The 141,506-nt window shown below is 49.2% G+C and overlaps 3 protein-coding genes across 6 annotated transcripts; 2 read left to right on the top strand and 1 right to left on the bottom strand.

Moving 5' to 3' along the window:
* Positions 1-50,369: 50,369 nt before the first annotated feature.
* On the top strand, positions 50,370-75,882 carry GPR157 (G protein-coupled receptor 157). Of its 3 annotated transcripts, none has more exons than XM_044996354.1 (5): positions 50,370-51,526; positions 63,668-63,881; positions 66,340-66,534; positions 69,417-69,652; positions 74,560-75,882. In XM_044996354.1, exons 1-4 carry the CDS (start codon positions 51,147-51,149, stop codon positions 69,627-69,629), a joined length of 1,002 nt encoding a protein of 333 aa, XP_044852289.1. In that variant the 5' UTR covers positions 50,370-51,146; the 3' UTR covers positions 69,630-69,652; positions 74,560-75,882. The 3 variants fall into 3 exon arrangements, 2 of the variants coding, with proteins under 2 accessions (XP_044852289.1, XP_044852288.1); XR_006574741.1 differs by having other exon boundaries at positions 69,417-69,686; XM_044996353.1 differs by having other exon boundaries at positions 50,372-51,526; positions 69,417-69,672.
* Positions 75,883-78,832: 2,950 nt separating this feature from the next.
* On the top strand, positions 78,833-106,821 carry SLC2A5 (solute carrier family 2 member 5). Of its 2 annotated transcripts, none has more exons than XM_044996352.1 (12): positions 78,833-78,884; positions 89,180-89,278; positions 91,237-91,397; positions 92,191-92,315; positions 95,511-95,663; positions 95,756-95,881; positions 97,930-98,117; positions 98,529-98,639; positions 100,085-100,186; positions 100,681-100,756; positions 102,890-103,017; positions 104,235-106,821. In XM_044996352.1, exons 2-12 carry the CDS (start codon positions 89,183-89,185, stop codon positions 104,469-104,471), a joined length of 1,503 nt encoding a protein of 500 aa, XP_044852287.1. In that variant the 5' UTR covers positions 78,833-78,884; positions 89,180-89,182; the 3' UTR covers positions 104,472-106,821. The 2 variants fall into 2 exon arrangements, with proteins under 2 accessions (XP_044852287.1, XP_044852285.1); XM_044996350.1 differs by lacking the exon at positions 78,833-78,884 and adding an exon at positions 87,318-87,740.
* Positions 106,822-111,666: 4,845 nt separating this feature from the next.
* On the bottom strand, positions 111,667-141,238 carry CA6 (carbonic anhydrase 6). The gene is made up of 10 exons (XM_044996496.1): positions 141,185-141,238; positions 139,665-139,757; positions 137,430-137,612; positions 130,632-130,780; positions 128,578-128,673; positions 123,067-123,133; positions 121,213-121,370; positions 117,549-117,672; positions 115,786-115,884; positions 111,667-113,434 (listed from the first exon to the last, which is right to left on the bottom strand). Exons 2-10 carry the CDS (start codon positions 139,741-139,743, stop codon positions 112,821-112,823), a joined length of 1,569 nt encoding a protein of 522 aa, XP_044852431.1. The 5' UTR covers positions 139,744-139,757; positions 141,185-141,238; the 3' UTR covers positions 111,667-112,820.
* Positions 141,239-141,506: the final 268 nt, after the last annotated feature.

The raw sequence follows: 141,506 nt of genomic DNA, 5'->3' as shown, positions 1-141,506 counted from the left end.
ACTTAATTCGTTAATGTCTTGCCTCAAACCTATCCCCCTGGCCTGCCCTCCCCCACTCTCTCTGTTTCTTCGTTACACCAACATATTGCAGCTTGTCTTAATTAAGAGCCCATTCCTGCACCGCATGGCCAGTACTCTGCATTAAGCTCAGTGGGGCTCCACCGCAGGCCTAGGCTTTCGGCCTGGAAGCACGTCAGAGTAGAGGCTGTCTCTGATTGTGGGTCCTGTTTGCCACTGCCCTGCACCTGGGTAGTTGTTTTGCACCATCGCCGAGTGGGTGTCAAATGGAATCCGTCTGAGCAGGTTGCAGTTCACACTCAGTTTTGCCCTTCTGTCAATGGCTCCACAGGATGCAGATCAGGAGTGAATTTGGGCCCTATACATTTGTGCAGCACTTCGTACAACGGGACTCAATTTGACGGGCCGATTTGGGCAGCTGCATTACAAATCATACATTCTAACACAGGCATTTACTGTTACAAGGGCGGCGGAGCGGGAGGGTCTTAGAATGTGCTGTGCTGAGTCCTTCCTGTCAGAGCTCCCGTCAACAGAGCCAGGTCACGTAGTCACGTGAAGTCCTCTTCATGCTAAATCTAAGAGGCCCCAGTGCATTCTGCAATAGCCTCGGCGCCACATGGCAGCGTCTGTAAGCGCAGGGAACCAGACTGAGACTCGGACACCAGCCCAGATCCTCAAAGGTATGTAGCCTCCTAACTGCAATGGAAGGAGCCTACATACCTTTGAGGAGCTGGATGAATCCAAGATGGAATGGAACGATCCACAGGAGAAGCCTTTTGGCTAGAGGTGAGCACAGGACAGCTTGGCATAGAGCTTTCACCCAGCTGATATGAATTTTACACCACGCCGTGTAATACATATATACACACCACGCCCTGGAGTAGCCCTGAACTAAAGCTAACCCACCATCTCCCAGTGCTGTGGAGGGACCCTGGACCCACAGCCAGCAAGGGGGCAGCTAAATCATCTTTGCGATTCAACGAGGCAAAGTGGATCTTCTCTTCCTTGGAAATGAGCGTCTCTGTGTCCACGTCTGAGACCCAAAAGAGGAAAAAGAGCCTTGCACAAAACGGCTCTGCGGCTCATAGAAATCACGCCCTGTACTAGCGGTGCGGTGGGCTGAATCCAGCATGGAGGAAGAAAAAAAGGAGGGTGGGGTGTGGCATAGCTTCCTTTCCTGTACCATTCCAATGGCTTTATCAATGGGCTACTCAATGAGACAGAATCCGAATATTCTGTCCAGATAACAAAAGGCCTGGCAGAATCAAATGCACAAAGGGTAAAAAAAATCGCCTTTTGGGCCAGATTCTCAGAGGCGGTAAATCAGCACGGATGTCGATGGAGTGATGTTGATTTACACCAGCTCAGGGTCTGGAACCTTGCTTGGCATTGTCCTGCACCTTAGGAATAAAACACAGGGCAATCAGATGAGTGGAGGGTTGTTGTTTTTTTTTCTGAGGTAGAACCTCTCCCTGGTTCCCGGTGGAGTTCTACATTGGCTGGGAGAAGACTGGGATTAGCAGCGTTCTTGAGCTCGGATGAGATCCACCCCACCCCCTTATTCCTCTGCTGTCTTCTCTATTTGTTCCATTATCCATGTCAAGCCCATTTTCGCCCCAGCCCCTGCTGGCCTGAGCCCCAGCGCTCCTAGTAACTTTGGAACAAGTTCCAAGCTGCCCCCCAAAGGTGGACCCCAGGGGGAGGGGAAAAGGGGCCCCCTAGTCTCTGCACAGGCCTGATCTGGTTTTGTTTTGCCAGAGGCGCCTCTCTCCAGGTGAGCCCATCCAGCAGGCAGCCAAATCGGAGCCTTTACCTGGCCAGAAAATGGGGAGGGGGAGATGCTTCTTAGGTGCCTTCCTATAGGATCAGCGTTCTTGCCATGTCAGGGATTTCAATTTCACCCCCCTCCCCTCCCCCGCCTGCTTGTCAGAACAGCAGCTCCGGCCTCTCCCGGCCTCATTTCAGTGCAAGGACCCAGCTGACACTCCGCATTGGAGGTCCCTGCTCCCCACGGGCAGCAGCCGCCGCCGCCTGCCAGCAACTTTTCCAGCTTCAGCCAGGACCCATCTCCCAGGCAGAGAGCAGCGCGAAGCGGATCTGCGGGGAGAGAGGTAACTTTCGGGTGGGGGGGGGGGACTGGCTGGATTCAGGGGCGGTGGCTTTGCCTTCACCCCCGTTAGCAATGAGCCTTGCGAAGGGGGTGTTCGTATTTCCTTCCCAAGGGTCGGGGGAGTTCATGCAATTTGCAGAAATTAATCAGATTTGGGGATTTCCTCCCCCCCCTCCCTTAAACTTTCTAGGGGCGCTTGCTAATTAACGGCCCCCCGGTTCAGTTCTTTCTGGCCTTGGGCTCTCGCTGGGGATCAATGCAGGGACGGGTCAGTCAGTGTCGTCCAGAAATGTGGGATGTTAAAACCCCGCTTTGTAGCATTGCTAAAGACCGTCTGGCTGCTTGGCTGGGGCTTCCAGTTTGCAACATCTTTGCTGTTTAATTTTTCTAGGCCGAGGGGATGGATTGATTTTTGCAATGCCCCCAGCCTCATGCAGTCCTGCTGCGGTCCCAGCTCCCTGGCGAACTGCAGACAGACCCTTGGCTGCAGGGAGGAGTGCATCCAAATGCATTGCCTTCCCACTCGGGCAGCAGCGTGGGGGTGTCCTCCCGGATCCCTCTCTACCCCATGTCCTCCCCCAGTCGCCCTCCTTGCCCCCCCTACCTGTGCGGGCGCTTGCAGGTTGAGATGCAGGAGATTGAAGGGGAAATTGGACACTGCAGCTTTAAGAGTGCCGTACTGCGAAAGCTTTTCTCCTTCAAGTGATCTGCAGAGGAGCAGCAGCAGCAGCTTCAGCCAGGGGATTTCCCCCCTGCCTTGATGCTCTGCGCTCTCCACGGCTACCAGCCAGCAGAGGAAAGCGCAGCAATCAGGCCTTTGCACGATCAGCCTCAAGTTTCCTGACTTTTTTTTTTTTTGAATTGTTTTAAAAATATAAAGGGAGGGGATGTAGGTCCTGCTGTGACATATTTAAGTTTGGATCCTACCTCCTGCCTTCAGCAAGATCCTGGCCTGGTGCATTCATTTCTATTTAATTAACTGAGGGTTGTTGTTTTTTTTAAATCCCCACAAGTGTCTAGTGTTTGATTTATGAACTCAGGAGATAAGCCGCTGGATGCAAAAGTAGAATTTACCTTGGGAACGTGCTGGTACAGTCAGTGCAAGACCTGGACCGTCTTCTGGGGGGATGTGAGCTCTGGACAAAATCTGCTAATGGAATGAGGTTTGAATGATGATTTATTGTCGATTTAAAAAAAAATAAACCACAATAACTGGCATTAGGGACGTGATTCTTTCTCTAAACTAGTCTGGGGGGTTCTTCCCCACAGTGCAAAAATGCAGCTACAAACACTCAATTAAAAATTAGCGCAGATTTTGTCAATTGCCAGTTCTGTGGGATCGATAGGAATGTGAATGGATGGGGCTGGTGGGGGCCGGGTGTGGGGGGGATTGAACTCTGAGCAGTTGTTAATAACAATGTAATAACAGCAAAGTCAGCTGGGTTGAAATCTTGCTAGATAAATATTTCACAAACTCTCTCTATCTAGGGGGAGAAAAGTTGCTCTGAAAGCAGTTTTTAGAAAACACCAAGTTAGTTCCTTGCTGCTGTAGGAAAAAGCGCTTGGTGACGTTTAGTGGGGCCCGGCATGGCCACATTTTTGTCTGCATTTTTGGTGATGTCATTCAGCACCAATGAGGACATTTCTGCAAAGAGTCTCCACTGAGGGCTGAGTGACTTTTCTTGACCATAACTTCTTCTAAAAGCAGAGGTGTGTGTCTTTACTTGTCTTTGATCTGTAACAGTAATACCAGGCGATTGTATTTCCGTCTTTCATCTGAAGATTGCACGATTTATAAATGCCAATCAAGTGAACCCCAGATCTGTGGAAAAGGTAAGTATTAGCCCCACTTTATAGAGGAGTAAATTGAGGATCAGAGGCTGAATTCCCAAGGTCATGCAGCCAGTCAGTGGCAGAGGCTGGGCTAGAACCAAGGTGTCCTGAGTTTGACACTTCTGCTTCAGGCACAGCGGGTCACATCTGCAGATGTTAAGTTATATCAGGATTGAATTTGTCCTAGTGTCTGCTCTGCGTCTCTGGTTGAGTCCTAGCTTGGTTGTAAAGATCCTGATAAGCTTTGTGTGCTGTGAAAAATCAAAAGCTAAAGTACCTAAAACATCAAATGATGGCAGACAATAATTCTGGATTGCCCTGGCTCATAGTGCGTGTCTTGAATGTCCCCATGTACTATCATACAGTTACCAAGAATTAAGCCTGGTCTTTTAAAAAAATATTAATGCACTGATACATTTGTGCGGTTCCTCATCAGTGGCACTGCGTAATTCATAGAGAGAAAGTGCCGTATACTAGTAATCATACGTGTGACTAACATAAAGGCTGATGGTTATTAATAGGGGACAGACAATTGTGGGATGAGTGACTTTCCTAGACTGGGCCAGATCTGATGATGCAGAGTTCCATAGCACGGGCTGCACTGCAGAATCTGGAGGCCCAGACACTCATTCTATCATCAGCCGCTGCCTTATGAAATAAGATACCTTTATGAAGAGTTGGGGAGAAGGGAGGATTCCACCACGAGGAGGAAAATATGCCCATCTACTCAAAGCAGATGAGATCCAGGGGATACAGAGAGCAGAGCAGCTTCCATGTGCCTAGGAGTTTGGCTTTCTAGAAGAATATACCCACTTAGAGCTGTTCCTTCCTGCCTCCCAGCAGTGAGGGCAAGATGACCCTGCATCAGATGCTAGAGAAAAGAGAGGTGATTTATGGAGGACAACGTGTGCCAAATTCAGTACTGGTATAAGCAGGTTCGACGCAAACTGGAGTCTCTGGACCAAATTTGGAGGTGAAGAATAGGATGACATGAGTTACACGTAAACATTTATGCCTCCTGTGCAACGTGCACTAGTAAGGGAATGTAACCTAGGTGCAGAGGAGAAGGAAAAGTGCAGCAGACAAACGAATAGGAGAGTGTAAAATAACTTAGCAGCGGTTGCTTTATCTGACACCCCACTGTTACTTTTTCCCTTTTGGTAGATGTAACGCTTGCTTTGATCACCTACTGGATGCCGTCCTTAGTGCAAGTTAGACTCCTTAACCAAGCGCACTCCACCTGTAAGTTGCAGCACCCTTTGAGTCACCTTGGATTTTGGCCCGCTATAGGTATTACACAGAACAATCCATGTGCAATTGACATGAATCCAAATCCAGCCAGGATACGGAATATTCTAAGCACAGGCATAGAGTCTATGCTTCTCTGCATGGAATCATGACCTAAAAATCTCTACCCATAGGAGACTGTAGCACCCTGAATCACAATCCTTAAAGCTGATACTCATGGTGTAATGAGTGCACTTTTGTGAGCTGTATTATTTTGGACTATTATGGTATTTCGTTTACCTATGCACTAGTCTCTGTCTCTTAGATATGAATAATTGTTTCTTCTCTATAAGTCCTAGCATGAAGTGCTAACCAAAATTAAATGCACACGATGCACACTCCTTGCCTGTCTTGGGGCTGATGAGGTTGGGCAAGGAGAGATCAGAGCCAGGTCTGCATGGTCATAGCAGCCCTGGCTACTGGCATAGCCCAGGGTGTTTTGGTTTGCACGGGTGACGAGTGGAATTTGCAGCAGATCACTCCTGTCTATTGGTTTGTAATTCTCTCCACCTCTAGAGGGAGAAGGGTTTGGAAATGGTTGAGGCAGATTTGTTTAAGTGGCAGCCGCCTGTGTTATTTCTTGCAGTTGAAGGTCATGCATGCTGTTCCTGGTGCCTCACTCACAGAAGTGTACCCCTTAAATATTCTGGTACTTCTGCAGTTTATAAATCATCACCCTCTGTGTCGCTGCTGCTGACACTTGTGTGGTGTGGCGTAACCAGAGGCTACACACAGGCTTTTGGGATAACTTGGAAATAAACGAGAAATCGGGCTCCCCTTTACCCTCCCCCCTATAACATGAATGGCAAGTTCTCCAGGCGCTGCAGCAAATGTACATTTCCATAAATCAGTCGTTTCCGTGAGAGCTGGTTTAAAGAGGTAGGGGGTGAAAGCAGCCGTGGAAAGCAGAGGCTATTTGTCCACTTCAAGAGGGGATTATTAAATGCTCTCCAAAACGAGAGGCCTATTGGCAGTGCTGTTTCCCATGAAGAATCTAAATGGGGCTTATGCACCCAGTACCAAGCTGTTCTCCCGCAAACCTGAAAGGCTTGGAGCAGGGCCTGGGGGTGGGGGTAGGGCAGTGAGCTTTTAGTGCCACTTCTCTCAAAACCGCTGCAGATTCTTCCAGGTGGCTGCCTTGCTGCAGAATCCACAGCAATCACAGGTGGGAGGGAGAAACTGGCTGTCTCAGTTGTGCAGTGTGATGCACCGATGTCTACATTTAAAGAAAGGACTTCAGCCGCCACTGTAAATGGCGTCTTGCCCATCCCTGTCTGACGCAGGAACCCTGCAAAACTCTTAATAGTTTTCTTCTTTATTCCCAGGCCTGGGTGTAAATGTCCGTCCGAGGTAACTTTTCCAGCTCAGCCCTTAGAATCTCTGGTGGTGCTGTGAGTGCTACGCTGTGGCAGGCTTGCCATCCAGTTACTCTTCTCTAGCCGTTCCCCTCATCTTCTGCCAAGAGAGAGGGGCCCCATTTATGGGAGAGAACCACTGAGAACTAGCAAACGTTATTTCTATCTACCTCAACAATCTGCAACAAATAACAATAATGGGTATATGAAACTGGGACAAAACTTCTGACTGCAAACTTGCTTTACTGGAGTAAGTGCAAAGTCACCTGCTCCTGCTGCGTTTATATGTAGCTAAAGAAAAAAATGAGTCCAGGGGATATTTCTTGGGTACGCTGCCCAAGATAAACCCTGCCCTTTGTTTAGAACCAGAAAGTGAAACTAATTAGAAACAGAAGCAAAACTGACCAGTCTGTTTTTGATATTCTGGTAGCACCTAAAGGTCCCAACCAAGGTTGCTGTGGGTCCCTTGGGCACAGGATAGACAATGGATTGCCCCTGTCCCCAAAAGCTTACAGTCTAAAAACACAAGACCGACAAACAGGTATAGACAAATTACGTGTTTTGTTGTTAAAAGCACAGAACTAACCTATGATCCAGCTTCTGTATTTCACAAACGGGGGTGGAAAGAAATATTGGATTAAAAACCTTCACAGTTTTTAATCCAACACCAACCTTAAATATTTTCCTCTTGACAGTCCGTCCCTTTAAAAATCAACCAGTCGGCATGGAGCAGACCCAGCGCCTCGTGGTAGTGTCTGGACCACAGTGTGCATGTGCAGGACATAAAGCCAGTGTTCACAAATGGACAGTCATCTGTGGCCTTCGGGAAGCTGCCATATTTGGGGTGCGCTGCGGGTTGAGGAAGGATCAGTTTTTTTTTTTAAATGGTGCGTGCTGGCGTAACCCCTGAGGGAGAGCCACATCCTAGTTCCGAGGGCTGAGCAGGCATGCACACTGGACGTGCGTCGACAGAGTACAAACCACATCTGAGGTGGGAAGCGCTCTCTAGATTAGCTGATATTGATTTGCCAGGGCGACAGCATTGTCAGTGCAATGACAGGCAATGATGCTAATCTTCCAAAAGCTGACAGAGTGCTAGGCTAGAGTGACTGCTGTGCACCAAGGAGAGGCACTTGAGGTGCTCCAGGCAAGGAGACCACTGTGAGCAAAACTTGGATCCAAATGACCTTGAACTTGGGGGAAAGTTTATATCCCAACTCGGTCGCCGAGGCTCACCGTTAGAGTTTCTTGGGCTGTTGCAATGGTGCATCGATAGGAGCAATGGGATACAGTCAAGAAGAGGTGACCGTAGTTGAATAGCAGGAAAAGATCCTAACCTGTGAGATCTACCTGCCTGTGAAAACCAAGGGCAAAGGTTGAAGCCCCAATGGAACTGTCCTTTATACTAAGGTCCCTTTCTGCCAGTCTGACAGCGTACAGGGAAAGTCAAGTGAACATCAAAACTTACGCTCCTTGTAATGCCTCTTTGTACTGCTAGAGAGGTGGAAAGCAGCCTTAGTATAAGACTTGGGCAACTGTAGGGTTCGTTATTTCTCTCTCTAATTTACTACACATCACCAGCCGCAGAGAGGGCAGAGGAGGGCGGAAGAAGTGATGAATACAAACACGCTTCCTTTTTGCAGCCCCAACTAGCCAGCAAAGCATGATTTCCCTGTGATGCCCGGCACTGCAGCAGGAGCCGTGTCTGATGCAGGGAGGAGGGTGGAGAGGGAGGGTGTGCAGGAGAGGGAGCTGCATGCAGCATGAGGAGTGGCTGAGACTGAGACAACCTCCCGCCCCATCCTTCTACAGCACCGGAGTTGGCTAGAGATAGTAGCAGTCCCAGGCTGAGTGTCCTTGGTGTGTCAGGGCAGGTGAGCCGTGCTGTGGAGAAGCGGAAGGTGCCTATAGAAAGGGGGCGTTCGTTCTGCTTGTGGGTCACAATGGCTGAGCCTGCAGCAGCTGTCCCTTGGAGCGCTGTGACTGCAGAGTATATGGGGTCGCTACTAGGCTATTGCTGTAAAACGAGCGTTACTGCCGCGTTCTACCTGTGCATTAGAGGCTGCCCCTCACCCCCTGTTCTGTCCTTTCTTCTGCCTGCACCAACCCCTCGGTTTGCTGAAGTGCAAAGTCCTCCCTAGCGGGGCATCCACCCCCTTTCAATGAACTGACACCAGCCCCATCTGCCCTTGGCTTCCCCCACGGGGCGGTGTTGGGCTGCAGAGGGAACTGGCGTCTGCCAAGCCCGCGCTCTCTCTCAGCCTTTCGTCTTTGCTCGGGTAACTGTCCTCGCTGCACCGGAGCTGGGAGGCCAAGAGCTCTGGAAGCACGAGGCCTCCATTGATCCACGGGCCAGGGGCTGCAAGGTGGGGCCTGCGAGCCGCATTCTGCAGGGACCTGGGGAGAACGTCCTCGCTAGGGGACGTCCCAGGGTGCTGATTCCAGGCCAGACCTCTTGGCAGCACAGCCTGCTAGCTGAGCAGAATTCTGCCTGTCTGCGGTGTTGGGAGGGAAATGTGCTGAGGCCATTGGGCTCCTTTCACAGGGTAAACGTGTCCCTCCTCCATACAAGGGAGTTAACCCCTTAGCTCAGGCTGATGCAGTGTCACTGGGTAGGTGGCTGAGTTTCCCTTGCAGAGATGGTGTCTGCAGTGTAGGCCAGTTATCAGTGCCGGGAGATTACCCCGGGGGTGTCGCTTGGTTCCTGGGACCCCCCTCAAAGAAAGCAGGGAGTAAGGTAGCTTGTGCAAGCATGAGGCTCCCAGAAGGACCTAGTGTGAGCTGGAGCTGGGCCTTTTGGGGTGTCGGGATAGAAGTGAAGGGTGGGTGAGGGAAGAATGCTGGAGACCCTCCCTCCTGACTCCCTTTCCCTCTTTGTGTCTAAATCAACCTGCCTCTCTACATAAGGGCACAGGCCCTGTAGACATATGCAGGTGTCTGCACCTCTGCCTGGATAACCACAGGCGCACACAGGGAAGCTTAATCTTCACCACAGCTTCCTTGCAAACTCCTCTGCTTCTGGCAACACTGAGCAGAAATGCCTGCAGCCCCTGGGGCAAATGGGCCTGGCAGCACTCAGACCAGATTAATCTGTAACTGGGTGAGCCATAAAATGAGAAGCCCAGGTAGGTGTGTGTCCCTTTCTCAGAGTCCCAGCCCGGGGAGTGCTGTGCCAGCTGCCAGCAGCCAGCAGCAGAAAGAAGGAGATAAGAGACAGGGAGGACCCCTTCACTTCCCTTTACGGTTCCAAAGGAGATCAGCGTAGCTGCATTAACCCATCCTTCCTGCTGCAGCCCAGTGACTCTAAGCACACACTGGGGCAAGGACACTAGGACATTTATTTGTCTAAAACACTGAGGCCGAAGAAAGGGAAAACTAGGTTTCTTGTTCAAAAGAAGGACATTGTCCTCTATGATATGGTGCAATTTGGGCATCTCCCAGCAGAGGGCGCCAGCAGCATGTAGGACTATGAATGCTACACTGGCTTCTGGCAAAGTGCTGGTGGTGGGAAGGGTAGCGGGTGCTTTTCAGTCATTCTGTCTAGAGAAAACCTAAGAAACTGCTGGGTGCTTTAAGGGATAAAGAAATTACAGTCAAATACATGTGAAAAGAAATTGTCTCTTCCGGGTAGGAAGAAAACCAGTGTCTCCACTGATCTCACCCGAGGGGTAAAAGTGTGCGAGATCTATTAAATGGGGGTGGAATCCGCTCCCTAGGGAAGTGGTGGAAACGGCATCTCTTGGGACACTCTAAAACTGGGCTGGTGGATAAGTGAGATAGGGAACAAGCCTGAACTGACTGAGGAACAGGCTAGGTGACCTGCTGAGTTTTCTGCTGTCTCTTCATTTCCGTGATTGCGATACCTAGTGCAAAAATCTCATGTCCACTCACGCGTCTAGAGTATCTGATGCCAGGTGTCCAGTCTGCTCTTCTCAGTATATTACATCCGGAACTAGCCAACTGCCCTGTGTGTGTGAGCCTTGTGCTTGTGAGTGACTGACGGGCGAGAGGATCAGAGTCTCCATATTGTCCTAGAGGCTCGCTCCTCGGCTGGAAAGCACAGGATTGCTGTGTCCTACAGAGAACAACCCCCTTCCTTCCTTGGGGCTGCAAGGACAGGCTCCAGTACTGCACAGCCAGAGTGCTCCCTCTGTTCTCCTCTGTCTGCATCTCACCAGGGTATTGCCTGCTGGGCCAGAATGACTTGACCATCATAGAAATGAGGGGGAGGGAAGGAAGCCAGAGAATGTGGCAGTCCTTAAAAAGGGATGAGACATCATTTTTCCTCCCCCCCATGTAACAGTTCACTGTTGCCGTGGATGATGTCTGGACCTGCTGTTGTTTATTTTCTCTCTAGAATGGCTCACCAGGGCTGCACCCCAATGCACAACACTGTTGCAAGGAGTTTGTCAGCAGAGCACTGAGCTCTGGCAGTTCCACGCCAGCATCGGTCTAGGTACTTACATGTCCCTCAGTGCCCCGAGGTATCTGAGTGCCTGGCAGTTGTGAATGGCTTTTACCCTCCCTGTTAGGTAGGACAGTATTATCCCCATTTCACAGCTGGGGAACTGAGCCACAAGGGAGACTAAGTGACTTGCCCAAGGTCACACAGGGAGTTTGTGGCAGAGCCTGGAACTGACATCCCCGATCTCCTGACTCCCACGGCCCCCATCCTATAGACCACGCTGCGAGTGGATGCCCTTAGGAAGTGAAGGTCTCTCTGGTCCATCTGTATCCTAAACTCTGAACATCTCCCCCTGCCCCCCATTCTAATCAATAGGCATTACAGGTGCTCAGTGCCTCGAAGGATTTGACCCCATTTAGGGGTCACTACCTAGTGTCTATATCAGCCTTGCTAGCAGTTTCCTCCTCATCTCCTTGCTGCTGGCTTTCTCCTGTATGCTGTCTCTTCTGGCTGGCCTGGCAGTGGGGATGGCTGCCCTTGCACTGAGCAGTTTTGAATGTCCTTTCTATGGCAATTGATAGAAAAGAGATTCATTGCATGCAGGAAAATGGCCGAGATGTGGTGAGATTTCCCACTTGTCTGCTGGGTGGTAACTATGGGGATCTGCACTGTTCAGACCTGTAGCTTTCACGGTACCTGGATTAGAACAGTGTCTTTGTACTGTATTTGTACAGCACCTAGCACAGCGGGGTCCTGATCCTTGACTAGGACTCCTAGGTAGTACTACTAATAAAGCTGCTTACACAGCGTGAATAAAGTGCTTTAGTGGGATCTTCTCTGCTTCTTTCCATGCTGGCTTGGAAGGGAGGCAAACTACCCCAGGCAGGGGTGCAAAGTTTATCTCCTTCCGCCTTATACTCATGGGAGTCACCCTATTGTTAGCAAGGCCAAGAAGGCTGCTCACCTGAATAAGGCCTGTAGGATGGACCATCTGTTACTCTTTTGCAGCCACTGGAAGCATGACCTAATGGCTAGAGCAGGGGGGGTCTGTCTGCTAGGAGATCTGAGTTCTATCTCTGGCTCCATCACTGACTCACTCCTTTTCCTTCGGAAAGTCACCTAACTTCTCTGCCCTTCAGATTACCCATCTGTAAAATGGGGATGATACCCACTGGATTCTATGTTAGCTAACTAGCTACATAGCCATTTTGGAGAGGAGGCACCATAGATCAGCAGGGCCATAGTGGAGACCCAAGAGCTTATGGGAGACCATTTTTCTCTGCTAATATTAAACAGGTTCTTTGGAGGTGGAATTGTGTAGTGATGGGATTGGAAACTAAATCTGAGTTGCTGCATATTGGCAGGGGTTTAATTACAGCAGGGTGAATAGAAGTGAGTGCTTGCAATGATCTGGGAGATGTTCCATTTTGCTGCATTGGAAGATTTTTTGTTCTCCTTGATTAAAATATGGCTTAAAACCCACAAAGGACAATGTAACTATTTTCCACCAGCATCACCCTTGATTTTATTTATTTATTTTTAATCCTTTGTGTTTAGCTAGATGGCCCTTAGGGAGAACAAAGCACGTCTTTGGCAATCGGTGAGAATGACCAAGCATCTGCATACAGCACTCTGACAAACGTGGCTGCCGGGCAGATTCTGTCAAGTATCAGACCTGGGGGCAGGGATATGGACTATTTAAACATTTTATTAAAGCTAATGTTAAAATTATATAATACGCGGGTTGAGAAAAGAGTGTCTGTACATCTGGGTATAGTGCTTAGATTAGCACAAATACAAAGTTTGTTTTGAAAGTCATAAGCTACATATAGTGCACAATCAGCAGTAACCCAAATTTAGGTGAATACATTTAAGAAGACAGTTTAGATATTAGCATCCAAGTATTTGGGTACATCGCTCCTGAACAGTTATACAGAGAGTTGGCTGTGGAAAGCACATACTGTATATCAATGAGTGAAGATTGTCCCTCGGTAATTGAGAATGTAGGTAGGTTGTTTATTTAGAAAATACACTCCATGAGGAAATATTTCAGTTACTTTCCCCACTAGGCTTCTCATCCCTTCTGGTAGTGCTGATGTGTTCTATGGAGCTGTCCCTGGACCATCCGATGGGATCGCACACCATAAGTTGCTGCATCAGCCAAGCATTGACCGATTCTGTAATCGCTTGTCAAAGCTGCTCCCCAAACCAGCCTTTAGAGTTAGTCTCCCTTCCCAGTGCTAGCCTAGCCTGCTTAGCTTGGAGGAGGATAGCTTGAAGCACGGTGGCTGCACCATGTAGTTCTGAGCAGCTTGTCTGTTTCACACCAGCTTCCCCCCATGTATTTAATAAGAGGTCAAGTCCATCCTTGATGTAACAACTTCTGTTGTCAAATGGCCTTACACCAGGGCTAATTTTGGCCTAGGAAATTCCCGGCACTTTGTTTTGCTGATTTGTACCTGATGGTTTGAGTCTCACAGCAGAGGCCCGTCTGGAGCTTGCAAAAGCAACTCCTCCTCCCTGAGTTCCAAGGGGCTGCACTTGTAGGCGGGAGAAAGGCAGTGGCCTGATTTACCATAATGAACGCGATGGACCAAAGTCATCCCAGGTTTAAGCCCGTCGGATTCCGTGCGTATGTGGAGAAGAGGGAAGAGAAATCTAGAGCATTTCCCTTGTTTGTCCAGCGTTCGAGATTGGCACATGAGGCTCGACACCAAAGTCGGCCTCTCCCCCAAAGCATGTCGCTGATTCCCTGACCTGCGCCGTTATCCTGGGGGCTTGCACACTTCAGAGGCCTTGGATTCCACCCCTGCTGTCTGTTCCCCTTCATGGTGCTGCTTAACAACTTCCGCACACACAGCGGCACAGTGCATTGTGTGTGCACAGTATCCAGGATGCAGGTGCGGATCAGCTCCCCTGTGGGGACCCATCAGACCTACAGCAGAAGGAAGTGCTCCTTAGGCTGAGACAGCTTCATGCAGAGCTTAGCTCAGTTCCCCAGGCCACCTCGGGAATGTGTATTTCCCACTCCCTGAGGCCACATCTCTGTGCACAGTGCCCTGGATTCTCGAGAGCAACCATAGCAAGGCCTCGATTCCCAGAAAGAAACATTCACCCAGCAAGACAGTGGTTAATGACTTTGCAACCAAGCACACGCTTCAGCCCCTGCTAACCCTGAGCGCTGCAGATATAATGCCCTTGCCCGCCCCTTAAGGGAACGGATTACTCTGTAACCACTCTTCTCTCTGGCCAGTGTGACTTGGGAGTGCTCCAGGGTAGTCCCACCCGGCGGTCGCTGGTTGGAGGAAAAATTGTTGTAAGTGGATTGTGTTCTCTAGCCCTTCGCTTGTCCTGTTTCTAGGGCTCCAAATGATGGGGCTTCCCCCCACTAGCTCCCTGAGGGAGGCTCTCTTTCGGCCCCATCACTGATTCAATGGGGCTACCCCTCAGCCCTCTAACCCAGACTGAGCTCTGCTGCCTGATGGGAGTCTCTCTTCCCACAAACTACCAAGGAGGTTTTCTCTAAGTGCCAAGTGGTCGACAGTCCCCATCCCTGGTTCGTCTTGCACCTACCGGAGTTCCAAGAAGGAGGTTGGTTGTGAGACCGATGGAGAGACTCTAAGATGATTTCTGACTTCTGCATTCGCCAGCTGGTTGAATGTTCTGCGTCATGCCCTAACAGAGGGGGCACTAATGCAATGGAAAAGGTAAAACAAGTCATTGAAGTCTGTCTCGTTTGTGCTAAGCCCTGTTGGTTTCCCTGAGGTGAAAGTAGCTTGGCCGTGACCGTGACTCACTGATGAAACATTCCATTGAGCCTGCCTGATGCAGGCGGGATGTCCTGAAAAGGCCACCGTTCGGGTGGCTACTCGTGCTGTGGCAGCAGACGCTCTAAGACCTTCAGTGCCAATATGTGCTTCTGCCCTCCTATCTTCATCCAGCGCTGCGGGCGCACCTCTATTAGCTGGTGCAATTTCAGTTTGGGCGATTCCCGCAAGCTGCATGATCATGGAAGTTCAACACTCTCCTTTGCACAAGGCAGTTAAATCTGGCTTTACCATAGACCTGTCTACGTTTATTGAGCAAGGCTTGAGACAGAGACTGATGTGAAAGCAAGGATAAGGATTTGGAAATATGAGGTTACCGGTAAAAGAAAAGCATAAGACACAAATTATAGCCATTGTCTCTTACCCCTGGAGGTCCCCCATCTCAGACTCTTCTTGGGGTTCTTTTGTCTTCGTAATCCTCCAGCCTGCCCCTGGGCCATGGTCCATAGACGTCTGTTGTTCTCCACACTCAGTTGAGACTCCCTGGCCTCAGGTGGGAAGTTTCACTTCCAGCCGTCCTGGTACACAACGGCCTACATGTTAAATAATGCTCATATGGCTTCCCCACAAACACCTTGCCATAACCATGGCAATCACCTCATTCTTAGCTTTCGGTAGAGAACCCCCATAACTCCCCTTAGGTGAAATATACCCCAGGGGTGAAATACCTGCCTGGGGATGTCCGGGCGTGTCAGTCACACTTGCTAGCAGGTGCGGGGGGAATACCCTGTTGGCAGCTGAGTGCTGAACTCTCATCCCCTGACTACACTGGGCTGAAACTGCAGCTAGAACAGAATTGCTGCCAGATGCTGCTGCTGCTGCTCTTCTTTCAGCCAAACGCATCTGGACTGAGTTCTGGATTGTCAATGGGAGCCCGACTGTGACATTGTTGCTACCCAAAAGGGGTTAAGGAATCTATTGCCCGAAGCATGGCAGGGGGCCAGTTTTCCTGCAGGGAATTGTGCCTGTATTGTGGCGGGGTGCCAGGATGCCTATGGGGAGACTGGATTTGCTTGCGTTAAAATGTGTGCAGTTTAAAGAGATCATTCAGCTTAATCTCCCTCAGCTGTGAAATAAATCAAGTGGTGCCGTGCTAACAAGCTTCTGGGCAGTGACCAGAGTTCTCTCGTCCCTGCCTGGACACAGCAGCGTTCGCTGCTCAGAGGCAAAGACGGGTGGCATCCCCTGCTATTGAAAATGGCTTGAGGATGTCTTGGACTGAGCCCCACTTATTCCTGCCCAATTTCAAGCATTTGGCCTCAAACTCAAGATTTTGGGAGAGCTTTTGGGCCCTTCCCTGAGTTCTCCTGACTTCTGGTGATGTCAGCCTCACAAATCCATGTGCAGAATAGCTGGGGATCATGAAGGCTAAATTGGCTGCAGGTTTGTCACGTGGGGATGCCCATTCTGTGCTGCCGGAATAGATCCTCAGCTGTACATTGCAATGTTGTTGCTTGTCTAGGAATCTGCATCTGGGCTGGGATAAAGAGGGGCATGGGCTCTCCAAGCACGGAGGGAAGGAAAGGAACAGCCATCCAGTACCTAATGATACCTGAGTACCAAAGCAGGGATTCCTACATCCCATCTCCTCGCAATGTGCTTCCTGACCGACCGCTCTTAATCCCTTTCTTCCTAGCAGGACACATTTTAATTTTCTGTCTTGCGTTGTTAGTTCGTCAGAGGCAGAGCAGGGTCAAAGAGGAGTTGACCCACTTCCAGGGCAGAAACTGGCTCTTTCGAGAGGTACGGTGGAGGGCACATATGGGAGGAAACAGGGCTAGGAACAAACCCTATCTCAAAGGGAAGGAATGCTTCAGTGCAGAAAACTGATGCCTGAAATCTGGTGAGGGGCTCTCTGTAGGATCAGTGAGTCACTCTCTCTCCTGCTGCGCTCTCTCCTCTAAAAGTGGACCTGGCTAGGGTAGGGTCCAAGTTGTTGATCCTCAGACAGGAAGGATGAATCAGACCCGCCTGTGATTGCCGTGCGAAGAGCTGAGCAAATGTCCGTCCCCTTCCAAGTCTCTGCATTTCACAAAAGTTTCATGCCTAAAGAAATGCTGGGATCATTTGTGACTGTATTGGGATAAGTTCATCTGTGTGTCATGTCTCTGCTGAAGTCAGTGGGGTGGCATGGGAGGGGGGAGGCGGAGACTTGACCCAGTATATAATATATCCTATAGCCTAGAATATTTAAAGGTGACTAGTCACTTTTGGGTGCTTCTTTCTTTTCTTTTTCTTTCTTAGCCCAAATGTTTTTGAAAGGGGTCGATTTTCTGCTCCTTTTTAAGGTGTCTCAAGTTGGGCACTCAAAATCAGTAGCCGCTTTGGCAAATCTAAGCACAACCCCCCCCCCTCCCCCGGTGAGCTTTGAGTCCAGGTCACTAGACTGCATGTCTCATCCCCACAGACCATTGAAAACAAGGGAAGAAGTAATTCAGTAATGCACTACTCATCCCCTCGTCAGTTCCTTTTCTCAACCTCAGTTACTTTCCTTCCGCTGCCCCCCCCCCCGGAACCACATCTCCGCCCTCATGCTGAGAGCCCAAACAAGCCCCCTTGAACTCTGACCATGTTTGTTGATGACATGTTCCTTGCCTAGGTGACTAATACAGGGGTGGCGTGGCTTTTGCAGATGACCACGTGCGTAACCTGTGGGTGACTCTTGCACTGGTTTATCTAGGCCAGTGGCTCTCAAACTTTCGTACTGGTGACCCCTTTCACATAGCAAGCCTCTGAGTGCGACCCCCCCCTTATAAATTAAAACACTTTTTAATCTATTTAACACCATTATAAATGCTGGCGGCAAAGTGGGGTTTGGGGTGGAGGTTGACAGCTCGCGCCCCATATGTAATAACCTTGCGACTCCCGAGTGGTCCCGACCCCCAGTTTGAGAACCCCTGGTCTAGGCGAGGTGTAGTGCGAGAGTGCAGATGGTGATTGCAACATGCTTCTTACATTTTTTTTCCTGTAGTGCCTGGGGAGGGAAAGGGTGTGAATGGTGATCAACATTAGCGAGTGTTCAAAGTCTTTTTCTAAATGTCACGATTAGAGGCAAAATCCACATTTGTGGCTGCACTGGTGCATTTATATTTATGGGAAGACTTAAGGCTGCAGAGTTGGGCGGGAAAGATGTGGGAAGGAAGTTTTTGGGGTGCTAATGTAGGAGTTCTATCAGTGCCTTGACACAGAAGCACTGGCCTCCCTAAGCCACCTGCACAGAAGCATCTCCTCTCTTCTAAGCCATCCCTGTTAAGCCCCTCCTGCTTCTATCTCCTCCCAAGCCAGAGGTCATCCACTCGTCGCAGCTGGCTAGCCTCCCTCCCTGTCTTGCTAGAGGTATTCACGGGGCATTCCAGTGAGTCAAAGAGCTGATCAGGGGAAAGCAAAATACCAAACTTTGACAAAAAATGAAAACTTCCCTGAATTCTCCCCCCCCCCACCCCCACCACGGCCCCAGTTCCCTCACTGTCCAGCTCTGGTCAGGGACACCAAATGTCAGCATTGGGGAAATGGGAGAAGCTGCTAGATCTTGGCAAAACTGTTAGTTGCCCTGAATAAGAGGAGTGACTCTTCGTAACAAGTTTTTAACAGTGGACAGAGTGGAGTTTGCAGAGAGGGGAGTTGAGCTGCAGGACTCCAAGACACGGGGATTGGGAGAGGACGCGAAAAAAAATGTGTTAAAGGGTAAATTTTATGTTTTCTGAAAATAACTTCAGTAGAAAACTCCGCTGCCTTCTGAATTTAATCCCCCGATGTGGCACGCACCCTCACTCTCTTCATTAATATGTAACACGGGGAGGGCTTTTAGCTTTGCTTGAAGTAGAAATTGCACTGAAGCCTTATCTGTGGAGTCACTTGTGTGTGTGTGTGTGTGTGTGTGTGTGTGTGTGTCCCCTCTTCATTAACACAATAGAGCTGACTGGGAAAAGGTGAGGGGGTTTGGTTTGTTGGATTTTCCCTGCTGAAGAACTTTGATTCTATCCAAAAAAAAAAAAATCCAAAAAACCCCCACCCTGAAAACTGACAGTTTTCAGCAACCAGAAATCAAAATATTTTCAGGAACTGAAAACCACCTCCCACAAAATGATCTTCTGATGAAGAATCCAAACATTTTGAGGATAGTGGACACGTTGCCTGAACATTTTTAATTTGTCAAAAACCCAATTTTTGCATCTGAACACCCCCCCCCGCCCAAAACGTTCTCATGAAAAATTATAGACCAGCCCTAATCAGCCCCAGCTCCCATAGCAACTATACATAAAAGAAGCTGAGTGTGTGTGAGGCTAACTCCTAGCGTCCAAGACTTGGGCTAGTCGAGTTAGGCAAGATCAGTGCTCTTGGTCCACTTGTCCTGAGCCCCCTTATAGCCAAATTCTGCCTCTGGCTGTACCCATGGTACCTGGGGGCTGGCCAGGCACAACAGAGGGTAGAATTATTCCATATGGTAATTTCTGTTCTGTACTTCGCTGGCTGCAGTCATGGTATCTCCATCTCCTTGAAGAGTCTGTCATGCAGCCCAACTGGTCCGACTCTTAATTTCTTCCTAATGTCTAGGCTAAAGTTCTCTACCCTTAGCGTCCTCCATTACTGCTTGTCTGCCCTCTTTGAAGACTGAGCAATTCACTTCTTTCCTTTAGGCTGTTACCTGGATGGTATTTATAGACTGTGTGTGTGTGTGTGTCTGTCTGTCTTTCTTTCTGTTCTGTGTTCTTCTCTTCTCTTCTCTTTACTGGAGCGTATGTCACTGTACCTAACTGGATATATATCCTAGATCTTGTGATTCCAGACTGTGCTCCCTTTTCGTATGCACTTCTTGATGGCTTGTTCCATGTTTATAATGAATACGGGACTTCCTGCTGATGGATTTTGTTTGTTCTGATTTTTGTTTTTTGGTTTTTTTTTGTAGTTTAGTCTTTAGCAAATTATGGCTCCATTTTAGTGGAAGTTGAACTAATTTTGTAGGATTTGTTTTTAAATTGGGGATTTTAAAATATTTTTCCTCCAATTATATCAATTCCCCCCCCCCCCCTTCCCTTAGGATCAACTCCCAGCAATTTGCAGTGCTCCCTCTGGCCAACTTTCAATGTTGAGAAAACTGCAAGCCTTGGGTCATGAGGTGGAAAACAGTGGGATCAGCCCCCCAAGTGCAAAGATTCTCCACTGGTCCAGGGTCTGCGATGCGCAAGGGCGCTATGGTGATGGAGGTTTCATTTTTATTTAGTCCACGGAATCCTACCTGTCTGCACGGGGGGGAAGGAAGGGAAATGCTAGTTCACTAAGATGAGCTATTTCCATGGAGGGGCTCTTCATAGCTTAATGGACTTATAAAACCATTCCTGGAAGGGGGAATCGTAGACTTTAAAGGTGGAAGACCCTAATAGGTGACATAGGCCAGTTCTGGACTGCTGCATTGTGTATCTGCTACTATGTCCTAACTAAGTCCTACAGTCCCTCTCCAATGAGACTCTAAATCTATCTATATGCACACCTAGTAACTGGAAAGAGCAGGGTGGGTTCAAGCCCTTGCACTGGAAACCCAGAGAGGAATCTTTTGGTTGCAATTTTTATAGACATTCTAAAAGCGAAACAAGCATCTGAAGAAGTGGGTATTCACCCACGAAAGCTCATGCTGCAAAACGTCTGTTAGTCTTTAAGGTGCCACAGGATTCTTTGCTGCTTCTACAAGCCTGAAATTCACACTCATGGAAATTGCACTTGGTTCCCCCTCTTTCAGCTCCCCAACTCTCTCCTTATCTCTGGACTGGAGAAGCCGGAGGGGTGGGGGGATGTCCCACAATCTTGGCAATCCCTCTCTTTTGCCCTTGAAGTTCTGAGCCCCAGTAGCTCTCAAGCTGCCTTTCCCCTGCGCTCACACACGCTTGCACTCCCCAGGAGGTTGCATTCCCCTTTAAAAGTCCCAGCACATGCTGATCTGCGGAGTTCCTGCAGGCTGCGTTGCGGCACTGGGGAACTCTGCTGAGCTGTGCAGTTTGAGCTGCCAGAGATCCCGAACAATGTCATTGTGATCAGAAGGCACTGCAGCACTCAACTTTCCCTGGCGCGCTCCTCTTCACTCTCCTTCGCCGCCAGCTTTCCTAGGGCACCAGGCAGGCACAGCAAAGCAAGTAAGTGCTACAGCCCCTTGGTAAACTCCTGCTTCCCTTGAATCCTGGCCATAGGTCCAGATATTCCAGGGTTTAGCTCTCTCATTCCAATGGAGCCTGGTGCCTGTGCTTTAATCTCTCTGTGGTCACTGAGAATGAATGTCAGGCATCAGCTTCACCAGCAAACTGTTCTGGTGAACTTTGGTGCAATCTAGCCAGTTGACAGCAAAGGCTTCCAAATTCTCTCCATTTTGGCAAATAAGATGACTGTGCACAGAAGTCTTATTCACTGGTGATGTATTGGAAGGTACCTTTCTCCTGCTATGGGTCACCGTCTGTGCAGTTTAAATGCTTTTTTTTTTTTTTAGATGATCAGTGTCTTAATGTCATTACAACCTTGGTACCTATAGCTGGAGCTGGTTCTGAACAAGCCTCTGTCCCTTTGCAAGTCATAGTCATAGGGAATCAGCAGAGAGAGCAGCTGCAGGGAGGGTTAGTGTCGGATGATCGTTGCGGCCCGACCACTACAGTGGGATTTTTATTTATTGCTGCTTAAAATCTCATGGTTGGGTGTTTTTTACATTGATGTAATTTAATATATATGGATGGATTGGATGGGCCAGACCCTGCGCTCCGTTCCACAGCTGTGCAAAAGCCGAGTAACTCAGTTGAAGTCACTGGAGTTATTCCGGAGTTGCACCGCTCTGAGAGCAGAACACAGCCTAGTGGCCTCGTTACTAAAGAAAAGTAAATGTGAACATCCTCTGATGTGGAGGCGGCGGAAATATCAGCCTTCTGAGAAAGCAGAGGGGAAGGCTACTGCAGCTGTGTGTCTGAAGGGCTCTTTAGTAATTAGCCGTGTGTGCTGCAATTGCTTTTCGTGACCATGAATGAGGGGTAGGGGTGCTCAGCGCCGAAGTATCTTCCCTCCACCTCTTCACTATAGGAGCCAAATGAGTGAGAGAAGAAAAGAGTGTTGTTGCCTGAGTGGGCAAGAGCTGGAGAGTGTGGGAGGAGGGAATCCTGTGGAACCTGATGGATCAATTGCTCACGTGCAGGTCTGAAACTCGGGTTCCCTGCACTGTTGGTTTGGTGATGTCATTGCGGCAGTATGTCTTGGCAGTTTGCTTTTTCCAGTTACTAAAGCCTCCAATGTGAGTGCACAGTTTGTGGCTTTATGTGCCTGTTCCTGGAGAAATCCCTGCATTCTCCCTGTTACGGGGGGGTCTTTAAACAAAATGGGTCAAATTCAACCCTGGTGCAACTCATCTTAAGTCAATACATTCCCATGCAATACATTTCAATGCTGTTGAAGTCAATGGTGTTGCACCGAGGAGGAATTTGGCCCTCTTTTAATGCAGAGTGATATATACCTACCTCTGTCTGCAGGCTGTGTTCTCCTTGCAGCTATGGGAGGCCATCTGTGCTACCTAGCTTTAGTACATTGAAGACTGATTGATTGGCCTCCCTCTCTCTCTCTCTCTCTCTCCTGTAACCGGGCAGGATTAGGAAGTGGCTTCACTTGGGCTTGCCTGGGCTTGTTCTGGCCTCAGCCTGCCTCTGTCGGTGATCAGAAGGAGCAGGGTGGCTCTAAAGGAAACTTGCCTCATATAGCTTTGCAGCCACTGTGCTGGCCTGAGAGCTTTGGAAAAGCCAGCCACAGAAATCTACTGCCCTTCTGCTTGATCCTCTGTCCAGGTAAAGAGAGAGAGAGAGAGAGTGTGTGTGTGTGTGTGTGCACATATAACGTACTCTGTGCACATGCCTGCTTTACACGTACTGTATGTGGCTCTGTGTACATGTGTGCATATAGTATATACTGCATGCGGTGGGGACTGCATGAAGTCAGAAAGGGTCTAGGGTCTCTAAGCCACCTGGGAAGAGTTTACACAGTAACGCTCTTCAGCTCATCCCTACTACAGGATTAGGGAACCCCCTTCTGGGATCCTACCCTCCTTCCTGCCCTTTCACCTTCCCCAGATCCCCTGCTTCCAATCTCGAAGGTCAGCGAGGGGTCTGCGTGAAAGCACACCGGGAGGGATGATGTGGAGTCTCGGTGGTGAGCAGAGGGACATCCCCAGAGGTGCCAGTGGCAGGAGGGAAGCTGCTCTACATCCCTGTTTTTTAGAAGGGGTCGAAGCAGTTCTGTCTGCAGGGAGCAGAATCTGAACGTTCCCTGGGGCTGCCTGAGTTTGGCAGGAGAGAGGGGACTTGCCTGGCGTTGGTGCTCCTGCCCTCTGCTTCTGGGATCTGAGGGCACTGTGATTTTTATGGAGGATTTGCTCCTGGTGTTGCTGGCCCCACGGCTGCTTTTATGAACTGGCTTTATCTGGGGATGTGTCATGTCCGGAACTGATTCTGTTCAGCCTCCTTGCTCCTTGCAAGGAGCAACATTCTACTCCACGGACTTTTCAGCAGCTCGTTCTCCCTCCCTGCTTTGCTTTTCCTGGCAGCGGTACCTGCTCCATCAGCTTGTCCCGATATTTGTTCGGAAGCTGAATCTCTGGGAATAATCGTGTCTGTGCCCTGTGATCAGATGCCACTTGTGACTAAATGCTGACGTCCCTGTCATTCTGAACCCTGGTCCCATATCGGGCACGCCCTGTATTGCCTACCTGTTTCTCCCAAGGTTTCAGGTGTCTATGCAAACCTCCAGTGGGATTCTGTGGTATCTAGGTGGCTATTAGATTACGCAGGAGATGAGTGCACATAGGAAAGGCTTAGAGCAGACAAGAATTCAAAAGACAGCAGGAGCCATTTCAGACCAATGCAAGAGAGCGTCACTGCATTGAAACCAACTGGAGTTACCCCGGCTTACCTCAGTGCAGCATGGGCTCTGAATGCTCATTAGATGCTAATTCAGACTCTTTGCCGTTCCTCTCTCCGAGTTGTTCCATTGGACCCAAAACCCATTGGAGCTGAGTGTGCAGCTATTTCTGCAGAGGGTCCTTCCTCTGGGATTTGGGAGGCATCTCCAGTCCCACCCTCTGCCTACGTTCTTGTAATGCCTGATCTTGGCACTGCCCAAAAAACGTGCTTTATTCATCTTATTAACGATCTCTTGGGATCCTTTTGCTATTTCCCCCCTCCCCCCAGTGCTGTTATTTCTAGTGTTGGATCTAAAATCTGTTTCTCCTTAAGTGCACTGGTTCACCTCTTCCCCCCCCTTGCCCCCATTTCACTTGTACCTGCATAAACTGGTTTGTTATTGTAGGGTTTCTCTGCGGTGTGGTACTATACACACCGGTGGGTTTGTGAGGTTTATCCCCGAGGCAGGCCAATCTCCATGTAGGTTTATTGTAGAGCTGATCCCGGTTTGCAGCGGGAGGAGTGAGGTAGGTTGGGGTTTGTTTGTTTTGGTTGGTGGTTTGGTTTGGGTAAAATTGGTTTGCGTAAATAAAAGGAGAAAAAAATTCACTGAAACACTTAGTTCCTGGCTTGGCAAAACATGCTTCACACTCAGCATATGTAGTTTTCTCTCCTAGTTGCTGGGCTGCTAGAGGATAATGACCTACTACTGTTACTGGTAGCACTAGAGTAGAGGTCAGTGCTATGCTGAAGATCCCAGATTCAAGCCCTGTTGCTGACCCGTGTGAACCAAGGGTTGTTCCACTCGCACAAATTGACACCTTTGCAGACAGGCAAAAGGAGTTTAGCTGGGGCCTTGCAGCCTTTTCATTCCTACTGATGGTGCTAGGCAGTGTGGTTTTAACCGCGTTGGTCCCAGGATATTAGAAAGATAAGGTGGGTGAGGTGCTCTATTTTACTGGACCAACTTCTGACGACAGCTACCCTGCATACCACCATGGAAGATATCGCCTGTAGCTGTCTGAAATGGAAACTCACCCCATGAAGAAAAAGGAAGCAAAACTTAACAGCGACATCTGCTTCCTGAGCAAATGCGAGAAACAAATGCAAGAAACATCATCCCCCGAGATCTCACCATCTATACCCCTCACAGAAGTTGGTCTAAGAACAGATATTACCAGGCCTGGTGACAGCAGTTCTGGGCCCCAGGGCAGAACAGTCAATGGGCCCCCTAGAAAGGGATGTGCCCGTCCAGCTGCCTTCGCCGCCACCGATACCACCCCGCACGTGCCTAGGAGCCAGGGCCGGATTAACCTTTTGTGGGCCTGGCGCCAAACATATTTGTGGGCCCCCATGGGAGCAATGGAGCATGGTGCAGGGAGGTCAGTACCCGGAGCAAGGGGCCGGCCAGGGGCAATGGGGCATGGCAAGGAGGGGGCGGCCCCGATCTGCCCAGCCCAGTGCGAGGCCACTGTTTACAAACTGGCAGCTGCCAAGCGCACACTGGCTCACCCAGCCCTGTGCTCCCCTCTGAGGTGGGCCCATGCCACACAGCCCCCCCACCCAACCCCCCCACCTTCCTATGCCCAGCATTCCCCGAACCCCCTATGCCAGCGCCCCCCACAGCCCCATCACAACTGCCCAGCGCCCTACACACCACCGTCCCTGCCCAGCACTCCCCTCACCCACAGCCCCACCAAAACTGCCCAGCACCCCACACAGACCCCCCCACTGCTCAGCACCCCCAACACACACAGATCTCCCCCACCCAATGCCCTTCCCCACAGCCCCACCACTACAACGACACAGCACCCCACACAGACCCCCCCACTGCTCAGCACCCCCAACACACACAGATCTCCCCCACCCAATGCCCTTCCCCACAACCCCACCACTACGACACAGCACCCCACACAGACCCCCCCACTGCTCAGCACCCCCAACACACACAGATCTCCCCCACCCAATGCCCTTCCCCACACCCCCACCACTACGACACAGCACCCCACACAGACCCCCCCACTGCTCAGCTCCCCCAACACACACAGATCTCCCCCACCCAATGCCCTTCCCCACAGCCCCACCACTACGACACAGCACCCCACACAGACCCCCCCACTTCTCAGCACCCCCAACACACACAGATCTCCCCCACCCAATGCCCTTCCCCACAGCCCCACCACTACAACGACACAGCACCCCACACAGACCCCCGCCACTGCCCACCACCCCAACACACACAGGCAGCCTCCACTGCCCATCACCCTCCCACTGCCTAGCACCCCCTCAGGGACACCCCCCCAGAGACCCACTCCCCCATGCCCTGCCCCACGGCCACACTCACTGGCTCCGCTGAGCCAGCGCAGAGCAGGGATCCCTCCTCCCAGCACAGTCCTAGGGGGCAGAACACCTGAAGCTCGGGAGCACAGAGCGGTCCCATCCCCCGGGGCCCCACCCAGCCCTACCTGCCTGGTGCTGGTGCCCGCGGTGGAGAGGAGGCGTTTCCTTGCAGGGGCGGGGCAGCCACTGCCTTCCCCAGCCCGCCACTTCTGCAGAGCAGACCCTGCAGCCTGCCCGGGCGATTTAAAAGGGCCTCGGGCTCCTTGCTGCCGCTACCGTGGCAGCAGCCGGGACCCCCCAGGCCCTTTTAAATCACCCAAGCGCCTGGGCAATTGCCCCCCCCCTTTGGGTGGCCTGGATATTACCTCACCCACCTTGTCTCTCTACGTGTAGTGCTGTCAGTGGCGTTGGGCATATATAGCACAGCTCTTTTCCCCGAGGAGTTTATGATCTGCTGGTATTTGCAATGCAGCCCGTAGCGGAGTGGGGAGAAGGCATTTATAACAATACAACGTAGGCTCCTAGAGCATCCTTGAACCTGTAGAACTCCAAGTGCTTTTTGGAGTTGGGGTTGGGCTGGTCTAGGCCTCTGGGACAGTCTGAAAGGCTGCCTGCTGCAAGCTACCCCAGGAAAAGGGAGCAGGTAGGTGGCAAAGGGAGACACTGGGAGAGAGAGAGAGAGGCCAGAATGGAGTTCTGCAAATGGGGAGTAGAACCTGGGACCTGCTACAGAAGGGGGGAGAGAGAGAGTGAGTGATATCCTGGATCAGAATGTCCCTGGGGATGGGGTCAGAGTTTTGGTTCTGTCTCTACCCAAATTCAATTACAAAACATATTCTTTCTAAAGAGGCTACTGATTCCAAGTATGTGCAGGGACCGAGAGGCAAAAGACTCTGGTTTTGGTAACACAAGGCCTGATTACTATTCCCCCCACCCCACCCCCATCCAGAAGGGCTGAGTACCTGCAGCTCCCACTGACTTCAGGAGGAGTTCTGAGCGCTCAGCGCTTCTGGAAAGTGAGGCTTCTGATCTATTTCTTTATGCAGGTACAAAGTTATGTGACTATTAACTGACTATGGAATGCCTAGGCACAGAGAATAGAAGGGGAGAGGTGAACATTGAGAGTCCTTGCCGCAGTAATTTACAGAGCCAAATTCAACAGTGATTTCAGTGAAGTTACATGAGGGATACTTGGGTCTGTCCTGACTCCAGATTAAAATTCCCTTAAACTAGTTTGGTATTTGTGTTTTTTTGTTTTTTTGTTAATATTCCTCTGATCCCCACAAAAAAAAACCTTTGTGACAATAACCTCCATCTAGGGAGAGTTTCAAATACAGGCAGGGGCGGCTCTAGCTTTTTTGCTGCCCCAAGCATGGCAGCCAGGCAGCCTTTGGCGGCTTGCCTGTGGGAAGTCCCCGGTCCCACGGATTCGGTGGCTTGCCTGCGGGAGGTCCGCCAGTCCCATGGCTTTGCCCTACCCGCCGCCAAATCCGTGGGACCGGGGTCCTCCTGCAGTCATGCCGCCGAAGGCAGCCTGACTGCCGCCCTCGCAGGGACCGGCAGGGCGCCCCCCCACAGCTTGCCGCCCCAGGCACGTGCTTGGAGCACTCTTATGACAGTCACTAACTGGGGAAATAGCACAGGCAGACAAGTTAATACCAGATACAATGCTTTATGAATAAGCCATTACAATAGTTTATTCACAACAGCATCAGGTGTTACCTTGCTCTCTGTTGTCAGGCATTGGGTATTACCGGCGTGTGGCCAAGCTGATAACACAGGTGAGATAATTTGTGGCTTTAATGGCATTAATGAGAAAGGGAAACAATGAAACCACTCCCTCTACTCCTTTAAAAGGGGGGGGGGAATTCAACCTCTTACGAGAGTTACCTGTGTACCCCTCTGAACCAGAATCACCCCACCTTCTGCTCTTGAAGTGTGGGAGATGGGGGAATTGCCACATCCTCAAACGAAGTGCAGAAAGGACCTTGGTTTTAACATTTGTTCAAAAGATCCTGACCCCGGAACCTATAAGGGTCTCTGTTTTATCATCTGCACCTGCTGGGATTTGAACCTGTGTTTATGGGAAGTCCAGATCTTGCAAGTTGAGGGTAAAATTTTCAAGGGCTCCTAAGTGACTAAGGAGACACAGTCTCATTTTTAAAGGGACTCAGACATTTTGGGAGCCGGTGTCTTAGTGAAAGGCAATGGGATTCCCTCTCCTAAATCCCTTTGGTGCTCTTGCAAATGTAACCCTGACCACTTAGAGTGGGATTTTCCAGAGTGTCTGTTCTGTAGGTTCTTATACTGCTGTCATCGCCATGGTATCTGAGTGCCTTGTGTTCCTTGAGGGCTTTTGAAAAAATCTCACCGGTATCCTCCCCCTGGAGGCAATGCTGTCATCCCAAGAAGTGCGGTGGCATGTTCTGCACACAGAAGGAGTTTCAACTCTTAGAACAAATTTTTATTTCTTTTTTATTCTGCTGCTCCTCAGAACGCAGCGCCGTGATGAGATGCTACAACGTTCCTCACCATGTGCATAACTCCTTGCAGGGCTGTTGGCTCTTCTGCTGGTATGTCCCTTATGGGGAGGACCTAGTAACACCTCTGAGTCCATTTTGCAGGAAAGTTAGTATGAAGTACCAGTGTTTTGGAGGCAGAATAACAGTGCCTGACTGGTGACTAGTACAGCCTGTCTCCTAGAGGGAAAGGCAAGAGAATTAAAAAGACATGGAACATTGTCTTGTTTCCTAGGAGGGAGCCTTAGCTGAAGGGGTTTATGGAGCTGGGTGGCTTTAAGATGAGACATTTATTTTTGCACCTGAACATACTGTAGCAGCAGAGGTCAGCTGTCAAGATGATGATCCAGCTTATCTAAAGCAGCCGTGTCCCTGAAACAGGGATCCCTTACGCTGATGAGAACAGGAGACGGTGGTAAGAGGTGAAGTCCAGTTATGAGAGAGAAACTGGATAAGTTCTGCTGAATGGTACCCTGCCAAATATGTTGTTTGGGGTTGCTCTCTGTTCTGTGATCCTCTCTTTACAGACATTCTCCCCTATTGGGGGTCAGTATTAACCCTGCATTTTAGAAATACAGACGCTGAGATACAAAGGGCTTGTGCCTTGCCTAAGGTCATAGAGTGAACTAGTGGCATAGCTGCAAATAGAACCCAGGAGTCCTGACTCTTTAGTTCCTTGCTCTGAACACTGGATAACGCTGAGAGGGGCAGTAAAGTCATCAGGGCCCAGGATGGGGAGAGCGCACTTGTTCTGGTGCCCTGCAATTCTGGTGACACCCAGTAATGTCCCCATGCCCTTAGAACTGCAATTACCGTACTCCCCCTCCTCCTCGGATGGTGCTCTTCCTTGTAGCTGTGCCTGTGATGACTCGTTCAGCCAATTCTCTTCTTCCCCGTGGCTGCACACACACATACCGTCTTCCTGTGGCGCGTGACGGTAAGTAAAAGGGGAGAAAGCCAGTAGTCTCCCCCCAACCTTGGTGCACCCGCAACATAACCCCCCTGATTTTATCATTGTAAAGGATAATGCTGCTGAGGTTTCTCCCTCTTCCCACCCCAGGGCCAGCGGGGTTGCTTTCATTTTGTTAGACCTTGATATTCACCTTGCAGTACCTGCAATGACACTAATATACCTTCAGGGCATGCCCCTTTTCTCCCCACCCCTGCAGCCATCTGTGTCCCAGATAATCCCTACCTGATGCTTGTAGTGCTGCAAAATCCAGGCAGTATCGATCCAAGCACCCCCCCCCAAGAGGGCTGTTGGCTGCAGGAGGGCAGTGTCTGTTCAGCAGAGGCAAGGGCACCGATAGAGATGCGAGTCAGAGGAGCGGACTGCTGGGGAGCATTCACAGGGCGACCTCTCCAGCTAGTCCTGAGACAGCGCCCCAACCTCTTCACGCGGCTGTCTTCCCACAGGGTGTGTCCTACGCTGCCCTGCGCAGGGACAAGGGCCAAGGAAAGCACTGCTGGGAACCCTGCTCCTCATAACTGCCACCGTGCTTCTAGCCACCGTGCATGACTGGCACCTGCCAGCCGCGAGCGCGTGACTTCCCCATTCCAGGGCAGGGCCCTGTGGCGGGCAAGTACCATCCACTGGGAGCTTCCGAGGGCCGGTCTGTGACGGCGAGTGGTTGGCCACGTCGGCTTGTGGGCAGCAGGCCAGGTGGTTTTGAATACAATCCATCCAAAGACAAGGTGGGGACGCAAAGCAGGTGAAAGGCTCCTGTTTGGCCATGTCTACCTCTAGGCTGCTTCTCCATGATGGATGGAGGAGTCAGGACTCCAGTGAGACAGGAACGTGCTGTTCTGGGTCTGGGTGGAAGAGGAGGGTGGGTCCTGCATGGGCCCCTGGAGGTGTAGCTACACCCTATGGAGTCCAGCAGCATGAGTCAGCAAGGGCTGTGGTGGGCCAGGCTATTGACTCAAACCCTAGGCTGGGTGACTTTATCAGTGCTGCCCAGCCAAACCTGGAGTTCTAGCAGTGAAGCTCCCGGGCGGAGGTGGGGGCCGCTGCAGCCACCATCGACAGGTATTGACTCTGGGTTATTGCCTGATGCTATCTCTAGCAGACTGCTGGGTTCATAGGTCACGGGTGCTTTAGGTGGGGCTTGAAGTCCTCTGGAAAATGTGCAGTGGCCTGGCCTCTTCCCAGGCCTCTCCTGGGATTCTGAGTCACAGCAGGACCGCCAAGCGGACAGGAGTCCAGCTGCACACTTGGCAGTCAGCAAGGGCTCTCGAGCCCAGCCAGCTAGGAGAAGGGATCACCCTGCTTCCAGGAGAGAGGGCAGCATTACACTGGCTGGGGGGGGGTATTTGCTTTGCAGCTTTACTTCGCATGGGCATCACCAACAAGCCCTTGGCCTGCTGGCATTGGGTCTCTTAGTGCCCCAGAACAAGAGGATTTCTGTGCCCGGGGTCGGTGGGCATTGAATACGCAGACACTAGAGTGAAAGTGTGCGCAAGCTCTCTGTTTATGGGCCTCCTGGCTTTCAGTCCTGTCCATCTGACTCCTATCCACCCTCTCAGGGACTTCATTGCTTTCTGTGGCAGATCTCGTGAAATAGCTTCATTGCCCTGCGCCACCCCCATCCTCCCCTAAAGTCAGGTCCAGTCATTACAAATAGGGCCGTTTGGAGTGGTGAGCCTAGGACTGGAAGACTCTGTATCCCTCTGCCAGCCTCCTGCACCGTCCAGTCCTCCTCAGACAGGCCGAGTTCAGCAATTGCAGATTGCTGGGACCCTGGGACAAGGCCTGCAGTGAAGGCACAAAGGGAAGGGATCTGGGCTGGCCCAGATAAGCTGGCAAGCGTGTGCTAGGTCACCCCGTTCCATCATAAGGGTGCTCCAGTGGAGGTCCCCACCTCCCTGTGTAAGGGGAATGGGGAGCAGCAGCCGTGATGCCACCAGTGTTATTTTGAGTCATGAGTTTGGTCCCCTCGTTCGCGGTGCTGTTAGGACTGGAATTAAGTACAGTCCCATGGCGCTCCTGGGGCAGGAGAGGAAAGAGAGACTGGTTGCCTTGGCCCCTCGTGGCCAGACAAAGCAGGGGAAGGATGCTCAGGAGATCATCTCATTCCTGTGGGTGGAGCTGAAGTTCTCTCTGCCAGAGACTCTGGTGCTGGGCTTGTGGCCTGTCAAACTAGGGGAATGATCCTCAGCAGGCTGGGGATGGAAGTGGGGAATGCAGATGTTATGCAAGCAAGAGGGGAAAACCTCCCAGCTTCACCCTGTGTGCTCTGTGCTGTAACAAGGGCAGTCCCTCCTCTTCCACCCCAGGGACTCGAGGCTGGTTCTTATCTTTTGCACGTTAGCTTCCTTGTCTGCCTGCCCCGTGCCCACAGTGCAGGTCGAGCCAGTCCAGAGAACACCGAAGGGCGAGGCTCCGTTTACTCTCTGATTCAGCGAAGGGGCTGGAGCAGCCAGGGAAGTGAAGTTGTGTGTAGCTGGGGAATGTGTGTGTGCAGCCAGCTCCGTCGACGCTCTGCCCTGCTGACTGGAAGCTGGCACTAACTCTGCTGCACTCCCATAGGCTGCTGGCCCAAGCTCTGTCTCTTCGCCTCAGCAACACAGATATTTGCTGACCTGGTGTGACTGCCAGGCCCTGGAGTACGCTGGGTGTTGGGTCACTAGGACTCTTGCTCTGTGGATTGAAGGAGGTGACTGGGGGATTCCAAATGCCGGAGGGTCTCGGCTTTCTCAGGATAATGCAACTCACAGAGATTATTTTATTTTTTAGTCTGTTTTATCAGGTTTTCTGTGTCCAAAACCATTTGCTTTGGACTGACTTTAAATCTTGGTTCCCCCCTCCACTCTCCTGGATAATACCCAACATGTCCGAAGTGCTTTCACTTTCTAAGCATTTTACAAAGGTTCATTATTTAACCAAGCTTCATTTCCCCACACGGCATAGGCTGCGATCATTGCTCTCATTTAGACAGCTGGGGAAACTGAGGCAGAGACCAGTGAAACAACTAGCCCAAGGTCTCAGGGAGTGAGCGAAGGAGTTGGGAGTTGCCATGCTTGGTACATTAGACCCCACTTCTCTGTTCCCTCGGAGTGAAGCACGGTCGATGGAGTGCTTTCATGAAAGGTGTGTAGGGAGACATCTGATGTGGGGTTAAAGACCAGTGTCTCTTTAGCAGAGTTTGGGAGTGGATTAAAGAGGTGGAAATATCATATCATTGCAGTTCTCTTAGGTAAGTCACACAAGTGAAAGACAAATTAAACAGTCCCAAAATGATAGATCAGCAGTTTGTCTTAACACCGTGGGATTGTGTGAGTCCTGGGCCTGAGCCGAAGCCTATTGAGGTCAATGGGAGTCTTTCCCCATTGACTTCAGTGCTGTTTGAATCAGGGTCTTCGTGCCAACCCTGGCAAACGAAGGCCCGATTCTGTCCACAGAACAGATGCAGCCGTGCAATCTTCCCCCTCCCCCACTACATGCCTGTCCTATGTTTCCCCAGCCCTGACCTAGAGGGACCCCATTTCTGGGGTGGATGAGTAGCTGACTATCCATGGCCCATTCCTGCCGTGTCACCTCTGCCAGTTAGTTCCAGTTGTGTTGGCAGAGACGTGCCATCTGGGAAATGGGCTGAGATGACACCACATTTCTGTTGTCTCAGTGCTTGTATAAACTCCCAACATTTTGACTTTTTTTTTTTTAAAGAGACATTTCTCTGTACGGTGTCACTGTGGATACTTTGCTGATATTTTGCAGATAACTGTGGCTCCGATTCTGCAAAATACTTAAGCACACGCTAAAGTGCTTCACTGAATAAGGCTGGACTTAAGCATGTGCTTGGCTAAAGCCAGGCCTGAAAGCTGATGTACTTTGTCAGGAATCCTTGTGGGTGGGTGGCATCACACGCTGACTTTGGGGTGGGATGATGCGTGGTAGCTTTGAGCTGTTTTGGAAGGTGGCACCTCGGTAATCATAATAATGCAATACCACAAATGTGCTAGGCACTCCTTGGGCAAATAAGCTTATACAACCACCCTGAAGAGCTTGCAATCTAAGTTAAGACCTGACAAGATGAGAGATTCCAAACAGCGGAGGTGAGATGGGAGAAAGGTGCGAGGGAGCAGGGAGAGGGAGGGTCTGTGCGACACTATGGCAACAAGCTTCTGCAGCTGCACTGGTTAGTAATCGTGTGCCTTGAGGCATTTTGTTAAACGGAAGATTGTTACCAAGTATGGAAGATCAGGGTTTATAGGCCTCCTGGAAGAAATGGGGTGGGTTGGTTTGTTTTAGGGAGATCCTTGGAAGAAAGCGTGGAAGCATGTTGGATATGGTATCTCCTATAGAGTGGGATTCCAGGCACGGGGAATCTGTTCACTAGCTCAGCTTGTGGAGGAAGCAGTAATGGAAAATAGATTTCTCCCCTAGAGTTGCTGATCTGCCTGTAAAATCCGTGGCCTTCTCTTGCTCTGATACGGGAATGTGAAGTTGTCTAGACCAGTGATCTCAGAGTGGCCCTTTACAGAGGATGCTTTCAGGGCTCTGTTTGCCGGGCATTCGAAGTGCGCAGTTCCCCTTAATAAGGGAAGGAGGCATCTAACCTAGCCAGTCTGTTTTAGCACTCCCTAGTGATACCCTTTATTAGGTACCCCGGGGTGGACGGCAATAGTGGGAAAGACCAATCCAGGCAGCTCGTTGAGCAGTCCCATGGACTAGTTTCACTGCTGCGTTAACCTGGCTGATAGGCACTTGGGTCTGAGCCCAGGTTGGCCTAGCTTGGGTGTGAGCAGCCACACTGCAAAACCCTACTCGAGTGACTGGGTCCACACTGCTGCCGCACCCACCTACGTAAGGAGCTAAGGGGCGTATTTTCCGGGGTCTATTACATGGTTCTCAGCACTGCAGTAAGCTGAGCCGCTCTAGGACTCTTTTCCAGTAAATTGTGGGAAAACTTGTCTGTCCTTCTGGGTGCACGGGGGGGCGGGGGGGGGAATAGTGGGAAGGCCCTGGAAGACTATCAGCCCTGGAGTGGTTTAGCCTGTGCTGTGTCCTCACTGCCAAGCACCTGGGTTACAAGCCCGAGTGCAAGCAGCACTTCTGCTTTAGTCTGTAGACCCAGCTAGCCCGGCTGTAAAGCCCCAGCCCGCCCGCCCGGGCAAGAGCCTGGTTAACTGCAGTGAAGACCAGCCTGGTCAGCAGTAAAATGGCTCTGTCCTCTCCGGAATCTCCGGCTGCTGCATTTAGTGCCGCGCCCACCAGGTTTTGGCCTGTTGCTTCCCATCCAAGGTGCATTCAGCCAGGACTGGGTGGCTGGGCCTGGCAGCTGTGGTGTGGGGGTAACCATGGCCCAAGAACGTGTCGAGGCGGGGGGGTGGGAAAGGAACCAGTGCTCCCTCCAGGCCTTCGGGGGGAGGGGGCTGAGAGGGAGAGATCAAAGCTCTCTTGGGGGTTGCCAGAAGGGTTGGTGTAGGGGCCTAATCTCCCAGTGCCGCTGTGCCCCAGCTGCCTCACTGTGGGCACCGACTCTGCTCTTCTGCCGCTGCCTCGCTTGTCCCAAGGGTCGCGCTCCGCTGCTCTGTAACGGTGACCCCGGTGCAGAGAGACCCCGTGGAGTCTGCGCATCGCTCCAGTCCCTCTCTCCGGGCTTCAGTTTGCAATAGCGCCCTGGTGCTGGCCCTGCGCCCAGGGCCGAACTTCACCTGACGTGCTCTGACTGCAGGGTGGGGGTGGGAGGCAGGCAGGCAGCGAGAGAGGAACTGAAGTCCTTCCTGGTCTTCAACCTGCTGCTGGGCGTATGATCAGCGCGTGAGAGCGGGCGAGCCCGGGGCTGCCCTTTGCTCAGATCTCTCTCTGTTCCTCCTTCCCCTCCCACCAGCAGCACGGGCCGGGGCAGCCCTCACTCCTGCTCAGTGGCAGTGTCTGTGTGAGCTGCCCAGCTGACGTGCCAGGATGAAGCTGCCTTCCTGAAATAGCCACGTGTGGGGAGAAACGCCGCTTGATATTGTGGGGATTGGACCCTGCTTTTACTGCTCCTGTGTAATCTCTCCTCCACCCAGTCCTTCCCCATCACGCTCCCTTTTTCCAGGTCCTCGTGTGTCTCACCTGTCTGGTACACCTGCTGTCTCTGCCCATCGCATTCTCCCCTTTGGGGGAGTCACTGTCTCTCCTCTTTCGCTTCGGTTCTGATTTCGTTTTAGAGGGGAAATGACTCACTGCAAAGGTATCTTCCCTGTTTCCTCATTTGCTCTGAGGTTCCCCAACAGGAGGGCGACTAGGGGCAGGGTGGGGCCACTGCTGCACAAAGAATGCTGAAACCCCTGCTCGAGGAGTGTGACCGCACTGTGCAGCAGGTGCACGCACAGCCCAGGAGCCGGCGCTGGGCTACGGTGCTGCAGGAGAATGAAGGTTAGAAGGTGAGCTAGAATAGACTTCCTGTGCTAGCTCCTGGCAAGAGGGGAACCGACTTGGGAGAGCCTTACGAAACGGGTAAATATATCTTCCAGGCAGCCTCCGAACAATGCATGCGTCTGGGATGGGAAGTGTGTGCTGTGGATTAAACAAAACCTCTGTGCAGGCGGGAGATGTTAAACAGTTTTAGCTTATTGATGGGGAATTTGGATGCTGTGGGAAACTGGGGGGGAGAGATTGAGATGTGCTGGTAATAAGCGCTTGCCGCAGTAACAGGATAATGCCAGCCCAGGGTGGCAGTTCAAGCGGCAGTGTCAGCTTTCTAAACCTCCAACCCTCGCACAATGCAGCACTGAAGTGAAAGCTCTGTGGAAACGCCGGACCACAACCCTGGATCCAAATGTCCCACGGCTTTGAGGAAATACAGATTGGGGTCGGGGGGCAAACTTGTCAGGTTTTGGGTTTTTTTTTTTCCTGTTTGAACTTGCAGGTGGCAAGAATCCAAGAGGTCATCTTGCTAGCTCATTCCTGTCGAAAAGGAAGATTGACTCGAAGGATGGGACTTGTCTGGAGCTCAGGGAATTTCCTCTGTCTGCTAGCTCAGAGTGGGGGAGGCCAAACTGCAGCCTCTTGTGGGGTTGGTTGGTTGGTTTTTGAGGGGATTGATGTGGCTGTCTTCCTCACCCCAAACCCTTCTTCGGTTTGTGATGCCTTTTTCTGATGACCCTCTGTGCAGAGTCTGTCATATGGTTTGCATGGGGTGAGAATAGATCAGGATGGCTAAAGCAGCCTCTGTAGAATAGGAATTGCTTAAAATGGTCAATTTACTGCCTTGGGGTGAGTGTTCTCCTCTGGTAATCCTGGGTTCCACCCACAAACTGATGGGCTGACGTTAGCCTCACCGGTGTTCTGGCCTGACTAGAAACAGGACGTGCTGGGAACCTCCATGAGGGAAGGATCTCTCCTTATGAAACTCCCAGCAAGAGTTGTTTAACTCGTCAGAGAAGCATCTAAACTTACAGTGCCCCCTCTGAAACGATGGACCGTGGCCCATCACTGCAAGAAGCTGGCAACAGGTCCCTATTTTCTTCAGTCCATAAATTGGAGTCTCTGGCCAGTTCATTCAGCTGGGTCCAAAGTCATCCCTGGTGTAATTCCACTGACTTTGGTTGAATGGCATGAGGCTGGAAATGAACTTGGCCCCTTCTTTGTTTATTTTGTTAAATGGAGGCTTTCAGCAGCAGAGAGATGTATTCCCATGGGGATACCATGCACATCCCTGCAGGTCGTCTTCGGAACAGACTCCTTCCCCTTTAGAGCAAGAAGGAATGTGATCCAATAACAGGAGCATCTTCTCCCCACCTCGGTGGGTATGTCTACCCTGCAAACAAAACAGCAAACACAAACACCGCAATGAGTCTCAAAACCTGGGTCTACTGGCTGAAGCTTGCAGGGCTTGTGCTAAAAATAGCAGCGGAGATGTTCCCCTTTATGTCTCGGTCGGACCCAGCCCCTCGCCGGGGTTCAGAGCCCCAGCCTGAGCAGGAATAGCTACAGTGCTATTTTTAGCGCCATAGCATGTGCCTTACCAACCTGAGTCGGTAGATCTGGGCTCTGGGAGTCGCTGCTGTGGGTGTGGGGGGCTTTTCTGCGGTGTAGACATACCCAGTGAGGTTTCCTTACTTGGTAATAGAGTGACTCACTGATCCACCAAGCAGTTCCTTCCTGCTCGCCTGTCCACCACCCAGACAGGTAGGGCAAGGGTGGAGCATGGAATCCTCCAATTCTGTGTCCCACCAATATCTCAAATGACCAGCCAAGGCACAACAGCGAAAGCAATAGATTGGAATCTAAATTCAGAGCCGGTGTGAGCTGGGTGTACTTTGCGCACTGAAGGGCTTGGGTTGTACCAGGAAAGGCAACCGGAAGTGGGGGTGGGGTGAGACAAAAAATCTCCTTCTTACACATCGTCTCCCCCCCACACCCCCAATCCTGGTTGACTGACTTTCCTGGTGTAAACCCCACGTTTCTGCCCCCTTCGCTTGCAAATTACACCAAGACATGTGCACGACTTAACCACATACAATTTTCACCAACATCCATATTGCCTCTGACTCTAGCCCTTGGATGCTAATGTGCCAGGCGCTGAAATTCTTGCTGCCCTCAGTTGCATTGCAAAACATGCCCCAGAGTGGAAAACTTGCCATGAATATGTCGTCACAGTAAGTTAGCCGAGAACTTAGAGCAGAGGGGAATGAAACTATTGCTGCTTGGACAAGTGAAATACAGCAGAGAGTCCTGTGGCACCTTATAGACTAACAGAAGTTTTGGAGCATGAGCTTTCGTGCATCCGACGAAGTGGGTATTCACCCACGAAAGCTCATGCTCCAAAACTTCTGTTAGTCTATAAGGTGCCACAGGACTCTTTGTTGCTTTTACAGATCCAGACTAACACGGCTACCCCTCTGATAAGTGAAATACAGTTGCTCCATTGACTGTCCAGGACCAACACCTCCAAGCAAAACTCTTCCAGCTCTCTTGCTAAATCAGAAAGCTTTTTTTTGTCCACTTAAGACTTCAAAGCTGCTTCTGAAGCAGCCCACCAGAGATAACCTCCGTCTGGCTGGAAATGAAAGAGCAAACAAATTCCCCACTCAAGAGCCGGACAGATTTCTTAAGCGTCACAAATGCCTGCCTTTTCTGCAGCAGCATGGGGTGTAATTTGCATTAAATCATCCTAGTTCTCTGCAAAGGAAGATGATGCTTCCCCGCCCTTCACTTCCTTCATGCAGCTTTTAAAATATCCATTGCAAAGCTTAAAGGATCATTGACTTTTAGGCCCCAACTTTTGGTGGTTAATCCCATCCAGCATCCATGGAGGAGGCATGTGTATTTCCTGCTTGTGAGAAATCCAGACATCCCAGACTCAGGGTGTGGCATAAAGATTTTAGTGGCACGCCATCAAATATTCCCTGGGTGGGTGTGGACTCAGTTGCCTGTGGTGGGGATTTCATTAGCACCGCATGGCACTCAGATCTTAGGTCCAACCTAAGGAAATAAAATTATCTTTTTAGAATGACTCCTAATGGACTGGGAGGAGAAGCTAACATCTCATTGTTCGGGATGTCCTAATGACTTCTAGATAGTCAGATTTAAATTGTCAACTCTTTTGGGCAAGGATACTCTTTCCTGCTATGTCTTTGCACAGCAGCTAGCACAATGGAGTCCAAGCTTGGTTGATGCCTCTAGGCACTACTGCAAAGTAATTTAATTAATAATAATAATAGGCGACCATGTTTTCTCCATTGGTTCAAGTCAGTATTTATTTCTGGATGTAGAAAATAGCCCCATCTAACAGGATATTTTAAAGGTCTTCCTGTTTTTGTAGGGACTCCCATCTACGCCAACAAACTGCTTCTCCTTCCCACCCCAATTGCAGCCTCCCCGCCACAATCCTCACATGCACACAATTAAAGAAACTCCAAACCCACAAGGGTGCAGCTGATTTCACTTGCAGAGACCCATGGGACTTGGGAGATCATCTGCTGCTTTCTTGCATTACGTGCCGCATTATCTAAAAGGTATGTGCCTCTAGCGCTCTCAGCAATGTTGAAACAAAACCCCAAGCAGAGATCCCTGTGCATCTGCCTGGAGCTAGACTCCGACTAGTTAGACCTGATGGAGAGATTAAATCGTGTATAAGTTTCCAGCAACTTGCCGTTGAATGCTTGAGTAGATTAGCACTAAATAGCGGAGAGACACTGATGTAGCGTGCCAGGGAGGTTTGAGTCAAAGGCAATAGGGGATTATCATGTTGGCTAATACTCCTCTGCAACAATAGCAGGGCTGGGTCCGTCAGATTATTGGTACCCTCCTTTGACAAAGCTCTGCAGATGAAAAGCACCATAGAAGAGCTAGGTATCAGCTGGCTTTAACCTGTCCAAATCTAGGGACTAGGTAGCATGGAGATATGAAACTGCCCCTCTTGCCCCGTGCCTACAAGATTGTTCCCTACAGTATCTTCTCCGGGGCTTCGTCCTGTCCAGTTTACAATAGCCCAAGTGAAGCTATTCCAGTCTTATAGCTCTCTCTGTTAGGAATAAAAGCAGAGCGAGTGACTTGAAATACCAGTGGCCCCTCCTCCCTCTTCTGCATTTGGCTGCTTTGTGCCCCTGTAGGGCCTGTCACTGAACTGTTTGCTTTGGAGATCAAGTCTGCCTTGTTTTGATACTGGTGGGGAATATTGGAGAGCTGGTTAGGTCACTGTTCAAACAAGGCAGCTACTTCCAGATTTTGGCCCATCTCCATGTTAGGGAAGGGGCAGATTACTGGCCACCTCGGGAGGTGATTGCTGTAAAGAAGGCTTGACCCTGTGACTTTTTTTGCTAGGGCGAGTGGGCTGCATAAACAAAGGGTTTGTTAGTTAACAGTGGCCTCCTCCGGGGTGGACTGATTGCCCTGCAAGTCACCTCTGCCCTTTGCTTGTTGGAGTGCAGTTGCTACTCCTCACTCAGTCAGTCGGCCTCCTCAGACAGACCGTTCATGGGGCCGGCTTTACTCCTTCTGCGCCCTAGGCACAGCGTCTTCAGCGTCCCCCCTGCCTACAGCTGACCCTTCGTGTTTTCTGTAAAAAATTAAACTCTTAACCCACTTTTAACTTTGGGTGCCCAGTTGGAAATCGGAAAACCGTTCATAGAGTTTAAGGACAGACGGGACCATTTAAGATCATCTGCTCTGGCCTCCTGCTTAACACAGGCCACAGAACTTCATCTGGTGATTCCATCGTCAAGCCCAATAATGGGTTGGACTTGGGGATGCCTTTTAGGAAGACATCCAGTCTTGATGTAAGGACTCCAAGTGCCAAGAAACTGCCATGTCCCTGGCATTTGGGATTAGACCCATGAGGGGTAAACGTTTTCTTAAGTAACAAAAGTCGACATTTTCACATGTTCACAGGACTGCAGGCGCCAGGGCTTTTTGAACACCAGCTATCACAAGAGTTAGCAGTGCTGTTCCGCTCCCAGATGCCACTGTACGCCACTCTGGCTGGGAAGAGGGAAGTGAAAGTAGCCTTAGTATAAATGAGACTTGGGCCCTTTTTCTGTTTCATTTGCAGATGGATCTGCTCGGAGTGAGTTCTCCTTCTCTAATCCTGGGCATGACTCAGGAGTGGCAGTGCGCAGTGAAACCACTAAGAGTTTGAACGGACGTGTGTCTCAAAAACTATGTATTAGGCATCTGGGGATGGGTTATTTTCCCATTATCTCTGCTGAATGAGGCTCTCTGGAATGAGGGGACTAATTCAGGTAAATATGGAATCCAGACAGGTGCTGGCTTTATTATTTTAATATCTGTATCATTTAGAGGCTGTATCTGAGATTGTGTGTGTCTCTATCAAAGTATATTTGGAATCGCCATCTGGAGAGACACATTTTTTTTCCTCACTGTTATGGCTGTTTATTGACTGTTTCTTTGTCCCCCAGACTCTCCTGCCATTTTTAGGTCAGAGAAAAAAAAGGGAGACAGAACCACCTGCCGCAGCTCACATCCCATCAGTTGATGCCAGCTGTGAGTGTTTCTTTGGCAGTGTCTTAGCTGGTTGTTGTGAGCAATAATCAAGGAAGCAATCAGCAAGTATACTGCCCTAGAAGTGCTGCACGTTGTTGGGCCCGCAGCACGTCTCGCTGACACAAGAGGAGGCTGCCGATCCTGAGTGGAATGCTGCCCAGCTGGTCCCCTGTGCTTCGTGCTGGGTTGGAGAATGGCACGGCGGGTGCTGTCGGTGGAGCAGAAGGCTGAGGAGAGAGATGCTGAAGGATGCCTAGATAAGATGGTGATTGTATCACAGGTGCCAGAGGCAGCTGAATTGAGCATTGCAAGGTGCTGTTCACTCATACCCCGCCCCGCCCCGCCCCGCCAACCCCCTACCACTGCGTCAATTACAGCTGTTAGTAACACTGCAAAAATCTCTGGCTCTTGGGAGAAGTGTCCCTGTTGGGAAGAGACTCTCTCGGTTCAGGGCTTGGGCTAATAAGGAGACGTTGATATTGATTTTGGCCCCAGTGTGGGGTCAGCATGGAGCTCGTTCCTGTGGTTACTGCTCCTCCAGGGGGCTATTCAGCAGGGAGGACAAGCAGCTAAACATGCCAAGCAAGGTGCTACTCACAGTCCCCAGGCCTGGCTGTGCTGCCCCTGCCTTACCAATCTATTCAACTGCAAGTTCATTCAGGTCACAGCCATAAGAATCACATGATGATAAGTAAGTGCAAGCCAAGCAGAGACATGAGGAAGTGGAGGGATTGTCATACTGAGATTGTCCCATGGCCTGCTCAAGCTTTCTTTGTGCTGGATCCCATGCATGAAAGAGCCTATGCGTGACAGCACTTTTGAGCTGCTCCATGTTTTGGCCTGTATAAGCAGGATACTTCTCTGGGCTCTGGCAGCTGGCAGCCTGAAATATGCCACCCTTTTATGTGTAGATCCTGCCGGGACAGAGTTAGGTGGGTTTTACTGATGGCTTGATAATCCACATGGATGGGACATGGAGAATGGCTTTACTGAGATGAGGGATCTAGGGAATGGGCTGAACAGCGCTGAGGGAGGAACCTTAAGGGCAGCCAAGCTCAGGGAGGGGATTTGAGCTGAACTTTATCTGTGTCCGGTGGTAAAACAAACTCCAGGAAGGGGATGAGAGTGCAGGTTGTGAAAGGTCCCTGCTCACACTGACCTGCTGTCTTGTGCAGAAACAGCCCCCAAGGAACTGGAAGCCAGGGACTCCACAGCTGGAACCCCAGTTCTAAATGGACTCTCACTATGACCTGGGGTGTGTCTCAACTTTTGTGCCTCAATTTTCCCTATCTTTAAAATGGGGATGACTGTACCAACCTACCTGACATAGGGGGTTGTGCGGCTTTAATGCATGAATGTTTGTAAAGCACTTTTAATCAGAGGGTGTTGGGCGCTACAGAAATGCGAAGTATTATTTCGTTGCAGCTGCTCTGAAACTGGACTATGCCTTGTTAGAGACCATAAAAAGGCTGGTGAGTGACATTTTGGGCTGGTACATAACCTCTCTAATGGCAAACACTGCCCAGAAATCTTCTGTGTACAAGGATTTTCCTGTTTGCAAAGCAAGACCCGTGTTTTTTTTTTTTTACCCAAGCGACAATACTCTGAGCATTGTTTTATGTAAATCCCTAAAGGGAACAAGTGTTCTCTCTTTAGCCATTCATGAAACACCATCTCTGCAGTGCTCCCTTTCTCTTCACCCCAGCCCACCCTCCAACCCCCTTCCCCAAAACTCCACTCCTCTGCATGCTTGAGTCCCACCAAGCAGGGTGTAGGCCGAATGGAACTGATAAAATGTCTGGAATGTGGGTTGGGATGACAGTCAGACACTTAAGGCCTGGATCTACTCTCACTGATGCGGGTGTAAATCCATAATAACTCCACCGATGTATCAAACCAGTGCGACTCTATTTACACCAGTCAGTAAGATTCTGGTCCTTTTTATGATTTTCCTGTAAATACCTTCTGTGGCTGACCTGTGTTTAATGGTCTGGCCTGTACTCAGCTGAGGATATGTGGTAGGAATGACACTGCAGAAATCAACTGTATTGTAACTGGGCTCCTTCTGTGCTCTGTACTACCTCGGAAACTCTGGAAACATACAACACATTCCTACTTCCAGGTGAAATGATCCCGGAAGCAGAGCTGAGCTGGAGCTCTACCTTTATGGGGAGGGTTTTTACGTCCAAGCGTATAGAACGGTGGGGGAGAGCTGTCGAGGGTCACACCTATTTGTTGGCAAATTGGAGTGTTCAAAAACCATCCTAGGGCAGACAGATGGAGGAGGAGAGTCAGCTCATTTATAATTAATCAGGCACTTATTGTAGCTTTTCATTAAGAGGTAAATGAAGGGAACAACAGGCCCTTTGTTGCTGTTTAACGCCCACAGAGTCAGCTCGGACACAGAATTCTGTGGCCCAGACGTTGATCTGAGCTATGTTCCTTACATATAGTTCTGCTGCACCCCTGTTCAGGTTGAAAGCAACTGGGTCTCTGCCACTGAGCATGTCCTCATCCAGGTGAAATAACTCTTGGTTAGGGTGTTTCTGCTCACTAGTAAAGTTGACATCTCTTCACAGCACTTCTTCCTGGTCTCACCATTGTACTTTTCATTCTCCCCTTCTCTACGCTGCTGTCTTGTCTGTGTTAAATGGTAAGCTCTGTAGGCAGGAGCATATATTGTAACTGTACATATTACTTTACAATGCCATATACCGTAAAAGCTGCACAAGAAATCACCGAACAATACAGTAAAGAGGGGTTGGTGTCTTTCCTCAAAGGGAGCAGAATTTCACTCAATAGGTTTTTATTAGAAGACCAGATCTGTTAAATTATCGATTGCTAATGCTAAGTGTCATTGTAAATGTACCGCCCATTCATAGACTCATAGACTTTAAGGTCAGAAGGGACCATTATGATCATCTAGTCTGACCTCCTGCACAATGCAGGCCACAGAATCTCACCCACCCACTCCTGTAACAAACCCCTGACCTATGTCTGAGCTATTGAAGTCCTCAAATCATGGTTTAAAGACCTGAAGGTGCAGAGAACCCTCCAGCAAGTGACCCATGCCTCAATAGCAGTAGCAGGAAGGAGTATCCTTTTAGCATTCTTGTAATTTAAATTTAAAAAGGAAACTATTATAACACTGGAAATGTAGCTTAATTCAATGATTGTACTGGTCTGATTCCAAGTAGGTAACTAATTACATTCTGCCTACATAAAATTCCCTATGTAGTTGGTGGGGGTTTGGTCAATTGCTGTCCTGTGCTGGCGTGTAGCCTTGCTGCAGCCCTGTTACAGATTTTTAATGTTAATGGACAACTTTTTAAAGTGACTTAGGATTCGGGCATCTCTGTTTGATGGGAAGAAAGTAGCGGTAGGCACTGGTCAGATCTAATGCAGTAGCGTGCATAGTATTCAGCCTGCATCCTGTCATTCAACATTCAGAGGTACTGTTCTCCATCCATAACTTACTAGAGACAAAAACGTGCAAGCCTGCATGGTGCCAGGATGCTTGCGGTATACACAAGCTGTCTGTTAGCCTAATGGGAGTGCACGTAAGTATATTTGCATTGAGTCACACACCTGTACTGATGCTAAGTTTTGCAAACAAAGGATTCAGTCTGGACCCTGAAAACTTTGCTATGGGGCAGTTGAGTTTTCAAGGCCAATGTTGGTTTGTTGGCCTAATCCCCTGAAGCACACCCATAAGGCGACATTTCACAATAGGTGGATTAAAGGGCATTCATCAGAGCAGTGAAATGGAAGGAACAAACTGGGTGGGTGGAGGTGTGGGAGAAATCAATTTGACTGTAGCAGCTGCATGACTACACAATTTTTTGATTTTATGATCAAAAGCCATATACCCTGCCCCCACACTCTTGATTGCTGTTGTCTGATGTCTCCACATGAATTTGGAAGCATAAATAAAAATACACATAACTAGTATCTCTGCATGTAACAAAAAGCAGTATATTCTTGGCAAAGAGCTTCCAGTGATTCCCCCTTGCATCAAAAAGGTCCAGTACATGCTGAGGATTCAACCAACGTCCCAATCCTTTAGACTATGCAACTTCTGCTCCAATACTGTGGCTAACACACTGCTGGGTGTTAAGAGCAGTTATGTTTGGGAACATGCAATTAGTTTTTCCAGAGATATTATGGGGTCTCTCCTGATTCTTCTTCTTTCTGAACCAACTTACTGCAAAGGGCAGTATCAGAAGAGAATCTTACTTGTAGAACAGGCCTGAAGGCTTTAAAGGGCTTTTCAGAGCTTTGCTGTATAGCCTCAGGGTTCCCCCCCACCAACTCTATTCACAGAGTTATGTTGATTTAGTTTGGGCTCCAGAAAGGACTGTACCAAGGAAACAAAGTCACTGTTCATATAATTAATCTGAGGCAGGCAGAGGTGAAAGTAAGCCGGGCCAGGCCGGTACGGTGTACCGGACCGCATTGGCTTCCACAGCGGGGATTTAAAGGGCTCTGGGCTGCCCGCAGCTGCAGGCAGCCCAGAGCCCTTTAAATCCTGCCTGTGGCGCTGGTGGCCAAGCTGGGGCCAGGATTTAAAGGGCTCAGGGCTCCCATGGCTGCGGGCAGCCCCAAGCCCTTTAAATCCCATCCGCGGCTCCGGTGGCCGGGCTGGAGCCGGGATTTAAAGGGCTCGGGGCTCCCTGCAGCAGCAGGAGCTCTGGGCCCTTTAAAGCCTGGCCCCAGCCCGGCAAAGCTCGGGGTTCCCCACGGCAGCTGGAGCCCTGGGCCCTTTAATTTGCCCCTGAGCCCCAGGGCCTCTCAGCCACCTCTGCAGCTGGGAGCCCCTGGTTGATTTAAAGGCCCTGGAGACTCCCAGCCACAGCCGGTGCCCCAGGGCCTTTAAATCTTGAGAGGCCCCACCTCTTCTGTTTGAGGCCACGCCCCTTCTGTTTGAGGCCACGCCCCCCTCAGGACTCCAGCAGTATGGGTAAGTCCTGTAAGTTACTTTCACCCCTGGAGGCAGGACTGTTGGATGTATAGATGTTTTTTCACATATGACAATAAAGAGAGAACAAATATTGGAATTACCATGTCATGGGGTGGCTGGGGAAGTTGGGCCCCTACCCTACCTGTGACAAATCGGCTGCCTCCCAGCTGATGGTTGGAGGCCAGGGATCAGGTGATACCTTGATGAGCAGCTTGTCCTCATAAAAAGCAGCAAGAGCGCGGTTGCTAGGGCGGTGTGTGTTAGTTCCCTTCCTCCTGCAGCAGTCCCTGGGTTTGGGAAAGAGAACTGCAGAGTGCAATCATGCAGGGAGGGAGGGAGTAGGCTGCAAAGGGAGAGGGAGCAGAGTGACATGCCTTGTCTCCCAGGTGGATGCTTGTGGAGTGTCATCCTGTCACTGTCAGGGGTAGATAGGGCCTTGGTAGAAGACCCTGGGTCAGGGCAAAGGGTACAAATGTGATGCTGAACCTGTGTTATTTTGAAAAAATAAAGCTAAAGCCAAGGAGATTGAAATCTTGTTGCTGGAGGGTGTCGTCTGGGGTACTGGTCAGTGAGTTAGCCTAATGGTTTATACCATACCCATGTCCATCAATGAGCCATCTTGTCTATCATCCTTTCTCCACCTAGCCCCAGGGATGTCAGCGGAAAGGGTGAAATATCCCTAAAGGACAGTTTTGTAATGAGGCACATGGAGGAACTGCCTTCTTAACCCCCTGGGACTGACCTTTGCCTTCAGGTACCTAGCAATGGACTGGGAAGTTAGACCTGAAGTGGAGTTTGGCCCAAGCTTTCAGCTGTGGGCTTTTTACTAGGACACCTAGCTCAAAGTGAATTTAGTAGCTCAAAGTGCCACTCTGGCACATAACTGTCAATTTAATACCCGTAGGTGAAGCCCTAATGCAGAAAGGCACTTAAACGCGTGCATAACTCCGTCCTTATTCTTCAGGACAGCAGTTAAACATCTGCTTAGCTGCTGTCTTGGAAAGGAATGCTTTGCCTGAATCCAGGCCAGGGGTTTGAATGTCCTTTGGTAGTCTCCCTGGTTGTAGACCGGGCTCCACAAGGCTAGGAGTAAAATACAGAAAACTAGTACAATGATGTGCCTGGGAGTCATTGCACAATGGTTATCAGGACCAACTACAATGGAATTCAAATAAAAAACAAGCTTCTAATTCTGTGTGTTTTTTTTGGCTAAGATTTATATTTGTGGCCATTTCTTTGCCCACCTGTATTGTACTCTACTTTTCTATGCCTGATTCTCCATCCTTATGCCAGGACCTTGCTTTCCCTCCAAATTCTGTAAATATTTTGTTAGTTAATCTGCAATATCAGGTGAAGGGGGGGTGAGGATGATCTGGGTAAGAATATTGGCATCAAAACACTTTGCCTTATTTATGACCATGTTAACACAGTGAGAGCTTTGTCCAGCGAAGCTATTTGTGAACATCTGCTTCTTGGAGATCATAACTGCGCTGGCAGCTGGAACAATAGTGACATCTTGAGGCTAATGAGAAGAATCATTGATCCGAGTTCTAAATAGGCATGTGGGGCGGGGGGCAGGAAGAGAGGAGTTTTTAAATTATAATTGCAACAAGACTAGAGGTGCCACCTGTCCATGTTTTCCCAGAATCGTCAATTATTATTTTTTAGATCGCTGTCCTGGGAAAATCGAGACGAGTGCTCAGTACACACTACCAGCTGTACAGTTTCATGGGCTCAGAATCATCCCCGAGGAGAAATGTGTGTGTTGTTCCGAGTTCAGCTCCCGTTGGCCAGGTAGCTGTATGATAGAAATGCACCACTGTGGTTGGTGTTATTTCCCTTGTCCCTCACACAGATTATTTCAGTTGGAGGCCAAGGACTTAGTTGGCCATGGACTCTCAATTCCTTCTTGCCCTCTCTGAGTCAAGCTTCAGGCATATTTGGGGGGATGGATGGAGGGAAGTCCAGATTCTCTTCCCCACCCTACCCAAAAAAAGCCAGTTATTTCTGCTACGAGGCCTCCCATTCCAATCTGGCAAATTTCATGAATAACAAAGCTGGTTGACTCCCAGATAGTCCCATCCTTTTACGAAATCAGCAAGCAGACTTTAAGGCTGCAATTTTCAAAAGAACCTAAGGGTGCCTTTGAAAATCACAACATAAAAGCTCTTTTACTGTGAAGTGAAGTATCATCGAAATAAACAGAACATCAGGGGAAATAACACTGAAATACCTTTCCCACCATTTACCATTTGTGTTACGTCATTGTGCATATAAATATGATGGGACATTCAAGGGGAAATTTGATGGGACGTTCAAGGGGAAATTTAGCTTAGTCACTTGCTTTTAAAGAAAACTATTCCCATCATTTTTTTTGTCTGCACACAGTTAATTAGAACACTGCCTTTTGTTTTGTCATTTATTTTTAGTCAGTTTCCAAACATTTCTATTAATTTGACAACTGTAGCATTCCGTGTGTCTGAGGGTAGGAATGTGTAGCTGGGGAGAAACAGAAACAGCTGCACATCCACCCTGGGATAGGAGGCAGTAATGTCAAGGTTACATGAATGCAATTGGGTGGTGGACATCTTACATGTGCAAAAATCAGGAAAACGTGGGGAAAAACAACGCAGTGTGTGTAGTTCTCACAATAAATCTATCCAAGTTAGAAGCTTAAATACTTTGAGGATCTGGGCCATGGATCTCTGGCCCTCACCCTACAATCTGATCCATCTGAGCAGGACATGGGTCCCACTGAAGTCAGTGGGGCTCCCTACAGTCTGCCCACATGGTTCAGATTGCAGGATCAGCGCCCATGGCTGAATTTGAGATCACGCAATCACACTGTTGCTCGTTATAACTAGGCTTGGTTGAATTTAATTTTTTTTAATATAATTTTGATGTTCATTTTTAAGCATTTTAATTTTTTTTATCAGTTTACATTTTCACAGCTGGAAATTGGGGGAGAGGGGAAGTGAGACAATAATTATTAAATGCCAGTAAACATTGGAATTCAAAACCCTAAAGCTCTATAACCATTAAAGCACAAATTGACAACATCACATCAAAATATCCTTTAATCAAACACTAATAAGTTCTCACACAGCTTTTTGCTTACTTTGCCTATCTGTAAATGTTGATTATTATTGATGGAAATATTTGTCATGGGTTTGTGTGTATATGGTGAAATTGACATTTACTGACAAAAATCTAATCCTCCAAGACTACTTATAAAGCACATGCAATTTGAAACTGGCAGTAGAATGGGGAGGGGGGGGGGAATCACTAGCTTTTCCCTACCTTTTAAGATAGAATTGGAAAGGCAGTGTAGATCTGGGTGTCCTTCTAATGAGTTAGGCTGCCAGTTTCAAATTGCATGTGCTTTATAAACAGATTTCTTCACTCATATCCAAGGTGAGGCCCTCAGGAAGGTCTGAGTTGACAGCAACGGTGAAGTTTTCTAAAGAACCTGTTCTGAACTAAAAAAAAAAAAAAATCTGAACATTTCTTTAAGTGGTTTAAACAGTTGTCACTTGCCATCTAAACTAAGCCAGCGGGAAGGATTTTTGTGGGAAACTTTCCACGCATAAAAAATAACTTTCAGGCTGGTGATCAACACAAGAATGGAAGTTCCCTCTTTTGGATGAGACATAAAACCAAGGTCCAGACCACTGTTGGACATCGATTCAAGATCTCACGGCACTTTTTGCAGCATTATCCACCACATGGTGGCTTCCAAGCAAGTCCATGATTCTGCCTACTTAGCTTCCCCCTTGCCATTTCAATGTAGATGGTGTAACTGGTTTCACCTGCCATCCCATACTGTTATAGCTGGGCACTGTGCACTTAGGCCATGTCTGTGGTAGGAGACTGTAGCATAGGCTCTGTAAGGCCATAGCGTAGATACCGCCTACATCCAGGGAAGGGATTTTCCCGTTGATGGAGGTAATTCACCTCCCTAGATGTGGCAGTAACTAGCTTTATGGACCAATTCTTCTGTTGCCCTGAGCCACGTCCACACTGGGGGCTAGGTCGGCTTAAGGACAGCGCTGGGAGGGCGGTGAATTGTTCACACCCGCAGCGCGGGGCAGGCTTAGGGAGCGGCGCGGCTCCCCCCCCAGGGCTGGCTGCCCGCCAGCAAAGGATCCCGGGGCGGAGCGCGGGGCGGGGCGGCGGCGGGAGAAGGAAGGAGCCGGGCGCCGGAGCGCAGCGGGGCCGGGGCGCGGGTTTATTGGCCGGCGCAGACACGCGTGGCCCGGGCAGGGCTGAGACACGCAGCGGCCCCGGGCAGCCGGCGCCCGGCTCACATGATGAGCGGCGCGGCGGGGGCCGGGCCGAGACTCGGCGCTGGGAGCCCGGCAGAACTTTCTTCCCGCAGCCGCCGCCGCCTCCCGGCCGGCCTGGCCCTGGGAGCCGCTTCGCTCCGCAGCCCGCTGGCGGCTCTTGCTTTGCCGCCCGCTGCTCCCCTCCCTCTGCTCTCAGTTCTTCCTCCGCTGCCTCCCCCCGGGCCGGGCCCCCTTCCCCTGGGCTCTCCCTCCAGCCTGTCAGTCCCTTTCTGCTGACCTCGCCTGGCTTCCCTCCCCCAGATCCTGCCCCCCCAAACACACGTCCCCTTCCCCCTTCTCTCCCCACCCACCCACTCCACCATGCTGATGGGGACCATGCCCCCAACGGAGGTGTACCCCTCTGAGCGGGTCATCGTGCTGCTCTCCTGTGTCCTCTCCTTCCTGGGCTCCAGCCTCCTGGTCTTCACCCATGCCCTTTGGCCCGAGCTGCGGACCCGTCCCCGGCAGCTCCTGCTCTACCTGTCCCTGGCCGACCTCCTTTCGGCCGCATCCTACTTCTACGGGGTGCTGCAGGACTTCGACTCGACCTCGTGGGACTGCGTGCTGCAGGGCGCCCTGTCCACCTTCTCCAACACCAGCTCCTTCTTCTGGACCATGGCCATTGCCTTCTACCTGTACATCACCATTGTGAGGGGCGCGCCAACGGGCACTGGCCTGCTCTGGTTCTTCCACGGCATGAGGTGGGTGAGTTCTGGCCGCTCAGCTGGTGTTACTCTCATCCACGGCTCCCGCTTCAGCCAAGAAGTGCCGCTGAGAGCCGGTAGATGGGAGTCCCACTGGTCTTGGTTGGTTGGTAGGGATGGCTGTTGTGTGTTGGAACTTCCCCACTGCTGCCAGGGATTGGTGGGGAGCTGATGGGGATGCAACGTGGCCTCTCCTGAGGCTACTTTGCCCTTCTTTAGCCCCTTTCAAGCCAGGGCGTTGTGGTCATTAACAAATTAAGTGCCTCAATGCCCTTGGGAGGTAGTTCTCATTAAACCCAGGTGCGGAAACTGCGGCATGGCGAGATGAAGTGACTTGCTCACGGTCACACAGTGGATCTCTGGCAGAGACAAGGAAAGAACCCAGGAATCCTGGCTCATAGTTCTGACTGTCTCTCCGAGAGTGTCCCACTAGAATATCACACATACCCAAAGCATGGAGGCTGTATTTAGTGCCTCTGCTCCAGTGACAAAGTCCCTCATTTAGAGGGTGTTTACTTAGTTCCTTGGCCTCCGCTCCCCCATCTCTATACTCCCCCTGCACCAGTAATTCAGTAACTAGGGAGAATAGTATCAGGGGGTAGCCGTGTTAGTCTGTATCCACAAAAACAACAAGGAGCCCGGTGGCACCTTAAAGACTAACAGATTTATTTGGGCATAAGCTTTTGTGGGTAAAAAAACACTTCTTCAGATGCATGGAGTGAAAATTACAGATCCAGGCATTAAAATAAGGTGCCACCGGACTCCTTGTTGTTTCTGTAGTGAGAATGCGGTTTGAAAGTGAGGAGGTGGCTAGAAAAGCAGTCTGAAGGCTGGTTTGGCATAGCTGAAGGAAAGCAAGACAAAATAGCTCACAGTTTAACTTGCGCCTGCATGTTTACTATTTAGCTAGCTGATTTTCCACATCATGTTTAATAAAAGCCTTCATTATGCAATCCCAGCTTGTGTAATCATGTGCCACCTCCAAGCTCAGCCTGACAGTGATTCTTTAGTGCTCTGGGCTGCCAGGTTGTTATAATCAATTACATGGGAAAGGATATCGTCTTAAAAAACCCTCCAAGGCAACTCAAATAGTGGATTTTGGGGTCTTTTTCAAATGCTTCAATCATCTCGTATGTACAAACAGCACTATTTTGGAGATGATTGAATTACACTGTTGTGCCGATCTAAAAGATAGGCCAGAGAAAACATCAAGCAAGTCTAAGTGTTAAGTAGAGAAGAAAATTGGATTCTTACACTCAGTTGATAATTAAAAGAGCTAGGGCAGCGTTAGCTGAGTAGAAGTCAGAGAGCTTGCAACAGCAGCTTGATAGCTCAGGGAGTACAGTGTGTGACTTACATGGTCTTTGCTATCGTATGTTACAGGGCTGTGGGGTTCTTTCATTTTTGTCTTCAAATAACTAGAAGGTGGTGGGGTGGGGCTATGGAAATTATAGAGAGGGGGGCTGCTAGCGAGAAGGGTAGGCCTGGTGGTTAGGGAACAGGAATGGGAGCCAAGATCCATGAGGCCAAACTCTACACCGACTTGCACCCCATCAAACTTGATAAGAATGAATGAGTCTCTGCGGAATCTGGTCCGTTTGTTCTTTTCCTTTCTCTATCAGTGATTTGTAGGACCATGGTCTGTGCCTCAGTTTCTCCATCTGTGTAATACTTCCCAGCTTAACAAGGGTGCAGGGGAGGGGAATTGTAAGGATGGATTGATTGTTTGTGCAGCCTGCTAAGAATTCAAGACATCCCTTGCCACCACTAGGTACTGGGAGAGAGGATTCAGAAGCTGAACTCTCTCTCCCCCCAGCATGAACCTTGCTGGGTTTTATTTTCACACTCCATATAGTCAAAATCGATCACCATGTTCTCTCTGTCCTAATAAGCGTCAGCAAGATGTCTGGGTATCATTCAGCTCAAACTTTGGTGTGTTCAAAGGACAAGGCAGGTCATTGACATCCAAGTCCCATTATTGGATTCTGCGTCATAATCAGTTGCAAGCATACAAAATGGGAAATGACTGTCTAGGAAGGAGAACTGCGGAAAGGGATCTGGGGGTCACAGTGGCTCACAAGCTAAATATGAGTCAACAATGTAATGCTGTTGCAAAAAAAGTGAACGTCATTCTGGGATGTATTAGCAGGAGTATTGTAAACAGGACACGGGAAGTCCTCCTTCTGCTCTACTTCGCACTGATTAGGCCTCAACTGGAGTATTGTGTCCAGTTCTGGGCACCACATTTCAGGAAGGAGGTGGATAAATTGGAGAAAGTCCAGAGAAAAACAACAAAAATGATTAAAGGTCTAGAAAACATGACCTATGAGGGAAGATTGAAACAGTCTGAAGAGAAGACTGAGAGGGACCATGATAACAGTTTTCAAGTACATCAAGGGTTGTTACAAGGAGGAGGGAGAAAAATTGTTGTTCTTAACCTCTGAGGATAGGACAAAAAGCAATGGGCTTAAATTGCAGCAAGGGCGGTTTAGGTTGGACATTAGGAAAAACGTAGGGTGACCAGACAGCAAATGTGAAAAATCGGGACGGGGGTGTGGGGTAATAGGAGCCTATATAAAAAAAAGACCCAAAAATAGGAACTGTCCCTATAAAATTGGGACATCGGGTCACCCTAAAAAAACTTCCTAACTGTCAGGGTGGTTAAGCACTGGAATAAATTGCCTAAGGAGGTTGTGGAATCTCTGTCATTGGGGATTTTTAAGAGCAGGTTGGACAAACACCTGTCTGGGATGGTCTAGATAATACTTAGTCCTGCCTTGAGTGCAGGGGACTGGACTATGGCCTCTCGAGGGTCCCTTCCAGTTCTGTGATTCTATGATTCCTAGATGACTCTGCCGACCCACTGCCAGGCAGAGTCTATGAAATATTTTTACCAACCTTAAAAATTTGCAAGAAGTCCGAGAGAGAACCAGTGCAGCAGCTGCACCAGTGGGGACTTGTTCCCTGCCCCACCTATCAGCATCATAATACCCTGGTCTCCTCTTTCCCCTCCCTCCTTTGTTTTCTTTATTGCGGTTTGAGAACTTGGCCATAAAAGTGCAACTTGGGAAGGTTGCTGTCTGGCTGGTTATTTTTCAAGGCTCCAAAGTCCTGTTGCCCAGGCTGAATTGTCTTTTGTATAATCCCTTATCCAACAGGACAGGTCGAATCTGGAATATCCACAAATGTCATTAACAGATTCTGGGGCATGTGGTGATAAGTAAATTAAACGGAGGGACAGAGGGGGCTGTATAAAGAGAAGATGTTCTGGTTAGTGGTTAAAGATTAAGATAAAATCATTAGCATCCTTGACACACGAAAAGGGGTTAATGGTAGATTAGATAAGAGTTTAGGATTCATTGTGATAACCCACCAACAGATCTTGCAGTGAGCCACACCTGTGCATATTCCCATTAATTTAAAAAAGAACAGGAGAACTAACACGGCTGCTTCTCTGAAACCATTAATTTCAGTGAGATTCCATATGAGCATAGGTGGTTGTAGAGCAGGAGTGGGCAAACTTTTTGGCCCAAGGACCACATCGGGGTTGCAAAACGGTATGGAAGGGTAGGGCACTTGGAGCTAGGGTTAGGGTTCCAATGGGTAGGGCACTTGGAGCTAGGGTTAGCGATCCAATGGGTAGGGCTTCCCGCCCTAGGGTTAGGGTTCTTGTGGGTAGGGCACATGGAGCTAGGGTTTGGGTTCCTATGAGTAGGGCACTTGGAGCTAGGGTTAGGGTTCCTAGGAGTTGGGCTCTTGGAGCTAGGGTTACAGTTCCTATAGGTAGGGCTTGCCGCCCTAGGGTTAGGGTTCCTAAGGGTAGGGCAATTGGAGCTAGGGTTAGGGTTTCTATGAGTGTGTCACTGGGAGCTAGGGTTAGGTTTCCTATAGGTAAGGCACCCCGCTCTAGGGTTAGGGTTCCTATGGGTAGGGCTTCCCTCCCTAGGGTTAGGGTTTCTAGGGATGGGTAAGGAAGGCTGTGCCCCCCCCCAACAGCCTGCTCCCTATCCGCCCCCTCCTACTTCTCGCCTCCTGACTGCCGTCCTCAGAACTCCCGACCCATCCAATCCTCACCCTGCTCCTTGTCCCCTAACCACCCCCTCCCAGGATCCCCTGCCCGTAACTGCCCCCTGGGACCCAACCCCATCCAATCCCCTGCTCCCTGTCCCCTGACCGCCCCCTCCTGGGACACCCTGCCCCTAACCGCCCCCCAGGACCATGCCCCCTATCCAACTCCCCGCCCCGTCCCCTGACCGCCCCCTCCCAAGACCCCCTGCCCCTAACCACCCTCCTGGGAATCCATCCCCACCAGCCCCTTTTGCAAGGCGGCTGTGCGAACATGGGCAGAGGACTCCGGAGGAGCTCCGGCAGCTGCGCAGCTGGAGAGAAGCAGCGGTTTCCCCTTCAAAGCACCGCTTCTCTCCAGCCGGCTGCATGGCTGCCCGCACTCCCGCTACGCACACCACCTGCCTGCTCCCCTGCCCCCACAGTGCAGCCCCTCCTCCCGCCAGGGGGGGTGGGCCAGTGCTGAGCTGCCCGAGTGCCCGGCCCTGGGTCCCCCTATTGTTGGGGGGGCCTGTGCCAGGGCACCCTGTGTTCACTTGTAAATCTGCCCCTGAGCCACGCCGCCAGGCTGCTGGCACAGCGAGCTGAGTCTGCAGGGGAGGGGGCACAGCAGGGGAGGGGCCCGGCCTGGCTGGGAGCTCAGGGACCGGGCAGGATGGCCCCACGGGCTGGATGTGGCCCGCAGGCCATACTTTGCCCACCTCTGCTGTTGAGCGTGCATGGCAGCAGTGGGGCTGATCATAGTTAAATTCCCCGTAAAAGGAGTTGATATTTTTAAAAAGACAAACGTTATCCTGTGGTTGCCTGTGTCTTACGGTGGAAAAAGGAGTTGCATTTCTCATTTTGACATTGTTTAATCAATCAGAGACTTGTTGGTTTTTTTAACTGACATGCCCCTGTGATGGCTGAATGTGTGCTGGCTGGTTTACCCTGGATTTTTCCTCTTGAGGAAGTAGGATTGTTGCTTTAGATGAAACCTGCCAGACTGGTTTCTTGGTTATTGACTGAGTAGTAACACATGCTCCATTTTAAGAGCCAATCTGGGGAGCTCCATCCTACGCTTTCAGTTTTGTTGTGCTGGGCCTCAAGATGATGGAGTTAATTCTGAGTCTGTTTAAACATTTGCAATGTGTGTTAACGTCCCAGTATCCCGGCCACAAAATTCTAAGTTAGTTAATTATGTTCTGGTTCTCTGGATAGCCTGTAGAATCTCAACTGGACACGGTTTTCTTTGCTTCCTATCCTAAATTGTGTAGTATGGTTGTGTGCTATTAAACAGCTGCTGCTGCCTACCCAGAAGGGGCTGCATTTCATGGGGGAGCTAAGCAGGTAGAGAGAGAGCATGTGTGTATGTCTATGCATCATACATGTCTGCAGCGCACTTCAGGATCCTTTCAAATCCAGGGCTGTGTAAATGTAAACTACTATTGTATTACCCATCGGAGGTTTCAGTGAAATGGCCCTTAAACTTATTGCGCAAGTACTGATGATAAATTGTTTTCATGAAGGTGAGATTGTCCATAAACTCTTTAGTGCTGCTGATAACATGTCAGAAGCTGTCGCTCACCAAAGGCGCTTATGGGTCAGGTCAAGTCCAGTGCAGACACGTGAACGGTAGTGCTGGAGCGTGTAAATCCGTCATCACATATCCGTGAAGGGTGCTCTTCCTGGTGACAGAAGGCAATGATGCTCTGAGGACACTCAAACCAGATACACTCCTAAATCTAGAGTAACGAGACCAGGAGACCTCCTAGTTATCCCCAGCTATTGCTAGCTACCAAGGCTGGTGGGAATAGAAAGTTTATCGAGTGGCCCGTGAAGATAGAGGAATTTAGAATAGACATTTTTTTTTCTTCCCATAGCATTTTACCAACGACATACATGCAGTCCAACTGAAATGCAGCCACCTCTGAGGTCGGGGGCAGCAGCCTGCCAGCGACTGCACACAGCATGTTGTATAGGTAGAGGTGAGGGCCAAAGATACCAGGGCAAATGACTGATTTTATTAAAAAGTGCTGTGTAGTCTTCAGTGTCCATGGAGAGCAGAGAGAACCTTGACTTTTAAGGTCTCCTGAAGAGACCCATGCACCAAACTCAAAGTATGGGCCTCCCTGACTTACATAACCTAAAACCGTGTATGTGTATACACAGACTCTCGAACGTCAACAGGGTCTGGCAGCCCTGTTGGGTGATTGCCTGGGATGCTGTGAAACGAAAGCTGGCCATGAGCTGCAAGATTTGGGTGCAGATCCTGCCAGTCCCAAAGTTCAAGGGCGTGAGGATGCAACCCCTAAGTTTAGGGGAAAGGTTTCACTCTGGGTTCTGGTTAAGGTGCATCTCTGGATAAAACCCTAGACAGCTCATGGCTCATATTTCCAGAAGCCCAGCCTCCTTTTTTGAGGATGCAAATTTCTGCTAAAAAAAAAAAAAAGCACTTGCGGTTTTGTGGAAGCACTTGCATGGGTCGCTGCCTGACTTGCACAGACAGCATACTGCAAATCCTCCCCTGGCTTGTAGAAATATAAACTGCTGCATGAAATATGTCAAAAGGTGAACAATTAAACAGCCTGACCCCAGCCACTTTTTGGGGGTGGGGGCGGGGAGGAGGAGAGTGTGAGGAAACTGAAATGGAAAGCCGAGATGGGAGCTTCTTGTACCCCAAACTCATCATCCATAAGGTGTGGCAGGAGCCCTGAAGCACTAAGCAGCACCCTAGTGTGTATTAATATTAGCAGTTATCTAATAATAACAGTGCTTAGCTCATTGCCTTGATAGCTAGTAATAGCCGGGGACTGTTCTCCTGGGCTAATTACTCTAGGTCTAACTGTATCTGCTTTGTGGGTCGTCAGAGCATCACCTTCTGTTATCAGGTAGAGTACCATTCATGGCTGCATACGTGTCCGAGTATTTACATGCTAAGGCAATACCAATCAGGTGTTTGCACTTCACATGACCAGATGTGTAACAGCCTTTTGTGAGTCCCAATAAAACAGCACAACTTGCAACAATGCTTTCCATCAGTACATCTCAAAGCACTTTACTGAGGAGGTCAGTATCATTGTCTCCATTTTACAGATGGGGACACTGAGGCACAGAGGGGAAGTGACTTGCCCAGAGTCTCTCAGCAGGCCAGTGGCAGAGCTGAAAATAGAACCAAGGTCCCCTGGGTTCTAGTCTATTGATCTAACCACTAGGCAATACTGCCAAGTTCTTTACAAATAAATGAATCCTCTCAGCCCCTGTGAGGTAGGGAAGTCCAGCTATCCCCATTTTATGGAGGGGGAAACTAAGGAATATAGAAATTAAATACCTTATTTTCAGAAGTGCCAGGCACCCCATCTTTGGGTGCTCAGCCCTTCTGAAGACTGAGGCCTAAGAGTCTGTTTTCCCAAGGGGCAGAGGAGGAGGAGAGAGGGAGTAACCCAAACCAGGAATAAAATTCAGTAATTCCTGGCTCCTCATGTCCTCTGCTCCCTTTGTTACTGTGCTGTTGCTATGCATCTTGGGTGTGTCCTGTGGCCAACAGCAAAATATCTTCCAATGTATGTGCCAAGGAGTGCCCCCATAGCCTAGGAATAAACCATTCCAGAATGCGTGCCTCTATGAGCTGCATGGGGTTGGGAGCTAATCCTGGCATGGACGGGCATGGCTGTAGCAGCCCCTAAAAACGGGGTCTGGAACAATTTGTATAGGGGGGAGCGGGGGTTTGAGAACTGTAAAACTGGTAGATGATGAAAACCCCTTCAAGGCACGGAGTGCCCCCGCACCTCCAGCACCTATGACTACAAGGTCCAATTCAGAACATTGCTTAGTGCCCCAAACCGTAATTTTCCAGGCTTAGGAACTGCCAGTGCTGCCCAGTTTTCTGCTTTCACACCAGTAGGCACTTGTCTTGCTCTGACCTCCGTCGTTCATTTACTGTTGAATAGCCGGGAAGCTCAATAGAGTGGAAAAATAGCAAACCTCATTTGCAGTCAGATCTGTGGTCGTTATTAGTTGTGAATAACAATTAGGAATTTTATTTTTTATTTTTCCTGTTTACAAATCAGTCCTGATATCTGTAGAAATATTTGCTGACTGCTTTGAATAAACAACTCTTCAGCCTCTGGGGGTGATTTGTGAACTGTTCTCTCTCCGTATTCATGGAGTATGATTGGCCATCTCCGTCACATGGCCATGGTATGAATTTTTTGCTTCCTGACTGGATGAGTAAATATTATAAAATTGGAGGATGATAAAATCGCACACAACACATGCTCTGGCAATAATTTTCAGGCAAGTGATCATTCATGCCAAGATGTATGAAACTTCTGGGATTCAACAGATATTTTCACAAATACTCAGCAGTTGTCTGAACACTTCTGAAAAGCCAATGCATTGGGGGACTCCGTCATGAGCAATAGCATGTGAAACCTCTTTCTGCAGAAGTATTTTCAAAGGGCTGGATTGGGCCAGTTCTATTAATGCTTACAGCTGCCTGAATCTCTTTCTGAAACATCTGAAGTCTGGTTATTTGCTTCTGCTGTTTGCATTGTTCTGCCCCAGTGGATGGCGACCTTGGCGTGGTGAAGCGGCTTGAGTGTTCCCATGACGCTGAGAGCGGTTCCCTCAGGGGTCTCGCACTCCTGCCAGGGTCACCCAAGGCAGCAAAGTCGAAGGTGAGGTTCCAGATGAACAGCGATCTCCTCTCCTTCCCCTACCACCCCCCCAAGTCCTCAACATCAGAACAGGCGGATGAAGAGACCATTTCTCTCAACGGCTGTGAAGGAGGCTGAAGGTTGCAGTAGAATTAAGGTCTCCAATCATGTTGGTTTCCTTGCCATTGGATTATGATCCTCCTCCTGCCAAGCACCATGTGGACACTTGTGTGCAATAGTGTCTCCATGTTCAAAGAAATCACGTACCGGCACCTTCCGTCTAGATCTGCCCCTGTCCTTGGGAAATGTCTGCCCCAACTGTGACAAGATCTGCGGATCCACCAGCAATAAATGGCTGTCATTTTATGGAAGACCATCATCCTTGAACTCAGAGGGATCGCCAACTGTGGGAAGTTCTCATTTTGATGTTTATGGGAGATCATGAGCTGAGCCCAAAGCCCAGCTCCAAGCACATCATACCGTGACTGGTTGATGATAAACCTGGAGGGCGAAAGTGTGGGTGGTTTTGTGGTTAAGGCCCCGGGCTTGAGACTGAGGAGATCTGGATTCAGTTTTCAGCTCTGCCACAGACCCCCTGTAACCTTAGGCAAATCACTTAATCTCCCCGTGCTTCAGTTTCCCATCTGTAAAATGGGCATAGCAACACATGGGGGGTAGTGAAGATAAATTCATTAATATTTGTCAAGCGCTCGGCTACTACTGTGATAAGCACCATAGAAAACTGTATATGTTGCGGGCACTGTTTGCGTTCTCGGTATTAATTACTTGTGGTAGTTATCCCTCCTACCCCCTACCCCCAACCCGCCTACAGCTGTATACTAGACTTGGGGAAAATGTAGAGTGGCTGGTTAGGAAGAACAAGGGATCTGGAATTGCTTTCAAGAGCACTGTCCTCCCATGTATCCTTTACTGAGTGTTGCTGCTCAGGATCAGCTGCGAGGAGGATTAAGAACCTAGAAAGATGAATAAGGAAATAGGACATTTGCCTTGTTTTCTTGGCCCCCAGAGGGGTGTTTAGTCTGGGCTTTTGTCACTGTTGGGCTACTTTTTTCACCTCTTGAGGATCGTGCCTATTGCTTCCTCCACAGGCCTTGCAGGGTGGAATAATATGGAAGGGGCCGATTTTGTTTCCAAGTAAATATGGGCTGGCATTGTCGCAATGGAGAGATGCACGGCTAGTTGGATCAGGGGCTAGGCTTGTCCTCTGCACTGTAAGATACTGGGTGGGAGTTGGGGTCAGGGGGGAACGTTTTATGCTTGAGTCTGTGAATTCTTGTGGTTCTCACTTATGGATTCTTGTGGGCTGCCCAAGCTGTCTCATGACTTCATTTCCCTTCTGGTTTTGGCTGCAGTTATCTACGAGAGATGGTCCTGAAACACAACACTGGCTCTGAACACCATGAAACTTTGGCAGGTTTCTCTCTGGGTCCGAACTATGTACATCAGGCTCATCTCTGCTCTCTCATAAATTCTTGTATTTGCCACCAATGCTTTTCCCTAAAAAGACACTTCTACGTTCTGCTCCGTCCAAAAACAACTCTCCCCCCACTTCCCAAAGTAGCTTCCATGTGTCCAGTTTTCCAAAGAAGTAGGATGTTTAATGCCTTTATTTAACCAATCAGCACTTCTATTTAAATGCCAATTAGACGTCTGAATGCAAGATTTAGATTTTGTTTTGGTAGCATCTTATACTGGTGGAAATGATTGCACAGGATTCAAGGCAACATGATTAGACCTACTGTTTGCTTAAATCCTTGAAACTGTGGAGAGGGTTCTTATGCCATGTGCATCTCCATAGTACCTTCCTGTAGGTCAGTAAGCAACATGTCTAGAATCTGTCACCTGTGGCTTTTCTTTCTATCATCCTCTCCTCAGCGGGGGAGTTGTGGTATCCTGCCAGCTGAGAGAACCTGGGAGAAAGGAGTATCTGTCCAAGCCCCTTAGCTGGAGCCTGATCCTATACTTGTCATGTAGGCAAAACTCCTGTTTCCACTTGTGCATACGGAACTTGAGATCAGGGACCCTGAAAGATGGTTTCACTGCATGGACTGTCAGGCACAGATGAGTCTACATTATGATGGCTTTGATAGTGACTGATCCTGCCTTTGAACAGGACTGTATTCTGTTCAGATATAAAACAGTTCACAATAGGGCTTTTGTGATGCATGGGCTTCTTGCTGGATCACTTATTCCTGCAGAGCTTTCTTAGCTCCTCTCCAGTCTCACACATCCCGCCACAAGAATGGTTGATGAGAAAGCTCAATGGTTTAGCTACATTTTGTGAGAAGAGAGGGGTGAACCTAACTAGTCAGCGGTAGGAAGGAGTGTGTCCCTCCCCTGTTGTGTCAAGGTACTGTGCTCTCTTAAAGTTGCATGAAAGTTTCCTAAATACTACAGTGCTGCGGGCCTAATAAATGCAGGAGAGAAATCAGTAGAACTGATCCACCATCCCATATAGTTCCCTTTGGAGGATTTAGTTGTCTCTCTCTCTCTCTCTCTCTCTCTCTTCCTACTCTTATTTTTTCCCCAGTGTTTGGATTTTCCTTCCTTCAGATCAAGGATCTGCTGCGCTTTAGACTAAGGCTACGTCTACACTACCCGCCGTATCGGCGGGTAGCGATCGATTTTTCAGGGATCGATATATCGCGTCTCATCTAGACGCGATATATCGATCCCCGAACGCGCTTATATCGATTCCGGAACTCCACCACCGCGAACGGCGGTGGCGGCGTCGATATGGAGAGCCCCGGAGATCGATCCCGCGCCGTGAGGACGGGTAAGTTATCGATATAAGATACTTCGACTTCAGCTACGTTATTCACGTAGCTGAAGTTGCGTATCTTATATCGATTTTTCCCCTTAGTGTAGACCAGCCCTGAGTGAACGGGGTGAATCATAGGTCACCTCAGTGATTGTCTCTAATGAGGAGGAAGTGTCAGGATGTTATCATTGCTGCATCCGTACTCTCTGGAACTGAGCAAGCCATGTTATCCTGTTTTTTAAAAAAACCCTCTGCTTCAGTCTGATGTGGGGGGAAATAAGGAAGTGGAAGAGGAAGCAGGGGGATGAAATGTCATTGTGTCTCTTTCACGTGACTTCCAGGGTAGAAAGATTCCGGCTCCAAGGATAGATTAATTGGGACGTCTCCAGCTGTTGTGCAGGTCCTGAGATGGAATTAACCTGGGAAGGATGTTGGCGTGCACTGTGCCTTGCTGCACCATGGGGTTCCCAGGCGTGCTGATGGGATTTCCCTGCTGTCTGGGTGCTGGAGTCACCAGCTGATTATCCCAGGACACTTCAGTGTCCTCAGCGCTGAGGGTTTGCTTCCTGTCTGTGACCTGTTCCTCTGCTCCTCACTGCGTGGTGATGGTGAACTGAACTATGTCCTCTTCCCCCTCCCATTCTCTCTTCTCAGCTGGGGAGTCCCCCTTGCCATCACCGTGGCTGCTGTCGCTCTGAAGAAGATTGGCTATGATGCGTCAAACGTCTCTGTGGGCTGGTGCTGGGTCAACCTGGAAGCGGCAGATCAGGTCCTGTGGATGCTGTTGACAGGGAAATTGTGGGAGCTGCTGGCGTATGTGATCCTACCAGTCCTTTACATCCTCATCAAGAAGCACATCAATAGAGCGGTTGGTACCCTGGTTGCTTTTGCTTTCAATAAGGGTGACTTATGATGGTATTTTCATATCACTAAGGCTCTCGGGGCATACTATCAGCTACGTAGATTGGAACGGCTTCGCCCATCCCTGAAATGCAGCCACCTCTGGGGAGCAACAGTGCCCAGCACCCCTACCCAGTGACTTAGCATGAGATGAACATGGCACCCAATTAAAAACTGTGAAGGGGAAGGGACGCGGACAGGTAGAATGTAAATATTGGAGTAGGACACTGGGGGCGGAAATCCAGACCTGGTGTAATTGAAGGCAACTTTAGTGGCGTTGATCCACCTACAGCTGCTCGGGAGAGTGGAGGTGTCAAACATCCTTAGCCTGGCAAAAAGTGCTGTGGGATCTTGAGTGGCTGCTCTGTGCTAGGCGCTGGATACACACACCTAATAAAAAATTCAGCTCCTATCCCAGAGATCTTTCAATCTATACAGCAAATAACAATGAAACCCCTGGCGAGCATAAGAATTCGGAGAGCCAGGTTAGCACTTGAACAATGTGGAAATATAAACCTAAACTATGCCACAGTGGCAGGACCCAGGGACCTCCAGAGGACAGATGGCTATTGTTTCCCCCTAAATTATGGATTTTAAAAAAGCCAACTCTAAAAATGTCGTCTTTCCCTGGCCGCCAGTGCAGTCACATCTGCTTGCCAGGGTGATAATTAGAGAGAGCAGACAGCTAAGGGATTGGTTAGGCTAGACATCCAGAAGTTGGGCTGTTTCTCCCACCCGCCTCTAATCAGGAAACCTGGCTTGCCATCTCCCAAAGGATGGCCGGCTTTCCTGCCATGAGACCGGGCATCACCTGGTCACCTCTGTATTGGAAACACTGGGGAATATCCTCAGTGCCTGGACATCTGGGAAGAGGAGTCCGAGAAGGTTCATGGCTGCCTATCACCTGTCGCCCATCTCTGAACTAGACAGGACTCTGTGTTCTGTCGAAGATGCCGGCATGACTGTCTGGAAACCCAATCTGCCCCCTTTCCCCACCCGTCTGCTCTGTGCCAGAGACTTTCAGGCACTGTCCTCTCCCTCACGTGCCCTGGGCTCTGATTCCTCAGCAGGAAGGGAGCTGAACGCAAGCGGTTGTCAAAGCCGATTCTTGTAACTGGTTTCCGAGGGCCGGAGGCAGCAGCACGTTGGGCCGTCTGGACTGCAGCTTTTCTCCTTTCTGAGCCTTCCCCTGTAGCTTGGAGCTCTCCTGAGCCTGGTAGCCCTAGGGCTGCAGCCTCACAGCTCTCCTCCAGCCTAGGGTGGGGGGATGGGGGGAGTCTGCCATTTCCAAGGAACAACAATAAATAACCTTCCCTCCCTGCTGCGGCAGCTTGTTTAACCAGTGCTGGCTTTGGAGCCAGCGTGGGCTTGCTACACGTGCTTTCTCGTGATCGTCAGAGCAGCTGTGTTAGGAGAGGAATGCAGAATGCTGGCAGGTTGTATTCTTTCCAAGAGAGTCTTGTACCCCTATAGAAATGGCTGGGGCTTTACTGATGGCCCTTGGAGGGGGTCTAACTCCCAGCTGCCCTGTGAGGTGTGTGTGTGTGTGTGTGATTGCACCGAGCTCTTCTGGGGCAATGGTCTTTTGCTGGCAGGGCTGCAGGAGGAATGTGGGTTGGGGGAAGGGAAGGGTATAAGATTTTATACGCTCTGCAACACATGTGAGAGGGAGGAGGAGTTTTCAGCGGGACACCCGTGCTGGGTTTTGAGAGGTGTCAGTTCAGAGGCTCTCTGCTCATTTCGCCAGCTGAGAATCTGGCCCTTACTCTCTTGATTTCCCCCTCTGTAAAATGGGGATAATCCTTCCCTGCCTCACACACGTAGGCACTTGGTTATTACAATGGTGTGGTTATGTAAGGCTCTGAATAGACCATTAGTACTTTGGAGACCACAGAGGTAATCATAATTAATACTTTGCCCTTTGTACTTGTTTTTTATCTGTGGATCTTGGTTTTATAAAAGCAGGCTGAGATTACTCCTGTTTCACAGGCACGTACAGATTAAACGATTTGCCAAAGGCCATGCAGCCACTCGGTGGCAGAGCCAGGCATGGAACCTAGGTTTCTCAACAACCAGGGAATCTATTTTGTAGAGCATTACTGATGTTTACGTTGCTATAGCTGTGATTGTTCTTAGTTATTTAGCAACCTAGGTGTATGTGGTGCTCACGTAGAATACTGAAGAAGTCGAGGTGTCCCATTCTGCCCTCCTTTACATCTGGGTGGCCCTCTTGGTTTCGCCCAGGGTTGCTTATGTTAACAGGCAGAATTTGGCCCAAAATCTGTGTTCCAAAGAACAGATAGGTAGCTGGGCTGGAGTCCAACCTGGGCAGGGTTAATTGGCTTTGGCAAGAAGCCACCAGCCTGAGCATTTGCAATAACCTAGTGTTGGAACTTCAGAATCTTTCATTTTTTCTTTCCTTGAAGCATGCGGCACTCTCTGAATATCGCCCCATACTAGCCAGGGCTCCTGCCTTTCAGCCCAGGACTTCCATAGCAGATAAGAAATTGATCCTCATCCCTCTCATCTTCATCTTCCTCCGCATCTGGAGCACTGTCCGATTCATCCTGACCCTCTGCAGCTCCCCTGCCGTGCAAAATCCAGTCCTGGTGGTCCTGCACGTAAGTACCGTTCACTGCACTCACCTGACAGGTCCATATGGAAGATTGGGGGGGGTAACAAGTGACGGGCTTGCACACGTCTGACACGCGCGGTTCTTGGTCCCTGCCCTTTTCGGGACTAGATGTAACCATGCAGGGACTCGGAAAACAGCCTGCGTGATTTTTGCGTGCATGCCGCCGGCTCCAGGCACCAGCCCAGTGAGCAGCTGCTTGGGGCAGCCAAGGGGAAGGGCGGCACGTCTGGGTCTTTGGCAGGAATTTGGCAGCGGGTCCCTCGCTACCTCTCGGAGCGAAGGACCAGCCGCTGAATTGCTGCTGAAGACTGAAGCGGGGCGGTAAAGCTGCAGATCCCAATCACACCCTTTTTTGCTGCTTGGGGCGGCAAAAACCCTGGAGCTGGCCCTGGCCACCAGCAAAGACTTCATGCTCGCCCAAGATCATAGAATCAATTAAATGTAGGGCTGGGATGGGACCTTGAGAAGTCATTAAGTTCAGCCCCCTGCTCTTTGGCAGGAGCAAACAAACCTAGACCATCCCTGGCAAGTTTGTGGTCCAACCTGTCTTTAAAAACCTTCAACAATGGGGATGCTGCAAGCTCCCTTGTTAAGCTTAGAATAGGCTTCCTACTCTTACAGTTCGAATGTTTTTCCTAATATCTAACCTAAATTTCCCTGGCTACTGGTTAAGCTCGTTACTACTTCTCCTACCTTCAGTGGGCACTGAGAACAATTTCTCACAGTCTTCTTTATAGCCGCCTTTAACGTATTCAAACACTGTTATCATATCCCTCCTCTGTCCCCTTTTCTCAGCACGAATCCTTTCCAGTTTTTTTAACCTTTCCTAATGGGTCAGGTTTTCTAAACCTTTGTTGCTCTCCTCTGGAAGCTCTCCAATTTGTACAGATCTTTCTCAGAGTGTGGGGCCCAGAATTAGACGCACTACTCTAATTGAGGCTTTTCTCCTGTTCTCACTGAATGCTGTGCACAAGCCATATAATTTTCTATGAGCACGAGAGTGTACAAAGAAAGAGTTACTGTATGATTCTCCCAATGCTTTTTACAAAGGCACCTGGACTGGGGGACAGATGTCCATTTCTTTCTCTGAAATAGACCAGGCTATGACTCATTATCCTAAACCAGCATTTCCTAAAGTGGGAGTGTGATCCTTCTGGGAGAGCTAGGCAGGGGGCACAGATGCACCTTTGCTTTCCTTTTTAAAAAACCTCCTTCAAAATGTGACCCAGATGTAACAAATGCAGCAGATGTCTGCCTGTGTTTGAAGAGAGCCTGAAACAGTAGCTCAGCGATGTGGGCTGCCCCATTCTGTTCAGATGGCCAGGATGATGTACTTGAAATCTCAAAATGGTTAACTATTCCACTGCTCATCAAAGCAGGGAAGAAAGGTGAGGAAGGGTCATGTTCTGACGATGTACCCAGGCTATTCCAGTGTTTCTCAAAGTGAGGGCAATGTCCCCATGGATGGGCGGGGCTTGGAAAATGAATGCATTAAGACTGGTAGCTTTCGAGCAAGACAGCAGAGTTGCAGAGAATGGGCATGATGGATTTTCCGGAAAGGTGGGGAGCTCAGCTCCCACAACTTCGGGCAGTGCTGCCCTGAACAATATTTTCTTCCTCTCATGTAACATTCAAGACTTGCATGATTCTGGGAAACGTATCTCAACATTGCTATGGATCAGCAAAGCCTTTTTTTTTTTTTTATTGCTGTGGTAGAGCAGCTTCTTGGTAGATATTTTTGCTGATCTATTTATAATTCACGAAGAGCCCACTCCTGATTGGCGCTAATGCCTGGGGAGACCTATTGTGAATGGCCCAGCTCTGTGAACTGAGGGAGGAAAACCAACAGTGATTAAAAATCAAATGCTGCTGCATCAAAAAATACCCGGCCCAGGAGCAGCAGTTTCAGCAGCATCTAGTGGCCAGAGGGGCAAACTGCAGCCAAAAAGTTTTTCCCCCGTCCCCCAGCTGCTAAAGACGCAGAGGGAGATCCATATCGTAGGCTAGGAACTCGGTGAATGTCTCTCCCGGAATGGGACTGTTGGTTCCAACGCAATAGAGCTGAACTTCTCCTCCTGGGTGCCAGTGTCTAGCATTCGAGGGGCTGGCTGGAGGCGCTCGCACCTCTCTGGCCACATCTCAAACAGAAAGAGGATCGGAGATATTGCCTGTGGGGGCTGCTACTCTGCTTCAGGGAGTTCCAAAGCCAGGCTATTTTGGGCTTGGTTTACAGTTTTTGTTGTTGTTGTTCGAGCCGACCCTCCATTAATACACCAATTATGGCACGTTCTGTAAAGCAAGAGTCTTGTGACATAGACGGGCCTTAGTTTTCCTGTCCTCGGACTCTTTTTATTCCCCCCCCACACACACGTTTTTTTCTCTCTCCATCTCTTGATTCATCTTTCATGTCTGGGTGTCTCTGACCAGCTCTCGCTCTTGTTTACTTTACTGTCTCAACTGTGTTTCTCTTTTCTCTCCCTGCCTCTGCTCTTTCCTGGGTCTCTCCTCCCCGGTGTCTTTTTCTCTCCCTCTGTTTTCTTCCTCTTCCCCACCATTTCTCCATCCCCCTATGCCCTGGCCTCTCTTAGGTTGGGGCCAGAGCACAGGCTGTCTTTGCCCTCCTGTGACTGTGGGGATGTTCCCTTCTAAACGCAGGTGAGTTGTCCGCCTTTCCTGACTGCTCAGGGGTTTGCTTTTCTTTCTGGTGCAGGGATGATGTCCCAGACCCTTGTCCTCTCAAGGCTGAAACCCGCTGTTCTGCCGTTCAGTGACTGTCTTGGCCTAGTTCAGCATCTGATTGCTTCTGGGATGGGGGAGAGACCCCTCCTGGAACTGCTTGGAGCTAATTTTCTCTTCCTACCCTTGCAGGGTATTGGGAACACGTTTCAGGGAGGTGCCAACTGCATCATGTTTGTCCTCTGCACCCGTGTGATCCGGACCCGGCTGCTCTCATCCCTGTGCTGTGGTCGCTACGGAGGCCTGCATCAGCCTTCGCAGAGCCTAGAGGGGGGTTACCAGCGCACCAAACCCCGCAAGAACACGGAGGCTGAACAGATGAATGCTGAATTTGCAAGCACCTGAGCTTTGAATCTCCGCGTCTGAGTGTGAGATTCCATCATTCTTGGTAAAGGTTTAACAGTGAGTCCTGACTGTGCGCAGCCTAGGGTGACCAGACAGCAAATGTGAAAAATGGGGACAGAGGTGAGGGGTAATAGGAGCCTATATAAGGAAAAGACCCCAAAATCGGGACATCTGGTCACCCTAGCGCAGCCTCGTTCCTGTAGTCGGGGTAATTGCCATGGGCAGCATGGAGGCAGAGGAGGAAAACAAGAGCGAGCTTTATTAAGAGAGATGAATTCAGCCACTAGAGCGAGAGAAGAGAATTCCACTGCAGCTGGTTCTGCAGCACTCCTGCAGGATAACTGTCCCTCTCTGGGTGTTCTACAAGCATCAGTGAATTGATTCACACACGGCCTCTGTCAGACAGGGAAGTGTGGAAAATGGGGAAACAAGGCACAGAGGCAGTCGGTGGTGCCCATATATCAATTGACAACGCATGCAGCCGAGTGTAAATAGGGATCTGTGGGTACTGCCACTGCCTGCCTATCCGTGGTACATATATGGCCCCCGTTTCCGTAGTAACTGAGTACCTTACACACTTCATTGTATTTATCCACACAGTATCCTTGTGAGGTTTGGGAAGTAGGACAGTGCTATTAGCAGTGGGAGCTTAGGCACAGAGAGGCTAAGTGACTTGCCCAAGGTCACTCAAGACTATGTAGCAGAGTACGGACTTGAGCCCTGGTCTCCTGGATCATAAATTACTGTCCTAATCCCTGGACCATCCTCTCTCATCCTGCCTGGCTATGTTAAGAGTCTTGTTTCCATTTTGAGGTGTAGCCCGGCAGGAACGTATTACAGAGCTGGGAGGGTGCTGAGATGTTACCCATCTGAGAGCTGTGTGGGTAGGAGTCCGAATATCACACAGTGTTGGATGGGGCAGATTCTGACACAGCCGTCTGATTTTGATATGGAGCTGCAGCCCATGAAGACAACAGGTCCCACGGTGCCATGTTTAATCTGCTCAGATCCAGGTGGTTGACGGTGCACTGTAGTCTCTGCAAAAGCAGCTGCAAGCCTTGCAGAGTTCCCTGCCCTGTACTGGCCCTTCAGGCTACATTCCCACCACCATTGGTACAGAGGGGGGAACTGGAAAAAGGCAGCAGTCTTTCTGGAGTCACTATGAGCAGCTGGGTGTGCACAGAGCTTGGTAAAAACTGGGTGTTACGCACAAGGGAGAGACACGACATGTCTTTGGGTGAGCTCCTGCCACCCATTTTTTTCCTCCTTATTCGCTCCTGATACAAATGCAAGGCTTGAAAAACCACAGCAGGCTTTTGCTTCCTAACCACACTTGTTTTTTTTAAAAAACTATTTGCATAAGCAGCTTTTGCAGAAAATTAGCGACACATGAGCTGTCTGGGGTGGGGGTGGGGGTGGCAGAGGGCAGCAGCCCAACTCCCATTGCTCCATGCACACAGCTGTTCAGAGGCAGCTCTCATGAGTGTAACTAATATTAGTCCTGAGCACATGGTGGTCAAATGATCTAGCGAACACCCAAGGTCTAATCCTGGCCGGGATGATGAATTAGGGTGTGGCTTTGCGTAAAGTCTTTAAACGAAGTGCCTGTGGGAGATTGGCGAGGGTATTATTCTATATCCCAGTAACGCCTCAACTTCCCACTTGGGGGTGAGATGCTGTTGTGCAACGTACTGCATAGACCTATAGGAAGGCAAAGGCCGTGCTCCAAAGAGTTTAGTCTTTCTTGCTACCTCGCCAGGGTGTTGAGAGGCTGACTCAGTTAATATTAGTAAAGCATGTGGAAGGTGCGTTCACATAAGTGTTATGAGCAGATGACTTTTAGATAGGGTTACCACCTTTGAAATGCACAAAAACCAGCACCCCCCAAGGCAAGCCCACCCCAACCCCAAGTCAACTTTGCAACCCCCGCCCCGTCAACATCTACTTATAGTATCTAGAGAGAGAACGCATATAGGTAACATCACCCGTGTTCTCACGTGACTCAAACCTTCTCCCACGCCCGCGCAGTGCACTTGCGTGGTGGTGGGCAGACAGCTGCTGTATTTTCAACACTTCTCATCTGTTGTTGCTAAACTGCAGAAGTGGGAACGCTGCGACAGCTTCAGCTGGGCACAGAAACTTTGAACGTTCGGTATCCCAGGGGAGTGTGGTGGTGGCGATGATGATGATGATGCAAATGTTTAGACCCATGTAAAAAGAAAATGCGGCAGATTACATTATTTTTCTGGCAACTGGCAAATCCATAAAAAAACTGGCCCAGCCAGGTGGTAATTCTGCTCTTAATGTACGTATGCACAGCCCCTGGGAGGTATGGCTGCAGCATGTACGGACTTACCTGCAATAGCTTTGATCTAGCTAGCTGGAATAACAAGAGTGGCATGGGCCAGGTGCCAGAGTACATACCCAGGGTCCCAGGCAGGGTGACGCTCAAGCAGCTAGCTCTGGATGCCATGACTTCACTGCTAGTGTTATTCGAGCTGACTAGATCCAAGCAGGAGCGCCGCCAGCTTTTTTGGTGCCATAGGTGGCAGACGGTCCCGCCCCCGAAATACCGACGACGACTGTGGCGGCCACCGCCCCCCAAATGTTAGTGCCCTAGGCAACCGCCGGCCCTGGATCCAAGCTAGCTCAGGTAAGTCTGCACCTGCTGCAGTCACATCTCTGATTGCAGCGTAGGCAGATCCTTAGCGCTCTGGCCTCCAAAGAGAAGTGTGTATTACCTTGATAACAAGCAAGTAACCAGCCCAGCACTTAAACCTCACGTTGCTAACGGTGAGCACTGCATGTGACTTGATTAATGGCAGCTGCAGTTTCCTTTCTTATAGAGGGGGAGAGACTAGGCATAAAACTGAAATTAAAACCTTGCTTCATTTGAATCTTTTGAAGCTGCTTACAGAAGAGGAAATAAGAATTCTGATAGTCACTAAAATATTTTTTTAAATGCAGCAAAACCACCTTCTCTCTCAATTCCTCTTTCCATATAACTCCAAAGAAGGATTGAAAAAAACTGGGTTTGGTTAGTCTGGAGAAGAGAAGGCGGCAGGGGGGCGAGACATAAGTCTTCATGTACATAAAATGTTGTTTATTCGTAGATTCAAGGACTGGAAGGGACCTCTCAAGAGGTCATTGCCTGCCCTCATGGCAGGACCAAATACTGTCTAGACCATCCCTGATAGACATTTATCTAACGTACTCTTAAATGTCTCCAGAGATGGAGATTCCACAACCTCCCTAGGCAAGGGAGGAGGGTGATAAATTGTTCTCCTTAAGCAGTGAGGACAGAACAGGAAGCAATGAGCTTAAGTTGCAGCAAGGGAAATTTAGTTGAGACCTTAGGAGAAACTTCCTATCTGTCAGGGTAGTTAAGCACTGGAACAAATTACTTAGGGAGGCTGTGGAATCTCTGGCATGGGAAGTTGAACAAACTTGTGTCAGGGGTGGTCCACATAATACAAAGTCTTGCCTCAGTGCAGGGGACAGGGCTGGATGACCTATCAGGTCCCTTCCAGTTCTGAGAGAAACAGGCTGTTTTCCTGCTCTGGCTAGCTAACGTGACAGGCACCATGTTGGCTCATGCACCCGGGATTGCACTAGGAACCTCTAGAGCTAAAAGCAGGTGCTCGTACAGCTTGAGCTAAAGAGTCAAGGCTCTGCAGTTAGTGGCTGTAACAACATATGTCCTCTGTGGATTAGCACAGGGGACCTGTAACACAGCCCAGTGGGTTGCACTAAGACGGGTGGCTTGAGAAGGAGACAGAATTTATCAATGTACATTGCCAAAGAGCCACAGTAATACACTAGCAGCGCCCCCCCCATCAGCTCCGCCTCACCCCGCTCTCAGCAAGCACCAGCAGCCCTGCCAATCAGCACCTCCTCCTCCCTCCCCACATCTCCTGATCAGCTGTTTCGTGGCATGCAGGATGCTCCGGGTGGGAGGGGGAGGAGCGAGGGCAGGGCAGGCTCAGGGGATGAGGTGGGAAGGGGTGGAGCGGGGGCAGGGCCTGTGGCAGAGCCAGGGGATGAGCTGTGAGCACCCCCCCGGCACATTGGAAAGTTGGTGCCTGTAGCTCCAGCCCCAGAGTCGGGGCCTCTACAAGGAGCCGCATATTAACTTCTGAGAAGCCGCATGTGGCTCCAGAGCCGCATGTGGCTCCAGAGCCACAGGTTGGCCACCCCTGCACTAAGACATCTGCAGCTCAGTGGAAGCTGTAGTCAGGGTCAGTCTAAATGACAGTGACAAGCCCTGGCTGCTGTCTACACTCGTGCTCCCCCCCAGGAAGATGCACCAATGGGAAATTTATTATACCATAAAACACTAGTGTAGGCAAGGCCAGGGCAATGGAGACAAACCCATAGGAAGTCAGTGGAGGTGGAGTTTTAGTTCCCTTCCCTGCAGCTGAGTGCTGCCTAAAAATAAGCAGTGGGCTCGTTGTGTGATAGGAAGCGGAAGTGCAGAAAAATTGGTGTGCAGAAAATCTGGCAGCTTCTGGCCCTTGCTGCTGCGTGCCAGTGACCGCGGTGGGATGTCAGGGGGATGTGGTGGGACGTTGCTGATGACAACGCCCCTTGCAGGTCATGCTGCCTGGGTAAAGAGAGAGTTTGGTCGCGGCCCTTGCAGGCCGGCCTAGCTGTGGTAGTGAGCTACGAGGGGACCCATGGAAAGAAGGGATTGGTCCATGCTGGAGCACATGCGGCACCAGCTCCAAAGTAAAATTCAGCGTGCTGGCCTATCCAATAATGGCAAGTCCATGATGGAAAATACCGCCGCTGCTGCAGGACTTCGCTCTGTGCACAGCAGCCCCTGTGCTTCTGGTCCACAGGAGGCTTGGTACAATGAGAGGCACAAGGATGGGCTTAGGAAGACAGCAAGTTCCTAGATCTTAACCTGTTTGCTTTTTGTTTTGAACAGGTAACGGAAGTAACACCAAGTGCCTATAGAGGGAGATAGAGGCCTGAGGAAAACGAACTCCCACTTGAACAATTAACGTGCAGGCAGCGACTGACAACGTCTTTATGGAAATCTCCCTACATGGAATTCAGATGCCAGCTGCCTTAGCTCTTCTTTCAAGATTTCCAGGAATGTGCTACCGAGTCACACCCCGACTTCCAGTCTCATCCCCATGCCCCTCCCGCAGAAGTTTACAAATTGTTCCTGGGTTCTGATTTTCTGTTTTACTAAGTGGATTTCTTACCGTGCGGCTGGGATGGGGGGAAAATCCCCAACGTTCTGAAGACTCCAGGAGTGTCTGCGTGGAAGCGCCTCGGATGTGTGAGAGATTTATCGTCTGTTTCATGAGGCCTTCAAGGGGGCTCCTGCTCTTCTATGCTTCAGATGGTGGATGGGGGACAATAACTTGGCAAAGTTTTCTTTGTTCTCCTTGGGGTGGGGATGTGTCTTGGATGTTTTGCGCCTTTTCCAGGGCCACAGCAGCTCGTCTTCCCTCTGGATTTGGGATGTGAATGAACTTGAATGGACGCTTGATGAAATCATGGCTCTGTGGACAGTTTGGTACTGAGGGTAGGTAAGTGGGTGAGCTTATCAACCCAGCCATCCAGCGAGAACAGCCCCTGAAGGGGACAGCATGGCCATATGGACACATTTTGCTGCACAAATGCTAAATCCAGGTTTTCCTTCTTCCAAGGCCCAGTCTGTTTTTATTAATGCTCCCCTTCTCCCACCATGGTTTTTTAAAATCACAGCTTGGGCTTTAGGAAATGCCATCCCTTTTAGAACACATCCCGTTTACAGATCCTCAACTTTCCTTTCCTGTTGCACTTCCGAAAACCCTTTATCTTTTTAACCAAGTCCTCACCGGATTCCTGTCTCTGTGTATGAACTGTGGTCTTCTTCCAGTGCAATTTTTTTTTTAAATGGAGATGTTGTTATTCAGTGTGTGAATACGGCACAGATTGGTTTGCCATTACCTCTCCAGGCTGGGTGGGGGGAGGAGAGAAATTGTGTGACAATGTTTTTACAAGTTCCCAGTGTGTCTGTAATTTTAACAAATGATTGTCTGAGGCATGTACAGGGTGACTAAGCACAAATCATCCATGCCAATTGTAGATGTTGTTCTTCCTGATTTGTTTTTACTCGGATATTGAGCTCTCACCAGCATGGGGTGGAACCTGCTGAGCTGTTTGTGTGTGTGTGTGTAGGGTGGGGGGTTGGTTGGTTGATGTCACTTGGAATGTCCACCTCCTTCTTGGTATAAAATTAAAGGACTGTGTGAAACAAGTGGGTAGGTCTCTGTTGAGTTCCCAGCACACACGTGCATAACTACCACCACCACTGCCAGCACCTTCTGCTGCTGATCTCAGCAGAAAGCCCCAAGACTGAACTGGGAGATGGAAGATTGTGCCTTCCCTATACGTAGTCAGCACCGAGACACGGTGCGGGTGAGAGAGATTGCTGAGGGCTTCTCGGAACCTGTCTGAGCAGGGGAAATAGATTGCATAATGATCAACGCCACCTCGCCCTTGCTGTGGACTAGGACTGTCAAGGCACGTTTTCAGAGGTGCCTGGGTAAAACTTTCAGAGGTGCCTAAGTCACTTGTCATTAAAAATCTGCTGGGTGGTCATAGCTGAGCACTTGTGTTCTGCCTACTGCAGAATTTACCAATGTGGAAGTTAACCCATGTTTGCAAGGGTTGGGCAGGCGTTGGTCGAGTGGGGTTCATCTTGATTGAAGGTGCAGATATTATAGGCAGCACCCCCTGTTATCAAGGGTGCACAGCACTTCCCATTATAAATGTCTGGTTTTGGTTGCTTTATAATTTTGCCACGCTGTAACCATTGGGGCTGAAATTTTCCATGCCATGTATCTGCTTCGGTTTGGTTTGTGAGTTCCAGTCAACAGGATTTAGCCATGGCCAAGAACAAGGTTGGGGAACAAAGACGTTGATCAACATATTTTAAAAAAAAATCTGGTGCCCTTTCTCCTGAGATCATAGAATCTCAGGGTTGGAAGGGACCTCAGGAGGTATCTAGTCCCACCCCCTGCTCAAAGCAGGACCAATCCCCAGATCCCTAAATGGCCCCCTCAAGGCTTGAACTCACAACCCTGGGTTTGAGCAGGCCATTCCAGTGCCCCCATGTTTTGCAGAAGAGATTTGAAATGCAGTGAAGGGGTGGCCATGGGGCCAGCAACCTGTTTTTCGGCCAAGTTCTGAGCCTTTGAAAATCTCAGCTCATGCGTGGGGAGACTTCCTACAAACTGACCAGCAAAATCGCTGCAGATTTCACCCTCGCTGAGGCTCACAGCTCCTTGCACTGACCAGCCTGGGTGTGCTCCAGCCCTGCCTACAGGAGCCACCCTGAACGTCCCCTCTTCATGCTGCCTAGCCAGGAGGAGACAAGAGCCGGATGGGGAGGAGAGGAGAGGAAGGAGTAGAAGACAAGGAGCTGGGTGGGAAGGGGAGGCTGGAAGTTGTGGAGAGGAAAGGGAAGAAGGAAACGGGGGCGGGGCAGGGAGGAAGACTGGGAATTGTTGAGTAATAAGACTGGGTCTGGCATCCAGGAAAGGATGGGAGTCGGGGGACCAGGGACATGAGATCGTACAAGGAGCCAAGTCTAAGAGGGCAAAGCATTAGCTTGTGCTTGGACGAAGTCAAAGGAGAGTGCAGAGAGTGCAAAGGCAGGCTGCCCAGGTGGTGCCTTGGCAGCTGGGCAGTGCCTGGGGCCAGGGGACTGCAGGAAGAGAGAGGAGGCTCTCGTGGTGAAGGCTGCTCGGTACTGGACTGAAGAGCTGGATTCTGTCTCTGCCCCAGAATTGCTGTGTGGTGCTGGGCAAGATGCTTAAACCGAACTTCTCCCGGGTGGTCGCTGGTGGTATGTTCCTCCTTTTCTGGTGCCCGACTGGAGACCCTGGGCTCTCCTTTGCAGCAGGGCTGAGCACTCCCAGCTGCAGCTGAGGCCGATGGGAGCCGTGCTTTGAATATAGGAAGGGCCAGATAACAGTAAATACTCTGAAAAATCAGGTCCTTGGTGCCACAAATTGGGCACCCGAAACGAGTGGATGATTTTGACCTTAATCTATGCCCCTGACCCCCATCTGTAAAATGGGGATCATACCACCCCTCCCCTCACAGGGGCGTTGTGGAAGTAATTCAGTTTTGTGACACACTCAGGGACCACGTCAATGAGCACCATAGAGAGGCCCCTGAGGGAATTAATAAATTGTTTGAATCATGTGCAGTAAATAAAGCCTGGAGTCACGCGCACAACAATGAGGCTAAAACAAAATATCGAATAGCTGCTTATTATGCGAGCACCGGCCATGCTCCTTCCCCTTTAAGATGCAGGACCAAACTCCGTGAAATAGCCCTGCGTCCACTTAAAGCAAAGGCAGAATGGTGGTGTGGCAGGTTTAAATTGTCGGGAGGGTGCGAGGTTATATAAGGCTCTGTAAACATATCATATACTCCTCGTCCTGCCTCAGAGAGCTTAGAACTGCTGGATGAATCAAGGAAACTCCTGGTGAAACAAGTGATAGGATTTCAAATATATTCCACCCATACCTGCTCAGATCATCCAGCCAGCCAAGGAGACGTGACTAGGCAGAATCTCTAAACCAATGCCATGTTGAATTCCCCATAGAGGTCACTCTTGAGAGACACACAGCTCTCCTTTCTTGGCGGGAGTGTGAGCGCTTGGCACATAACCTGCTGTATTTAATTCCATGTGACATCTGCTGCTACATAACCACAGCGTAAGCCCTCGCTGTCTTCTGAGCACCTGAGACGGGGCCGACTCCAGGCACCAGCTCAGCAAGCAGGTGCTTGGGGCGGCACGTACGGCTCTTCAGCGGCAATTCGGCGGCGGGTCCCTCGGTCCCTCTCGGAGGGAAGGACCTGCCGCCGAAGAACAAAGCGGCACGGTGGCGCTGGCGCCGATCGCGATGGCAGCTTTTTTTTTTTTTTTCCCGACGCTTAGGGCAGGAAAAACCCTGGCGCCGGCCCTGACCTGAGATGTGGAAAAGGAACGCCAGTCTGGGCCAAATCAGCATTTGTCTCTAGGAGCAGGAAAATGAACCCACCCACCAGAGTCCAAGAGGTCAGAAAACGCACTTTGGGCAAAAAGGGGCTTGTGCAGAACCAATGGAAGAAGGAGCTTTAATTTCCATTCCTTTTCTGTGTTGATTTGCATTTTGTAGCATCCTCGTTTTGCTGGCTCACGCAGGCATGCCGGCGGAGACGGGACCGGAGCCTTCGCAGACCTGCGCACCCAGGATTGGGGTAAGTTCGCAGGGCTCAGAAGCTGGGTTCAGAAGCTGCTGTGTGGGATTCCCGGAGTTTCCGCCAAGTAACAAAGGCTGATGGTGTCTGGGAGTGAGTTTTGGTCAAGCAGGGAAGGGTTGCTCTGAGGTGGGCAGTGGGACACCAGCCGGCACTGTGGTTTCTGCTGGGCACAACATATATGAAATACACTGAGAAACTTGTGTATATTTTTTTTGCTCTTTCTTATAATGCAGCTTAGCAATAAGTAGCTCTGCTCTTGTGGCTGCCTCCGATTCTACATCCAGCCCACCCTTCCCACAGCGGCCGAGTGACCTCCAAAGTAAACGGGCCTTGTCAGCTCGTCCCATCCACGCCATTCGCAGTCAGTAACATGCCACGTCTCCTGTTGGCGAGTGTGATGAAGGAAAGTCCCATGCGCAGCCAAAGCAGGAGGATATACGGCAGGATCTGTACACATTTTGGTTGTGGGCAGATCTTGGATTATTTGTATTGCAGTCATGGGCCAGGACCCTATTGTGCCAGGTGCTGTACAAACACACAACAAAAGGACAGCCGCTGCCCGAAATATGCAGTGTAGTTGTTGCTGTGCCAGTCCCTGGATATTAGGGAGAGAAGGTGGGTTGGACCAACTTCTGTCCATGAGAGAGACAAGCTTTCAAGCCACACAGGGCTCTTCGTCGGGGCTGGGAAAGGTACTCCCAGCTTCCCGGCAAAATGCAAAGGGGAACAGATGGTTTAGCATGAGTAGTTAGCACAGGGGTAGGCAACCTATGGCACATGTGCCGAAGGCAGCACGCGAGCTGATTTTCAGTGGCACTCACACTGCCTGGGTCCTGGCCACCGGTCTGGGGGCTCTGCATTTTAATTTTAAATGAAGCTTCTTAAACATTTTAAAAACCTTATTTACTTTACATACAACAATAGTTTAGTTATATATTATAGACTTATAGAAAGAGACCTTCTAAAAACGTTAAAATGTATGACTGGCACGCAAAACCTTAAATCAGAGTGAATAAATGAAGACTCGGCACAGCACTTCTGAAAGGTTGCCAAGCCCTGAGTTAGTACGTACTGTAAGGGACCATTCAAGGTAAAGTGGCCCGTTAGTCAGATGGGGAAGAGGAAATGGGCTGTAGTATTTATTGTAAAAAGAGGGAAACACCTAAATTTTAGTGTCTTTGTCTGTGGTGTTCTTTACCGATCAATCCAGGATTTTATAACCGCTCCATCATTGTGTAATCGGAGCGCTCCAACCCCCTGGGTTTCAGAATCCAGTTTTCAAGCATAGCTGCATTGTGTGGTCTCTCTCGCTCACCAATAATCTCTTCATTAGTCACGAACAGTGATTTATGGTTCAGTGCTAGCTCCCGCTCTCTCCTCCCCTTTTGCTGTTGCTCACACACTGATTTTCTCCAACCGAGTCCTTTGGGGCTGAAACTTCCCGTCCTGGAACCCATTGCTGATGCTGAAAACTTCAAACTTGGGAGCTTTAAATATTTTGCCACTTTCACCACGAAATTCGACTTCTCTTCAGCTCCTGGTTTTGTGAGGCCAGACAGCAGGATGAAATGCAGATAGTCCCCAAACACACACACAAGAACTTCTCCCCATCACGGGTGCAGGAATGGTTGTGGGAAGCCGAACTGTAGCCAGTGTCTCCAGACAAGTTCTCCTCTTTGGATTTGGGTGCAGGGGTGAAGCACAGACATAGTGAGCTGGAAAATTCTTTGACGTGTGTTGGTTGAAATGAAACCACGACTGTGAAATAACAACTCTTCTGGCCAGCTGGTGCTATAAGCAACTTGTAAAGGAAATGAAACACCAGGGGAATATTTAAGGTACAAATACATTGTTGGTTGGATTTGTTTTATTATTTGCATTCTGGTGGCACCTTTCAGCCACCAGAGGTCACCGCGAGCTGCTGCACCGAGAAAGAGATGCGACTAGCTCCATGTCACCCTAGGTCAGTGCCTGAGCCAGGAACAGAATCTGGGTGTCCTGGGTCGCAGTCCTGGGTCCTATCCACTGATGCTGTATGTCTGCACCCGTCCTGTAGCGGACTGTGTGCGTACGTGTTTGGGTAGGTGCCCTGTAACACACTGGCTTCCTGGAGAATTATTAGCTACATCAAATTAGACTTTAGCCCTTGGTTCTGGTCTCCATTTATTGTCCAGATGACCACGAGCTCACAAAAGAAAAACAAAACTTCCAGCTGGGGCTTTCTACCCAGTCATGACTCCCGGGGCTTTCCACCCCGAACCTTCCTTGGGGACTTTTGCAGGAGCCTATCCCTTCCTGCAGCTTCTCCCTGCAGTCCACCCTCAACTGAGTCACTTGCTGGTGGTTATAATCACTTACTCCCTTTTCTGCTGGGTCTGATCATTGACCAGGGCTGGTTGACCCCAGGCCACTGGCCCTTAAAGGGTCAATCCTGCCTGTTACAGGCCCCCACTCACCGCTCAAGTGTGTGTCACAAAATCTGTACTGCTGTGAGTTAAAGGAGATTCTCCAAGTGGGCAGGGGCCTGCTTTAGAAGCAGGATGCCGAGGTTTCTGTCCTGTGAAGTTCTGAATGACGTGGCATGCAGCAGATTGATTCCTGGGAAGTCCTAGGTTGTCACATATTTGTTGCCGTCCCAGAATACTCTATGAACTTCTGAGTGTGTTTATCTTGGGAGAATGAGGATCTTCTAAAACAAAACAAAATAGGGGCTAACAACTTAACTTGCTTTAAGATAGAGCTCGATAAATTTATGAGTGAGTTCGTATGCTGGGATTGCCTGTGGTGGTGGGGATCTATGCTGGGTAGCCCTGGAGGGTCCCTTCTGTCTTGTTGTCCTGAGATCTCATGCTTCAGGGCTTCAAATGGTGAACTGTAGAAGGTCAGGAAGGGATTCCCCCCACCCACCCAATGTATTCTGGATTTTTTTGTTTGTCTCCTTCCCCTCCACCATGGGTCATTGGCTACTTGCTGGGATCATCTGGACATATCTCCCTTAATCAGTACCCTGGCATGACAAGGCCTCAGGCATGGGTCCACCTTGCTTCCTCCTGTTCCCTGCCTGTGGAACGCATAGTTTAGCCTCCTGAAGGTGCTAATAGTTTGTTCTAATTCCGGTTGTTGGGCCTGGTGTGGAGGTGGCTGGGTGCTGGCTGGTGGCCTGTGATCTGGTGGTCCTCTCTGGTCTTGGTTCTGATGAGAAGGCTGGGTGGGTGGACATGCAACAGCTGCAGGTTTGGGTTGCAGGGTAAAGCAGCCCTCCCCGTATCGATCTGTTTACAGTTCCTCTCCCGCTGCCAGCTGCGTGGTGCTAATTGACCTTGATAAGATAGGCAGAGCTACAAAGAACTAGACATCTGCCAACTACAAATCCTTGCCCTCCCCCGTCACAGGGCATTTATTGCACCGCTCACCTTGGTCTGGTTTGCTTACGGGGTAGGGCAGCGTTTTTGTCGCGTGGGAGGGATGACTTCCATGGCCCTTTCACGTTGTGAAAGATCTTTTCCTTCCCTATCTCATCCTGTTCCCCATCAACCATCTGGTTGTGGTTGCTTGGCCAGAGTTCCCTTCAGAGCTTCGTCTCTCCTCCGTAATGGGCAGAGAGTTTGTTTGTTGCATGGAGCTACGCAGCCCCTCATCTCCCCCAAACCTGGAACTGATTGTGCTGCTGATGCAACACTCCCAGCACCTCTCAGCCTAGGGGCACATGGGACTGGGAATCCAATTTAGAACTACCCCTGGGCAGGCCAGTGCATATCACCTCGGGCTTGGGCAGCGTTCATGTGCTCGGCACATTTTAATCCAGCAGCCAAAGGAGGTAATTACCTGAGAGTTCTATTGCATATGGGTTCACTTGAACTCCCAACTGCCCTTGCTGTGTTCTGATTGGTTAGAAGAGCCAATACATGCTCAGATTGTTGTTGCAATTACTGTTCTATCTTGCACCTGTGTTCCGTTAAGACTGGCGATGATGATAGAGATGCAGAAGAGTCGGGAACTACTAGACAGAAGCAGTTTCTGCCAGATGAGGAAGCTGCTGTTCGAGCTCTAAGCTATTTGGTAGCTTCTTTCTTCAAGGAGCTAAGTATTTTGTTAAGAAATTCAAATTGGTGTTGTGGTTTTTCATTACGAAACAAGCAGCATTTTAAGCCATTGGGGGGCAGCTGGTTGTGGGTTGTGTGTGTGTATTGTTTTTACCAGCACTGGAGACCTATTTTTGTTTCCATTTTTAAATCCTAAGAATGTTTCTGAGATGAGTTAACGTTTTTGGCTTTTGCCAAAGGAAATTACTTTCTGCTTTACCTGTGTGCCATAAGCTCTGTACTGCTAAGGAGATTCTCCTTCAGCTCAAATGGTATGGTCCCATGTTTTTTTGGAGTAGGAGATTCTTAGATCCATCACAACTGCCGATGTGAAATTCTGCCTAGTGTACAAATGATACCCCTAAAGTGTTTTCTTGGCAATTAATTTGTTACAACGTAGCTTTTTTAACAGCAAAATTCTACTAAACTTAAATCCATGGAACTGCACAGACATAACGAGGTAAAATCTGAGCTTGTAATGTTCCTTTGTCTGTCCTTAGACAAGGATCTGTTACTGAATTCTTCCTCCACAGTAGGATTTGCCAATCTTTTTTTCCACAGAGTGGACCACATCTTAATAGAGAAGTTCTCATGAGCCCCTCTCATCCCCCTCAAATCACATAGGAGACTTCCCCCTCCCATTGGCAATCCTACAACTAGCGCCCGGCGAATATGTGGATATCTGCTACATCCATGGACCATGTTTGTGGATCACGGATTGGATGCGGATACACAGTTTGTATCCATTCAGGGCTCTATGTATCAGAGGGGTAGCCGTGTTAGTCTGGATCTGTAAAAGCAGCAAAGAGTCCTGTGGCACCTTATAGACTAATAGACGTTTGGGAGCATGAACTTTCGTGGGTGAATACCCACTTCGTCGGATGCATGTAGTGGAAATTTCCAGGGGCAGGTATATTTCCCTGGCCACACAATAGCAGATCTTAAGGTGGCCATCCTGCAGCAAAAAAACTTCAGGACCAGACTTCAGAGAGAAACTGCTGAGCTTCAGTTCATCTGCAAATTTGACACCATCAGCTCAGGATTAAACAAAGACTGTGAATGGCTTGCCAACTACAAAACCAGTTTCTCCTCTCTTGGTTTCACACCTCAGCTGCTAGAAGAGGACCTCATCCTCCCTGATTGAACTAACCTCGTTATCTCTAGCCTGCTTCTTGCTTGCTTATATATACCTGCCCCTGGAAATTTCCACTACACGCATCCGACGAAGTGGGTATTCACCCATGAAAGCTCTTGCTCCCAAACGTCTGTTAGTCTATAAGGTGCCCCAAGACTCTTTGCTGCTTTTTCAGGGCTCTATGTATAACATCACTGTGGCAACTACAGCGGTTGCTTCCATGGAGAAAGTAACAGCAGGAAAGCTGGAAACAGGCGAGATGAGATCGTGGGACCAGCTGGCTCTCTGTGGGCCCCCAGCAATTCACAAACTTCTGCTCTCAGATTAATTCTCCTTCACCGTGAGATTCTTCTCAGCCAATAAAAGCGTGAGGTTAGGCCTCGTTAATTTCTCTCCTTCTGGTAAGAATGGCAAACTGGCCACTTAAATAGCTGCTCTCTCTAGTCCGTTGCATCTTTGGCCCAGTGTGTACTTGGATATGTTGTCCTTTCGTTTCCCAACACTTGCACGTGTTGTGTACGGATATCAGCACTGCACGATTCTTTACTGAATATTTCTCGATGCCAGAGTGTGGGTGCAGGGATTTCATTCCTGCACTGAGAGGCGACGCTGCCTTGCATACATTCTTGCTTACTTTTAAGTTCTAAAGGAAAGGGGGTTGTGCCCATACGGAAGAGATGTGGCTCTTGGGGGAGTGGGGGGTCCCTGCAGAGTTAAGCTTAATTAGAGAAATGAGACCTTGGGGCATCCATGCATAACCAACCCCTTACCACACAGGGTCATCAGCGGGATTTTTAAACCCAGGATTGTTCAGCACCACAGCACTGTCCTCCACTATGTGTTCTAAAGCAGTAATTTAGCTCCCTCCTTCTATTAGCTGCTAGCAGTAGTAGTCGGTTATCCTCCAGTGGATCAGCTACTATAGTAACACACTACATATTCTTTGCCAGTGTGTTTGCATATGCAATTTAATTTTGGGCACTGATCACTTTTTTGCTGTTGGAAGGAATCCTTCCTGGAAAGCCAGCTGTGCTCAGTAGGTTTTAGCTTGCATAGAATGAAGCTGTTTAGGAATGAGTATATTTATGGATCACCAATGCCCTTCCCCAAGATTTCTGGACTTATCTGTTGCCCTGAATAATTTTTGCTTTAAGGTTTTTCGTTTTCCTCCTTATCCCTCCACCGGTCTTGTTTCTACGTAGGTTGCTTAGCCCTAATTACAGCCAGAAGCCGGTATTGTCTTTCACCTTGTTGCACAGCATTGTTTGTGCACTGTTAGCGCAGTCGTTTTTAGCACCTCTCACGTGAGCATGACTTGTGTTTCTGATTTGGATTAGCTCGAAAGGGACTTTGAATAAACAGTAACTACTGGGTATTGAAAACAAACAAACCCGAAAAGTATCAGAGGGGTAGCCGTGTTAGTCTGGATCTGTAAAAGCAGCAAAGAATCCTGTGACACCTTATAGACTAACAGACGTTTTGCAGCATGAGCATTCACCCACGAAAGCTCATGCTGCAAAATGTCTGTTAGTCTATAAACCCCGAAAAGAAATCTTAAGGAAGAAGAAAAATTACGGATCAACAGCAGCTCCAATAATTTACTTTGGTTTGAATGGCCAACCTGTTCCTTTTATGACCTGCAGCACAGTGCTGGGGAGGAACCATCAATGGATGCCAAAAATATAAGCCAGGGTGGAAAATGCTGAGTCTAAATTCTGTGCCCAGTTTTATGTTAAGCCCCTTAAATGAGGGAAATAAAAACAGGCACACAATGGACCCATGTGGGACCCACATGCAACTCACGAGAGTCCAAGAGAACAAGGTATTTTACTGAGCAATAAAAACAAGTGTGGCCTTTAAGAGTAGAGTGTGTTTGGTTTTGGTTGTTTCATCTAGCCTGGTGATTGGGACTATCTGTGAACTTCGCTTCCTAGTTAATCAGGGCCGTGCAGCCTTGGTTAACTAATAACAAGGCTCTATGCAAAATAAACTTTCGGGTTGGAATGGAGAGGAGAGCTGTACCATCTGCCAGCCATTTCCACCCCCCCCACCCAACCCCCGCATGCACCTTGCATTTGGTGGGGAAAGACTTGGGGACTGAAGGGGTTAATATGCTTGGGGGCAAAAGCAGCAGATCAAACGCCTGAGCAAAAATGCAAGATGTGCTGCTCTGAACATGCCGTGACCTGCAGCAATGCCCCCACCCCAGCAGCCGGCCGCAAACGGCTCCTCCATGCTGCACACTGTGCTGCGTTCCAGTGTAAAGAACAGGAAGGCAACCTGCTGCCGTGAGACGGTGCTAACCCAGTTTGGTCCCGTGCCCACAGGCAGGACTAAAACCCGGCTGTCGCATAGTTAGGGTTTGCTCCTGTCCCCACTGAAGCCAATGGCAAGGCTCCCACTGGCCGCAGGGTCAGACCCTTCGAGCGCAGTGCTCGGACAGGGGACATTTTGTAGTTGAAATGGGCCCGGAGCGAGACAGAGGCTAAATGAGAACAGACAAATGCTTTCTAGGCCCTATGCCAATCTTCGTCTGCGGCGTCTCTGTAACCCTTGTTCATGCTAGTCTCAGAGCCTTGCCAGCAACAGCTGCGTTAATACACAACGGCGTCTATCCTCGTTTCCCTGTGCGGCACGGACGAGGGTTTTCTCTTGTCTGGGGTGTGAGACGGAACTGCAACTAACCGGCAACATTCAGGACTCGTAGTGTGCACGACCTGCCATTCAGAGGTTCTGAGCACCCTCAACATCCATTGTGGTTAGTGGGAGCTCGGAGAGCTCTGCTCCTTTAACTGCCTGCATGATGTTTTCCTGAATAATACAAAAGCGTAGTGCCTAACCCCTCCGCCCCCCCACCCCCACCAAGCCGTACAGCATCCTCCAGCAGTGGCCCCAGACGCAGTGGCTGGATCATTGGCAGAAAATACAGGTTCAGTAGGGGCTGTTGGGTGTGTGATCGTACCCTGATTTTACACATGGAGAAAATGGGGCCCAGCGAGGTGAAATGAACGTTTCCCATGCTGCTGCAGAGGCTTTGAACTCCAGGAGTTCCTGGCTCCCAGTTCTGTGCTCAGGCCCCTAGACTGTGCTGCCTCTGCCTAAAGCGCAACCTACCGCCCGCGAGAAAGTAGCTCTGTCCACGCAGTGCTGGATCCTGCTGCTACGTCTGCAGAAGTGAACCTCCTCTCCCGGGGGCAGAGCCAGCCTGTTGCAGTGGAGTTTCCGGCTGCTTTCACCACAGCTATTGCAGCAAGGAGCCTTTTGAAATGCCAATCGGGAGAGTGTGGCAGCGATCCAGTTGGAACATGGGTTTGGCACAAGAGATTCTGACCCTCGCGGGGACGGGGCCTTGAACAGAGGAAGGGAACACGGAGCCATACGGGAGCCATGCAAGAGCCATGCAGCCCCCAGGAAGGTCCAGAGGACAGACTGATTGTACTGGGCCATAAAGCATATTAGTGGGTGTTCCCTGTCACACCCACAGAGCAGCCAGCATGAATTATCTTCCCTCCTGGGGCGTCCACTGCCCCACTTTGCCTATAAAAGCCTGAAATCAACGTTTTTGCCTCACACGCCAAAATGAAGCTGACAGAGAAGAATCAGGAGAGCACTGATGCCAGCAGGGGCAGGAAGGGGGTGAGTTTGCCTGGCTCTTTCTGGCTGATGTGGTGAAGGCTGCAGAAAAGTTTCCCTGGGGAAAATGGGGGAGGGGGCTGGTTAGCAGTGCCAAAACTGATGCTCATGGGCTATTCTGGTTACGGATCTATTTATGTCTGAGGCTGTGCTGCCTAGTGGTTAGGACACTGGAGTTGGGAGACCTCGGATCTATTCCAGGGTCTGCAGCTAACCTGCTGGGTGAGCCCTGGGCAAGTCCTTTTTGCCTCTCTTTGCCTCCCCCCTTTTGTCTGTCTCGTCTGTTTAGACAGTAAACTTTTGGGGCAGGGACTCTCTAACTGTGCCTATTTGTACGGCACCAAGCAGAGTGGAGCCCTGGTCTCATTTGGCGCCTCTAGACACTGCTATAATACTGGAGGTGGGGTGGGGTGGGGCTGGCTCTTCCCCAGCATAGTAGAGAAGACTGAGAATGGAACTGGAAGCCAGGAATGCCTAATCCCACCTCTGAAACTGGCTCACTGCGTAACCTGGGGCTGTCACATAACCTCTCGGCAGCTCTGTTTTGCATGCACGCTGCTGAGACATCTGAAGAAGCTGAGTGTGAACAGCGGGGAAACTACTGGCTACTCCGGAGAAATCCTCCTGTTAAAGAGTCCGAACGAGTTCTCTGTGCTAGAATAGACGGGCTGATGAGGCTGAGCCATTAAGGCTAATGGTGGCTGGAGAAAACAACCTATGGCTGAATGGAAATATGATTTAATTGCCCACAGGAAACAACAGAGTGCATTAGAGAGCTCTAAAAGGCCGCTCTGTTTGCTGCACAGCTGGCTGCAGCTTGAGAAGTCAGTAGCAACAAGGGATACTATAGGCTGTTGTTAGTGGCTGGTGACTCCAAGGACTCTGTGCCCATGAATAACGTTGATGTTCGGGCCCTGCACAAGGCAGGTATTTCTCCCCTCTGTGCAACCACAAAGCATGGCTCCTGTAGGGCACGATCTAACGTCCGTGGAAAAGTTCCAAATGAGTTTAATAGCAGCTAGAATGGGCCCATAAGCAGCTTGATTCGGAAATGCTGATGGCAGAACAACCATGAGAAAGAAAATAGAGCAACTGCGAGGGGAAGAGATTTTTTTTTTAATTCATTCTGGAAAATTTAATGGTATTTATTTTGGCTATTGGCATCTATTTGACTTCAACGACCAACTGATACTCTAGAGAAAGGGTGTTTGCACTGAAGTTTCAAATAAGGGAAAAATCAAGCAGAATAAAGTGAGGTGTAGTGTAACCGATCTATCAGACGTTCTTTTTACACTAAGGAGAAACACAAGGGCAGGAGCCCAATTTTTTTCAGTGTCCTTTGCTTTAACGAATGCCCTGGGTTTTTAAAATATATATGCGCACACCGAGAGACGCACCCCTAAGTTATTTCCACCCCATGTAACTGCTCTTCTTTCCTGCAGAAAATGACACTTCTGCTCGCGGGTGTAACGCTGGTGTCCACCTTTGGATCGTCTTTCCAGTACGGTTACAATGTCTCCGTGATCAACTCTCCAGCTGTGGTAGGTGCAGGAAACAGCCTAGAAAGGGGGAAAAGACAAGCAAGCGGCGGACTAGTACCAGTGGCGTGTGCGCGCACATGCACAGAGTCTAGGCTTTCTAAACTCTGTCTGCCTTGGGATTACCATGGTGCCAAGGGAGAAGAAGTGTCCTAACTGTTTCCTCTCTCTGGCTTGGGTGTTCTTAGCATGCCGTGATCGTGGTGTGTAGGCATGAAATATAACTTCAGGATAGCACTGAAATTGGCTCTGTTCTTGCCATCCTAGGCTTTGCTTGCTAACACTTGACTTCCTGCCCCTCTTCCTTTCTGAATGTATTTCTCTTGACGCGCTTTCCTTTCCGAACCTCATAACCCACTGTATGAATTCTAACCCCACAAGCCATCTGGCTAGTGCGGAATTCTCTCTGTGCACGTACACCAGACAGCTGGGGTGATGGAGATCAAGTCATGAAGCACTGTCCTGAAATCCTTAATCAGGGAAAGCTAAGAGTGCTGGACCACTGGTAAGATCCCATCTTGGGCTTCCGGCATCCATCCTTTGGCATTTTGCTATAAAACTAGTTGTCCCATAACACTGTATTGTGGCTATCCTGGTCTTCACGGACAAGTAGACTTTGTTCCCAAGAACTGAAATTTGTGACCCCAACTTCCTCTTTCCTCCAAATCTGCCAGTCACCATCCTCCAGTGTATTGCCAAAATTCATCTTCAGGCAGACCCTCCCTCTGCTCTGTGTGCTAACATTCCCACTTCCTGGCTTGACTATTGCACGTCCTCCTTTTATGATCTTCCTAAAATCCTGCTTTCTAAAGCCAAGTTCAGCCTCACTGAGGAATGGGACCTTTATCTCCCCCAGATAGTTTGCTGGTCTCCTATCGATGTATGCATGTCTTGCCTGCGATCCTGCCAGGGTAACACTTATCATGGGATGCCAGGGTTACATCTCCCTGTGCCCTGTCTCTTTGTAAGTGTGTCTACACTGCAACTGGGAGGTGTAATTTCCAGCTCCCGTGACACATACCCACACTAGCTCTGACTGAGGTAGCGCAATAAAAACACCTGCGTAACCACGGCAGCACAAACAGTGGGAGGGGCTAGCCAGCCAGGGACAATCCCATCTGAGAGCCTAGGTACACACGTGGGCAGGCGGCCCCTCCCACCACTCACGCCAAGCTAGTGCAGGTATTTCCACTCAACTTGGACACTGTTTCTTCCAGTTCTGTTGTTGTATTCTATGCTTGGAGCTGGACACGTGACTCGACTAGATACACTCACACTAGCTTTCTGAGAGCTAACGTGCTAAAAATAGTAGCGCAGGACGTAGCAAGCAGTGGCGCAAGCTAGCTGTGCTGAGGACAAACTGGCCTGAACCCCATGGGTATGTATTTTATACAGCCTGTCTCTGCCGCCACTGTCCATGCTACCCTGGCTAGACTTCTATTTTTAGGGCGCTGGCTCAATGAGAGCTTGCACAAGTACATTTACACAAGCGGGGACTCACCCCCCCTAGCTCCAAGAGTAGACATCGCTTAAGGGTTTGGAGCTCTGCTGAAGAGGTTAAGGGGAACCACAGCTGGGAAGCAGGGTGTGGTCCAACACAAACATTTTCCATGTGCATTATGGGAGAACATGTGTTTTGGGCTTTGTGTACAGAAACCATAGGGCCAGATTTTCAAGAGAGTTGAGCACCCATGATTGCAAATGAAGTCAAAGGGAGCATTGAAAATCAAGCCAGTAATTAACGGAGCAGGACCTTTGAAATAGGCCAGAGTTCTACTGTAGGTTTCTTTAACCTTCTGTTGTATTTTTCTTAAAACAAATCTTCTTTCACCAAGAAATTATTCAATGGAGCTTTACCCCGTTTAGTCCCCTGCTGCTTTTATAACCTGAATAACCATGTTTCAGTCATATTTTTTTCCCTCCGCCAAGCCAATTAAGTCTGTTTTTGTATCTTTTTCTAGTTCATGAAAGAGTTTTACAACCAAACCTACCTTGACAGGAACGGCATCCCGATGGAGAGCAGCTTCCAAACACTGCTCTGGTCTCTCACCGTGTCTATGTTTCCACTCGGAGGTTTCTTTGGGTCCCTTATGGTCGGTCCTCTGGTGAACCAATGTGGCAGGTGAGTGACCGAGGCACCATAAGATGGTCGGTCCGTAGTCCATTCAGAAACCATTTGCTGTGGTCTGAATAAAGGTCTTTTCACGAGTCCATCTGATTCAGTGTCCTACCATAGCCACCCTCTCTAGTATGCAGCCAGGCCAACGGTTGCCACTTGGATCAGGGTGGAATCCACCCTCCCCCATCTGCAGAACAACTGATCTGGCTGCACTGTGGATGGAGTGGACATGACCATGCTGCACGCACGATACTCTGAGCCAGATGTACCACTTGGTCCAATCTGCTATGCCAGGGCCACTCTTCGCCCCTTCCTTTTTCATTTTTAAGCAGCTTAGTTTATCTAAGGCACTTGTGGTTAAATCCCACGGTAGCTTTTTATGTCTCTGACGATCCCTTCCCCACTGCTCTCTCCTCAGCTACCTGCTTTCCTGTGTGAAATGCAGGAAAAATCCTCCAGAGGAGAGCGAGGATAGTGGAGAGGGAGGACAGGCTCGTGGTTGACGTATTGGAGTGGGTTCAGTTGCCAGTTCTGTCACAGGCATTCTGAGTGACCTTGGGCAAGACACTTAACCTCTTTGTGCCTTAGTTCCCTACCTGCGAAGTGGGAAAATATTTCCTTTGTCTGTCATGCCTATTTAAATTCTAAACTCTTTGGGGCTGCAGTTGTCTGGCTATGTGTTTGTACAGCACCTAGCGCAGCTGAGCCCCGTCTCAGTTGGGGCCTTTAGGCAATACCACAGTACAAGTAATGATGATGATAAACTAGAACTGTCACCCTCCCGATCTCTCCGCAGAAAGGGCACTTTACTGATAAATAACATCTTCTCCATTGTCCCCGCCATCCTCATGGGAACCTCCATGGTGGCAAAGACCTTTGAGGTGATCATCCTCTCGCGAATCATCGTGGGAATATGCGCTGGTGAGTGAAAGGCGGTATGCAGGGGTAGAACAAGGGGTAGGATTTTCTGGGCCAGGTGGAGCATGTCATAGCGGGTTGGTTTGCGAGGAGTATCTTGTAGGGACAGTACCCTCTGCAGTGCAATGCAGTGTCTCCATGTCTGCCTCACTCTGTATGCTGTGTGCAGAGTGGGTGTGGTTCCTGGTAAACAAAGGAGACAAGGCTGGAACTTGAGCTCCGTGGAAGTCTGTAAATGTAGTTGTTTTCTTTAATAAATGCGTCCTGTTTAAGATAGACTGTGGTTCCATATGTCATGACAGCCGTGGCCTTGCTGGTGGTGATTCACTTTTCAGATATTTTGGGCAAAATTTATATTCCCTGGTTCTTAAAACTATAACCCCAAGCAGAACTCTTCCAAGCTAAGTTAGTAGAGATGTGGCCAGATCCATAAATCCATTCCAGGAATTACCTGTATCTACCACGGGTAGAAAATTGGCACTGCTATCTGATAGGTTCAGGGCCCTTGGAATCTATTATACCTACATGGACTACAGAAGAACGGAGTGGTTCCAGGTGTGTGGGTGGGGGATTCTGTTTGACCCAGTTTACCTATTGTACAGTTTATTTTTTAAAGCAAAGCAAAGGGGGGAGGGGGAGAAAGCTGAGTCTCATATACTTACCTGACTCCAGAAGCAGGGGATTTCATCACAAGAGGCATCATAAAATGGTGACAATTGGCAACACTGATGGGCCTTAGAGTGCTACATTCCCAAGTAACTGCCGGCGTTCTCCGTGTGCTCTCTGTGTCACAATATCTGCTCCAGTCAGCCTCTGACACAATACACCCCAAGCCAAGAGGGCTCACTCCAAAAGTTTTCAGGGCAATTAGTTGATCAGGAAAAAGAACAGGAGGACTTGTGGCACCTTAGAGACTAACAAATTTATTTGAGCATAAGCTTTCGTGGGCTACAGCCCACTTCATCGGATGCATGCAGTGGAAAATACAGTAGGAAGATAAAAGCAGCAAAGAATCCTGTGGCACCTTATATAGACTAACAGACGTTTTGCAGCATGAGCTTTCGTGGGTGAATACCCACTTCATCGGATGCAAGTAGGAAGATAGATATATATATAGAGAGAGAGAGATAGATATAGATATACACACAGAGAACATGAAACAATGGGTGTTCCCATACACACTCTAAGGAGAGTGATCAGTTAAGGTGAGCTATTACCAGCAGGAGAGAAAAAAACCTTTTTGCATGGTAATCAAAATGGTCCATTTGCAGCAGTTGACAAGACGTTGTGAGGAACTTGCGGCGGGAATAAACATGGGGAAATAGTTTTATTTTGTGTAATGACCCATTCCCTCCCAGACTTTATTTAAGCCTAATTTAATGGTGTCCATTTTGCAAATTAATTCCAATTCAGCAGTCTCTCGTTGGAGTCTGTTTTTGTTGTTGTTGTAATATTGCGACTTTTAGGTCTGTAATCGAGTGACCAAGGAGATTGAAGTGTTCTCCAACTGGTTTTTGAACGTTATAATTCTTGACGTCTGATTTGTGCCCATTTATTCTTTAATTAGAGACTTTGGCCAATGTACATGGCAGAGGGACATTGCTGGCACATGATGGCATATATCACATTGGTGAATGTGCAGTTGATCAGGGGGTTTATAAAGGAGAAAAGGGGTCTCTCTCCCTCACAGACCATATGAACAGCCTCATTTGAGTGCTTAGTACTTGTGACAACTGGCTCCTCTGGAAGTGGAAGAGGAAACTGCTCTGCTCTGCTCTGTTTCCACTAGACTTTGTTCTGAAAACTCAAAGCAGAAGCTGGGTTTGTTCTAGGGTGACCAAATGTCCCGATTTTATAGGGACAGACCTGATTTTTGGGTCTTTTTCTTATATAGGCTCCTATTACCCCCTCACCCCCATCCCGATTTTTCACATTTGTTGTCTGGTCACCCTAGTTTGTTCAGAGCGGGGGCAGCAGGCTGAATGGCTCAGGTCATGTGGAGAATCACTTGTCTGCCCCCTGCTGGCAGTTTTTGCCCTGCTGGGAGAAAGATGCTTCCTTTTGAGGAACCGGCTCCATTAGAGCCCTGAGCCTTTTGTCAGCAGTGGTTGGGGGGGACTTCGGCTGGCTCCGCCCAGCTCTAGCGCTTAGGCGGTGCTGTGCTATTGAGTCGCTGACGGGGCCCAAACCAAAACTGTTACCCCAAAACTTGGGACCCTAATTTTTCAGCTTGTGCCCATTCTGCCGTCTTGTTTTAAATGCTGCAAACGCCTCAGCTTAATTAAACCCTTCATTTTTAGCTGGGTCTCATCTAGCCAGCAGCTATAACCCCGTCAGGAGAGACCTGGTTACAACAGGGTTAAAAGCTGTGGTGGAGACAAGACCCAACTGTGTCCCTGTAATGGGGTTGAAACCTTGGGCAGTTCAGAATCCTAACCTCGTTATGGGCACGTGATTAGTCCTATTCTGTAACCAAGTCCCCGACTTGGCCCAAGCCCTAGTATAGATGGGGCCTCGGGGCTTAGACAAACGGCTCGTTTCTGTGTCCATGAATTGAGTGCCATGGGCAGGTGTTGGCCCTGGAGAGCGACTGCCTTGTTTATCCACGGAATGGATACAGTATGGGAAGCAACAGCGCACGCGTCCCTGCCTTGGGACACCAGCTGCCAAGGGCAAGAGGGAAATTGGATCTCATTGATGGACTGGTCCCATTCAATCTATGGCCTTTCTACTGAGCTTGACCATGAGGGCAGGAGACTGGACTCGATGACCTCTCGAGGTCTCTTCCAGTCCTAGAGTCTATGAATCTATGAATAAAGATGCCAGCTCAGGTGATGGATTTTGTACCATGGACACCTTCAGACTAGGAGTGGAGCTGAGCTGATGCCATCTACTCTTTTATTCTAAGCTCAAATGGAGGGAGAAAAATGCCATTGGCTCCTTTCACACAGGCCAGAGTGGCCATCGGATGGCAATAAGCTTTCAACCACTGCCAGCCTAGGCTAGCTGTGAACCTGAGATGTAGCAGCAGAAAGCAAGCTCCAGTCTCCAGTGCCGTCCAGCCCCTTGTGACCTGTAGGATGTCAGGTGTCATCGTCTGGAAAAATACCTTGGTCAAGTCCCTGAACGTCTGGGTGTTACAGCGAGCGCTCATATCCCAGAGCAGGACTTAACCCCTCTCTCTCTCTCTTCACCTAGGCTTGTCTTCCAATGTCGTTCCCATGTACCTGGGAGAGATGTCCCCCAGAAACCTGAGAGGTGCGGTCGGGGTGGTGCCCCAGCTCTTCATCACCATTGGCATCCTGATAGCTCAGATCCTGGGTCTTACTAACATCCTTGGAAACGTTGAAGGTAAAGCCCCGGTCTGAGGAGGAGCTCTCTGGCTGCGCCTCAGTGGATGAGCTCTTTCATCGGGCACCTTGTTATCGGTTTGTCTGTTGCAGGCTGGCCGGTGTTACTAGGCCTAACTGGGATCCCTGCAGTGGTGGAACTCCTCCTGTTGCCCTTCTTTCCTGAGAGTCCCAGGTACCTACTGATACAGAAGGGCAATGAAGAACAAGCCAGACAAGGTACAACCACGGCTGCTTAGCATTGCTAGCAAGAGAACTAAGAGAAGGGCCAGGGGTGTGGATTTGAAGCTAGGTCTCCATTCATAAACAGACTAGGGAAATGCAACCGAGGTGGAGCTACTATAAGATATCAGAGGGGTAGCCGTGTTAGTCTGGTTCTGTAGAAGCAGCAAAGAATCCTGTGGCACCTTATAGACTAACAGACGTTTTGCAGCATGAGCTTTCGTGGGTGAATACCCACTCCGAAGAAGTGGGTATTCACCCACAAAAGCTCATGCAGCAAAACATCTGTTAGTCTATAAGGTGCCACAGGATTCTTTGCTGCTTCTACTATAAGATGTATGCAGAACTGGTGGGAAAACCATTCCCAGAGAGTAGTTCTTAGTGGTTCACAGTCAAACTGGAAGGGCATAACGAGTGGGGTCCCACAGGAATGGGTCTGGTGGTTCTGTTCAATATTTTTATCAATGACTTAGATAATGACGGAGAGAGGACGCTTTGACAGAGTTTGTGGGTGATGCCAGGCTGGGAGGGGTTGCAAATGCTTTGGATTAAAATTCACAACGATCCGGCCAAACTGGAGAAATGGTGTGAAGTAAATAGGATGAAATTCAATAAGGACAAATGCAAAATACTCTGCTTAGGAAGCAACAATCAGTTGCACACATACAAAATGGGAAATGACTGCCTAGGAAGGAGTACTGCGGAAAGGGATCTGGGGGTCACAGTGGATCACAAGCTAAATATGAGTCAACAGTGTAACACAGTTGCAAAAAAGAAACAACCCAAACATCATTCTGGGATGTATTAGCAGGAGTACTGTAAGCAAGACACGAGAAGTAATTCTTCCGCTCTACTCCACGCTGATTAGGCCTCAGCTGGAGAATTGTGTCCAATTCTGGGCACCACATTTCAGGAAAGATGTGGACAAATTCGAAAAAGTCCAGAGAAGAGCAACAAAAATGATTAAAGATCTAGAAAACATTATCTATGAGGGAAGATTGAAAAAAATTGGTTTATTTAGTCTGGAGAAGAGAAGGCTGTGGAGAGACGTGATAACAGTTGACAAGAACATAAAGGGTTGTTACAAGGAGGAGGGAGAAAAATTGTTCTTGTTAACCTCTGAGGATAGGACAAAAAGTAATGGACTTAAATTGTAGCAAGGGAGGTTTAGGTTGGACATTAGGAAAAATTTCCTAACTGTCAGGGTGGTTAAGCACTGGAATAAATTGCCCAGGGAGGTTGTGGAATCTCCGTCATTGGGGATTTGTAAGAGCAGGTTAGACAAACACCTGTCAGAGATGGTCTAGATAATACTTAGTCCTGACCTGAGTGCAGGAGACTGGATTAGAAGATCTCTCGAGGTCCCTTCCAGTCCTACACTTCTGTGATCTATGGGAATATGCTGTGGGGAAGCGTCCTGAACCAAAAGTCAGGTTAGGGTGCATTAAGCCCTCGGTGCTAACCTTTGATAGTACCTCCGAGGCTTTCAAAGCACTTGGCAAACAGTAGTTCATTTATGCTTCCCTGTACAGCAAGCACACATAATCCTGGTTTTACGCAACAGGGCTGAAATGGATACAGAGAGAGGATAACTGATTTGCCGAGAGCAAGAAAAATAGTCAGTGGTAGAGTCAGGAGTCCTGGCTCCCAGTTCCTTGCTCTCACCACTAGAACACAAACTACTTAACTCTGTTTGCAAGAAGATGGGTTGGAGCTCTCAAAGCTCTCCGAAGAAACCTGAGCCTCATAATCAAGCCCAGGATAAAAGTACTTTTTCGCGAGGGGAACTCTGGTCCCCTTCTCATTGTTCCTTTGTTGGCTCATATGGACGAAGGACCCTCTGGCCCTCCCTCTAGTCCTATGACTGTCGCTGGTTGCTTTATGTTTCCCACAGTGCAGAAGTGGCCAAGACTGCCCTGCTGCTTCTGGGGTATCTCAGTTCCCCCTCTGGTTTCTGTAACTCCAGCCTCCCCCCACTAGCTGAGTTTACCTGGAAATCCAAGTTTACCTGGAAACCCACCTTCCCCTTCCCTCGTCCCATCTAGCTCTGAAGAGGCTGAGAGGCTGGGACGACGTGGACGACGAGATCGAAGAGATGCGTCGGGAAGACCAGTCGGAAAAGTTGGAAGGTCGTCTGTCCGTGTTCAACCTCTTCACCTTCCGAGCCCTGCGGTGGCAGCTCATCTCCATCATTATCATGATGATGGGCCAGCAGCTTTCTGGAGTTAATGCGGTAGGTGAGATGACACCCAGGAAGATCGTCAGGTGGACTAGGAGAGGACCTGGGTTCTTAGGCAAGAGTCGTAGGGCAGTGCTGGCACAGCCACTAGAACCCATTCCAGATGGGCAAAAAAAAACCAGTCTAGACCTTGGGAAATGAGACTGGTCCCATGCCACGAAGTTTGAATCAGGATCTGATTGTTTAGGAGGGTTCTGCCCAGAGGTCTCAGATTTGGAGATTTATGGAGAAAGAAACCAGTCCCAACAGCTGGATCCAGATGTGGATGTTTCCAAAGTTTGGGAGCGTTCAGATCTTGGATTTGTGTCAGGCACCCCCAGGCTATAAAAGCAGCCAAACTCAGAGCCTCCCCTTCCCCCCATCTATGAATGGCCAAGAATAACCGCAGGTATGGTTTGATTGCAGATCTTCTACTATGCAAACAATATCTTCGAGAATGCAGGTGTGAATGAAAACGATGTGCAGTATGTCACCGTGGGGATAGGTGCCGTCAATGTGGTCATGACTTGTGTAGCGGTAAGTTTCTCCCACTGCCCTACAGGTTCTAATCCCCCCACTGCCCACCTTTCTGGGCTCATTTCCACCATTAGAGGAAAAGTCTCCTAGTGCTCAAGTCACACTAAACAGAGGCGAATTGTTTCCTTAAACTCAGGCCATGTAATAGTGGGCATATGCTGGGTTACACCAATGCATGCAATTACAACTTTCTTTGGGGAAATAGCAGGATCTACTTAGCTTCCTCCCCAGATCTTTTCTTGCCACTCACATTAGTGCACTCTGTCCTTGCAACCACTGTGTTCCTGTAACGGACAGGTATGATGGCATCTCTGCACTGGGAGATTGTGGGTGTGGTCCCATGGGCTTGGATGCAACAGGCCTGCCCATATGTCTATGAATCACTGATTGCTAGTGACACCCCTGATGCTAGGGTGGAGAAAAATCTCTTCAACTCAGACAGGTGTTTGCGCTCTGGGAATGCACAGGCAGCCATGAGAAAAGAGAGGTGTCTTTTTTACATGGTGCAATGAACAGGGCCTGGGACCAGTTCTATTCCTAGTTCTGCACGAGACTCACTGTGTGACTTTGAGTGAATCACTTGACTGCTCTGTGCCTCAGTTTCCCTATCTGTGAAACACTGGTAATGATGCTTATCCACCCTTGTGAAGTGCTTTGACATCTATGGCTGAAGAGCACAGTATAAACGCTGCAGTGCTGCTCATGGGAGAGAAGAGACAGGACTTGGCCGGAATCCTTCTTAGGATCATGGAATATCAGGGTTGGAAGAGACTTCAGGAGGTCATCTTGTGGTTCTCTCTGCCTCAGACTGACTAGCACAACTTGGCCTGTCCAGTGTCATTGCACAGGGTCTCCCTAAATCCTGGCCTGGATTAGGCAGTCATGGTAGGGACTGCTGACTGCCCTACAAGGGTGTTAAGCATCAGGGCGGGCGGGCGGGGGAGTTTCCCAGCTTTCATGGTTTCTATTTTACTTCCAATCCACACTTTACTGGTAACACTGGAATTTCCCTAATGAAACAGCCCAATGGAATGTACAAATATAAACTGCTCTGTAAATTTGTTTGGGATTGGGTTTTTTGTTTTGTTTTTTTCGAGTGGGGGTGTCCATCCTCTAGGATTTGCTGGACAATTATCTCCCTGCTGTTGACTTCCTACAGGCTTGTATAAAAAGCCCTATAGAAAGGGGATCTTGTTCTTTATTAAATTCTAGAGGCTTTTAAAGTAATTCCTGGAGAACCCTAGGACACTTGTATAAAACCCTGTTGGCTTCCTTGCCCTTAAAATTCTAGAGGACTCTTCCATGCAGAACTGCAAAGCGCTAGGTTCCTCAGAACGCCCCACCCCTAACAGCTGACAGCCCCCATGCACTTTCTCCTCTCAGGACTGGGTGTGCTGGCTTCCCTGGGTGCCCCCTTTCTCACCCTCTTGTGCTGTGTGCCTCAGGTTTTCATCATTGAGTCCCTGGGGAGGAGACTTCTGCTTCTCGCTGGCTTTGGGATCTGCTGTGTGTCCTGTGCAGTGTTAACGGTGGCCCTCAATCTCCAGGTATGTGCCCGGATGGCTTAGGTGATAGTGTCTGACTGTCTGGACCCTCTAGGGGATGTGGGCAAGGTCACTATTTCCAGAGCTGCAGGGAGAATACGCAAGGCCTCCCTGCACCACCCTATTTACCCAGCCCAAACCCCAGTGGGAAGCAGCGACCCTGCTGGGAAAAGAGCAGGGCTTCCATTAATGACATGGGTTAGCAGTGAGCATGCTCAGAGCTGAATTTGGTCGCTTCTCCCTCTTTCCCTCTAAGTTCTTCTGACCCTCGCCCACAGGGTGCATCTCTGGTAGTGCCCCTTGGGTCTGCTCATGGGAAGTGAGGTTCCAGCCGAGCTAGTGGCGCTGCCTGACCCATCCCATTCACGATCTCAGCCAGACACGGAGCAGCACCTGGGGCATACAGCTTCCCACAGTCTGCTTGCAAACGGCACCTGGACTTTGCTGGCCACTTTAGACGAGAACTGACTGTAATTCAGTGACTGAATTCCCCACAGGCCACTGTCTCCTGGATGCAGTACCTCAGCATAGCCTGCGTCATCTTCTATATCATTGGACACGCTATCGGAGCTAGTAAGTGTGCACAGGACGGTAAAACAAAGACATAAACTTGAAACAGCAATTTAAGCTGATGCAGAGATGAGCTGGTGTGTTTCTACTTGGCCGTGTGACTTAGCAGTAATGATACAGACCTGATGGTTACCAGCTGGGTGCACGCATGGTCCAGGGACCAGGGCTGTCTGCCCTAGACACGCAGACCCCTTCTCATGCCAGCTAAAGGAGGATCTCTGGGGGCTGCCTGAGTTTTATTGGTAGGAGAAGGACGTGATCTTCTATTTTCAAGAGGCTCTCTAAAGACACAGTCTTGCTGGTGTCCGAGATGTGCCCAGTACATTTTGGAGCAAACCCCCCTCCTTGGACGGTGTCACACTGGTTTAATTTGAATGCTGCTTTCTTGTATTTATATGTTCCATATGGAGCAACAGGCAGCTGCCCCCCTGAGAGCCAAATTGTGCCCTGGGAGCAGCGTGTGCATGGTCGTGGAGGCTTTGTCCTGGATCTGCACCTCCTTACAGTTGCACTGCCCTGCTGCCGCAGAGGTGCTTTGCATTGGCTCGCTGGAGGAGCCCTGCGGAGCTATTCCCAACACTGCCCTGCGATTCCCAACACTGCACCGTCTTTTAAGCTCCTGCAAGAATTTCGCTGGCTCGTGGACACTGCCAATCCCCCCAACTCTTTCCTCTTCTATGTGCATGGTCGGACTGGTTCAGGAATGACAGCTGCAGACAGGAGACTCTCAGTGCAGAGTGACAGAGTTTCCGCAGCGGTGTGTTTGTGAGTGAGCGGCGAGGTCTTTTCTTCCCTCAGTCTAACTTCTCTCTGCCTGGGTGGTAAATATTTACTAGCCAGGGAATGACCGCCCAGCCCTTTCCCCATTTTCTTCTGATCCGGATGTAATTGGATAAATCAGGGCTGTATGGGGGGGTGGGCAAAATCTGAAACTGAGGCCGCTCCTCCCGAGACTTAGTCTGCGGGTGGGTCAGGAGTTGGAGAAAGAGCCTGGCTCAACCCTTGCAGCAACGGCTCCTGGGCCCGGCTCCCCACTCTGGGCGTTCGGGCCTAGCACACACAGTTGTAGGGCTGCTCTGTCGGGACAGGGAGATGGCCGGGGGCTGTGACCCGGTGGACTGACTCAGCTCCCTCAGCAGCTCGGCCAAACCTGAATGGAGCGACCACCCCATGCGCCACATCACAAAGACACTCAAATTCCACAGCTTTGGGGCCCTCTCAAACAGGGGGGCTGGGGCAAACTGCCCCTCTCTGCCAACTATGGGTAGCAGTGGGGTTCTTATCTTATCCTTCAGGGAGCTTTGCCCTCTCTGGCCCCCACCAGGAATTTTCCCCAATGGCCAGTTTCGTTAGCAGAGACAGCAGCAACTGTTCTGGCAGCTGGCTGTCCTCAAGGAAGCCATTGGAGATCTCCAGTGTGAGGGTGTCCCCACCCTGCCATCCAAAGCGCGGCAACTGCTGTTTGTGTTAAGATGCTCCAGCACCGCAAAAAACAGCAGCGTCGATGTGGCAGCCCAGCTGTGCATACAGGGACTTTCTGAAGGGAGAGGCAGGTTGTTGCTGGACAGCTGTTTGAGAAACTAGATTGACACAGGCAGGTGGTGAGGTGTTGGGAGAAGCCAGGCCTTCGGGGCGGGGGGCTTAGGTAAGATAGATAAGAGAGCAGGCTTTTTCTTTACTTTTCATCTTCCTCCTTGTACCCACTGCGAGGACAAACAAGAGTTTGGTTTAAGAAGGCTGTCTGATCGCTGGATAACACGGGTCACAGGCTCCCAGAGCCCTGTCACACCTGCTGGGTAGGCTCCGTAGATAGGCAGAGGGCTGTAATCCAGGACCCAGTCTAGCAGTGGAAGAACTGCAGAAGTCCACCCTAGGAAAGGCAAAGGCACGAGGCCTGACAGCTGAGGGGTGCGCTCAGAGACGAGGGAGGCCACCCTCGGGACCATGACAATGGCTAGTTACAGTCATTCCATTCTGCTTTTTCCATCTCTTCCTGTAGTTCGTTTATCCAGGCACTTGTAAACACGAGTGCCTTAGAAACCATCGCCTTCTCTTGTCCGTTCAGTGTCGTGCCTTCTAAGGATTTGGGCGAGGGAAATGCCTGTTCAAATGTTCAAACTCTTCTTTCTCTTCAAGGTCCAATCCCGTTTGTGATGATAACTGAAATGTTCCTTCAGTCGTCCCGGCCTGCGGCCTTCATGGTGGGTGGATCTGTGCATTGGATCTGCAACTTCACCGTGGGGCTCGTCTTCCTTTATATGGAGGTGAGTGCGGAGCGATCTCCAGAGTCTCCTGGGGGTTTGTCACCTGAAGTTAGAAGCACCTTCCCCCCCCTCCATGGGGGGGATAATCTTAAAGGGGAACACTGGCTCTTTTTCAGTCCCCAGTTAGTCCCAGAATGCATGTGTGAAGAATTAACCATAAGGGGCCAGAACCTCATCAGGTGTAAATCAGCATTGCTTTATTGACTTCAATGTCGGCTGAGGATCTGGCCCCCAGTATATCTTAGTTCCTCTTTCAGGTCCTTGCCCAGTGCTGAATTCAGAGATGTTGAAAGTTTACAAAAGTCATCCCGAGGATTCCATGGTGGGGAGTAGATGTTTCAGGGGGAATTAAAGATATTTATAGTCTTTCACCTCTAGGTCACTGGTTCAAATCCAGCGCAGGTCAGCAGTGACCCGAGCTATTGATATCCGACAACCGCTACCACCTCAGAACTGGGGGTGTTTTCCACTCGCTTTGCATGGGTGTGAAATGTGGATAGATAAACTCTCAGCCCCTCTCCTTCCCCTCCCCCCGCCACCCCACCACTTGCTGGCAGTCTCAGGAGAAACGGGGGAGAGATTTCTGGAGCATTTTAAGGTGCTCAGGTACCAAAGTGGTGAGTACGATGTAAATGCTTAGCTAGACAGGATTAACAGCCTGTTCTGATGCTTGCTGAAGCCAACAGAAAGACTCCCCCGGACTTCAGTGGGCATTGGATTGGGCCCAGAATGGGCCATGGAGATGAAACTTCTCCCCGTGGGAAGTGATCCCTCTAACTCAGCATGGACGTGCATTGGCATGACTGTGTGGGGCAGCTTGTACCACGATGGTGCCTGACCCACCCTGCCTTGTCGTCTTTCACACCTGTGCAAAGTGGGTGTAAAACCACTACTGCCTTAGAACTGGGGGTGCTTGCCACTCGCTTTGCCGGGTGTGAATGATCAACTCAAGGTGCAAGACACAAGGATCAGGTCCACAGCCCAGGCTGTGCCGGTTCTGTGGCTAAACACAGGCCTTCAGTCCCCGGGGCTGTGAACCCAGCACCTTGGCTATCTTCACCTGGTTACATTAAATAAGGGCCTATGCTGCTGCCTTTTTTACAGCTGCTGCAGAGATTTGCATTCCCAAACCATGTGACACAGGCACACCCCTGTATCATAACCTGCATCCCCTACATGTTCCCTGACTCCTTCCTCTCTGGTTTTTATTCCTCCAGAAAGGGCTTGGATCCTATTGCTTCCTTGTCTTCTGCGCCATCTGCCTGGCCACCGTCATTTACATCTTCTTCATTGTCCCTGAAACCAAGGGCAAAACCTTCATGGAGATTAATCAGAGCATGGCCAAGAGGAACAAGGTAGAAATCCAGATGGACAAGGAAAATCTGAATGATTTCCAGCCTGCCTTGGAGACACTGAAGAAGAACGAAGAAGGATACTCCGTCAGTGGGCTCTGAACCGGTCCACAGTTTCCTCTTCAGTGGAGGAGCAGCTTCCTGGCTGGACCTTTGCTTTTTCATTCAAACTTTTTCTGCATGTCTCCCACAGTGGGAGAGTTTCCAAAGAAGCCAGAGAGCAGAGTCGCACTAGTTGCTCCCTGCCAGCACTAGCATGAATGTTGGTGGCAATGTTTGGGTTTAGAAAATTTATCTCCTTTCTCTGCATTCACAGTTGAGCTAACTGGGGACCCTAACTCTCAGGCAGCAAAACATTGTCACTTAATGCTTAAGTAGCATGTCCAAAATGCTCTGTAAACTAGTCCAAATTCTGGAGAGGTGGGTATCGCTGTCCCTGTCCTACAGATAGGGAAACCGAGGCAGTGAAATTTACAGAGTCATTTGCAGAGCCGGGATTAGATCCCACAAGTGCCTGCCTTCCAGCCCTGCTCTGGCCAGTAGGCTGTGCTGTCCCCTGGTGGATATAGGCTGCCAATTCAATGGGAGCAGCATAACTCTGGTACAAAACAAAACAAAAAGATACCAAAGGCATGGTACAATGAATGCTCTGGGGCTGGGTAGGAAGTGGGTCAGTGCAGGGCCCTGGCCCACCCTCAGGACCTGCTTTGTGCAGCTGCCTTCGGGCCCATCCGGCAGCAAGACAGACCCCACCTGGGATGCAGTGTGGGGCATCCAGACCTGGCCGTGCAGAGGGGGGAGAGCCCTTGCCATAAGCCTAACACCCTGCCCCTGCGTCCCTGCTGCCACGGGACACCTGGGGGTATCGCCCCGGTGCTCCCTCGGGCAGATTTGACTCTTTGGGCCTCTGTAGCATCACACAACGTTGTGCAGTGACGTGGCCGGGAGCGGCGCCACCGTGACGCAGGGTCCGAGCCAAGTCTGACTTCCCAGCAAAGGAGCAAACGCAGCTCCTCCTCCTCCTCCCCCCGCCTGCTACTCTGGCTGTTTTTGCACCCCCGGGTTCATGATTTCAGTGGGTGCCGTTGAATCCATGGACCCCCACTAAAGCTGCCCCCGGTGCTGCCTGTCCAGTTAACTCTCTCCAATGCAGTTTCCGTCACACGTAGCAGGGCTGGGACACACCAGCTTGAAGCTAACTAGACTCCTCCCCAGGTCAGTGCCAAGCAAGCAGGCTGAGCGCCCCTGGGAGCGCGCTCTGGCTTTCGTCATCGCTGGAAGTATCGTCCCACTCCACCATTCAAGCCAACGTTGCCTGAAGAGCCACCCAAGGAAAACGGAGTGGTTCTCCCTCTGCTGTAATCCTCCTAACCAGACAGAGGAAGCTGGTGCCTCTGAGACTCAGTGGGCAAAAGCTCCCTCAGGCAGAAGTGTGAAGATCCTTGATGTGGCAATAGCTAGAGAAACAGGGAGGTTATTGGAAAGAACTGGCGAGGAAGAGGGTAACGTTAGCCCTTAATGCAGAAAAGGCTCTTGCTAAGTTGTGCTGGAGCGATTGGTTTATAGCTGTAAATAAATCTGATGGGATGAAAACTTCTGCCCACGGCTGTTATGGCGCAGGCGGAGAGAGGTCTCTGCATTGCAAATGGCTGCTGGTCGCAAACGTTCTCAGTACATCGAGGGCCTTGTCAGGATGGCCGGCTTGCTCTTGTTGGGTAACCCTTCCAGGTGGCCTGTGGGAGCGGTGCTGAGGGCCAGTCGCACCACTGGGGGCTGGAGCTGGGGATGAAGGGTGCAATTAAATTCTACCTGCAGCAGAGATGCCAAGGGTTGGCTGTCCTTAAGAGGGAGTTTTACAACCTCAAAAAGTGACACTTCCAGGTGGTGTGGTAGGTCATTGCTTAAGATGGGGACTCTCATCTTTGGTCCTTAGCGACATCCGGTAGTCCAGGTTTTTAATCCAACCAGCACTTAATAGTTTGTTTTTTAAATGTCCACTGCTTAATATTGCATATGAAATGCTCAGATGTCCTAATTCATACTAAAGTCTAGGGCATGTGGGAATTCTATATGCAACGCAAACCAGTGGATTTTAATAAACACAACTATTTGCTAGTTGGAACCAAGACCTGGATGGTTGGAGATCCCTGAGGACATGAATTTACCCAGTGGGGTTTACATTTTGGACTGTATTTGGCAGAACCTGCAAACCTTTGATCAAGTCATGCTCATTTTTGGGGCAAAGTCATATTTTTTTGACCATCAAGTAGTGTGTGTCACACACACACACACACAAACCCTGTGTAACCTCCTCTCTTCTCGCGGACCTGTCGTCTCCATAGTTACCACAGTACACAAGCTTGGAAAACAGCTTTCCAATCTCCAAAGAGGCCCTGGCTGTATTGTTGTCTCTTGCAGCACCTGAGTAAAAATGTTTTAAATCTTTATATATTTACTCAAAATGAGTGAGATAAGTGTGTGCTAATGAGTGAGTCTCACATCCAGCGAGTGAGACTTGACGTGTCGTCTGCTGGTCACCCTGCTATTGGTCATGGAGCCTAATGATCAGTATTAAATCTGATAGGAAAACACAAGAAAACAAATTAGAAACTGAGCAGGGCTAAGTCTGCAGGCCCAGTCTGTTTATTGCAAAGGGGTGTTTCAACACGTAGAGGGCTGTGCAGCCTGGATGTTCAAAGGGGAAGCAGGCTTGATTTTCAGCTAGGCCTTAGGCTTTTAGCACCAACCTGTATTTCCAGGTGCAGTTAAAATAATTTGGATATGTAAGTAAATGATTGTGCCTGGAGTTCCAAGTACCATCTTTGCAGGTGCAGTCAGGTACCTCGAGATGACCTTATTTGTACCCACAATTTGCTGACACAAAAATGGAAGCCTGAAAACCTGTCCTGAAGTGTCAGCCAAAGGACTGAGTGAAAATTTAATCTGAATCCATCTGCGTGATGTGGACATCAGAACCGGCTCAACTCTTCTTAGGGAAGGGGAAGAAATGACTACAGATTTCACACACCCCACCCCCTGCCACAAAATGCCACTATCTGACTTTGGTTCTCTGACTGTCGATTCTGATCGCACACCAGTTTCACAGATTGACTTCACAGGAGTTATGCCTGATTTATGCTGTCGTGAGAGCAGAATCAGGCTCATAAAGTGTAAGCTGCCAGAATCAACTGTTCCTGCAAAGCATTTCTAAGATCAAAAACCCCTAAAGCCCTGAAGTTCTACAAAAGTAAGGAATTCTTCCAACAGAGATTGGAGCGGTCCTGGAATTAATGTTTCTATTGGCATTGGACCAAATCGGTGAGGTACAAAACGCAGCTGCAGACGGAAGCGTTTGAAATCTGGTCCCCTCTTGGTGGCACTGTGCTGTCACTTTTACAAGGGGGGAGAAATAACCTTTGCTTCTAACAAAATATACCAGAAGCATGAGTGGTAAATGGTCCTCTAGTAATGTTAAGGTGTTATGAAGGAATCGGAGAATTATTCACTGTCACTTATTTAGCACATAGTGGCAGCAAAAGAATATATGAAACACATGTAAATTTTCTTGAGACATGAAAACAAACCCTTAAAGACCATACCTGTCCAACACATGGCCCCCCCAATGTGTGTTGATTGCATCATGTGTTTTCCGTTCTTTTACTGTTGTCAGAATGTTCTACTTCCACTTGGAAGAGAGGAGGAAAAGTGTTCTTGTGATATATGGGGCCAGATTCTGCGCATGCACAAATATAGGCTAATGCCACTGGGGCCATTAAGGTGAGAGGAGAATCAAGCCCTGCAATATACCAGGTTTGTGTGTGACTTGTTCTCTCTGCGGTGGAGGAAAGAGTACAGGTGTGGATGCAACAATAGAATTTTGTGTTCTTTAATCTTGAACGGTTTTGTGTGTTGTGGCTGGTGAAAGGGGTCAGTTTGCATCTTTGAACCTGTCAGTTGCCTTGAGTTGTTAAACCAAGAATGGGTGTCTTTTTCTTAGAAAGGCTCTAGCCCAGGGAGGGGCTTAATTCAGGAATTGCTGGGTGCAATTATCTGGCCTTTGTTATGCAGGATGTCAGACTAGATCTTCATGATTTTTTCTTCTAGCTTTCAACTCTAAAGAAAAGACGATGCTGCTCACTTTCTCCCACTATGCTGCCCTGTCGATGTGCCACAACTCTGGTCTCTGTAGGGAACAAGGACAGTTTAGACTCCGTGGCCTATTCAATCCTCAGCTCCTCTGCTGGGTCTGCCAAGAAGGGGAGCTTATTGTGGGTGCAGGTTTATGTGATGTACATACCTAGGAACTGGACTGAAACCCATCAAACTCCTGTGACACAGGCCACTGGATTAGAGCCAGTCCAGGCAGAGGTGAAAGGCTCTGCATCCCATTCAGGAATTGCAGTTCATGTACTGTGCACACTTGAGTACTGTGCAAAGCATCTCTTTCTGGTGAAGAATCTGTGTGACTCAGACCATTGTTGGGTCATTGTTCCCTTGGGTGGGTGATAAAGGGAGAGGTGTGGTTTCATTTGATGTATTGCTGGGTTGGGTTTATTTAGTGCATTCACATTCCGGGGGAATTGCCAACTTTCCCCCACAGAGGGTACTCGTGGGGTCTCTGCTGCGGAGCCAAGCACCTGGGGAAGGCAGCAGGGCTAGGATTTGGCCTTAAAGCAGCGGCAGTCAAGGATAATCTAGCTCTTAGAATCAAGAAGAAAAGAGCCACTGGCCAAGCTGTATAGAAAAAAGGCTCTAGAGCAGCAATAGTCTGAGTGGAATATGTGGTCTCTCTTCTAGACAAACATGCTGCCTACCAAAGGGAAATCACTGGCATGATTTAGACTAGACCCCCTATAGGAGGGCACTCTAGAAAAGCTTTGTGTTCCCGGGTAGTTTAGACAGTGACCTCTGAATACATGTTCCCCCTTCATGCTACACAGTCAGCTACGCTCCATAACTTAGAGCCCCATCCTGCCAGTTGCTCAGCAACCTCAGCTCCTGTTGAAACAACTGGGAGGGGACCATCTTCCATGCCATGCCGGATCGAGCCCCTAATGCTTATTGGTTAGAAGCAAGGAGTCACCTACTGCTGTAGTGAGCTACCTTACTGCAGAGAAGAGGTTATACAATCAACAACAGAAATACTGCAAAATCAGCTAAAGAGCTGATACTGAGGCTCATTCTGTCAAAGAACAAAATGGACTCCTTCACCCATTCCTTCTCGATAGGGCAATGATCCTGGAGTCACCAGGAGTCTTGCCACTGGCTCTGCTGAAAATAGGCTCAGACCATCTATGTTTCTGTAGCCCATTGAAGAGTTGGCCAACTCTTCTAGGCTTATGGTAGCCACCGCCTGCCTGATGACTGCATTTGAACAAGACTTATGTCTCCACTAAATGCTGGTACTGCTATTTTTGGGTGTCCAACTTGAGATAACTGGGGGCACATTTTCGAAAAAGCTCCTCTCCTGTGATGGCACTTAAATAAGGGTCCGATTTTCAAAAGTCCCTAGCAGCTGCCATTTATAACACGTCTGGACATATTTGCCAAAGGGCTCAGCTGCACCCAACATGCTGCGCACACTTGAAAAGCTGGCCACTGAGGCCCTGATTTTCAGAAGAGCAGAACATGTTCTTTGAGTTGGGCTCATCTGATGGGTGCTCCACACCATTCAAAACCAGGCTCAAGTTGTCCAGCTGAGCACCCAGATTTATTGACACTGATGAAATTCTAGGCCCCAGCTTCTTTACTGTTTGTAAGGCTAGTTTAGTCTTAAGGAGCTTTCCAGAGCTGGTTCTTAGTTAATTATACTCCTGAGTGTTCTATTCCTTCTGAAAACTAATGTTTTGGCGCTCGCAGGAAAGGGCAGTGCAGACTTAAGGCAGTGAAGTGCTTTTTTTTGTAATGCATTTACTGGTCTAGGTGTTTGTTTTTTTTTAACAGTTGTTAATTTCATGTTTTAAAGTTGTAAAATAAAATCTAAATCCAGTCTTTGATTTGTATCTGATCTGTAAGACCCTTATGGCATTCGATGTAGACATCTGTACCCAACTAGCCTATGTGTTGCTGCCCTCTGCTGGACAGATGCAGAACTGTTCAACAGCATGTTATGGGCTTTATTTGCTGATGGAGACTGCTTTAGTTAGCTCAAGAACTCCTGTCCTTCTAGAGAAGGAGGATCAGAGTTTTATCCCTGGCCTTGGAAATTCAGAATGGCTATGGTGTGCTCCAGAATTCTTAGGAGACAACAGACTTGTTGCAATAATCCACTGGAGGGGTCAGTCATGCAGACAGCATGTGCAGAAGGTGCCAGGCTGGTTGCATGCTCAGATTTTATTTTTCTGTTATTTCCCTTTAGAGGAAAAAAGAAACTTTTGGCCATGGAAAGAATGGGGGTTTGATGGCAATCAACAGCCACAGGCTTTAGTCTGGCTTGGCCCATAGGTCAACTCAAGTCCAGGAAAGAAGAGCCTGGAATGGGGTGGGGTCTGGGGTGATGACTGCCTAGGGCAGTTGACTGAGATAATCCCATGCTCGGGGGGATGGAACGATCCCTGGGGTGGTGAAAGAGACCCCACGTAAGGATGGGGCTGCTCCCACGCAAGGGGTGAGTGGATGCAGTGCCGGCATGAGAAGTGGGGAGCCCATGCATAGAGAAGATGGCGATAAGCCCACCACAGAGAAGGGGTGAGGAGGCAAGTAATGGATGGAGGGACGGTAGCCCAGCCCCTATGAATGAATGGAAGAAGATAAGGCCATGCGTGAGGCTGCTGTGTATGGGGGAGATCTGTGCACGTCTAAGGGGCGGTGGCTACGCCAATCCGGTTAAACTGCTGGCAAATGCTGGAGTCCGAGAGTCCTTTGACTCTGTGTTCTAGTTTTCCCTTCACCCTCTCACCACTACCCCCATGTGGGGGCTTAAGCCCTGTCAGCTCCCTGCAAACAAAGCTAAGCTGTGTGGGTGACGTTTTGGGGATCACCCAGAGCGGTAAGAGGTTTTGTCACCCTCTGCCCTGTAACCACAGGGGCCTCTATTCTGGGGCTTTGATTCAAATCCTGGAGCCCAGTAGGCAGCCCACAAGCACAAGGTCTCACCTGGACTCCCCCCAACCTCGTTTCTCCTCAGAGGGTGACACCAACAGCCTTTCCGGTCCCAAGTCTCCCCAAAAACATCTTCCCGAGTTTGTAATTACCAGACACATGGGCTTTTCCCCCAAAGGTGTGAACGCAGCCCCAAAGTGATCAGCTCACTGTGACACGCTCACTCCACACAGTGACCTGTTTGGGGGAAGGGAGGGTAAACAGGAGGTTTATTTAATAGAAGAACCATAGATCCAAAGATAAAATAGTAAGAAAGAGCAAACTCGTACAAGTCACACAGTAGACCCGACATAAAGATGCCGTTGCAGGCGTTGCGTTTCTATATTGGATAAAATCCCTTTTCTAATACAAGTTACCTCTTGCTGGGGACTTGGGACGGTACCCCAGAGTACCACCTCCCTTTAGGGGGGAATCCAGTGTTCACAGATGGGCTCCCGTCTACAAGTTGGACCTTAAGACTTGTCTTCACGTACAGCACGACAATGGCGCGGCTGCGCTGCTGTAGCACATTAGCGAAGATGCTCCTACGCCAATGGGACAGCTTCTCCCATCGGTATAGTTAATCTGCCTGTCCCGAGAGGCAGTAGCTATGACAGAAAAAGCTCTCCTGTCGACAGAGCACTGTCTACACGGGGGGGTTAGGTTGGTAGAACTACGTCGCTCGCGGGTGTAAAAAATCCACACCTCTGAGCGACGTACTTACACTGATATAGGTCTGTAATGGAGACCCAGCCCTGGTCTGTGGATGAAGACCTCCATTTCCAAGCCTCCCTTGTAAAAGTGTCATCCCCCCACCCCCCATGCTGACTCATGGGGGACAGGAATTCTAGCCGGGATAGCTGTGTCTTCCCATTAACTCTAATGGTCCATCCCTTGTCTTTCCCTCGGTTGTACAATGCTGGGTGCTTGGGCTAGTCCCAGCTGGCTGGAGAGGCAGCAGTCCCTCCCAGCCTGCTGCCTGGATGTCAGGAAGAGGTGTAGTTCTACTATAGATTATAAGCACAGTTTTCTATATACATAACCACAGGCTGTAGACATATCGCATAATAATGATCATTGACTTAAGAACATTACAACCATCCAAAAAAGACCTTACTCAATAGACCTTTATAGCACATAAATACAGCATAAAATCAGTTGGTTTGACTGCTCTGTTTTGGGGTTTAAACCTTCTATTCTCCCCGTGGGGTGTCTAGGCCCTGCGTGTCACACTATGATGCGTGTTTAATGACTCTAAACTTAAAGCAGAAGGAGAAACGGCGAGTTATTCAAGGTGCTTTAGAAAAATCACACACTGTACAAACATGCTTCCCCATTTGCTCAGAAAGAGGGGACCGATTCAACCTGCTATCATTGGCAACTGGGGTCTGACTCCAGCACCACTCCCCCCGAGAGACTCATGGGGGTTTCTCCCCAGGCGATCACATCCCCCTTCAGCTCACTGCACCTGCACAAGGCGAGCGCTCGGATGTCGGCGTGGCTGATGACCCAGCTCCACATGCTGACGTGGCTCATCCACCCGGAGAATCCGTTGGAGAAGATCCCCAGGAGCTCATCTCTGTCCTTCCCAAGGACGAGCGTCCCTCCGGCCTGGCTCACGTACCCTCTCTGGAGGTGCTTCTCTCTCCCCACTGCTCCGTTGAGCCACAGATTTGCTGCCCCGGAGTGGGAAGCCCATGCCACGCAGTAGTGGAGCCACTCCTCAGACTTGTGGTGCAGGGGGAACTCAACAAAGTGGCCCCCTAGCCACAGCCCCACGGCCGAGCCCACAGTCACCAGCAACTCATTGTCTCTTTCCTGGGTGCGATAGGCGAGAATGGTCTGACTGCCTCGGCTCTGGGCTTGGATCCAAAAGCACAAGGTGAAGGCCTGGAGCTTCATGTCACGGAGCGGCTGCACAGCCACGTAGCTCGCGATGTTTTCGGCAGGGAAGTAGAAAGCTGGGAAAGCACTAGATTTAAGGCCTGAAATAACCAAACATCAACCAGCCGTTATGTATCTTTAAAGACATGCTCTCCTGCCTCTACAGAGGGCAAAGGCAGGTGTAGATGCAGCACACAGTTGCACTGACAGAGCTATGTCAGCATCTTAGCTGGCTTCAGCTCGTTCTACTTGTATTATCTTTACTGCTTTGAAAGTGCATGCAGCATTTTACCCCAAATGCTTTACCATGCAAAGGCCAAGCCCAGAAGCGCTGAGAAAGGTGGACTGATACCATCAGAGCTGAGCAAAAAGCGGTAAAGATCTTTCATTTAAAAAATTCCAGAAAAATGTGAATAATTTTTGTTCCACAGATTTTTTGAAAAAGAACACTTTGTTTTTCATTCAATTATTTTTTTGAAAATTTGTGCAAAAACATTTTTTTTGTTTTGTTTTTAAAAAAAAGTCAATTTGGGGGATTTATTTCTCCCACTCCTTTCATTCCTTCCTCTTTTATAATTTCTTCCTTTTTTTTCCATTTTGCCAGTAGAAAAGGAAGGGTGGCAGAAAGGGGAAGGAGACACATTTTCACGCGTCATTTAAAAAAACCCTCCAGAACATTTGAAAAGCAAACCATGTTTTTAACAATGTTTCATTTTTGAATAAAGGTGGGGTTTTTTTGTACTATCGGGAATGGACAGGCATAGGAGGAGGTGATGCACTATTGGTTCCTCGCTTTCCTGGGCAACAAAATCCCTCAAAAAATTGGGAAAGAAGGAAGAAAAGAGGCATTTAACGTAGATTCTGGATGGTATCATGTAACGGAGCACAGGGGGAGAGGAGAATGTGAAAGGCCTTCATTTGGGGCAGACAACTTTGCAACTGTGCATCTTTCTCTCTTCAGTCTTTAAGATTCCCTCCCCTTGACCCCCCCCACCCCAAAAAAAAGAGTGGTACTTTCTATAAATGATGTTGCTGTGATTGGCCTATCCTTCCAGTGTTGGTTCAGGAGGCTTCTCTTGGAATAACTTCTCATTGCAATAGGCAGCATACCAGAAGGTACCAGTAAATGAGGTGTAGGGGGATGAAATCGTATGTGCGTGTGGACAGATATTTGGGGGTGTAAAGTGTATTTCAGATCCAATGCATCTTTTTCCCCCGGCTATAATGACTATTTCAGGCAGAGATGGGTACAATTTGATGTCGTTGATATGTAGTTGTGAAAGTAGAATGAATTATATTGTAAAAATAAGAATGGATTAAAGAAATGTTGTATGTATCTTTAAGCAGAAATAAGAAATGTTGAAATACAGGTGCCAGGAAAAGAAACATTAGGCATAAACAATGGTGCTAATGGCAAAACATTAACAGAAGCTCGGTAATAGTTAGTAAGGAAATAAGATATGCATGCCTAGCCCAGGTAAACTTATCTGATTCTGCTTCCTTTATCTTGTTAAGTTCTCACCCTTTTATCTGTATAAATAAGATAGTTTGTGTCTTGCATGGTGCTCACATTATCTGGGTGTTATTAGCAGAGTGCTGTGCTAATAAAACAGAGTGGTCTGACAAACTGAGAGTCCTGAGTCTAACTGACATAGTTCTATACATCAAAACCAGGAGCAGTTTGGATCCTGGTCCCAATTAATCTGAACTCCCAAAGTTCAGGGTTGTGTGGGGCTGGCAGCCCAGATGACAAGGTCCAGGCATGGCACATCTTTCTTGATAGATTTCCAGTTGATACGAGACTAGTTTGCTGGTTCTAAATGCCTGACACATGAGCCTCCCAGGATTAAAAGGGATGTGATTCCTGGAAGCCATGACTTTATGAATGTAGCAGATGCCACCTATATATGCACAGGAGCCGATTTCTACGTGGGGGTATCTGGGAATGAGGAGGTGAGTCTGGAAATTAAATTCATATCCTCCAAAATCTGGATCTGGTTTGGGAGGAAAGATGGTCTTGTCACAGCCAGGACAGCGGGTCAGGAGAGCTGGGTTCATTTTTTGGCTCTCTCACTGACTTGTTTCGGGCAAGTCACTAAGTTTCAGTGCCTCAGGTCCCCCCAGCTGTAAAATGGGATAATACTACTCCATTCTGCCATAACGATGCTCTGAGTGTTAATTCTTTCATGTGCCACTAGAGTAGGGCAATGGGATTTTAGTGGCTGTCTAACAGCTGGCCTCAAGTTAAACTTAGTTATGCTATGAGTGATGGAAACTCTCCAGTGGGAGCATATAAAGGACCAAATTCTACTCGTATGTCCACACGGCACCCGCTGACGCTGAGGCATCCACGGGCAGAGCCACTGTGGGCGCCACACTAGGGGGAGATATAGATGGTGACTTCCTGTGCAAGTGAATCTCGTGGAAATAGAAGTGGCTGGAAGTTTCTTACCGGTCAGGCCCACTCCAGCCAGCAGATGCTTCTTCATCTCCTGGAGCTGAGTCTGTATTTGCTCCAGTTTTGAGCTGAGTTCTTCTGGCAGACAGAGTTCTAGGTCAGGGAGAGAACAGCAATCACTGATACACACCAATTCATGGTCAGCTGGGATATTTCTCCAGTTTCCAAACAGGGGGAGCTTTTGGGGCACCTCCCTTTTAAATCGAGGTCTCTTTCCCCTGTGCAGCACTTGGGGTGGGGAATTGTTTGAGTGGGCAGTTGTTCCTGGCTACATGGCCTCATCTTTGCCATCTGTTAAGAGAACAGCGGCCAAACTGCCACCATTTGATGGGAACCAACGGGCCAAGTTCTACTCCCATTGACAGGAGTGAGCGTCTTCCTGCAGACTTCCATGGGACCAGGTGCTCATCTGCACAACAGATGCTTTGCCAGTACAGTACAACTATACTGCTACAGCCGTGCTGGCAGAGCCCCCTGGTGGAGATGCAGCATAAGCTGACAGGGAAGCATTCCACCAGCTCAGATAAACCATTAGCTAAGCCGACAGACGCATTCCTCTGCTGGCATCATTGCAGCTACACTGGGGATTTTGTCAGCATAGCTGGGTTGGCTAGGAGGTGCGATTCCTTCCCCCACCCTCCTAGTTACCATAGCTATGTCAGCAAAACTTTGTAGTGTAGACTAAGCCCATGGGTTGACCCTTCTTGTCTACACCTAGCCTGGGTTTGGCTTGCGATCATTTCTCCCTGGGTGTGTGTCCCTCTCTCCCCTTCTCTCTTTCCTGCTGTTATACTCCACAAAGCATTCCACAAGACGGTTTGCATGAAGGACACTGAGCAAAGGTAATTTGTCTAGTGGCCTATGAACATGGAGAGAGATTTTTAACATGTTAAGTCGCCTGTGTCTGAAATTATGTCCCGGTTAGTTTATTGCTAATGTTCTTCCCAGTGGGGGTCAAAGGTGCTGGGAGAAAGGTCCAAACCTACCCTACAGCAAATACACTGGGACTTGCACAAAGTGGTGATGCATCATACAGACTCCAAATTCTCACAAACCCAGGGTTGTGCCTGGTATCATTTCCAGGCACCTCCTGTTAAAATAGCATTGGCACTTGCCTCTGTTGGACTGGCAAACAGTTCCTGTTGCACAGGGCTCAATGTGCAAAAAGTTCGTTCTCTCTCTCTCTCAAAAAAAAATCCCTTGATCGTGGGCGCTCAGCCAGTGGTGCTGTGCTGGCCATGCTTATCCTTGCCTGTGATGAGGCAGGATGGTTTAGTAGGTGAGACGCTAGCCTGGGACTCAATTCCCTGCTCTGCCACAGACAGACTTTGTGACCTTGGGCAAGTCATTTAGTCTGTGTGCTTCAGCTCCCTGTCTCTAAATTTGGGGATAATATTTCCTTAGCTCACACAGCACTTGTGAGGATAAATCTGTTAAAGATTGTGAAGCGCTCAGATACTACACTAATAAGAGCCAAAAGTACCTTAGATAGATCATGTTGTTTCTGCTAGTAGTTATTGGAGATGTCATGGCAATTGGATACAATACACCCCTGCACCTTTCCATACTCATAGTCCAAGGGTACCGTTAACCCCTACTTGAGTGTGAAGATCTGGGGTTGCCCTGCTTAACTGATTGCAAATTAAACTCACTTCAAATGGTTTCTCATTCCTCACCTGCAGGCCTGCGCCCCACCTGGAGCCATCCGTCTGATGCTGTGTTCTACCCCAGGCACCCGGTCCCGGCCCCACTCTTACCTTTGGTGCCTTTGGCCTTGAAAGATGATTCCACGACTCTGTCATTGAGGGGCTGAGTGTGGCGATAGTCGTTCCGTAGGGTGTTGTTCTGCCAGTCCAGCAAGGTGTTCTCCAGCAGCTTGATCTTTAAGCAACACAGGCTTGTTATGGAGGGAGAAATGGGGGGCGAGCTCTTTGAAAGAAAAAACACCCCTCACCAGAGCAACGATGCGGTAGCTGCCGATTGTGCCGAATGACTCCTTGCAGTTGCAGAACCAGGTAGGGTATGTCCACACTGTCGCTGGAAGTGAACCTCCCCCCCGCAGACTCACGCCAGCTTGACTCGAGCTAGCGCGCTATCAAAATCGCAAGGTGGACGGTGAGGCTCTGGTGCAGACTCGGGCTCAGACGCATGGGCTCAGCTGGGCTATTTTTAGTGCGCTACCTCAAGCCCCGCTAGCGTGAGTCTGCTCCCCGGGTTGGGAGGCTCATTCCCAGCAGCAGGGTGTAGAGGCCCAGAATCAGAGTGTTGCAATGTCAGAACCGAGGTGCATGAGCAAGGGGAAGGGACACAGGAGTCAGACTCAGTGGCAATGGCTGAACTAAGTGGAAGAGGAAGTTGTTCTGACACCTACCCAGGTGCACGGTGATGGGGATTTTGCAATGAGTCCTATTTTGCTTAACGACAACTGCCAGGGGCCCTTTGAACTGTCCAGGATCCCCCCATTAGAACGCACAGCCCCTTATTTAGATGCAAATTCACCTCAATCACACACACCCCATTCCTGTCTCTGCTGTGTCTTAAAGAGAAGGTTACACACATTATTTACCTAAGGAAAATAATTCATCATTTAAAGCTCCTTGGTGTTCTCAGTTTATCGACGTTGCTTATGCTGAGTCTCTGCCCTATGCTAAATGCCCTGGCAGATCTAGACAAGAGGCAGCGTCCCGTCCTTCCTGAAGGGGTTTGATCACTTGATGTACAGGAGCCACCTGTAATCACTCATCAACAGTTCCCCTTTGTGTGCAGAGTGGAGTCATCAGCACAGCCTAATGCCTAGGCTGGAATCTGAACCAAAACCTGCACTGGCCCCTAGCTGAAATAACGCCTCTATTTACACACGGCCAATATAAACAAGAGAGAGTCACTTTTCTAAGCATAATTATTATTCTGTAATTATCTTTAATATGGTCCCAAGAGCCTGTGGTGGGTGAGTTCGTTGTGCTCCTGGCTTTGTATCCAGCAAAGACTCAGCCTCAGCAGTTTTGCTGGTTGGCTCTGGCTGGTCTTACTTGTGTTGGGTTCTGGCCCCGTTGCATTTAACTGAGCAGGGAGTTTTGTTGCTGTTTACCAGACATCAGTTAATCTGGGCTGTGCTGTACAGAGATTTTAGCTTAAACCACTGTGGCTGCAAGATGCGGCTGTAATGTGTCTGCCACTCTTGCACCACTTGTTTGGCTGGGGGAAAGGCCGAGAGTCGCTCTGGGTGGAGATGCACCTGTTTATGCCAAGGCTGAATTTGGTCTAGACAGTTTAGAGTTTCAATAACCTCAGACTATAAACCCTTTGAATTAGCAGTCTGGTTTGTGCTGAGTGGGGATGTCTAAGCAGCAGGCAAGAGAATCATAGAATATTAGGGTTGGAAGGGACCTCAGGAGGTATCTAGTCCAACCCCCTGCTCAAAGCAGGACCAATCCCCAGACAGATTTTTGTGCCGATCCCTAAATGGCTCCCTCAAGGGCAGAACTCAGAACCTTGGGTTTAGCAGGCCAATGCTCAAACCACTGAGCTATCCCTCCCCAGCACCCTCTAATTCCATAGATATAGTCACAGTTGTATGATTAATGACACTTGTATATTGCGTTTCTTTTCGTGCCCGTTTATAAATAATAAATCACAGAAGCTTCTCCACCATCTTTGATTACAATGAGTGTTAGGAGTGGTCAGCCAAACACCAATAATGTGCACCACCGTGTATCACGTCACCCAGAGTGCTTTGGAAATAGATGGATCCTCACACAGACGCTCTCTCCAGGGGCAGCTCCAGGAAGCAGCACGCCAAGCGCGTGCTTGGGGCGGCAAGCCACTGGGGGTGCTCTGCCATTGCCGCAAGGGCAGCAGGTAGGCTGCCTTTGGCGGCATGCCTGCGGAGGGTCCGCTGGTCCCGCGGCACACCTGCGGGAGGTCCGCCGAAGCTGCGGGACCAGCGGACCCTCCGTAGGCAAGCCACCGAAGGCAGCCTGCCTGCCATGCTTGGGGCGGCAAAATGCCTAGAGCCGCCCCTGGCTCTCGCAAATAGTCATGGTCAGTGTTTTCTAAACCCATTGGATGGCCTAGGACAGTGGTTCTCAGCCAGGGGTACGCAGAGGTCTTCCAGGGGATACATCAACTCATCTAGATATTTGCCTAGTTTTACAACAGGCTACATAAAAAGCACTAGCAAAGTCAGTACAAACTACAATTTCATACAGACAATGACTTGTTTATACTGCTCTAAATACTATACACGGAAATGTAAGTACAATGTTTATATTCCAGTTGGTTTATTTTAGAGTTATATGATAAAAAAGAGAAAGTGAGCATTTTTTCAGAAACAGTGTGCTGTGATACTTTTGAATTTCTATGTCTGATTTTGTAAGCAAGTAGTTCTTAAGCGAGGTGAAACTTGGGGGTACGCAAGACAAATCGGACTCCTGAAAGGGGTACAGTAGCCTGGAAAGGTTGAGAGCTGCTGGCGTAGGAAACCGAGGCACACAATGGTGAAGGTCATGCAGGGAGTCTGTGGCAGAGCAGGGACTGGCCCTGCAAAGGCCTGGCAAATATTATTCTCACTACACCCCATGAGGCAAGTAAGTATTATCATGCTGAGTTACTGTCAGGACCAGGATTAGAAGGTGGGAGCTCCTGGCTTCCAGCAGTGTGCTCAAACCACTGGACCACACTGCCTCTGTCAAGCAGTGTGACTGGTTGAGCATTCATAACCCTAAATCTATAAGCCAATGATCAGCCACCTGGGTCTGTCATAGAGTCTCACGTGTGAGTGCCAGGCAAAGCAATTGGAGCATTGGTCATAGGCGTGTTCTCTATGCTGCAGTGCTAAGCAAATGGCCCAGCATTACCTGGATCTAGCGCCAGCTTCCTGTGCAGCCAGAAAAGGGACAGAGAGGGGTAAACACCTCACTCTTCCCAAGAACACAGGAGAGTGGGAAAGGATGAAAACCATCCCCCTACATCAGGAACGAGCTACAGGCAGTGGCTAAGAGCAGGGGACTGGGAATCAGGAGGCCTGGGTTCTGTACCACAGATTAACAGTGTGGTTTTGGGCAAGTTACTTAACCGCTATGCCTCAGTTTCCCTAGCTGTAAAATGGGATAATGTTATTGACCTGCCTTGCATAAAGGGAAGCTACATTCATTCCTGTCTGTAAAGCACCATGCCTTTCCTGGATGGAAGGCCTTAGAGAAGGACTGAGCACTATTATGTCAAGACATCACTACAACTTCCGTGCTTCTCTGCGATTTCATTCCTTTACAAAATGCCACATAGACGCACACACCTCCACACGGCCCCAGCCCCCTCGAAAGAAGCAGACAAGGGAGAATGGAGGTGTGAAGAAAATTAGAGAGAGGCTGCCTGGAAGGAGGAAAGGCTATCACATCTGGCAAGCAGCAGAAGGGGCCTTACCTGCGTGTGTGATAGGATGATGGGAGAATCAAAAACTGTCCAGAGCACGCTCTCCGAGCAAGGCGGTGTGGTCAGTGAACCCTGATACCTGTAGAAGTGTGAGAGGTTTTCGGGCAGCATGGCTTGGACATCCAGCAAACTGAGCTTGGTTGATTGCCCTAAAAAGGCAACAAAACACAGATAGATAATGACCAAGGAGAGGAAAGCACAGGACTGGTCCTGCCTGCTGTGGACAGACACTTGAAAAATGTCTTCCCAAAATGCACCAGGAACCAGGCCAGTGACAGAGCCAAGCAAAAACAGATGGACAGGGACTGTCTTTTTGTTACGTCTGTACTAGAGCTGACTGCAACCAGATTTTCTGTCCTGAGAAAAATTCTGAGATTTTTGAAAAAAATCTTCATCCCCAATCAAGATGAAAATTTAGACATTTTTCATGAAATGACCTTCCAAAAAACTAAAATTAGGTCCTGAAGTTTTATTTCAATAAATGCAAAATGATTTGTTTAGATTTTTCACCCTTTTCTATTTTTTATACAAAATAATTTTCAAAACAAAAATAGTCAAAACAGTGCTGAAGTGTTGAAAAAAGACATTTTGATGTTTTTAAAATAGGTTTTCTCCAATTTTTTAGAATGAAATTTCGTCAAAATGGCTATTCACTTTCACCCAACCATTTCAGTTTTGTTGAAAGGACATGTTATGATGGAAACCTGTTGTGATGAAAGTTTTCTACCAACTCTAGTCTGTACAGCACGTAGCATAGTGGGGCTGGAGTCTGTGTGTGCTACTCTAATAGAGATAAATAAAAATGATCATATGTGATAAGCCGATTTAATAGCTCTTTTCCTGCTCTAGGCACTTTGAAAATAAAAACCACTTTAATATAAGGGCCAGGTATTAAGAAGATTATTTTTTTTATGATTCCAGATATTCCAAGTTCCCTGTGGAATTTGCCCTATACATAATGCAATGGTGGGTTTTGTGGACTGAGAACCAGTTTGGTGTTCACTAGAAAGACCTGATTACACAGGTGAGTTCACCAGTCCATGGGAATCAGCTGAGAAAATCCCAGGGCAGCCCCAAACCAATAGCCCAGCATATTGTGTTAATAGTGGGTTGCTGTAGTGTTGTGGGGTTTTTTTGTGAGACTACTTTTTTTCGATGAGGCAGGAAGAGGTCCCTCCCTTTAACAGGATGTCACGGCTTGCTTAAGAATAGAAGGATGATTCTGCAATCAGCACCATTGTTTCCTCCGTGTGTGGGGAAGGAGAGACACAGCAGAGGCGTGCATTGGGGTATGGCTGAAGTTACCTAGTTATTTAACTATAACTTGATATATACCAGTAATTTGTTTTTTTTTAAAAATGCAGCAAGCTGCCTACTAGCCTCCCCCCTTCTCCCAGTAACAGCTGCAGGGTCCAGCAAAGCACATGGAACCCAATGAGCTAATGCATAGGGCACCTGTGGGGCTGGTAAATTACAACTGAAAGGGAAAGGGCCCATTAGCCTGGGCCCTCTGGCTGGGTCACAGACCTGGGTCCTGTCATGCACGACGAGGAAGAACATGTTAGGTTCTGATAGCGATATGTGACCTTTGGCTCAGGAGACATCTGACCTTGCAATTATCACTGCACCTTAAACCCAGGCAAATAATAATCCCAGTCTCCCATGCCATTCACCAACCAGGCCAAGATCTAGCTGACCTTATCCATGAGAATGAAACAGAGCTTCCTAGTGAGTTCACCTGCCCTCTCTCCCCGTGGGCTGTCTCCCTTTAGGCCCAGATGTACCCAGCACTTAAAGTACTGACTTTTTGGGCAACAAGAATGCAGAGGGGTGCCAGGGACTTACCGGCAAACCTGATTTTGGCCAGGTTGGAAATGAATTCACTGTAGTAGGTGTTCTCAAAATTCCCATCCTAGAACGAGAATAGAGCTTGATGAATAAAATGTGTAAAAGTCAACCCAGCACCAGCTCTAGTTCTGTTCAGCATGTGAGATTCACTGAGGCAGGAGCTCACACAGCCAAATACTGGAGCTGGATTTCTTAAGGGATTGAATATTTTCATGAGTAACAACCACACTCGTCATTATGGATCCTAAAGCTAGAAGCCTGCACTGAACTGCACAAGAGTGCTGGAGCCTTAGAGGGTGCAGGGCTCCTCCCACGTGTCCTCTTCTTACTTACACACTAAAGCATCCAAGTGCTCTCTTGTGTGTTAGGTGGGGGAAACAGAGGCACAGAGCTGCTAAGCCTGATATTTTAAAACTTTGGGAGTGTAAAGTTAGGCACCAAAGTCTGTATTTAGGCATGTAAATAACTGACTTGATTGTCAGGTCCCACTGACTTCCATAAGATTTGTGGGTGCTCAGCACCTCTGACAATCAAGCCAGTTATGACTCAGGAAGTGTCTCAGTAGTGAGTTAGATGCTCAATGTTAAGCACCCACATCCTGAAAATTTGGGCCTAAGGTCCTATACTTTTTTGGCCCTAAATGAGTCACTTAAGTTCAGTGCATGAGCTGGGAGTAGAACTCACGAGTCCTGCCCCCACTGCACTAAGCACTAGACCACACTGTCCCCCCAGTGCTAGAAACAGAACCCAGCAATCCAGACTCACTCCCTGCTGCTCTAACCACTAGATACCACTCCCCTCCCACAGCTGGGAAGAGAATCCGGGAGTCTTGATCCCCTCAGCCTCTGAACAATGCCTCTCACAAACTGCGAAGTGTGAGGAAGAGCGGGAGATGCCCTTTTTCAGTGCCTGGAAGCGTCTTGTCAGCAGGAGCTCTGGAACGGAGCGAGGTTATGCCTCTCTTTATCGCACCACAACGGGATCTCAACTGCCATGTCAAATCATCTCTCGCTAGGACCACAGACCCCTGTCTGCAGCTTTTGTCAACACGAAGCAGCGCTCAGGCCTTTGAAATTAGCACGAAGCTCTCAAGCGGCTGGAGCCTGGAGGAGATGAACAATGCTCTGGTGCTGGCAGTGGGCAGCTGAGTTGTGCTTCCCAGAGCGAGAAAAGAGAGGGAGGGGTGACCCTTTCCTGGCAGAGAGCCAGACCTCTGAGTCCAGTTAGTAAGATCAGTGAACACACAGACATTCAGCCACTTCCATGACCTAAAGCCAGTCACAGCACTCCCGCGGTCACTCATTTGGGCTTCCCTGCCCCCACATCAAATAGTCATTCTGTTATAATGTCTTCCTATTACACTAAAGCCCCCAAATCAGAGCGGTGCCCCATATGGGTGCTGGAACTAGGGATGCGGGTAGTGCTGCAGCACCTCCTGACTTGAAATGGTTCCCAGTATAGACAAGGTTTACAGTTTGGGTCAATGGGTCTCAGCACCCCCACTATAAAAATTGTTCCAGTGCCCCCTCGTACAAGGTGCTGTATATACATCTAGCAGGAGCCTTTCCTTGCCACAAAGAACTTGTAGTCTAAACAGCCGAGAGAGACAACAAGTGGGAGAAAGGGAGTGTTGTTATTGGTCCCAGCTTACAGATGAGGAACTGAAGGATGCGGAGACTGAGGCCCAGGCAGCTGATTTCAGTGGAAGCTAAGAGCCTAAATACCATTGAGAATCTGAGGCTAAATGACTTGCCCATGGTCACCCATGGAGTTTGTGGCAGAACTGGCCTGGGAGTCGAGCCCAACTCTCCTGTATCCCATCTCCATTCCCTAAATGAGCATCCCTCCTCCCTATTATTATTTACCAGTAACATTTCTTTTCCGTCATTCATCCAGCTCTGCTGCTTCTCTTCTGTTTGTCTTGATGCTGCTCCTCCTCCCCTCACTCACACCCATGTGCCTACGGGGCCCTTGCTTTACCTACTAACATCTGCCACTTTGCAGCTTCCTCCAGGGCTCGTACTATGTGGCTTTCCAGCTTAGTCTGCGAGGGTGTGGGTAGCGTGGTAAAGGTATCAGCTCACCTTCCCCCAGCTCCTGGGCTAGGACGCCCTCCCCTAAAGACGCTTGCTCTTTGTACCAGCGGGAGCTGCCGGTATGGAGCCCATACACCACGTGGCAGAGAGGAGCTGCTGGCCACAGGAGCCTGGGCCTTCAAAATAATCTCAGATGGGGAAAGGACCCCTCCAAGGACCATGAAAGGCTGAGCCACAGGCATGTTTCACCTCTCTCCTCCCCCCGGCAAAGAGAAGAGGCCATAAGAGGAAAAATTCACTCATCATCCAGTGCAGGCAAAGGAGTCGGATCCTGTCTGCAAAAGAACCAGTGTGGTTCTGCGACATGAGGAGAGGGCAGTGCAGGAAGTGCTAATCCCATGCATTCCCCGGAGCCACGGGGCTCACTGTGTGCAATACAAAGGCTAACGGTGCACCCCATTAGGCACATCCACCAGCCCTGTGCCCCAGGCAGGGGGATAGGCTACTCCAGACTGGAAGCCTGGGCCATGGAGGAGTTGCTACACTCTGAGCAGGGAAAGATCAGCCCCTGGCTGCTCGGGCAATGCGCTGGGGAGGGGACTGGGGGGTTGATGCGCTTTCCCCAGGCAAAGTAAACACGCTGAACAAAGGAAGGAGAGGCATAAGGGGTTTTTTTGTATAGAACTGCCGGTGTGAGCAGGGAGGGAGTAACTGGTTGTCATTCCATGAGAGTCCGGGTGTCACTTTCTAGCTGGGGGCATTTGTGCTCAAGGTCTTCAGGGGGGGAAAAATGGAGCTGAGCTTTTCTTACAATGGGGGGGGGAAAGCAAATTTAAATTAAGAAAGGGTCTGGATGGCTCCGGAGATTGGTGATAGACTACGAAGACTTCACCTTTAATGTGGCTGGTTCAGATTCATCCACAGTGGCCATTCAGGGGTTGTTTGGTAGCCTGTGTGACATGAATTTAGTGGGTCTCTGCCCAGTTGCAGTGGGCAGGTGTCTACATCACAAAAACTACTGCCAATAACTGGCCACCTCGCCTGGCAGCATCAGCGGCTGGCTGGCCCACAGAGAACAGCTGGATGTCAGTCTCACCTGTAACACAGCCAGCTCTTCTCCCCAGGTGAGGCAAATTAAGGTCATGTGACTGGTGGATCACATGACCCACCAATCAGGTAGGGGGTAGATAAGCGAAAGGCCTGGGTAAAGAGACTTTGGGTGAGGCAAAGAACTGAGTTGGAGGTGTGTGTAAGATTTCCTGAAGCAGCAGGGGAAGACTCCTTGCTAGCTGGTTTCCAAGGTGGAGTAGAAGGCTGCATGCAAGGGGGCTCGGAGAGAGGACTTGTGTTGGGAAGGCTTTGTTTTGAGTTTTCTTCTTTTGAAAGACCTTATTGACTACCTAGGTGAAACTGGTGGTGGAAAACTTAAAAGGGCTGCAGAGAAGCATTGTGTGAGCCCTGGAAGGAGGGCTGTATAATCCCCTAGCTAAGAAGGAAGAGTTTGGGCCTGGAATGTCACTAGAAATTGTGTGGAAAGACTTAAAAAAATTGACTCCTGAAGTAGGGTTGCTGGGTGTCTGGTTTTTGATGCTGCAGGGCTGAGGCAGGCTAGTCCCTACCTGTCCTGGCTCTGTGCTGTGTCCTGGAAGTGGTCAGCAGGTCCCGTGGTCCACTGGAGGGGGGGCATGGGGCTCTGTTTGCTGCCCCCACCCTGAGCACCAGGTCTGCACTCCCATTGGTTGGGGACTGTGGCCAATTGGAGTGTGAGGGGGTGATGCTTGCAGGCGAGAGCAGCCTGTGGTGCCTTCTGCTCTGCCTCTCTCCCCCTACATAGGAGCTGGACCTGCTGCTGGATGCTTCCGGGGTGCAGTGTGGAGCTAGGCCATGCATGGAGCCTGCCTTAACCCTGCTGTGCTGCTGACCAGAAGCCACCTGAGGTAACCCTCCTGGCCCAACCCTGAGCCCCCTCCTACACTCCAAACCCCTCATCCCTGGCCCCAGCCCAGAGCTCTCACCTCCTCCTGCACCCCAACCCCCCAGCCCAGTGAAAGGGATGGAGGGGAAAGGTAATGAGCGGGGGGGGTGGGGCCTTGGGGAAGGGGCGGGACAGTGCCTCAGCGAAAGGGCGTAGCCACCCCCTGCCATGAGGCAGAGCTAGGGAGAGGGTGTCCTGGCCACAGGCAGACTCCGCAGAGAGGCCAGTGACTGACTGGGCCATGGGGAATGAATTCTTTCTTCATTCCAAACAGGGTTCTGCCCAGAGCAGGGGAAAGAGGCACTTTGCGGGAACGGAACCAGCCATGTGTGTTCCGTGCCTAAACAGATTTCATTCCAAACCCTTTGAAATGCATGGCAGTCCCACAAAAATCTTATTCTAGAAATATTTCCAAGCATGAAGCAGGGTCTCTGCAAGGACTCAGATCATGTTATTTCTCTTACCAGGCAGGTGAAGTCCGTTGTGGTGACCATTCCAATTTGTGTTCCTTTGTGTTGGGTGCTGCCCCTGCCCCTATGCCAATGTGCTTTTTGCTGAGGAGCTCATGTTGCTCTAGAGAATGGGGTGAGTGGATTTCTCTGCACCTGCTGCGGTTTACCCCGTCTCTGAGACTCTCTAGCCCACTCCTGTGCTCAGTGACAGTCTAACCCTGGCTCACAAATATTTCAGAACAACCACCTTGGCATGTCCTGTGGAAGGTAACTCTTAATGTCCATTCCCATCCTTCACAAAAGCCCTCCTGGCCAAACTGAGCTTCTGGTGGTGGTCTCTCTCGGCCTTCTACCACTGCGTGAGCTGAGGGGTGATGCCCATCTCAGCAGTGTTCTGCAGTCGGTGACCCTTGAAAAGTCAATAACCTACAGCAACGTAAAGAATGTCTATAGCAAGCACCTTCCACCACCATTGTGGTCCAGAAAATAGTGCACTGGACTAGGGCAGGAGATCTGGATTTCCCCCCCAGCTCTCTCATCTAACTGCTACATACCCTTGAGCATGTCCTTTCACCTCCCTGTATCCCCTTGTCTGCTCAATCTGCAAGAGCAGGGCCTGTCTTACTGTGTGTTTGTACTGTGCCTTGCCCGATGGGGCTCTGGTCTGGGTGGTGGTGTGTTCACAGCATGAATGCGGAAATCACCTAGAAACATAAATACAGGCTGCAGTGTCACACTGCTCTATTCCTTAGCATTCAGAATAACACAGGCACCCAAAAATGGGGAGAGAACAGGCTTGCTCCCTAAGACAGAGGGGCACAACTCACCCCACCTAGCTTTGATCGGAGTCAGTCTGGAAAGAACCAGCTTAGAGCCCCCTAGCCTGCAAGCTAGTTCTTAACCTTGTTCTTAAAGTGACCGCCTACAATTCCAACAAATACACTTCAGTTAGGCCCGCTACATGCTACTGCAGTACTACTAATGATGATGATGTCCCATACCTACTCACCAACCTGCTCCCTCTCCCTGTAGAGTTACAACCTACCACATAGAGGAAAGCAAGCACGGCCAGCCCGTTCCGCTTGTCTTTTGCCTCTTCAAAACTGGAGTAGTTGCCGGAGTTGTAATGGACAATGTGCAGCTGTGGGGAACAAGACAGGGTCAGCCCAAGGCTGGGGACTGGTGGTTTTGCTGCCTCCAGCTCTTGAATGAATAGTCTCAGACTGAAGGGATGGCCGGTGCCCAACCTTCTCCTGGTCCTGCTGACCGGAATGCAGACCCTCCCATGGCTTCAGCAACATGGGTATGGGAAAATATTTTAAGACCAAATTTCTATCCTCAGTGACACTTGTGTAGCTGTGCTGATTTCAATGCATGGTGCTGGAAGAATTTGGCCCTAAATGTTTATCACAAACCTGTGTTCCTGAAGGCCTGTTCGATTGGGATTGTGCAGGTGCGACTAGAGCAGTAGCATGGCCCACAGTGGCTCATGTGTTGGGTGCTAATCCTGGCTCTGCCACCGACCTGCTATGTGACCTTGGCCAAGTCACTTCATCTCTTTCTTTAGAATGCAAAGTCTTCAGGGCAGGGACTGACTCTTACTGTGTTTGTACCTAGCACAGTAGGTCCCTCCTCACATTTGGGGGCTTTAGGTACTAGTGAAATGCCCACTTTCCTCCTCCTTCCTTAAAGCTACTAGCTGCAGCTAGGGTCCCACCTTTGACCTTTAATGCAAGAAGACCTTTCTTTGCTTGCTGCCTGTGGAGCTGAGGCTCTTGAATAGATGCTGAAGAGAGTCCTTGTGCAGCAGCAAACTTTCATTTTGCAAAAGTGGTTTGGCCTGAGGGCTGACCAAAGAGCCAGTAAGTCCTTATTACTAGTAATCGGGATTCCCTCCTGGTTTTTAAAAGTAGTAAGGAAAAACATCTGATTTTCTCCCCCCCCCCCCAATGTTTTTTGCAACAATTGCAATTAAAGAGCAGTTGGAGAAAACAAATGTTACGGGCCTGATCCAAACCCTCTTGGCTGCCATGAGCATTGTTTTTTCCTTTTCACTTAATTTTATTTAGGAGCAGGCCTAATATAAGGAAAAAATTAAAAGTATTAACATATCCCTGGGTGCCTATTAAACTGCCTTTGCTAACTCTGCAGCTGCAAGCATCAGATGGGAGAAAGCATTTGCCATCCTTGTTGCCCTCTGAGGGCCGGCCCTTTGCTGCATATGATCTTGTCTGCCAAGGCTCAGCAGCTCCCTTTTGTGAACTGGGCTGTAACAGAATGGGCCCTGGGGCAAACAGCTAAGATGGAGATTAATTCTAGCTCTGTATTTTTCCCCCACACGCACACATCACAATGCATGTAGTGAACTTTCGCCTGCCACTGTAAGCAAAGAGCAACCGTGTGGAAGACCGTGGATAAAGCAGTCGGGGAACCTTTGACAGTCAAGGGCTGGCGTCTTATTTCTAAATAACATGAAAGAGCCTTAACCAGTGGAATAACTTTTCACTTCTCTCGCGCTCTCTCTCTCCATTCTTGCTAGTACTTTCTTCTAATAATCGCCACCTCAGTCAATTAGTTTGTTTCTTTGGCAATGGCTGCAACCTAACAGCCTGATCAGACTCGAAGCTCAAACTATAGGGGCTTCTGCCTCAATCTCTCTGTTGCCCATAGCATGCAGGGATGGAACCTGGCCAGAAATAAGGCATGGCCCAAATTTTGCTGCTTGTTGTGCCTTAATTTTCTACTTCCTCTGTAGCCATCTGGACAGGATGAATGTAAAACGCACCCATATCAGAATCCTCCTCACTCACATCAGTGGTAGCATTTTACATCCACTTTGCCGTCTCCTCTAACGAGGGGAGATGACCACACAAGCGGGTGGCAAATCAGGCCCATGGACTTCAGTGGAGTTGCTCCAGATTTATAGCAATGTAACCCAGACAGCCCTCTACACTTCAAGCAATTCACAGGGAGCTGTGTTTGCCAACAGAGGTTTTCTTTTAACATGGGATTTTCCTGCATTTATTTATTTTTCATGAGGGGGAAGAAGGCAACCACTCCCTTTATGAGGAGGACACATGTCTCCCCTTAAACAGGTACCTCCGCAAAGTATCTCATTCCATCCACTGTGTGTTCAGAGCCGCTGGTCTCCAGGTCCAGTCCGCCCCAGTGCAGGTGCATCTGGACAGCGGTGAAGAGGCTTGGGAGCCCTTTGGTGATGCGCAGGGTGGGTGGCAAATCAATCTGGACTGCAAGACAGGAGAAGATGACATGAAATTAACAGAGATGGATGCAGCTGGTCCTGATGCTGCAAATACTTAATATGGTGCATACAGGTTGGTGGTGAGAGCAGTTCCACTGAACTCAGTGGGGCTGCTCCTGCTGGTGAGGTAAACTCCCTAGCCTCTGTTTAGGAAAGCACTTACGCATGTGAGTACTCCTAGTGATGTCAGTTAGGGTTAGGCAGGTGCTTACGTTATTTCCTGATCTGGGGCCTGTGCTCCATAGTGGTGTTTGCAAGATCAGCCACACGGAATGCTGGCATGTCCAGAGCAGCCTTAGGACTAGGAGAAAGCGTGACTTTAGGCATGCTGGTTTGTATGATCTCTGTCGGTGGGTTTAACTGATCTAACGAATGCATCTTGTGGCTGGGATGCTGGGGCCTGAACTCTGAATCTCTTTTCTAAAGCAAAACTGTCTAAGGTCAGATAATCAATGTTGCACACTGAATGAGTGCGAGAGAGATGGATATGCACACACTGGTGCATCTGCAAACTACAGCTGGACACTGAGTTGAACACACCTGACATAAATCTATACATGTGTCTGACTTTTTCTGCAATGCTCCACAATGGGAGGAGAGTCAATTAAGCGTGTACATGTCACACAAGTGCAATTTTCAAAGGGTGATCATATGAGCATCTTCAGTTCCACCCAGGCAATGTTCAGTGAATGAAAATCACAATTGACTTTAATCTGTTAGATCCAATGAGTGCAGAAAGAATTATAGCAGATTGCTCTAACTGCTTATTGGTGGCTAAAACCTCTCTAAAGGCTTATAGTAGAAATAGCATGATGCGGTGAATAGACCCCCATCCATGACTGGCAAGGAAAGGGAGTGATACACCATCCCAAACAGGGCTTTACTGGAAAAACCTGGGAGGTGGGTGGGCAGCCTAGCAGGAGGGACCACTGGACCCAGGTTCCCAGTGATTACTTGGGACAACTAATAAAAAAAAAAAAAATAGAGACACCAAGCAGAGGACCCCGGACAGCACTCACTGCTCCTCAAAGGCGTCTAGGGAGCCAGTGGACGCTGTCCCCTGGAACTCTGCCTGGAGGCATGAGACTAGGGAAGACCGGAAGTAGGCCCCCACAGTCACAGAGCACCCCCTCGTCCATCCTCCTCCTCCTGGTATTGTAGATGGTGACCTTGGCCAGGGCCAGAACCAGGAGGAGTTTGACTAGGAGGTCTCGTGACTTTGTGGGGCCACGGATAGGGTGTGCAAAAAATGAACGTGTGTGTGTGTGTGAGAGAGAGAGAGAGAGAGAAGTACACCCAGAACCTCAGCAAGAGATTCTGGAGGAGCCGGAATAGGGGCTGCATCCTGGCGCATTCAAAGTAGGCATGCGTCAGGTTCTTCCTCACGTCGCAGAAGGGGCAGGCCTTGGGAATGGAGGTGAATCGCGCCAGATACATGCCTGTGCTCACGGCTCCGTGAAGACGCTTCCAACCAATGTCCCGGCAGGCCGTGAGGCCAAGGTAGAATAGAGGCTGGCCCACCAGGGCTCCTCACCCTCTACAGGTGAAAGATAAACCTGCCATTTGGTGTCGAGGCGGGACACAAGGGTGAGGAAATGCAATGTGTGGAGCACAAGCGTGTACAGTTGATCCCTAGGCGCATTTCGAAAGCAGACCGGCTTGCAGGGTACACAGGGAAACGACCCTGCCCTATGCTACATCGTTGACAAGCCTAATTAGTGGCATGCACTTGATCTTCTGGAAACAAATGACCTAACTAGCACCTGAGAGGGAACTTGAGAATATGGAGCAGCAAGCTATACCTACCTGACACCTGGAGCTCTCTGGAGCTGCTTGGTGCCAGCCCATGCAGGGCTGTGGCTGTCTGAAGTATGCCTTATGTTTCTATTTGGCTTCCCAGAAAGGTCTTATGATAATTAGGGTAACTCTTTGGCTTGGAAAAAATGTATCCCCTAGATGATAAATCCTTCTGCCTCACCAACTTCTCAATGGTAGGGTTGCTGTATCTAGAAATCCCATTGGGCAGGTTCTTCACCTGGCACTAATAATAAATTAATACCTGGCACTTACACAGGGCTTTTCATCTCTCAGTGCTCTTCAGATTAACATCTTTATCTCCATTTTACAGATGCGGAAACTGAGGCACAGAGAAATGCACTGACTTGCCCAAGGTGTCACAACAAGAAAAGGCCTTGTCCAACCTATTACAGCAATCTCCAGGCTCAGCGGACATCATCCCATAAGGATATGCAGGAATGAGGTAATTATTCTGGCTTGGATCACACAGGTGAGGAAGGTTTCAGAGTGGTAGCTGTGTTAGTGTGTATCAGCAAAAAGAATGAGGAGTACTTCTGGCACCGTGGAGACTAACAAATTTATTTGGGCATAAGATTTCATGGGCTAAAACTCACTTCATCGGATACATGCAGTGGAAAGGCCCTACCAACTTCACAGCCATGGAAAAACACATCACAGACCATGAAATCTGGTCTCCCCGTGAAATCTGGTCTTGTGTGTTTTTTACTCTATGCTATACCGATTTCACAGGGGAGGCCAGCGTTTCTCAAATTTTGGGTCCTGACCCAAAAGGGAGTTTCAGGGGATCACAAGGTTATTTTAGGGAGGTTGCGGTATTGCTACCCTCACTTCTGCAGAGCTGAGCACCTGGAGAGCAGCAGCTGTTGGCCGACCACCCAGCTCTGAAGGCAGTGCCCTGCTGGCAGCAGTGCAGAAGATGACATGGTATGGTATTGCTACCCTTACTTCTGCGCTGCTGCTGGCAGTGGCTCTGCTTTCAGAGCTAGGCTCCTGGCCAGCAGCCACGACTCTCCAGCTGCCCAGCTCTGAAGGCAGTGCTGCTGTCAGCAGCAGCACAGAAGTGAGGGTAGCAATATTGCAACTCCGCCTACAGTAACCCTCCCCTCCAACTCCTTTTTGGTCAAGACCCCTACAATTACAACACTGTGAAATTTCAGATTTAGATAGTTGAAATAATTAAACTTATGATTTTTTTTCTTTTTTAAATCCTATGACCGTGTAATTGACCAAAACGGACTGTGAATTTGGTAGGACCCTATTTATTGTGTTGGTACATGACTGTTTCATAATTAGGATTGTTTGCCTTACCAAGCAGCTCACTGCAGTGTGTATGCTCTGCAAAACACTGGCTGTGAACCACATGCCAAGGATCATTCCTGTTCAGGGTAATTTGAGAATGTGCTGCAGACAGCACGAAAACAGAAGGCCTGATTATCACTGTAAGATCGGAGCTGATGGTCTGCACTGTGTAACTTGTACCGAAGCCTTCTACTGGCTGAAAGGTCAGAGCAGCGTGCAATTATGACAATGTTCTGCCCTAGAAACTGGTCTAACAAGGGCAAACATCTAACACTGCTCCTATCACTAGCTAATGGAGATTCGCTTTTAGCCTACATTAAATAAATTGTTCTTTTAAACCTCAGTGGAATAGGCTAAGAAATAGGATTTAAGAAAAGTACTGTACTTGGAATTGTGTGGGAACTAAAATGTACCATGTGCTCTGAGAGGAAGTTCCAGAGAGATGCTTGGAATTTCACCAATGTGAGCTTCAATCCTTCCGGTTCTGAGCACCCTCAACTCACGTTTTCAGCCTCATGCAGAACCAGTCCTTTAAAAACCAAAGAGCCAAATGCTGCAATCTTTACTGAGGGTTCACCCGTCCAAACAAAAGATTTCACCTCTTCCTAATTTTTTTTCTCTAAACTAGTCCCTGATTTCAACCCAAGTTCAAAAATATTTTTCCATCAACTTAAAACTAGTTTATTCATCCAAAAAAACCCTACAACCTTTATCTGACAAACTTTACCCTGCTCTAGTGCAAAGAACCTGCTAAACATCGTCACTCCCATCAGTTTAAGATGTGCAGAACCTCTCCTGCTGTGGCCCACTTGGGGCTTGTCTACACTTGAAATGCTAGAGCAGCACAGCTGCAGCCTGCAGCAGTGTTTGAAGTGTAGACAAGGCCTTGGAGGCAGTAGGTAGGTGGATGGAAGAATCTTCCGTTGACCTAGTGCTGTCTATGCAAGGGAGGGGGTGGGGTTAGGTTGGGTTAACTACCTTGCTTAGGGGCATGCATTTTTCACACTCCTCAGCGACATAGCTGTGTTGACTCTCTACTTTGAATGTAGATCTGGCTTGAGAGCACTATGATGAGCCTTTTCCCGCTCCCCATGAAGTCTGCAGCAAAATTCTGCTGGACTACAATACAGCTGTGCATAAGGACTCTGGGATTTAGCTCACATTCCTTATTAAAATGGTCCTGGCTGGCAAGTCAGTAGTTTGATGTTAAGGAGAGTGTAGGAAAATACAAATGCGTGGTGAGAGCCCTGGCAGATAAAGCTGCAAGAATTAATTTGCAGGTAGTGGAGCAGATAACACTGACACCAGAAGCCTCAAGTGAACGGTTGGGTGTAAGTGTGATAAATAGCCGTTCTTAACCATTATGATTCTTAGAGGTACAATTAGAGCGGCCTTGCTCAGGAGACAGTATGTTTCACCACTTGTGTCCCTCCCTTACATCTGTCCCTTCTCCCTGTGCAGATAGAGTGAAGGAATATCAGTTTGGAATAAGATCTTCCACAGAAGATGGGGAATCTCTTTATCTTCCAGATGCCTTTGATGGAAGACTGAAATATTTTCCCCTTACCCCTCAATGTCAGGAAATTCTTTACTGAGGGATACATCATTTAGGTAGGATGTTGCAGAGGGCTAGGAGCCAGGAACTCCCAAATTTTAAGCCAGCTCTGACTCACCAAGGGATATCAAGCAACTCACATAGGTCCAGACACCTCAAAGGTAGGCAGGCCTGCACCTAACTCTGACATCAACCCCTCAGGGTTTCTGTTTCTATCCGGTAAAACAAGGCTGATATTACTTGCCAGCCTCACAGCGGGGTTGTGTGAATTACTTTAAGGGTTTTTATAAGTGGTTTTGAAAACAGGTGGTCTGATTTCCCCTTTCACTCCTGGTACCTTGTCATTTACATCTGTGCACAGAGGTTGCAAATCATTCCCCAGTTAACCTTCCATGGATGTGAGTGCAGAATTCTATTTTACACTCACCTGGCACAGGAGCAAATGATGAGACTGCAAAGTCAGGGAGAATGCAAGGTATTGTAGTCCTACTACTTGTATACAGGAACAAAATGCCAATGCTGAATCTGCCCTCTATCCCTCTTCTCCTTCTCTCCCCTCCCACACCAATGTCTCAGAGAGAAATGCAAATAGACTCTTCTTTCTCTTGATTGTATGTGTGTTGCTGACAGGCTTTTCCAGCAGTTTGGGGAAATCAGCAAAATTAGGAGACTAGAATGAAATGAGATGACAAAGCGGGAAACTGAAATAAGCAAGATCAGGACAGCGGAGCTTGGAAAAACAACCTTGTCTGAGAGTAGGATTTCTGTGAGCTAAAAATATTCCCCACACGTTAACTGGTTTCCTGCACACGCGTGCCCTGAATAACTCTCTAAAAGTATCTGCTCAGCAAGGAGAGAGAATCTCTCCCCTCACTGGCGAGAGTCCATGCTGCTGCCAATCCAGCTAATTCATGGCACATGCCTGCTACCTAGCCTACCAGAAAAGGGATGCAGGGTGTGATGGGCCAATAATGGGATGACTAGCCATGGCAAGATGCCCATGCATATGCCAGGGAATATGTGATAAAGTTCTGCTCTACCAATGTGCGAGTGGGGTCTTATGGACACACTGACGATACTGTAATAATGAATCCATCCTACTCAGCACCATTTGAAATGTCAGGGCATGTATTCCAGGCCCTATTTAAAGGTGGAACAGTGTGCGGTTAGGGTGATCCCGGGAGGTGCTGTACCCTAGGGAGGGTTTTCTATCTCTTCCTATGAACAAATCACAAACATTGGGCCCGATCCTGCGGCTATGATAGTGGGACTGAGGGTCAGTTTTCAGGAGGGACTTTGCTGGGTGTGACATCTGGCCTTCAGGAATGCAAGGCAACTGGCCAGGCTGCTACTGGCCAAACAGGGGCCTCTCTACGGTAACGCTGGCCTCTCTGCACACTTGGTGAAGATCTAGTCCCTACCGCTCTGCCCGCCTGCTGCATCGCTTCTTGCACTGAAACAGGGAGCAGGGGGTGAAATTCACCCCTTTGCACTGGAGGAGGCCAAGGCTTCGGCACCAGTTGAGCCCCCTTGAAGCCTAGGCAAGGGCTGAATTTCACCCAGCAGCTGCTTGGCACCTGGCAGAGAGCCTACTGTTTCCTACCTAATGGGAATTAATGGCCAGACCCTCGCAATTCCCAGTGCGTCCCATGGGGGTAGGGTTCAGCACCTCCTGGGATCAGGCCAAGAGGTCTGAAGTTCTGCTGTTGACTCCAGGGGGAGCAGGACTGGGCCATGGGGTGGTAAAGGTGAAAATCCCAAGGCCTGTTTTCAGTTTCCAGGTAATTCAACAGCCTCTGGTTAGGGTTAGAGGTAGTGTCAATTGTCCATGGCTATGGCAGGAGAGACGCTCCAGTCCCTGTTTGCGGTATTGAGGCCCTCCTGAGATGAGCAATGGTGTCACAGCCCTGTTGCCCTCCTCTCTGGGGCAGGGAAGGTAGTTGGACAAGCCCCTGCTGCTTACCTGAGTGCCCGTTGTTGGTCATGATGAAGTTCCCCTGCAAGGGTCCATCGTAACCACTCAGCTCGAGCTGCATCAGCTGCGGGTTGTACCTCACTTTCCTCTTCTGAATGTCAATGGGGGACTGGTGCTTGCCAGCGCAGGCTGCAAAGTGCTTTCCCCAGTGCACTTCGTCCAGCTCTCCTGCTGCAAGGCAGAGGAGAAGCAGAGCAGGCTCTTACCAAGCGGCATGAGTGCTGCTGGCTCATTGGCAATGAGTTGTTCCTTGCTCAGCAGCAGGGCTGCAGAGCATCCCCCTCTGATTATTATAACTCCAGGATCTGCCTGCCTGAAAGGCTGCTCTACCTTCCCTAGTGTGACAATATGCATCATTCTGGCCACATGACAACTGCACCACCTGGCAGGAAACCTGCCTCCCCCTAATATCCCATCTCTACTAATGGCTGGAGGCTGAACCTGTATTGAAATAGAAGTGGTGTTTATACAGACAGTGGTGATATATCTATTCCAGGGGCCAGAGGCATGAAGTCTGGGTTCTTTTACAATGAAAGCTTTGAATAGTGCTAAGCCAGTTGTCTGTTTCTCCGAGGTGGGGGCCCACAGAGGATTGTCAGCACATTCTCTACCTTTATTATATAGGCTCCATCAAGGAAATAAGGCGGGGAAAAGGAGAGAGGGTTTAAAATAAATTAAACCTTTTTCATGTTTTTTTTTCCTAACTTTCATCTAGCTTGCTGTCTCGAGCTTCTTTGGTCCCTTGAATGCTCTCTGCTAAGAAAGTAACTGGCCAATACTTTACTAATAAGAATTGGCACTTTCAGTCCCACCTCTCATTTGAGGATCACAGACCTACTTATTCTCAGTGATTTAACCATACATTACCTCTTTAGGGTAGGTAAATAATATTAATTCCTTTTTATACATTGGTAAACGGAGACAGAGGGGAGTTTAAGTGACTTGTCACACTCATGAGTCGGTCGCAGATGTAGAAATAGAACCCAGGAGTCCTGGTTCGCCATTCGTCTGCTCTAAATCACTAGCTAACATTCCCTCCCTGTTAATATATAAAGCAATAAAATTTCCACTTCAGTTCAATCGAAGTATTTAACACCTCCCCCAACCCCAGTGCCATCCAAATAATTAAGCACTGCTTTAATCTTTGCTCTCGCTGTACTGTTGTATTCAGGACATTATGGCACTTTTATGTCCTCTGTCATTGCTCTGGCTTGGAATGGATTTCCATATTGATTCTTTCTTTTCCAGCAGTTCCCTTTGCTAATTACAGCACATTGATCTATTTCAGAGTCAGAATTTCAGACGACCACAGCCAAGGTAAAGGCTTAAGCTGTTGCTGAAATCTCCCACTAGAATTCAACAGTACAGGGTGATGGCCTGGCTTTTTAACCATTTAAAAAATATATTTTAATTGTTCAAAGCTATTTCACTATCTGCCTAATGTTTTTCTATTTATTTATTATTACTGCATCATTATAAACCTATTTCAACATCTAAGACCTTTTTCTTTCATTTTACTTTGGGAAAGTCAGGTTTTGCAGGTACTGTAATTTAATTCCCAGACATGCATCAGTGAGGTAATTGCACAGATGTTCAGGAGATGTTGGTGAAAAGATTTTGAAGATAATTGTTGTAAGCAGCAAAGTGTGCTAACTGCAATTTAAAAAAAAAAATTAAATCAAGAACTTTAGTTCCCCCACTGTGGCAGCCTGCTTCCAAGCACATTGAAATCTGTGGAAAGGCTCCCACTGACTGACTTCAACAGATTCTGAAAAGAACTAAGAATTAAGCAAAATTTCACGAGGGCAAATATGCAAACAAGTAGCCCGCTGCCTCTGTATCCATATTCCGCAGGCTGTGAAAGTAAAAGAGTGAGCAAGCAGTTATCTAAAGGGGAAAGCTCTTCTTTTCTTTCCAGGCTCAGCAAAAGGTCAGCTTTTATTCTAAAGCCCTGTAAAGATTGTTCTCGTTGTTTGCAACCTATTGTTCTGTCTGACCACGTGTCCCAATCACACAAAGGAATCGAGAAGGTTGGCCGTGAAAAGAACCACGTTTAAGATACACGATCATCAATGAAGTGAAATAAATTAGCTGCTGTGTTGTTGTTTTTTAATAGAAGACTGAAAAGCCAGGCTTTAGCTCCAACCACAGGTGACTGTCTTAAGCAGCCTGGTGGAGCCAGCAGCATTTAAAAAGCAGTTGTTGCTTGCTTGTACTCATTACCTTTGTATGTCCAGTGTATTGTATGAGAGGCGCTGAGATGCACAAGGAGCAGATGCAGCAAGGCGGCTCGAATCCTCATGGCTCTTGCAGTGTCTGAAATCAGAACCGAGCTGGGCAATGCATTTCTTTGACAATCCCAGAAAGTCTAAATAACAATTTATTCAAATTCCAGCCCTTCCACTGTCTGTCCCATCCTTGTCCCCTCCCTGCTGAAAAATCCCCCCCACCAGGATATTTTACATGGGCTGCCAGCTACAAATGCTAAAAGCATTTTATTGATCTACTCACAGAGGCTGCTCGTTCTAATGAAACAGAAGGTCACTCCACCTTCTGACATGCACTTGATCTATACTTTCCTGTCCACGTTTCCTGTCTGGCTGTTCCCACTAAGCAGGGATGTGAGCTTCCACACAACAGTGCCTTGCAAATATTAACACTTAACGTTCTTCCGCCTCCGAGCTCAAAGCAGAGGCGTTTCACAGAGTCTGAGGCAGAAGGAGGTTAAGGGACTCATTTTCAGAGGTGCTGAGTATCCACAGCTATATTTGAAATCAATGGGACCTGCAGGTGCTCAACCCCCACCACTGGGGCCAGATTTTCTCCATTAAAATCTATGGGACGTGGGCACCAAAAGTGCTTTTGAAAATCCCACTAAGGTGGCTAGCTGCATCTTTAGGTGCCTCAATACCTTTAAAATCTGGCCCCAGGTGATTTTCCCAAGGTCACATAGCAAGTCAGTGGCAGATCTGGGAATAGACCCCAGGTCTCCTGTCTGCCATGCTGCAGTCCTGTTCATTAGACTATGCTAATGTTGTAAGAACAACCTTGGCAACCTGCACCTCCTCCCTGCCTAATAAACCCTTTCCAATAATATCCCCAAACCAAAATGAATAATAAAATCAGAGCCTCCTGCAAGGTGTTACTTCCCAAAAAGGGAGAAATGCCAGAGATTCCATGAAGTCCACTAAGTACTTTGATATTGCAATGGATTTTACGTTGAAGGTGCTTAGATACCATGGTAATGGCCAGATAGATAGATCGTGTCAATAAAATCCCCAGTACTTCTGCCCTCACTGTCTCTGCCAGTTTCAGTAATGTTGCGCTGCCTAGCAGTGATGACTTAAGAAAGCCACAGCTAAAACAGGTACAAGAGTTGCAAGATTTCACTTAAACTTGGCTTTCTGGGGCTTGCATCAAGCTGAAGAATGGGAAATGCTGTTTTGTTTTTAATCTAATTGTTTGTCCATGAATGGTTAATTTTAAAAGGCCTTCCTGCTTCTTTATCCCACACAACACGTGTTTAAAGTTTGGGAACTGCTGAACTATTGAGTTACTTAATCAGATGTGTATTCTCCCCCCACCCCACCCACCAAGAAGTCATTTATTCTGACAGCTGCACTGAACTGTGTAAGGACTGAACTAATCAAACATGTCCTGCAATGCATTTCATAATCCTTGTGTATCCAGTTGGGTAAATAGTCCTTGGAATTAGCTGAGGGAGAAATTTTAGGGGTTTATACCTGTTTACACTCCAGAATTCCGCACAGGACCACATCTGAGGACGAACTAGCCAGGAGGTCACTTCTGCACCAAAGCACCCCTTAAGAACATAAGAATGGCTATACTGGGTCAGACCAAAGATCCATCCAGCCCAGTATCCTGTCTACTGACTGTGACCAATGCCAGGTGTCCCAGAGGGAGTGAACCTAACAGGCAATGATCAAGTGATCTCTCTCCTGCCATCCATCTCCACCCTCTGACAAACAGAGGCTAGGGACACCATTCCTTACTCATCCTGGCTAACAGCCATTAATGGACTTATCCTCCATGAATTTATCTAGT

The sequence above is a fragment of the Mauremys mutica genome, chromosome 21, assembly GCF_020497125.1.
Source record: "Mauremys mutica isolate MM-2020 ecotype Southern chromosome 21, ASM2049712v1, whole genome shotgun sequence".
NCBI lineage: Eukaryota > Metazoa > Chordata > Testudines > Geoemydidae > Mauremys > Mauremys mutica.
Note: the sequence above shows the minus strand (reverse complement) of the source record. Positions and strands in the feature narration are given on the sequence as shown.

Bases quoted from the DNA above. Each gene is read 5' to 3' on its own strand.
- GPR157 (XM_044996354.1), top strand. From the start codon at position 51,147: ATGCTGATGGGGACCATGCCCCCAACGGAGGTGTACCCCTCTGAGCGG. The intron at 51,527-63,667 runs GTGGGTGAGTTC...CTCTCTTCTCAG, and splicing joins TGGTTCTTCCACGGCATGAG to CTGGGGAGTCCCCCTTGCCA. The intron at 66,535-69,416 runs GTAAGTACCGTT...CTACCCTTGCAG, and splicing joins CAGTCCTGGTGGTCCTGCAC to GGTATTGGGAACACGTTTCA.
- SLC2A5 (XM_044996350.1), top strand. From the start codon at position 87,684: ATGAAGCTGACAGAGAAGAATCAGGAGAGCACTGATGCCAGCAGGGGC. The intron at 87,741-89,179 runs GTGAGTTTGCCT...TCTTTCCTGCAG, and splicing joins CCAGCAGGGGCAGGAAGGGG to AAAATGACACTTCTGCTCGC. The intron at 103,018-104,234 runs GTGAGTGCGGAG...TTATTCCTCCAG, and splicing joins TCGTCTTCCTTTATATGGAG to AAAGGGCTTGGATCCTATTG.
- CA6 (XM_044996496.1), bottom strand. From the start codon at position 139,743: ATGAGGATTCGAGCCGCCTTGCTGCATCTGCTCCTTGTGCATCTCAGC. The intron at 137,613-139,664 runs GTAATGAGTACA...TCTGCCTTGCAG, and splicing joins AATACACTGGACATACAAAG to CAGGAGAGCTGGACGAAGTG. The intron at 121,371-123,066 runs GTAAGTCCCTGG...TTGCCTTTTTAG, and splicing joins GGCCAAAATCAGGTTTGCCG to GGCAATCAACCAAGCTCAGT.